Genomic DNA, 131,187 nt, shown 5'->3' with positions numbered 1-131,187 from the left:
AAAAATTCTGAAATATATAGACCATTGATATGGTAGTATCAGCATATAAATACTTACAAAGTTGGTTTGCTGACAGACTTAAAGATAAAAGATTTTGATTAATTGCTCTGTAATTAGCTGCAGCAGGCAAATGCATCATTATCATCAAGATAAAGAACTGCAAGATTCAAATAGTTTTGGGGGAAAATGAAAGCTGTACCTTTTATCTTGATGGATCTATGGTACTTAGCTGCAATGGTCCTGATTCCTTTTGGATCTTCTGTTTATCACTGTACAATTGATATGGAATATCTGCAAAAGATACTCAAGAGAGGTAGAAAATACATAGTAATAGAATTAGCACTACAATAACCTGGGAGGGCTAAGCAGGAATATAAACCCACACAGAATCACAGACTCCCAGAATGTTTGGGTTGGAAAGGACCTTAAAAATATTCTCATTCCACTCCCTGCCACGGGCAGGGATACCTTCCACTAGTCCAGGTTGCTCTGAGCCCCATCCAACCTGGCCTTGGACCAGGGATGAGGCAGCCACAGCTTCTCTGGGCAACCTGTGCCACAGCCTTACCACCCTCACAGTAAAAGCCTGACGTGAAAGTCAGTTTGCTGTCCTGGAGTTATAAAATGACAGAGAAGGAAGAGAAAATGGGAATCTGTTCCAAATGAAGCCATTCCCAAATTCCCAATCCAGGTAAGTATTTTTTTTTTCTTATCCAGCTACACAAGACAGCCACAGCTTTATTTTGAAGAGGTAGTTTCTAGCCTCAGAGTCCCTCCCTCCTTCTGCAAGGGAAAGGAATCAAAACTGCTAAATGCCCAGGTAAATTTTAGCAAGTGTCAAACTAAGGGAAACAACTGAAAATAGTCTTAATAAAATTGCACTATTTCTAGAGCTGTGGACTGCTTAATGACTTGAAACACCAGGAGCTCATGATCAAGACCGAAAATAATAATTCCTGCTGGGATGTTTTACTCTGACTTACAGCATCTTCCATGCTCAGATACCATTTGTTCTACAACCCTACTGGAAGCACTCCATATCCTTATATTCCCTAAATAAAAACCCCTTCTTTTTATACCATCTTGGAGTGATTTATTATGATAGTGTCATATACCAAGCCTGAGCATTCTCCAGGGTGATTTATCTGGCTGCGGTTCTGCTGCTGTGTAAATGTGGGTGCCACAAGAAGAAATCCCGTTAGAAAGGAAAAATTTGTATGAAACAGTTAGGAAAAAAAGGCAAGGGTATAAAAGTCTGACTCATAAGTGTTCCATCTTATTGGTTTGTGCTATAGCTAGAAAGGAGGTTTTAGAGAGGCTGGTTTTAAAAATAGGCAGGAGAGTGGGCTGAACACTGACAGCACAGCTCTGCGGAGAGCTTACAGCATGAGACTTCCAAATGCACTTCCTTATTCCCCATCCCTGTATACTCCTCTCTCAGTTTAACAGGTTTGTCCTCCAGAAAACATTTCCAAGGTGTTCTCAAATTAAGTGCACAAATTAAAAATGAGACAAATGAAAACTCACAGCAAGTCCTCCTGTTGGGCCTGTGCTGAGTTAGCCTGCTTTTTGATACTACAATGTCTAAAAACAAGGCCAAGATGCAAGAGAAGGCCAAAAAAATAGAAAAATACTTGGTATACCTGACGAATACCAACATTTACTCTAACAGATAGAGGGATATGAAAAACATATATTCTTTGTAAGAATAAGTTATTCTCTAATTGCCTCAGATTAGTAAGAAACTTTCTTGATGGATGTGTGACATCAAAGTCACCTTTTTTTTGATACTTCTGAAATGTTTGGCAATGACTGCCTTCAGAAAAAGCCTTCAGGAAAATCTGTTTTCAAACTGGGGTCTCTGGCACTACACCTGGATGTGCACATATGTATGTGGATGTACCAAGAACTAAGAAAAGCAAGCATGGGGACATTGTTTTGTTGGCTAATTAATGGAAAATTCAATACTTTCACTGACTCTTTATGCTGGTTTGCATATTGAAAAAGTTTGGAAGTTGCAAGGGCTCTAAACCAATCTGAGCTTCTTTTAGTGTTCCCAGGTAGGCCAGGATTTTAGAAAAAATAATTGGCAAGGCAATTAATTTGTGGAATGGTTCCAAGGGATAAAGCCAGGGCAGCAGGAGCTAATGGAGATGTACACAGACAGCTGTCAACAAAGCGGCTTCATGTTCTGCCTGTCAGAGATTCAGTGCTGAACTCCAGGGGTTTAAATTCCTTTTGTTCCAAGCCAGGTATCCCAGACTTGCAAAGTGCCAAATCATAATCATGTTTTCCCTCTGAATCCAATTTCTCCAATGGTCCCAATCCATAAGCACACACACATCCTCTGAGGGGAACTCAGGCTGTTGAGGAATTTTGGGAAGAGAGTGAAGCATTCATAAAAGATGAAATACAAAACAAGTATGACATTTACATAGCAAGTTTTCATCAACATTTTGTTTTTGATTAGAGTATTGAGAGTTTGAAAGTATTCAGTGCAAAGGAATCACTAGTGATGCCCTCCATATTGTGGAAAGCCTGGTGTATATTTTAATGCTGGTACCAGAAATACTCTGGGAAGCACCACTTTGCACACTAGACTTGCAGGAAGTGCTACTCTTTTACTAAATTACTTGGGGAAAAAATAGGAAATTTTCAGGCATCAGGGTTTCAACAACAGGTGCTGGGTTAAATGAATGTTAGAAATGCTCTCCCTGGGGTTTGTGTTCCTTGTATAATTAAGAGACAGAGTTACCTGAAATACAGGCAGCCAAGGCAGTCATGTAGTAAAGATGTGAAACATTTCCTAAAGCAAATTTATCAATGATCATGATAAAATACTCACTTCTACCACTAGCCAATTGTGCTGTTTCATTGTACGTAGGACACAGGAATCTCCAATGTTTCTCAGGAACATTTTCCCTCTAAAATACATTCACTTCTCCCCTTTTCCACCAGCTTCATCTTGACACCAAAGAGAAAAAAAGAGCGCTGCCGTTTTTTCTGAGGCATTCTGGTTTCAGGACGTGTCCATGTGTGGTTTTCTGTGTGTAGCACTGACATCTACTGACCGAGGTAAAAATCACAGCCTTAACATGTGGGAGCCGCTTCAGCTCTGCCTCTATTTTAATGATAAAAAGCAAAATTTGGAGCTTCCTCTTGTTCAGCGACCCTGAATCCAGACTCATAGTGTGACATTAGGGCCGTTTTCTCAAAAAAGCCAAGCAGAAACTCCACTGGCAGCATCATCCAGGCATTACTGCTCAGTTCACTGTACATCTGGACTTTATTATCCAGACCTTTGGTACTGTAGATCACTTTAGATGAGCTGTGCTCTCAGCAGGGGTGCAATTTCATGTCAGGAACAGCATGGAAATCCATGCTTTATTCCCAAGGTTGCACTGGAAAAACTGGCACAAGCAAAATTTACCTGAGCTGACACCAGCAGATTAAGGATCTGATTCAGTTCTAGCAAATATTTGTCTCATTGTTGTGTTTGCAAATAAATAGGTGGAAGGAAATAAATGGAGGAAGCGGAGACTGCAGATAGCAAAACTGTGTCAGGTTTTCTGGTTAAAGATTCAGAGGAAGAATTAAGAGAATATGTAGTGAAAATGTGCCTGTATGGGCCCGCAATGTTAATGAGTCTCACCTCTTCCAAAGCACAGATGTAGAAGTTTTTACTTTCAAAGCCCCTCTGGATGCTGTGAATGTTCCACCAGGTGTCTCACATCTTGTTTAATTATCTACTGAGCCTATGATAATTAAACAAGATATGAGACACCTGGAGGCACATTATTTTAAAAAATAATTTAAAGTGTCTTTTCTTTTTACTGCTTTGTAAGAAATAAGAAAAATGAGCACTCAACCCACCTTTGTTATATTCTATTACTTTGTACAGCCTGAATTTATTTTGAAATTAACAAGGAACATACCAGTAACTCCCATGATACTTTGTTTTGACTTCTTTTAATATTTAGAGAGAAGATCATCAGACCAAAAATATCTGGAAAGATGAGGAATAGGTTTATGAAACTATTTATGAAACACAAGTGGTAATATTTAAAAAACTATTTCTATCCTCACTCAGTATAATTTAGTTTTGCATTTTACAGCTATTAGTGCCCAGTGCTTTGAGGTTGGGTTGGAATTTTCTCGGGAAAGAGAACTGGGCAATGTTCATGGGGTGGGATTCCTGGGGTGTCCTGAACAAGGCCAGGAGTTGGACTTGATGATCTGAATATCTCCCCAAGTGCTCCCTGCAAGCCTACTAAGGCCACCAGTAGATGGTGGTAACAACACAGTTTCTTGGTTGGTTGGGTTTTTATTGGTTGTTTGCTGTTTATTTGGTGTTTTTCTTTTAGGGTTTTTGGGGGGGTGTTGGGGTTTGGTTTTTTGTTTGTTTGGTTGGGGGGGGGTTGGGTTTTTTGGTTTTTGTTTTTGGTTTGGTTGGTTGTTTGTTTGTTTTTGTTGGTTTTGGGGGGTTTTTTTTCTGTTGTTATTTGAGGAAAGGATTGACAATTTTGTGTGCTCCCCATCAAGCTCCAGATGTGATAATGAACCACAGTTTCATCACCCAGCAGTAGGAAAGAACCTGGCTCCACTTGAAGCAGCACAAACAGCTTAGAAACCCTGTAGATGTAGGTCAAGTTTCAGAGCAGCTAGCTGCAGAGGAAAGGGGTTGTTTTCCTTGCTTGCTACAGATTTTATTTGATTTTCTTCTGTATTTAAAGGCTGGAAGTTTAAATTTGTGGTTCAATTCCCACTTTATCAGTAATGCCCACATATTGCAAGGGTGATGCTGCAGCAACTTTGCTTGGTATAAGTTTTGAAACCTGGCATAAGTTTTTTATAAGGCCCAACCAAATTCCTTTTTGAAATGAAATTTTAGAAAATAGTATAGAGGACAAAATAAAGATATTTCTTCCTGTTGCTTGAGTATTTCTTTGTCTGCAGAATTGGTTTGGTTCCAGTGCAACAAAATTTAAGCTAATGGATGTTTAAATGTATTTTGACCGCTTCCCTGTTCTTGCATACCCCAAATAGTAATTTCAAACAGAAAACTCATCAAACCAAATAACTGAATCTGTGTCTATTGGACCAATGTCCAGACATTGTTATGCATATGTACTTTCTTCACTTTTGTAGCCAAGTCCTTGCACAGGCAGCCCACTACCAACCAAGGTTTACCCCAAGGATTACATACGGGAATGTAAAATTCGAATTCCCTTTGTGTCTAAATTAGCACACATATTTGCAGATAAAAGCATTTCAGCTGGTGTAACTACTTAAGGTGTTAATTCCACTTAACAATAAATTTGATGGTTTTGTAGCTAAAAGTGTAAGAATATGAAGGAAGTCACACTGATATATGATTAATTGCAATCTGAGATGAAGACTTACTGGATTATTGCACTCACCTTGATTAAAGAACCATATTCTACAATGTTCCCTGCTAGTTTGAACATTTATGAAGCCTTTTGAGATTCAGTTGGTAAAGTGAGTGCATTTCTCCCAGAACATAAAAGCTACTTTATATAAAATATAAAATTCTATCTTATGCTATCAAATAAAAATATTTAACAAATAAATAACCTTATATAACACATACAGTTGTGAAAAATAAAAGAAGGCTTTTATTCCTAGTTTGAGGCAAATTGTTCTGCGCATTTAATATTTTTGGAATTGCAGGATGTGCCACATTAGCATTCAGTTGGTTTATTTTCATGAATCTTACATCACTGCGTGTGGAATGATTAGGCAATGTTGTGATTTATTGGAGCCAGGTGGCCTGCCACCACAACTAAACACCAACTAGGGAGACGTTATACACCAGGAAAACAGCTCTCTTCTCAGGTGTTCCCTTCGTGCCCTTTTCCTCCCTTTTTTTCACCAGTCTGGTTCCAGAGCTTCCAAAAAACAAGCATAAATCAGGACTGAGTTTGAGACCCAGAAAACCTGAGCTACTGGACAAGAGCTGAGTTGAAAGAGCAGTGAGTCGGGCCCTTTTTGTGTGCTTTACAGCACAAGCTAAGCAGCTCCACTGCTGAAAAACATGACTGAGAGCAGCTGTGCACATTAGTCACTGTGCTGCATTGGGACCCCAGGATATTCCCTCTAATCCTCCGCATTAGTAAAAAAAATCCAGCCAGAAGAGGTCAAGAAGCTGTAAAAGACACAAAGCCTCTTGTCTCCAATGCATTCTTTGTGGTCTATTTTTACAGATATCTGTATTGGTTCAAGCTGTCCCGAGATTAATGGTTCAGGGAGGATTAGTCAGCCTTCCCGGCCATCGAAAAGTAATCACGCCACTCAGGCAGCACAACAAATTGAGAAGGTGCTGTGGGAAGTGCTCTTTTATATTCCGGCAGCCTGGACCCCCAGCCTGTATCAAGTGCGCTCAGAAGATGGCACAGCCACTCGGTCTAGTGTAAATATCTGCCACAAAACCTCTCCCAATAATGTCAAGGCAAACTCACTAGAGGGAAATGAGCCCTTCCTGTAAACAGCCGTGAAAGAGCCGCTTTATTGGCTGATGAGGGTATTAAACACTGTTTTCCTGGAACATTTACACTATGGCTAATAACAAATAAGCCAGAGTACACTGAAGCTTTTATCAGTTGTCATTGCATTTGGCAGGTAAATTAGGGTTTTGCTCAACAACAGCAGCTCTACAAGCTCAGAGAGACTTTGCAGGTTCAACAACCAGCGAGGACCATCTTGATGCTGCAAGTCTGTAAGAGATAAGAGGCTGTGGTGGGGACAACCCCTGGGCATGACACTTTAGCAGTGTTCCTGCACCCCTTTGGGGGTGAAGTCAGGTGTCGCAGCTGGGCTGGTGCCTGCTCGCTTGCACTGAACCTGCTCTGCAGTGCTTAGCCCATAGCTGCTCAGGGTTATAAACTGGGTGATAAACATCTCTGCTCTTTTAGAGAAAGTCTTCTTTCTCTTTTAGCTAACCAGGCTGTCAGAGGAGCTGATGCAGAAAGCAATTTATTCAGCTCTAACCACAGTGTCACACTTTGCCCTGACTAAGTAGGATGGCAAATGGAAATAATGGGTTTCATTATCCTGTTGCTGTAGATTTTATTCAATCAGATCCAGGATTTAACTCTTTGAGTACCTAATGATGCTGGTTGGCAAGTAGTGGTGGTTTGAAAATCCCTACATCTGTTTTGCTGTTTTACAAGGGAACCTGAACCTGAACTCGTGGTTTCAAACTCTGTCAGGCCTGGTGATCTCTTCCCTGGGGAGGCTATTCTGGTGCTCAGCCATGCTCTGAGCGAACAATTTTTTCCTGATGTCCAAGGTAAACCTTCCCTGTCACAGCTTCATACTATTCCCTCAGGTCCTGTCACTGGTCAGCAGGGAGAAGAATGGCACACTTAAAACATACCACAAAAATTCTTTGTATCAAGTTGAATGATCTTTTTTTGCATGTCTCTCTCCTACCCTGGGCTGCTCCACAGCAGACTGCTCACCAGTTTCCCCTCAGGAAGGTTTTAATCTGGTGGTTTATCCCCTCCAAACCCTGTTTCCTGGTGTTAAATACAAGAACTGGACCCTCAGAGGTGGCGAGAACAGCTCCAGAGAGCCACCTCCCTCAGCCTTATCCATCATACAGAGCCATTTTTCCTGGTGTGGTACAGCCTTGGAAGAAAGTATTTGTGTGGATATTATAATTAGTTACAATAGGCACAGAAATTGTTTTTGGAATATTAGCTGTGATTATGTTTGATTTTAAAATTTCCTTCCTTCCTTCCTTCCTTCCTTCCTTCCTTCCTTCCTTCCTTCCTTCCTTCCTTCCTTCCTTCCTTCCTTCCTTCCTTCCTTCCTTCCTTCCTTCCTTCCTTCCTTCCTTCCTTCCTTCCTTCCTTCCTTCCTTCCTTCCTTCCTTCCTTCCTTCCTTCCTTCCTTCCTTCCTTCCTTCCTTCCTTCCTTCCTTCCTTCCTTCCTTCCTTCCTTCCTTCCTTCCTTCCTTCCTTCCTTCCTTCCTTCCTTCCTTCCTTCCTTCCTTCCTTCCTTCCTTCCTTCCTTCCTTCCTTCCTTCCTTCCCTCCCTCCCTCCCTCCCTCCCTCCCTCCCTCCCTTTTGAATCCACACTTAGCAAAGTTATCTCCTTGTTGTTTGGAAAAAATTCTGCCTCCATCCTGAAAAGATGTAAATCCATATTTTATGTTTTCCCTGTGTCCACTGCTCTTTGAACAATCTTCGATCAAGTGATCATGCTAGTGAAGTCTTTGATAGCAAGACAGAGGCTTTCTTTCCTTTGTCAAGCATTGGAAAGGGCTGCCCAGGGAGGTAGTGGAGTCCCCATCCCTGGAAATGTTCAGGAAATGACTGGATGTGGCACTCAGTGCTCTAGGCTGGTGACAAGGTGGTCAAAGGTTGGACTCCATGATCTTGGAGGTCCTTTCCAGCCTAAATGATTCTGTGATTTTTTTTCACACACTGTTGCCTATTTCTTGGTCAACCAGTGAGAAATCTGCTTATTTTATTTCTTTTGGAACCAGATTGAGCCTCTATTACCAACTGACTTCACACCTCCAGTACCAGGAATATGAGTAGCCATAAAAAATAACACAGATTTCTGCTGGTCAGTTTTAGGGCAGGTACTATAAAACTGCTTAATTTTTAGACAGATTTTTCCCTTTTCTATCTATTTTTTTAAAGTTCACTGGTTTCCATCTAGAACAAATGACCATCAGATCTGGTTAGCAAGACAAGTCATCCAAAAACCAGACTTTAGCTATGATGCAATTAATCTGTTCTGATCAAGGCAAAGTTCTGCATTATTTATATAAGGAGGATGAAAATAAATAGAATGTTTATTTAATTGGTGTTTTGATTACAGTGGCTTTAGAGTGCAGACAGTAATTTTTGTTAACAGATCAAAAAAACCTTGAAGCTTTAGCACTGCAACAGAAAGGGAGATGTGGCAAGAAGATGAGGTTATAGGGTTCAGCTCTAAATATTCTTAAATATAGGGAGGCTCTATTGTTGTGGAATTTCTGTACCTTGATTTAAAAGCCTCAGTATGACCATGAATTAACATGAGTATGAGCTTTGGGACTCAGACCCAAAATTATTGCTGGCTGCTTATGATCAAAGGCTCCAGCTTTAATTTGCTGAAACAAGGACAACTGGGGCCTTTATCTCTGTTTTCTTGCCCTTCCTCTTCCCATTTTCTTCTGCTTCCTCTTTCCATTTCCTTTTGCTTTTTAATTTTCTTTTTTTTCTCCTTCTCCATCGCATTCTCCTCCTGTCTTCTTTGTTTTATGCTTTCTCCTTTTTCTCTTTCTTCTAGAGGCAATTTTTGTATTATTATTTTTTAAAAAACAGATTAACACTTCATAGAATCATAGGATCACAGATTTATTTGGAAGGGATTTTACAAATCATCTTATTCCAACCCCCTGACATGGGCAGGGACACCTTCCACTGTCCCAGGTTGCTCAGAACTCCATCCAGGCTGGCCTTGAACACTCCCAGGGATGACAAATCCACAACTTTTATGGGCAGACACACTTGGTGTTGTCACTGTGTGCTTTGTGAAATTTTTGCATATGAATTTACCTCACCACACTATGAGAAAAATAAGCTTCAGCACCTGTCGTGACTTATGATTTTTCTTTCTCCCAGTCCTGTTTTCCTGCTGATTCCTAGATAAGTTTTAAAACTCTCAGGGATGCAGCTGTTGAAATGCATGTGAGCGTAATCAAAAAACAAATAAACAGCCAAGATCTGTGGGAAAGGAACCAACCGTACTCACTGTGAACAAAGCAGTGTGCAGGATGGATATCTTTTCCCTTTAGTTCCTCTTGTGATTCAAAGTTGGGGTTTTTTTCACCCATGAACCAGAGAGTAACATTTGATCTCAGTTTGATTTCTGAAATAGGTCATTGTCTGGTTGGGGAACAGAGATATGCAGAGATGATGCATCTGCTTGGAGATCAGTTTCTTGTGTCTAAGACAGAGCAGATAGGAAAGCATAAATCAAAATAAATATCTTTGTCCCTGCTGTGGTTGAAATGGGCTCCTGTGATATCCAGGGACAGTGGAGGATTTGGAAAGAAAGGTTGCAGTGTGATAGTATTTTTCCCTTTGTGGTTTACTCAGAGTCTTGCATGGGAAGATGGGGAATGGCTCTGAGCGCAGATAATTGGGATTAATCAGTGTTTCTAATTCCACCCAGGATAGGCTCTGTGAGAACTGGAGAGGTTAGCCCCAAAACATAGCACTGGTTTGGAAACACTGCTGCTTGTTTCAAGGGGAGCCAGAGTAAATAATGTGCACAGACATGGCTCTGGACTCTCATTACAGAGAACAACATTAAAATTATTTAATCTCTTTTTTGTTTTATAAACTAGATTACCTTGTGGTATGAAGCAAATAGTAAAGACTGCAGTGTGGGAGAAGTCTCTAACTTCTGACTCTGTTAATGGGATGGTGCATGGACTTAAAACTTGCAGACTGTGAGATGACAAGTTCAGCACCACTGTCTCTCGAACTAGAGAAATTAGTCTAAAAATTATTAAAACAACTGAACAAATATCAAAACAAACAAATTGGGCATATACAAGCCCATAGGTCCTGATGGGTTGCTCCCAAAAGTGTTGACTGATGTCATTGCAAGGCCACTTACAACTATTTTTGAAAAGTCATGACAGTCAGCAGATTCCTGCTGATTACAAGAAGAAAATGTCACCTTTATCTTCAGGAAGGGCAAGAAGGCCCTTTTGGTGAACTACAGGCCAGCCAGCCTCACCTTAATCCCTGAGAAGGTGATGATTAGTTTCAGGAACTAATCCTGAAAATTATTTCCAAATATATAAAGGACAAGAAGGTGACTAGCAATAGTCAGGCACAGATATACAAATCATGCCTGACCAAGCTCATAACCTCACAGACAGATTGGCAAAGTGGAGTTTAGATAGGTGGGCAGTGAGGTGACCTGAAAACTGGCTGACTTGCAGGATCAAACACTTGTCATCTATGACATGAAGTCCAATGACCAGTGGTATGCACCAGGAATTCATACTGGGGCCAACACTCTTTTAAAATTCTATTAATGATGTATGAAAGTGATGATAGTTTGATTTCTTTCTCTTATTGCAAAGAAAAATTATCATGGATCCTGTTTTACTTCCAGTTGCAAAAAGTTCCCACGAAGTTTCACTGGATCAAAGACTGAACTGAAAATATGCAACTAAATCCATATTGCAGTAATTATTACACTCCAGATGAAAATTTTCACCTCAGCATTGAAAAGTAGTGGGAAATTCTTGCATTTTCATAAACCAGAGAGGGTTATATGTGCTTCAAGTGTTTTGTTCCTTCTTACTACTGCAAAAAACACCCCTAGAAAAGTTGAAACAAAACTAATGTATGGAAAATTACTCTGTAAAACAACACTGTGAGATTTTCTTTTCTCCCAGTGTAAACTATACCAAGCTCACAGGAGAAGAAAAATATTCTTCAGTAATTGTAAATATAGCCTGCAGTAATCAGACTGACATATTATTCCTATCCTACCATGAGAAACAATATCAGATAATCTTGAATTGCAGTGTGGTTTGTTTGGGGTTTTAGCAGTAATTTCAAATGTTTATTAGGTATTGGCAGCTTTCCAGCCGGGGTATGCCTGGTGGGCTGCCTTGGTCTGGATAGCGCAGTCCTGTTCAGCACAGCCTGTCCGAGCTCCCAAGCAGCTGCTAGCCGCTGGCAACCTTAGCAAGCTCAAGTGATATCAGCTCCTAGTGATTATCAGCTCATTTGCGATTTCAGCTCTTTAGCTTGCTAGGTGCTAGGCAGACACAGGGGGAGAGAGGAGAAGGTCGTGTGAGGTTCCGAAGAATTCTTTATTGGGGTCTTCCACGAAGGTTCTCAGTGACAGCTCTTCTGGTGAACTGGGCAGAAGTAGGGGTTTATATACCTTTCAGGGGTTTTGGAAATTGTCCAATAGTAAGGGTCAAGGGAAAGTGACCTATAGGCTTGCAGAGAGATAAGCAAGGGTCCGAAGGTGGAGGAGAGGGGCTTCTAAGGTCCAGTCACCATGACTTGGCATTTCCTAGCTTAGGCTTCTGACCACCAAGGAGCCATTGCAGGCGCTGGGCCTGCTACAATTAGGTGCTCCATTTCTGGGGTACTCATAGTCCCCTGCTCCTCAATGGCCTCACCAGCTGCAGGGTGACTGTCCCCAGCTCAGGAATTCCACTTGTTGGGAAGGTCCAAGCCGGTCTGTCCTGGGAGAATAGGACTACATCAGCCTGGACCCATATCTCTGGGATATCCAAAGGATATCCTGCCTTCTCCATGCCTGGGAGAAAGCTGGGTAGCTCTGGAATACAGTGAGCTGGAAGGTCATCTGTGAAGTCAGGGGCTTAAGGAAGAATAGAAAGTGAGGCAAACCAAGAGTGGAGGTGCACCCCTATTTTTGTGCTTGTGTGAATGCCTGCCTAGCCTTCTGTCCTGGTTTAGGGCAATTTTTGAAGAAAAACAGGCCAGGGACAACTGGAAACCTGCTGCAGCACCTTCAGGATTTGGAAGAACTTGGACTTCACTGATGGTGGTCAGTCAGTCTCTCACACACCTGTGGTGATCTGACAGCTGTAGCATTTTCATTGGGAAGCTCTGAAGGGAAGGGAGTCTCATCCCCAGCTAGTGTTCTGTGGCCTCACTCCTCTTCCTAAAGCATTAAGGATACTTCTTTCAGAAAGAAGAAGAAGAAACAAGGGATTTTTTTCCTAGTTCCTGTTGTGTCAGTGAGCGTCCTGGCACACCTGAACATGAAATGTCCATTTAACACTTGGAAGAATCAGTACTCTCTGCTGGATGTCTCTCAGAAGGCTCTGAGGGAGGGCATCCCTCTGGCAGATGGGGGACCCAAGGAGCTGAAGTGTGACAGGAAAGCTCCTGGCCATGCACATGGGTGAGGAGATGCTGCTGTGATGCTCCACCTATTTCTGCCGGAGGGAGCAGAAGCTGAGGTGCAGGCAGAGGCTGTGAGCCAGGCAGCAGGTGGTCAGTGAGCCCACAGCTGTGCAAACATCACCCATGCTCCCAGCTCCCACAGGGTGAGCAGGTACACAAACCCTTGGATTCAAGGCTTCAGGCCAGCCAGGATGGGGAACTCTTTGCATTTGGCTGGGAGCACGATCAGAGCTGCTGAGAGCAGAGAGGACCCGTGGGCTTAGACAGCCCAGATGTTATGCAGAACTTAAGTTAGCTCAGGTGGTCAGAACCTGGTGCTCGTAACACCAAAGAGGGTTGATCCCATGGGCCATGCACTGAAGAGTTGGACTCAATGATCCTTGTGGGTCCCTTGCAACTTGGAATATTCTCCAATTCTGTGATCTGAAGGCCCTGATAAATAAAACCTGAATCTGCTCTTGTGATGATTCTTTGTCATTTTTCTGGCTTTCCATCTCAAAATAGCCTACAAATTCTGTGCTAAGCTCCATGATTTAGGCTATACAGCTGAAGCTGGGTCCTTACAAGTCCATCTGATAGGGACAGAGATTTTTCCACACCTGCATCAGAACGTGCCACGTACTTCTGAAGTATAGTACTTCCCTGAGCCTTTCCTGGCACTAATTGTATTAATCCCATTGACACAGGGTTGTTTGTCTGTGTGTCAGATCAGCCATCTGCTCAGCTCTGGTGGTACAAATCCAGAATTCTGTGTAGCTTCAGCAGAGCTGCTCAGAAGAGACACATGCAGCTGAGGTCAGGATCTGTTCCGCTTAATAAAATAAATAAAGGTTAAGAAGAGCCATTTTCCAGTGTCCTTAACCTTCTCTTTGCTGGTGACCTCTTATTTATTTACTTATTTTCCAACTGAGCTTTTTATGGCCATTTCATTGACATAAATTTTCCAGCTTTTTAATACAGAACATCTGTGGTCCCTATGCAGTGTCCTCTATAGGTCATGGGAAAGCTTTATCTTACTAATAAGCTCCATTCCTCTATATATTCAAGCCAAATTGATAGGGCCAAGTGTGTTTATAAATAAATATTGTCTTGTAATGACCATTTCCATATGTCCCAGAGGAATAGAGATTTTGTCCTTTTGAGCTGGCCAGCTGCCTCCTTTGTAACAGTGAGAACAGTTTTTCCATGTCTGGTTAACATTTGATTTATGTGGAAATGAACTCCCCAAGGTGACAGGCCAGTGACACTGAAGAATGCAATGCTCCCAACTACCCTTTAACAGTCAGAGAACTCTGTTCATCCACCCACCCTTCATTTTTCATCACCCACTCTTTCATTCCTCTTCATCAAACTAAATTATAATTGTATGTATTGAACCTCTCTATTTGTCCCTGACCACCTCTGTCTTCCTCAGCCAAAACAGGGACAAAAGCATGGGGAAGGAAGCAAGTTCCACTGGAGCTCTGTCACATATCTGTCACTGAGAGATTTACGGAAGAATGTGTTTCCTGGGAAATGCAGAACATGGATTGCAAATATATATAGTGAATGATTGGCTCTTCTTTACTGATGAGTGCAGCAAGAAATATACTGCCATATGGCTTCTCCTCTGCACAAAGTGTGATCCAATAGCTGCTTATCGCTGAAGGATGATACTGTGCCCAGAGCTTATTTCTTAACACTGCCCCACCAGACAGGATATGTACTTCTTACACAAGCCTTCATCTGCTTTGCATCCTCTTCCAACTAGGCAGCAGGGCAGAAGAGGTCAGAATCCATCTTTTAAAGGCTTTCAGAAGAAATCCATTGGGGGCTTCAGAAGAGCAACACACAAGACTTACGTAGGATATCTGTTAATCTTCACTTCTGAAATTTTTCCTTGAGCTATGTATACATGTGTTTATGTGGAGACATACACACAGAGTAAAGAATGTTTATTCTGATTTTTTACTCTCCCAAAACATTGTACTATATGGAAGGGAATGAATGCCTGGGGATTTCTAGGCTTTGGCTTCTGGTAAAGCCAGTCTGATAAACTATCTCATTATCTCAATAATGAGAATACATTCCTATGGCTGTAAAATCCTACCCTGTAGTCTATCAGAAAAGTAATGAGGAAAGAAAGGTAATTTTCAAGAACTCCATTTTAATATGCAAAAAAATAATCAAAGTATCCTTCTCCCTTAGCATGCTGGCATTTAGCCCTTAGTAAAGAAAGGTTATATCAAAATAGGACATATATTTTGGGTATTTAGGTGTTTCTCCATTTTTGTGAGAAATCCAGTGTTGACTGGTGCATGAGGGACTAGACAGAGCCTCTCTTTCCTGTACTGTGGGACATGTTCCATGGGAGAATTCAGCAGAAAACCAATTCCTGTAAATTAAGTTATGACATCCTTATCATGTTTTCCAACTCCTCTCATATAGCACAGCAATGTATGCCAGAAGGGGATGTCTGTACTGTGGTCTGGTTTTGATACCAGTGAGATTTTTGTATTGCAGTCCTGGCTCTTCTGTTTCAAATGGCAAAGGGAAAGCCATACCACGAGGAAAACGATATAAAATACTGTTTGTGGATATTTAATTTCAGGTTTATGAAGTAGGAAAAACCCAAATTCAATCACATGCCAAACTAGCACAATTGTTCTGTTACTGCTGGGATCTGTACTTTTTTTTGTTGTTGTTATGTAAACTGCATGACGGCCTGGCTTTCCAATGGTGGGAAAATCTCCTGCAAAGAAACATGTCCCTAACTTCCTCTGGGAATGCTCAGTACCATGGAGATTCTTCTTGCTTGACATTTTGTTTCTCAAGTGACTACTGGACTTTTGCTCAGATGAGATAAGTAATTTTTCTTTCCCTGAAGTACATGTAATTATGTAGTTGTAAGGCTTAAGGCTAAACTGGTTTATGACAGTGGACAAACAGTAGTCCTCCCAGAGCTTTTCTGACCCAGACTGAGCTGAGATGTGTTATTTTCGCCATGTTTTGGTGGCAGGTAGCACAGCAAGCTCAGGAAATCCCTGTTCAGTGGTGGGCCATTGCCCACCCCTGCTCTCATACATTTTCCCACAGCAAATTTGGGGACCAACATGCTTGAATGCAAACTAGGGTGTGTTTCTTATGTTTTCGAGCCAGAAGCAAACCCTGCTTATAAAATTAAAACAGATATTTGTTCTATCTCCTGGAAATACAGCAGAGTTAGTGTGAATAAAGGTTGTAAAATATGATGAGGTTGCATCTGGAAAACTTGAAATCCTCCACAAAACACCAGATTCAGATTATGCTCAGATTATGTCAAACAAATTTTGGCTAACCTGAACCTCTTCTTTGCACTTGATAGTGTTTTCAGATAGGAGCTGCTCACATTCACAGCATTTGGAAGGCACTTTGCAGGATCACAGGAAGGACAAATCTAATAAATGCACACAAGTAATCCAAACAGTCTCCTTAAATTTATGTTCATGGTACAGTGTTCGGATCTGGCATTTCAAACAGCACCAGTGTCTGGAAGTCTGTCTCCAAAAGGAGACAATTCTCTCAAAACCAATACTGAATAGTGAGATATTATGTTAGGGAACACCAAATCTTGTTTTCTTACTGGATTACTGATGTATCTGTTTTCATTATTAAGTGAGGTTCTGTTGCTACATAATCTTCTTCTCTTTTTTTTTTCTTTTTGCCAGAAAACCTATGGAAGAAAAGTAGCCTGCTGCCGTATGGAAAGCATATGAGCTTTAAGGTTCTAAGCTAGAACCTTACTGCTGTTTCCTTTTCATCAGAGGTTGCACTGAAATGTCTAAACAAAGATATTTGTGTTTGTATGGCAGTTTAGGATTCAAGATCTCCCTGGGACTGGAAGGCATATACCCACTCTGCCTGGGAAGAGATGCTTCAGGATTAGGAAAACTCTCCTGCTAGACAGATATATGCTTGGGAGATCCTGCCACTTTTCCCTTTGAATGCTCTTCCTGCCTGGACTCTTTTAAGTAGATATTTAACTTTAGGATCCTTAAGAATTCTCCTAATTTGGAGGGGGCTTCACACAAGTGTATAGGGATTGCTGACCTGTTTAGGATTTCAGAGGTGCTCAGGTATTTTACAGAATCACAGAATGGAATGCTTTGGGCTAGAAGAGACTCAAAGCTCATCCAGTTCCATCCCCCTGCCATGGGGACACCTTCCACTAGACCAGGTTACGGAGATTCCCATCCAGCCTGGCCTTGAACACTTTTATCTCAGTAGGTAACAGCATCCCCAGTGTTTTAATTTTGTTCTATTTATTCATATTAGCAGACAGAACTCTGCAATTCAGAATTTATTAAGTACCTATGTCTTAGCAACTGATTCCCAAAACAACAACTGGAATCCAACACTCAAAGGTCTCCCCTTTAGAAGCCTTTGATCTGAAATAAACCAAAACCACATTTACTTTACCAGAAAGAATAGTACATCTACTAAGAAATGTTTTTTAAACTGTGACCAGCTGACATTCACTTCTGCTTTCTTAAAAACAACATCCCTTGACTTCTTCAGAGCATTCCCACATTAGCCTGGTTCCCTAGAGAAGCTGTCTTCTCCTCCCTTGGATGACAAATTTCTTCAAGTCTGCTGTCTCTGATATCCCTGTTTTCTATCTTGCCTGGTCATTGTCTCACTATAGTACTCCATGTGTGCTGGAGATGGCTTGTCTTACCATTCCTGGGATTTATTCTTCCTTTTGCCCAGCAGCCCTTTGTTGAGCTGGTTCACTGCAATGGCCCAGCCAAATTGTTTCAGCATTCACACTCCTCTGTTTACCACAGAAAATCCATGCTGTCAGTGCTCAGAGTGTGAGCAAGATCCTCACATGCCATAATCAGTGGCTTAGCAGGAGAAAAAGCAAAAGCCATGGAATGGAAGCCGGAATCTGGTTTGCCTCTGACAGCCCCTTGAACTGTGCTTTGGCAGCTCCAAGCAAGCCTTCCCTGGGGGCACATCAAGCACATGTGCTTTGCAGAGCAACAGCATCCAGTGCTGATCCTTGCCACTGCTGCTGGGAGTTCACATGGTCACGGCGTTGTGACCCAGCTGGGAGCGAGTCCCTGCCCGGCTGAAGCAGCTGCACGTAGCTCTGTGCTGGCTGCTGATTTCCATGACCAAATTCCATGTCCTGCACGGCATGTGCATCTCCCCTGTGGCATAACTCATGGCTGGGGAGTTCCCCAGGGACACAAATGGGTGCTGAGAATAAATGCTACACTTTTAAAAGCTTTCATCTCTGAGGGAAACCATTTAGTAAGCTCTCTGTGTCATTGCTAATGAACATTTCACGTCTTGAAAGGCATTTTTACCCTCTCCTGTGTGCATGGTGCTGATGGGTCCATATTTCTGGCAATTTTACTAAGCTGAAATGCCTGTTGATGATTTCAGGTACTAAATTATTGTGGGCATTTTTTTCAAAGGGAGGTCTGGAATCTGTTGCTACTAAGGAAACCTCTCCCCTTTTCACAGCAGGAACAAAACATAACAAACTTTGGATGTGTATTTGCACACAAACATTTGTACATGCACACATTTTTCCTCTGCAGTTTATTTCCCCAGTGTCATATCCCAAATGACATATTCTCAAAGTGCCCATATGACATGCCTGGAAATCCTAATGGGGGTAAGAGTTCCCAGCCTTTCTCCACCACTGCATGCAAATGCAAGTCAAGTTGAAAATTGCCAAGAGAAAAGTGACCATGAGAAACTCACTGAGACACTTGACAGAAATCTAAACCAACACATTGGAAAGAGTTACAAACAAAAACCGGTCTCAAAACCAGCACTACTCCTGTGACATCATGTCACATTAATCACTGCTAGGTTGACCTAATAAGGATTAAAATTCCCACTTCAGAGCCTGCTCTCCCAAACCAAAAAAATGCATTTTCTGCTGTGTCGGACCTTCCTTAATGTCAGCTGATGAGGATTCATTATATATATATAAAATGGAATCTTTTGGCTGGAAAACCAAAGTAAAAGTAACTTGGAGAATCTCTACTGTCAAATCTGGCAGTGCTTCTTTAAATATAAATGCGTGTGTATATATATATAAAGGTAAACAAGCTTTTCTCCTTTGAGTTGATAATGTGCCCAAGGAGAACTTAAATTGAAGGATTTTACTGATGAATTAATAGTTCTGTGCTTGAAGTGGAATAGGAAAGAATGTGTTGATGTACACAGATGCATGGTTTTGGAAAGACTAAGGAGTTATCACCACTTGCTGGCTGAGTAATCTGCAGTGGATTGCAAACACTGTGCCAGGTGTAACTACGTAATTAAAATTATATTTTTATTTTGTGGACACCACTAAGAGCCTCTCAGTGAGTGAGTGCTCAGATGTTGGCATCTGAAATTACAAAGATATGATTGATTACATATTTCCATGCTAAATTATTGTGCTTGTATGTGTCTTGTGCATAATTTCAGATTAAACATTGTCACCTGTAAAGTCTCTGGCATCTCTGTTTTGAAGACTGTTCCACCTACCATTCAGAATATGGTGAAGAAGTCTTTATTTCAGTCTCCCAAACTTCAAACTTCTTATTTCTCTGGTTTTATGCCTTTCCTCTGATATGACTGAATTAGGACTCATTGACTGCTGTTTTTTATCTTTAACCAGAGTATTGAATTGATATTTGAACAGATTATTGTCCCTTAAGGAAAACACTCATGACTGATAACAATACTTGCTTCTAATATAAACTGATGGATATTCACATCTTTAAAATTAGGTTAAATTTAATATTATGGAGCACATTCAGTCTTGCATTCCATTTTTCATGTGGATGTTGACAGTGTAAAGGAGCTGACTATAAGGAAAGCTTCAGTCCAGAAATTTTACTACTCTCTTAATTTAGCTCAAAATATTTAAAGAATTGTAAGACTCTGTCCGAAGTTTCTCTCATGTGCCTCATGATCGTCGTGAAAAGGACAGAAACTGGGACCGCCGAAAAGTCCTTGGTTGGAATTCAGGCTTTGCTTGAACTGGTTGCCCACCAAGATCCTGAGGCCTGAACAGAGCCTCTGGCTTGCGAAGCTATTTTTTGCAGGTGTGTTTGCTGCCATGGACCACTAAACCTAATGAAAAGGAGAAGGGGCACTGTGTCCTTCTTCGCCTGCACCCATTTCTCAACAATAGCCCTGGAATTTCCCCACCTCTCGGCTTGGCTGGACTTTTCTGGGGTAACTTTTGGTGGTCCCCACAGAAGACCCTTCATCTGTTTTACCACCACTGTGATTGATGGACTGAGATGGGAGAAGCCTCTCCCTCAAGGACTGAGACATGAAACCCCTATATGGAGGAGCCCACCCTCCTCCCAAGGACTGAGACTGAAATCCTTAACACTGGGGAAGTATGTGGGGGAGGCAAGCTGACCAAAGTGAGATGTTTGCTTGCAGGTGTGACCATTGGACCAAGAAGACAATGGTTCTCACCTACTGCTGAGAATATAGACAATTTGTACCCTTCTTCAATGCCTTCGTTTTTTGGTTTTTTTCCTTTTCCATCAGCAATTACAATAGCTATTCTTTATTACATTTGATTTGACTTCAAGACTTGTCCCCTTCCCCCACCAAAAAGGACTATAATAGAAGCTTGAGTTGACCAGTATCTCTGAGATCTCCCCTGATGTGACCAGGCAAACTCCATTGACTGAAGACTTTGACGGACTTCCTCTATCTATGTTTGGTAGCGATCAATATACCTTCCTTTCTCTTCCTCCCTGTCTTTTCTCTATTCTTCCCTTTTTCCCCAATCCCCTCTAACGCATTTTGCTGTGGTCATTCAATAAAGGTGCATTTGATTTTGATTATTACTGCAAATCCCCTTGCCATGTCAGTTTTTTGCACTCTGAAATCAATTAATGAACCATCACGAAACCTGTTCATAAGGACGGATCATGTCAAGAATGCAATGAGATTTTGTATATGGAAAAAAATAGCACATGCCAAACAATTTAATCTGATCAGCCAAGAATAGTATCTGTTTATAATATGACTTAAAACGCCAGCTAAGGCTGAGCAGACAACATTTATTAGTACTTGATATATTTTTGAAAAGCTGTGAGATGGAAAGCTGACCACCCAAGGGGAAAACAATTGTCACCTGCTCTCACTCAAACTCAGCAGAGTTTCTTTCAATGTTTGTTGCATCCCTTCAGTTTTGCTTCATGTCCTGCCCTTGACTGAATTTGGAAACTGTGACAGTCAGCAGAAGCATCCCCTTTCTGACAGACCAACTCAGATGACCCAGAATGAAAGACCTAATATCAGAAAATACACCCTGAAGGATAACAAGGGTGGGTTATTAGAGGATGCAATCAATTTTCATGGCTGTTGTGGTATCAAAAGAAAAAAAAGCACTTGAGGAAAGCAGTGATGTTCCCTGGATGAGGAAGATGCTGAGCCCCAAACCACAATAGCTTTTTGGAGTCACTCCAGTGCCATTCCTCAGTTTTATGGTCTTTATAATAGACCTCAGGCCATAAAATCAAGAAATATAATTTCACTTTGACCCACACAGAAGCTGGCTTTCTCATCCTTGCTACTGAGCAACAGCAGGAATCCAAGTAAACTCCTGTAACAATGAGATACCCTAATTTTTACAAGTTGTCCCCAGGGACATTTGTCAATGCTGTTTGAAGAATCCATAATTAGCACTGAAATGCATTCATCAAAATAAATCAACCATTTGGGGAAGCCTAACTCTGCTGGGGTTTCTGTTCCCCCATGTTTGTTTGTTTTCTCTGTGGGAGATTAATTTAAGACTTAGAGGAAAGCTGTCTCTTGACCAAAATTCATTAAACTCTCCCTATCCATAAATTTGGTGTGCAGCAGGGACCATTAGATCATCACATCTGACATACTGAGCAATATAGGCCATGACATCATGCACAGCTACTCCTGCACTGGGCCCAGAAAAGTGTGTAGAGATTTAACAAGTATCCTCCAGAAAATTACAGTATGTTTGTGCTGGGAGTGATGTCTTCAGATAGATCAACTGTTCCTCAGGGTACAAAAAAAAGCTGTTAAACTTTTGTTAAAGGTGAAGAAGGAATCCAACATGGATTTTAAAAATTTTTAATAACCTAAAGGTTAAAATAATTGGCAGCAATAACTAAAGTATGGACAACATTTTCCTTGAATGGACGTTTTTTGTCTTCCTTGTATTGAAGTGTGTCTTGATGATCCTAAAACATTCCTTTCACTGCTAGCTAATAGCATATCAGTGTTCTGAGAGTTCTCAGCCAGAAACCTCCTGAATAGTTTCTATTTTTAAATATTTATTTTAATCCATGCCCTTGGTGATGTGTCCTGACTATGAGTGCCTCAGTCCCAGTGGCTGTTTCTCTTGGACAGCACTGATCTTGTCTCTGCAGGCTAAATTTCTCTTCAGCATCCAATAAGGGAATATGGGAACGTATTTTATCTTTACTGTCCAGTTATCACATGAGAAATCTCTTTTTTTTTTTTTTTATGTTCAAAGAATTCTTAAGGGAAAATAGAAAACACAATTCAGGGAGATAGGGCAGAGAAGCATTATTAATATGTTAAGGGTATTAGAAAATTTCTGTCTATCATCTTAGATTAATCTGGATGTCATGTAAACACAAATATAGGAAAAAATATTTTAATATAAGCATGTGGGGGAGAAAAAGTTAACTCTCACCTGGCTATTCAAGCAACACCTACCAGTGTTTTGAAAACAGCAGGCCCAGCAGCAGAGATTATATTTTGTGAAAATAATGAAAGCTTTGTTCATTATATAATATCTAATGGTTTTTCTCCTGTCAAAGCTCCTGTCTGGTCTTGGACTAACTACTTTTGCAGCTTGCAGCAAAAAACATTTGCTAATAATAACCACTGGAGTGCTTGGAAACTGGTTTTACAAAATGTCCTCAGTCTCTAGTTTGTGAAGAAAATCAACCATCTTTTTTTTTTTAAATCAGAAAAAATAGTGTGTCCATTCTGCTATCCAGACTGCAAAGTAAAAGCATGATTCCCAAACTTTTTATAAAGTGTAAATAAAGGCTCAGACTTCTATGAAATTAATTCACAATGCCTGTGAGGCAAAACCTCCTGTCATGGATTGACCCTGGCACAGTGCCAGTGCCCCCATGAAAGGTACATTTCCAACATGGTTACTGTGAGATGTGACCCGGAAACAGAACAAAGCAAGCTCCAACTTGGGAATGGAAGGGAAAAACAACACTTTATTAATCTACAACATAAAGACAGGAGGGAAATAAAAAGGAAAAAAAAAACACACACAAGAATCCACAATGGAACACCTCCAAAACACTCCTCCTCCCCCCACCCCTCTAACACTCAATTCTCAGTCCAATACCATCCTCCACACAACCTCCCCCCAGTTCATCAGGAGAGAGGAGTCTCCCTCTTGCACCATGGGCCTCCCCAGGAAACACAGTTGGAACCTCCTGTGCTTCCATGTCACCCGTGGCAGCCGCCTGGAGAGAATCTGCCGTGGTAACCATCTTCCTTCCATGTCCAGTGATCTCACCACTGTCCATAGATCCAAACTGCTTCTTAGGTCCTTTTAAGAATGCCTTGCCCAGTTCCAAGAAGTCGCAGCTTCTCACCATTTGGGACACCTGTCCCCCCCATATTTACTCCCCTGGGGCCTGGGGGTCTCAGGAACAGAGATCCTTCTCTGCTGAAGGCAGAGGGCTCCACCACACCCTCCCCATCAGTCTCTGTTCCCTCTACTTCTTCTCACAACAGCTTTGTCACTCCTGGCTTCTGGCCAACTGCCTCCCCCAAGGTGCAGTCTCTACATTACAGGAAGATTTGGTTCCGTCCCATGGCCATGTAAGAGAAAAGCCCAGCCAAAGCCACTCTAATCATCTCCATCTAGGACGCTTCTCATCTGCTGACATTTCTTCACCTACTCAAGCCTTCTTCTCATTTGCCCATCCTCCGTCCCCTCTCAATTCTCAGCTAGGGAGGATCAGTGTTTTTTACATCTTCCATTGTCTCAGCACCAAAGGGATTAAAACCTCAGCCATGGTCTGCCAGCGGCTGGGCACCTTGCCCCCCCACCTCTTCTCCTGGCCATGGTGCCAGCACGAGATATCAAATTTCAAGCCAGCACAGACTCTCTATCATTCTCTCCCTGAGGGGGCTGCCTGAAACATCCCAGGTCTCCTCCACCCCAGCACCTTGCAGGGCTCCGGCCTCCCTTCCCACAGGCTGCATGGCCTCCCTCTCCCCACCCAGACGCAGCTGGGCAGGGGAGAGGTCAGATCGACTCACCAACCGGACTCAAAAGAGAAAGTCCCTCTGGGAATCCTCTGCTTTTAACCCCTGTGTGTTCTCAGAGGCATATCCAGGTCCCCAGTGGCCACACCAGGTGCCAATTTTCAAATCTGGCCACTGATTGGTTTGACCACAACTTTCCCAGAAACTCACTTCCTGGTCAAATCACGACACCTCTGAAATGACCCTTTGGCCTGGAGTGACACATGGCTTTAGGGCAAAGGGCTATGGCACACATGAGGTGTTAACTAAATCTGAATGTTCCTCTGGCTCTCACTTTACAATGTCCTGAGCACCCCAGAAAGCCCAGAAGGAAGTAACCCTTCTCTGGAAAGAGCCAGGCAGTTGTATAGGCCAGGGCAGATCACTGTGGGACAACGTGCTCATAAAGACATGATCAAGGGGCAGAACTGTTTTACAAGGCCAGAATTGTTTTACAAGGCCAGAGCAATGCCAGGGGGAGCAGAAAGGTTCAAAGCGTGGCCTGCAGTGGGGCCTTGCCAGTGCTGAGCTCCAACTTCTGTCCCTGGCTTGCACCAGATTTTGCAAAATAGAGCGCAAGAAGTCCTGAAGATGAGAGCCATAGAATCAGCTGCCAACAGGGAAAGTTTTCTCCAAATCCTATTACTCACATCTTGGCTTCAACCCCGGAGCATTAATCTTTATATCCCCTGTAAGCACTGTCTGTGTTTGTTTGCTCTGTGTCCCCACCACGGTAACTCTTAATATTCTGGGTGTCCCAAACAACGACAAAGGCTCTCAATGCCATCTTTCTGTTTAAAACAGAGAATCTCTTTAGATGAAAGCTAGGAGAAAAAATAAAGTGTAATCCCAGACATCATACTTGTCTTGGAAGGACTTTATAATTACTTTTCTAAACTTAGAAAACAGTTTTGCTCTTCTGATAGGATCCACAAAGAGCCAAAGCATATTAATTCCACACAATAAGCGATGCAAAGTAAGTTCTAGTTACACCACGTTGCAGAGGGATGGGAATGGTAGGAACACAAATAAGTGTGAAGGGATGATGTTGATACCTTATTGAATCTAATTTACTAAATTATTATCAATGAGATGGACAGTTAACTGCTAACATGAATTGTCAGCACTATTTGGTAGAAATCTCACCATCACCCTTAACTTGTCAAGCTGTATGACAAACAGAAGGCTTCAAATTTAAAATAAAACTCCTTTCTGATAAAGTTGCCAGGGAGAATAAATAATTAAATGTACTGAGCTGTGGTGCTGCCAGCTGATCCCCTCCCAGTGGGCAAAGCTGCGTCTGAAAGGACATGAAATGATATCACAAAGCTGCGTCTGAAATCTGTCCTTTCAGCCAGGGAAGCAGCTCCTAGGCCAAAGACCTCTCTCCTGCTCCACCACTGGCTGCCTCTGTCCCTGACCTCTTTCAGGACTTCAAATCTGGCTGAAGAAAGGAGCTTTGCACAAAAGGATTTACTGCACAGAGCAGGAGCACAGCACATATGAACATGACATTCATGGTACAAAGCTCTGCCTTGTTTATCTGTTCAGCATCTCAGCATATGACTGAGGTTTCTTAGTTGTGGTAGTTTCTGAGGTCCCCAGGACAAAGGAAGAATGATTGAATCTGACTCAATTTTTTTAGAAGGCTAATTTATTATATTATGATATGATATTGTATTATATTATATTAAAGAATGCTATACTAAACTATACTAAAGATAGAGAAAGGATACAGAGAAGGCTTAACAAGAATGATAAAGAAAACTCATGACTGACTCCTCAGAGTCTGACACAGCTGGACAGTGATTGGTTACTAAGTAAAAACAATTCACATGAAACTAATCAAACAACCACCTCTTGGACAATTTCCAGACCACATTCTAAAGCAGCAAAACAGGGAGAAGCAACCAGATATTATTTTCATTCCTCTCCAAGGCCTCTCAGCTTCCCAGGAGAAGAAATCCTGGAGAAGGGATTTTTCAGAAAATATCACGGTGACACTTAGTGTTACCTCAAAATACCAATACCCCTGCAGTAGTGTTCCAAGAAAGAGAGTGTATTAGGTATGAAGCAGAGAGAGCCATGAAGATGAAATAAAATTTGGAAGGAGAAAATGAGAAAATGGTTCTGGGCAAAAAAAAAAAAAGCTCATTTGAAATACTGAGAGAACAATGAGGTAATATAGGTAACATAAAATTATTATTCAAAAGGACCATGGAAAAGGCTGGGATACAGGAAGGACCAAGAGTATACAAGAATGAATGAAGATACAAAGAGACAAGAAGGAAAGGCATAGGGAAAAATCGGGAGATGGAAGAAATCATTATTTGTTGGGGGTTAGGATTTTTTCTTTTCTTTCTCTCACGGAATTTGTCCGATCTGTGGCTAAGAGACAATAATGACCACTACTTAAGAGAGGCAAAAAGGTAGGGGAAGCATGCAGCTGGCTACTCTCTTACCTCGGAGGTTTTCTCTTTGCAAGGGCAAAGATACCATGAGATTTTGGCTGGGTGGTGAGGGGCTGGGCTGGGCTCCTCTCACTTGGTATTGAAGTAGGCACAGCCAGTCTGCAGTCACTGCTCAGAGGATTTGCTGCCACGATGGAGCTTTTGTCCTTCCATTCCTTCTCCTGCTGTGAGTGAGCCTTTGCTCGTAAGAGCAGCTGTTGGACTGGGACATTATTATCACCCAATCTGACTGGAAGGGACCCTTACCATCTATTTTGGGTGCATCAGGGGAGAAACCCAGGACCCCAGCCCTCCTCCCCTTCCCGGCTGCGTGCAGCAGCTGTTACAGAAGGAGCCTGGCTGCCGCTGCCCAGTCCCACTGCTTTCTCCACTACACTCTAACCCAGCACCTCCTACCTGCCATGACACCTGCTACAGCTGTGGAGTTTCTGATACATTTCCTTGGCTACTCTGGTGTCTGCTTATCCCTGCTGTCCCAGCCACTGCTCCGCAGTTCCTGCTAATGGGCTTTGGCCCATTTTCACCACCCAGCACACCCGCCATTATCATGTGAGGGACACATGGCCGAGCTTGCACCACAGCGCCCCCTGCGGGAATCATCGTGCCTGCCCTGCCCAGCCGGGAGCCAACAGCGCCCCTGCTGGCCATGACTGGAACTGCATGGAAGGGGACAGTGCCGCGTCCAAGAGCAGGCTGCAGGTGGGCTCCTGGTTCTATTTGCGTTGCTGCTGTTGTTGTTTGTTTGTTTGTTTGCCTTGCTATAGAGACTAGTAAAGAACTGTTATTCCTTTTCACATATCTTTGCCTGAAAGTCCCTTAATTTCAGAGTTGTAATAATTCAGAGGGAAGGGAGATCATATTTTTTTTCTATTCCAAGGGAGGTTCCACCTTCCTTGGCAGACACCTGCATTATTATACATTTTTAAATGACTATTTTGTATAAAACTTGCTTTTGCACAGCATCTGACTTAACCATGTATCCAACACAGAGCCTCAGAGAAGTTCACAGTCCTGGAAATGGAGGACAGAGACAAATTGTATATGCTTCACTCTGACTCATCTTGGAAGCTGCAGCGGATCATTGTTTGGACACACAATGGACAAATTAATTTCTCCAGATGTTCACCATCCACCCTTCCAGAACATTAATGGGCAGGCCAGGGAATGAATGCTTTCAGCAGAAACTTCAATTTCCTCTGCTGATTCAGATGAAGTCAGAGTTTTCGTTTTGCAGAGCACCTGTTCCAAATGCAAGGAGTCCACACCTCAAAGCAGTGTCCCTCGATGCCACCATCCAACACCTTGTGAAGCCTGAAACCATCCATCCAACAACTGCTGATGAGCTCCTTCAAAGAGAATGAGAATACAGCTTTGACTTTGGACTGTTTCACCATAGAGAAAAAAGCAAATATTTAAATATTTGAGTGGTTTGGAGGGTCAGAACAAGGACAGTACTTCTCTTTAGCCACAGACATAAAACAATTTCTGCAAGATATTTGAACAGGAACTTGTCCATAGTTATGCTTACTCACACAGGAAAAAAACATGTATCAATTTAGGCTACCAAATGTGACAGAATTAGTTGTCTTACTTTTACATATTCCTGTAGAAAAACTTGTGATGATGTTTTTGGGAAGGCTCCAGGTAACAAATGCCCATTTTAATTTGAAGAGGAAAGCTTCTTCCCACCAATTCTCAATGCCAGATTATATAAAAACACAGGTGAGGCACTGCTAAAAACCCAGGAATTCAGCAGTAGCATCCAAGTCCTCCTGAAAAGCATTCCGATAGTTTTGAAAATACTATCTCTAATATTATTGGCAGGCTTCCCTCTCATTCTCATTCATTAGTTCCCTCTGGCAAAAAATAACCTTCTTCTGGAGGATGCAGACTTAATCCTATGAAAAGTAAGTGAAAAAAATACACATTTCCTTACATGTATGAATCTATCAGAGGGAGCAAAACAGGATTTGGTCTTCCATCATTATGAGAATGTTAAAGAGGCATCTGCTTTTTCCAGCTTGAATAATTTCAGTGAAACAGATGCCCAGGTGGTAGCCAGGAGAACTGGGATTTCTCAGCTTGGCCTACAGCTAATCTAAGATGTGTGTTGTCCTGCAGCCAAGTATTTCACCCTGAGAAGAAGAGCAGCACTCTGTCATTTTGCTGGTTTTCCTGCTCGGAGTGGCACCGGCTTTCCTGTGGGATGGACACGTCACTCCACCTGACCTGAGTTTACTCTCAAAATGCCCTTCCCACAAAGCAACAAAATAAAAAAGCCTGGGAAACCAAAGGTGAAATGGTGGCTCTTCTCCAGTGAAATCCTTGAGGAATTTAGTTACTCCCTTTAAGAGAACAAGGAAGTCACACAAAAAGATCAATATCCAAATGTCATGCACAAAATCCGTGGGAGCCGTTGAATACAGAAGTTTTGTGAAGCACTCGCTTGCATAGGAAAGCCCTACATTTTGTGCCAGCCAGCAGAAGATAAGAAAGACACCCTTGATAGGAAAAATATGGTTACAAAAATCAACATGCCATTACAAGTATAAATACACATTATATTGCATGAGTGAAGTGTGTTTTCTTTAATGTACATGCCATTTATTATTAATTCATACACTAAGTGCTAAGGTGTTTTGTAATGCCATTAGGTGGTGCTTTCAGTAAGTAATGGAATAAATAGTTCTTGCACGGTTCTCTTCTGCATTGTGTTCTTGTTTTCTTAAGTAACAGGAAATTGAAGCAAAATACCACAGGTGCCTCCTTCCGAAGCCCAGTGCCCTAGCACAAAGCTGTGCATCACGTTTCTGAGGCACTCTGGCTCCCCTCAGGTGTGATAAACTGCACTTTGGGCACAATGAGCGAGGAGTTGGTTCTCCGCATGGAGTTGCTCCTCCGAATTGAGTTGTTTCTTCTCATGGAGTTGCGCTTCCTCAGGGAGTTTTGGTGGGACAGCTCACTCTTCTGCAGGGTCTGGATGAGGATGGAGGGCTTCTCATCGAGCTCTCGGGCACTGCAGCGTGGCGCAGCCACTTTGACAGTGTTGCCGAACTTGGAGTAGTCGACAGCATACACACCTTCCTCCTCAGTGACAATGGGCACAAAGCGGTGACCCCACAGGATCTCCTCTGCCACGTAGGAGGTTCTCGCCTGTGTCGTGATGCCTGTGGTTTCTACAACCCCCTCCAGTATCACTATGAGCTCCAGGTCCTGGAGCGCCAGGTCAGAAGCAGAGATATCATAAAGAGGACTCCGCTTGTCAATGACATGACAAATGATCAAGGGAGCCACCAGGAAAATGTTGTTGCTTTCAATGGGGTTATCCACAGGGATATCCACCTGGTGAATGGGTATGATTTCTCCTTCAGGGGTCATGGTTTTCTTCACGACCTGGATTCTCACTGAGGCACTGATGATCATGCTCTTCCTCAGGTCCCCGACCCGGAACATGAAGCAGAGCTTGCCATTGCGAATGGCAATGACTGCCTGCCGGCTGAAGATCAGTGTCTCAGCCCGCCGGTGAGCCTGTGCCGTCTTCATGAATATGCAACCCAGCATGACAGCGTTGATGATCAGCCCCACAATGTTCTGCAGGATCAGGACTGTGATGGCCAGGGGGCACTCCTCGGTCATCATCCTCCCCCCAAAGCCAATGGTCACCTGGACTTCGATGGAGAAGAGGAAAGCGGAGGTGAAAGACCTGTAGCAGAAGATTGCACCCAGTTAACTCTCAGGACACAGAGCACAGACTGAGAAGCTGTTAACATGTACTTCCAGAAACAAACTTAAGCACCTGTTTGTATACTCTAGTACACATAAGCCTTCTGTTAACACCAGACAAAGCATTGCATGCTTGGTGGCTCAGATTTGTGTGGTTGGCGTAGTGTCTAATGGTAGCAGGGAAGACCTCAGAGCCTGAGCTCCTCAAAGACCATCTGGGTGACCCTGAGCAGCTCAGGGAATCTCTGTCCAGGAGCACGGGCTGCCACTGGCGTAGTGAACAGCTCTGGAACAGCTGGGCTTTCCACCTTCTCCATCCCATTGAAGCCCTTGGTGGAGAGAGGTGGTTTTGGCAAGCATGGGCAATCAGCTGGAACACTGAGATCTTTCCACCACAGGAAACAGGAAAAACTGCAGCACTTCACTCATGCTACCTGAATCGTGACCCAGAATTTTCTGGTGGGGGAAAAGGGGCTTTCCTAGATTTGTGATGCTTCCCAAATTCTTGCTCACCTTGTGAATGGGCAGGATGAGGCTGCAGAGAGAGGCCAGTGGCCCCCAGGTGCCCCCTGCACACCCTGGGAGCAGGACTGTGTTGTGACCCAGGGCTTGGGTTCACCTCACTGCCAGGGCAAGACCAGTTGGAAAATTTCAACGAAGAAGTGGGATGTAGAAGTGTGGGTTAATTTAAATACCCTAAAATGCTATGATGCTGGACATCAGCAAATGCTGTCCACAAATGTTCCAAAATACATTATTTATAGTAGCCACAAAATCATATCCCCTGTATATATCAGGGTCCTTAACTTCCTTTTATATTTATTTATTCCTTTATTCCTTCCAGATACATCCTTCCAGTGCAATCCAATAAATCTGAAGCATCCCAATGCTTAACAGGGCTATACCAGTGGAAAATATATCCTGCCCATCAAGATGGATCTAAACTATTAGTTGGCTTTGCTTTGCTTTTCAATTAATCTGCTTTAATTTTTTTTCTTTTCTAGCCATATTTTCATTGGGGTATCAAAGACACATTTAAATACCATAGGCAACATCAAGGATAATTTTCTGTGCAATGAGAAAGTCCATCTTCGAGACAATAACACAGTCTCTGCACAGGTATCTTTGAAATAACTTTCTTATTTTGCCTTTTCTATTATTCTTAATCATTAACATATTTCTTTGTATTGAGGGGGTTTATTTTGTATTTCACTCTGAAGAAATCAAGGACGAAGGAGTTACTTAATAAAATCCATGGAATGATTTCTTATAATCATAAATATTCAGTTATATGCAGAACGAAGCTTCTGGATTCAATTTCAGTCAGCTTAATTCAGCTTAAAAATCTGTCCAGAAGTAGTCTGACTTCCCTTAGCAATACCCTTCTTTAAAAAAAAAAGAAAAAAAATTCCATCTTTTTAACAGTGGAAGTAAATGAAAGAGCAAGTTTGGAAAGTATTTTAACCATGTGAAATGGGAGACAGAAACTACAAATCACACTGTTCCCAGGTCCTTCCCCTCAGAGCTGTGTAGCAGCTTTCCTTTTTGGATAATATTTCCTGTCTGTGGCAAAGAGATGTGAGGCTTAGAAATTTCTGCAGTACTTCATAAAATGAAAAGGCTGTGCAAGCTCTAGGCACTGGTTAAAATTTTCAAAGCCAGGTTTTCCTGTAAATAGGTAATCACACCCACCCAAGAAGCTCTCCTGAAATATCTGTGCGCCTAAACCTCAGGGGAGTAGGCTAAAAATTTTTTGTCATGATTTTGGCATTCTAATACTAAAGGTATTTTACATCCAAAACCTCAGCATGCTTAAAGATGTCAACAATCACATCATTACTTCATTACTTTGACCAAAGTGGTAGCCAGATTTCCCTAGGAAAGGAAAAGATTTCTCATGGCTTAGACATGGGCACTGGAGCAGCTGTAGCCTGAACACCGCATGAGGGGTGTGTGTTCTCTGGAATGGGGTAAACCTGAAATTATATTGATTCATTCATTTTGCTTCCTAGCAGACATCCTGGAAGAGTCACAGGCAGCTATGGAGAAGGAACAGGGGCAGAGTCCTGGCTGTGGATGTTCCCAGTGGCATGAAGCCCTTGGCCCCCAGCTCAGGATCTGCGGGGTGACACAGCAGCCACGCCGAGGGAGCCACCAGCCATGTCCAGGGATGTCCCCTCAGCTGACCCTGGAGAGCTGCAGAGTTGTAGCTGTTCACTAATTCTGGCTGGACAGATCCCACAAATCCCAGAAATGCCAGGGGTAATGCTCTTGTGGGTGCAAGCTGGGTTATGACATCTCATTTCAGAGGAAATTGCTTGTGGCCAGACATTGGAAAAGAAAGAAGACAGCAACCGCTGCTCAATTCCCCCTAACCTGGTGAAAGGTAGCTTGGGAAAATCCCCTCTTCTTTTACCTTGGAAAATCCCCACTTAGCAAAAAAACCTGTCAAAACAAAGGAAGAATTAAATCTCTGCTACCTCATGAGCCAGATGCAAAGGCCCTTCAGACTTGGTGAGGTACCTCAAAACTTTGTGAGAGAATGAGAAAAGGGAAGTGGATTCACGATATCTCAGAGCACCTTGCAGCCCCCAAACCCTCACAGCATTGCAATGTGTAGAGGCAGATGATCTGGGGCAGACTGGTGGTACAGAACTAGGACTTTTCTTCTAAAAAACTAGTGCTAAAAAAGCAGATTTAATTTATGAGATCCTTAAATTATCTTACAGCTTACCCCACCTCTAATTCACAGTCTTCTCGTCCATGTATGTTTGTGTCAACTTATCAGTGCTCTGAAAATTGTCATGGCTTTGGGGACAGAGAGTAAAATACTTCAACAGGTGATATTTAATCCAGTCATCCCTTAAGCTTTCACTGTCTGACACAAATGCACAGTGTGGAAACTGTTCCTGTCTAACTTCTGGCGTATGGCTTCACCAAGGTATTTTGAAGTCCCGCATATTTAACGCTCTCAGGAGAGTCATCTTGAAATACACTTAGTTTTGTTCTAAGTGACACATTTCCTGGCACCTCTGACTGGTGCCCTGCCTGACACCCAGGGCTGGTTCCCTGCCTCTCAGACACTACTCTGGAGGGAGCACCTCTGGCCAACGTGGCGCTGGGGATGCTCCCACTGTCGTAGACAACGTTACAATACGTATAACACATACCCACTCTTGCAGCAGGCTCTTATCTCGACAGGCAATCGAGTTACCCACAGAGTGTGGAGACACATGAAAAGCAGCAGGTCTCCCTCTCTTTCAGATCCTGTAAGGAATCAAAGACATCTACAGTACAGTATTTTCCAAGCCCAGGCGGCTTGCTGAATTTATGCAATCTAGAGGAAAATACTGCACTTTTCAACTGTCTCAACCAAACCCAACAGTTCATGTAAACCAAAAGCTGCACTTCAGACAATGCCAGGACAGCTGGCAGCTCTGCCCCCGCCCTTCCTTCATCCCACCAAACTCTACTTTACCTGACACATGTCACGCACGGCGTCCACTTCGTGCTGTTTGAAGGGTTTTCCATGCTCGGGTCCATGTCGCCATGGGCGAAGGCCACCAGCCACCACATCATGGCAAAGAGCAGCCAGCTGCACAGGAAGGACATGGTAAAGATGACCAGTGTGTGACGCCACTTCAGGTCCACCAGAGTGGTGAAGATGTCCTGTAGGAATCGCCCCTGCTCACGGATGTTCTTGTGGGCCAGGTTGCAGGCACCATTCTTGGCAATGAAGCGAGCTTTGCGCGGGCGATCACGGATGCGCGGCTTGCGCAGGTTCTCGGCAGCGATCCGCGCCAGCACATACTCTTCAGGGATGATACTCTTGCGAGCCAACATCTTCCTGCCACCATAGTCCACTCAGCAAGATGCAAAATGGAGGTGGTCCCTCTAGCAAGTATCTGCAGGGCTTGCTTTACCCTGCAAAAAAGAGTGAACCTGATTAGAATGGTCACCTGTGCAAGAAGCTGCGATTAGGTACCCTCTGCCAAACCCTACTACATTAAATGCTGGCTCTACAGTGCCCTCTCTCTCAGGCCATCATTTTTATATGAGCAGTCGGCATCAGCTCGTAGCAGATATGAAAGATGCTATTTGGAAATTCCTTGCAGGAAGGGAGGCTGCAGAGCAGTCGGTGTAAAGTACCGTGACAGACACCAGCTCGGTTCCTCAGGCTGTTTCTCCGGGAGACAGCAGTGCTCAGATGGGGACCGGAACACGAAGCACTAAGTTATTCGGCATCCTTCAGGACCTGAAGAATCAGACGTCTGTGGTTTGAGCCGCAGTTTGCGGAGAGGCAAGGAGACTCCCTCCTTACGGCTGCAGCCCCGCAGCTCATCCAGCAGCCTGTTGGGAGCCCCTGCCTCGTTTCTCTAGATCATCACAAGAAGGAGCTGAGCTGGAAGTGCTGCAAGCAGGGAACGGGACTCCTCGGAGCAAGCGGTCGCATTTTCCCTCGCAGCTCTCCTTCCCTTCCGGGATCAAGCGGGGAAATCCTACCTTTATTCCCAAACTTTGTCCCCAAACGGGTGACAGAACAAATCCATGGAAAGCCCGACGGGCGGCTGGCCCGTCCCACCGGGGGAGGGCAGGGCTGCCTCACCCCCCAGCGCCTCGCAGGGTCCCCTCCGCCCCCGCCGCCGCCGCCACTCACCGCCGAACGGGGCGGGACGCGGCCGGGCCGGATGGAGAGTGGGGGGGCCGGGCGGAGCGGGACTCGGGCTCGGGGGAATGAGCGGAGGGGCCGGGGCGGGGCTCGGACTGAGGATGCGGGACTCGGGGTGGGGATGCGGGGCCGGGGCGGAGTTCGGGCTCGAGATGCGGCGCCAGGGCTGTGCGGTGCCTGTGGACGATGGGTTGAGGGGGTTTTAGGCAGGTTCCAGCCCGTTTAACAGCGGGACGAAGTGCTAACGCTGCTGGTCTGTGCTAGTTACACAAAGTTGCCCGCCTGCCTGCTTCCCCTGGCGAGCCAAGAGTTGCGCCTTCCTAACTTTATCTTCCCTCGAATCTGGCTGAGACAGAGGAAGCGAGGCTTGTGTGTAAGTGTTTTGGGGGCCAAAGCCAGAATCTCATAACATTTGCAGTTTTGGATAAACTTAATTACCTGTCTCTGCAAGAAAGGAAGGAAAGACATTTCTTTTCACGGGTCACAGCTCTTGCTGAGCAGCATCAGGCCCGTTGTAAGGTTCATCTGGGAAATGAGCACTGGTAGATGAGGATTTGTATTTGAGATGGGTGTAGGAAGAATTATGTACAATGACAACCTCTCCTCCACCTTCCCAGTGAAATCCCTGAAGTTCTTTCTCTTTCCCACTGGTTGAGGTTAACAATTTTGGCCCTCGTGTTTAATGGAAACTTGCATTCTTGGAAATTGCAGCTTGGGTTTTTTTTTTTGTTTTTTTTTTTTTGTTTTTTTTTTTTTTGTGTTGTTTTTTTTTTGTTCGTTTGTTTTTTGGTTTTTTTTTTTTTTTTTTTTTTTTGTTGTTGTTGTTTTTTGTTTTTTGTTTTTTGTTTTTTGTTTTTTGTTTTGGGGGGTTTTTTTCCCCTGAAGTCTTAGGGTTTGTAATGGGGAGAATAAACAGTACATCAAATTTATTAAAATATCTAAATTCAGATTTTAATGAAGGAAAGTGCAGCAATTGTGTCAGATTAACTCCCTTGTATCCAAGGAGTGTGAGAGAGACGGTGTCTATGTGCAGTAGGGAGGTTCCAAACTTTTCTGTATATCACTCAAGTGAATCATCTCTAGGGTATAAAATTTCTATAGAACAAAATGCCTCACTCCTCTCTGTAAGCTAGGGAAAAGCTTGATAGGCCTGGTGCAATCTGGAAGGTTTTGAGTATACTCAGGCTTGGAAAAACTGAGAAGGCACATTTGACAGGCAGTGTAATCCTCAGCTTGAAGATATCCACTCTGCTGAACACATGCACATGCTTAACTTTAAATAGATGAGTGGTTTCTGGAAACTTCTCCAGCACTGGTCTTTGCTAATACCACATATGCAGTAGCCAGAGGAGAGATAGACACAAAGCCCCAGTCATATTAGGCAATTAGCTAAATATTTATGCATGAAATTAACTTTAGGCAGATGGGAAGCTGAAAAATCAGGGTCTAAGCCACATGCCTTTAGATTCTAACCAGCCTCTGAGTACAAACACATAAAATCACTTGGAAAGGTATCTGCAGGGTCAGCATTGTTAGTGTGTGGCACTTCATGGGCCGGGCTTGGAGAACTTGGAAAATTATCCTTCTACAAATGAGGTGGCAGAGACAGCTCTAGAGGAGCTGACTCATTTGTTTCATACAGCCCCAAAAGTGCATCTTACTTTGATGTAACTATTGGAAATAACTGGTTTAATATCAGTTCCCTTTCCCTTTTTCCCTTTTCCTTAATCTCTTCCTCTGCCCTTCTCCCATTTAGCTCCTTGGTTAGTGAAGTATTTGTTCTGTTCTAGAGCTAGAAACATGATTGGTGTTCCCCAGTACAGCTGCTAGGTGCAACTCAAAAGATAACTGTCTGGGAACTGCATGGAACACTTCCCACACCTCACTTCTTCATGAAATCCTTGAATTGTATGACATTGCTTCTGACACAAATTAGCTCATGCTACATGCCCAATTGCACAGTTTCCTCTGAAGTTCTTGAAATCCACAGCTTTATAATCGGGGACACAGAAACACCAAGAAATGTTTTACTTACTTGCCACTTCAGAGCATAAACCTGCATATGTGGCTGCTTTCAGCCTCATCCCTTCTCACTCAGCCCCTCAAGCTGCTGCTGTGCTCCCCACCCCATCTCTGTTGGTAGTGAGTGCAACTGTGTGACATATAGTTAGTGTGTGGATTAGCAGCTAGTTTGGAAAAATGGATCAAGCCCATCTTTAAGGGCAGGTGGGAGCAAGGAGCAACATTCTTTGAGCTACTCAAGTGGAACAGAAACTGCTGCCAGCACTGGCACTGTCAGGAGTTCCCTGTGAGCTCTCAGGCCCACATGTTCCCCACTAACCTGCTTGAGGTTTCCTCCCCCTTAACTTGGCACCATGCAGAGGCTGAAATTCTTGTAGCTGAGATAGGAAAGGATCAATCAAACACGCACAAATAGTCCTGGCACAGCCCAAGTGTGGCTGAACAAAAGTTACTGATCCTTTCACCCACCATCACATGTTGTAGGAAAAGTGCTCACAAGATCCCATCTTTTCCTCTCTGCCTGTTTGATACTGAAAGAGATGCCTTCCTCCTCACTTCTACTGGAGATGAGTTTTGAGGAAGCCTGCTGGGCCATGATTACAGGGATGTGAGGATCAGGAGCTCCAGCCATGATTCTGAGCACAGCGTGCATTTCTCCAAGTTCCAGTCTATGAATATACTCTGGAGAGTGACAGCTACTAAAACCCTTGCCCTGTGACCTTTTAAATTCTTGCTTGGTTGCCACATGCACACTTGAGTCTGAGATTTAAGTAGTAGCTGTGAAAATCTCCTAAAACATCTCCTAACCCATTTGGTAAGGAACAGAGTGTCTGAGTGTTGTGAACACAGCCTTTTCAGGAAAAAAATGATCAGAATTGATGGCAGTTTTACGTCCAGTTTTCTTACGGCCCTTCTTGCTGTTTCATTCCCCTCCGCCCACAAGCATTACTGATATTATGGTAAATATCACTTTACAATTATGCCTATCTAAAAATCAGGATTAAATAATGCGCTTTGACATGAATCTGAAATTTCCATATTATAGCCCTGTCCAGCCCTTTCAGAAAATCCTGCTTTGTAATAAGTTTTGTTTGAAATTCTAATCTTAACTTAGAGATAGGATGACTTTACAGGCGTCCAGAGATGTCATGCACTTAGAGCGAGGCTTCCACAGAGACACAAAGCTGATAAGGCATATTTGGATAGCCTGGGTGAACTCTTCCTTACATGAGCTGGCAGGACATCCATCAAACATGAAAGAGCAGAAACTGCAAACTAAGGGCATCTGTTACCCTCAACCAGTTCTTTCCCCACCCTGCTCCCCCCCAGTTTTATGAAAGAGCAGCAGGACAAAAATTGTTTTTATCATCAAAATACATGTAACTAGTGCCCCTTGTCCAGTGTAAGTTGCATAGTGAAGTTTGTTGTTCATTACGTGCCTTTTCCTGGAGTTTATCCTAAGGCTCTGGGAAGAGCAACCCCAGTTTGGGACTGTTTCCTTGCCTCCCCATGCCATAATTTATGGGAAGGCTGTAAATCAGTTTCTAAGTGGGTTGAACATGGTTCCAGTGAGTCTCTAGCTGTGTTCCTAGAGTGTGGTGTCCCTTAGGTGCTTCCCCTCCCTGGCTCACTGGCTGTTCCAGGGTTAAATTAAGATTATGCCAGTGACAGAAGAGAGTGACAGAAGATCTCACATTCATATCTTATCACACAATATCTGACAACTCCAAGCCCTCAAATCTCAGATGCTCTGGTGGGACCTGAAGAAATAGATGGACCCAAATCTGAATGATTCAGCCATGAAAATCTGCAGTACTCAGAGATTCTTAGGCTCCCACCTTCATGCCTCTGATCGAGAAGTCATGTTGTTGAAGGAGTAAGGGCCTAATGTGGCTGGTAGAATAAAAACACATGTAGCCATTAAATATGGAAGAATATGCTGCCTTGGGGCATCTGTAGCTGTGCTCTTGAAGGGTGGAGGTTCTGGACCATGTCATTTACACAGAGCTGCATTAGTTCCTTAGTTACATGGTTAAATATTTTACAGCACATTGAAGTGATATTTATGGATATAGCCTGAAAATCCTGAAATAAATTAAAGGGAGAGTTAAGAAATGTCATGTTAATAGCTATGAGGAACTCTTCTGGGCAGTCCTAGCTGGGACTCTTCATTATTTACTTATACCTTTAAACCAGAGGTTGTATAACCATGTAATGTATTTATGTATAAAGCAGACTAATATGCATACATGGGAATGAATTGCAGTGGCCACTGAAATATGCAGTGTCCTGGATGCTCTATTGTTATATAACAGATCATGGGATGAAAATCCCCATGTTCCATGGAAGTGAAAGGAGGCATCTTGCACATGATGAATGACAATTACACCTAATAGAAACCAATTAAAATTATATTTTAAATAACTGCTTGTTTATAGTGTTCAGAATGTGGTATATTATATTAGAGAAATGAGTAGTGCCTGCCAGGAGTATCTGTTCTGTTTCCATGGATAGTATCTATTAGTAGACACATGCTATCAATAGTGAATAATTAATAGTAACTGTAGTAAAAAGATTTTCTAAAAGTCTCTCTTCTCTTGACAGACTACACTTGGATGTTCTTGGCTTCATTCAAGACAATGCTTTAATACTGTGCTGCCAAAACAAAACAGCATCAGCAAGTTGCTAATTTGTACGAGTCAGCAAACTTCTGCCTCACAACAATTTTTTCATCATTTGAATACCTGATAGTCTTTCCCCACAGTTCTGCAGAGAGGTCAGTTCTAGTGGAGAAAAAACAGGGCAGTAAAAAACCAGTGTGGAAATGATTGGGATGTTTGCATGGCCACAAATAATTTGATTTACAGTTTTGTTTTCAGACTTTTCTTAGTAGTCTCTTAGTTTTGCCTCTGAAAGAATTTAGTTTCCAAAGAAACTGAGGAGTTGTTCACATGCCACTATGGAATTCATATCAGAGACTTTACATGACATATTTTGATTTTAAATAAGGCTTTCAGAAGATGCTACTTGAGGATGCAAATATGCTGAGTTAATTGTTGCTTTTAATCACATTTAGAGGGAGAATTCATTGCTCCAAAGAGGTTTTTACAAGTGTCACTGTGGTTTCAGTGGATATTTTAGAGTTGATTTTGACTGGCAGTATCACACTGAGGACACAGGGTTATAGTGCTTCCAAAGGGAACATACTCCAATTTCTGACAGTGGATAATGGAAACATGATAATGAAGACATGGCCCCTGTCAACAGCTTTTTTTATAAAGGTAGCTGTTGACTCAAGTGTGTTATAGCTCCTTTTTTATTTTGCTAAAATATCTACAAGCATTTGTGTAAAATGCTTGTGTGAGATTTCCTTCAGTTTTTCATGCTGCATTAACCAAATTGCCTTTGAATGTATTGACATCTTTACACAATAAAGCACAGCAGTCCATTGCTTTGGGAAGCAAAAAGAACACAATTAAATGAAACAACTTATTGTACAAGGAGTTTTTACTACTTGACCACATTTGAAATTGTATTTCTATTTTAAGAAAACACAATTCAATATTATTGTTTTTTGCAGAGGTTTTATACATAATGAGTTGCAGACTTCTTTGGGCTATGTTCCTGTTGGTACTGAGTTCCATAGAGGTGTATGAATTTATAGCAGAGATGTTCTGCTATAACAAACCTAAAAGGGGCTTGTCCAAGTGCTTGAAAGTGTTGGAGAACATACTCTTTCAGCTGAATGATACAGTTGGGAAAAACAGGCACACTCTTGCAAAAAAAGAGCTTTTTCAGGTCTGCAGTGTGACTGGAACTTATAAACACTTGAGATACCTCTTGTACATATCACTTGGCCTAACAAAGCAGAGATCTCTCCCTGCAGACTTTGCCTTGCTTATGCCCCTGGCTTAACTGAGCTAATCCAAACTGCTCAGGGGAAGTTCCAGTGTTTCCTAGCACAATTAAGTTTGGGTTCAGTAGGGGTTTTATGTGATATTTCTAGTTTAGAAGAAGCAGGGATGAGCTGTCATGAGCTGTAATGAGTCTGACGAAAGGCCACATACAGGAAGGGAGCAGTTTGATCTGTGCCAGCCCTTAGGCCTGGCTCAAGGAGTGGGAAAGATACCCATGGGTAAGCCAAAGGTTAAGAAACACTGTTGTGGCTCCACAAGCAGTTGCACAACCAATTTCTGTACTTAAAGAGGACCTGCAGGGAAGATGGAAAGGGACTCTGTGAGGGAGTGCAGTGGTAGGAGGAGGGGGAATGGCTTCAAATTGGAAGAATGTAGGTTTAGATTGGCTATTGGAAAGAAATTCTTCCCTGTGAGGGTGGTGACACCCTGAAACAGATTGCCCAGAGAAGCTGGGGCTGTCCCATCCATGGTAGTGTCCAACCCAGGCTGGATTTCCACTATTCCACTGGGATAGTGGAAAGTGTCCCTGTCCATGGCAGGGGGTAGAACAAGAGGAGCTTTAAGGTTCCTCCCAACCCAAACCATTTTGTGATTCTATGATCAGCAACGACTTTGCTGTTTCTCTGCCAGAAGCAGTTAAGAGAAAAGGAATGCAGATTGAATGAGAAATATTATTTAGAATCTATCAGAGATGTCTTTCCTCTGTCCATAGTTAAAGTTACACATAGCCAGTGCTCACATTTAAAGCTCCTTTGAAGGAAGAAGAACTTCATAGTTTTGAAGCACAGTATCACAATACTGAAAGCTTGCTTGGTTTAATGCTTAGAAAAACAAACCAACCCCAAAACATGATGTCACTAGAGTAAGTGTCCCCCTGAAGAGCAGGGGTGTTATGAAAGAAAGACAGGAAAGAGGAAAGGAGAGTGAGTGTAGAGCTGTGTGAGAGAAGAAATGGGGCAAAGGGCATGGAGCTCACCTGGGAAGGAGTGGGAGGGCATAGGCAGAAAAAGGAGCATCCAGAGATAAAAGCAAGAGCCTCAGAGGTCTATGACACAAGGAGATGGTGAAGAAAAAAGAGCAAGGGGGCTGTGGAAGAGAAGAAGGGCCTACCAGCAGAAGAGGCAGTGTGACAAGAATCAAAGAAAGTGTCTCCAGGCTGATGTTTCCTTTACTGTGCATGTGACAGCCTTAGAAAACTGCTCCCAAATGGGACGCACTTCAGACCTTTACATGACATCAAAAGAAATTTTTTTCAAAGATTTCATCCCTTCTGCACCCTTTTCAGTAACAAAACAGCTGTGCAACCATTGGCAACACCCTCCTCCTTCGGAGGAAAACACAAAAAACGTTCAGCCTAAGCATTTGGGGAATCTGTAATCGTGGACAGCAGCTATAACAGGAGATCTCCCATGTCTGCAGCAGGTGGTTTATGTTTGTTGTCTTGTAAGATTTGTGTATGTTGAATAGGATTCATGTTATAGAAATGGGATTGTGCTTTTAAACCTGCTGGGCGGCAGTGGGACATGCTGCAGCAGTCACCCAATGCTTCAGCCATGGTGAATCTAACACTGGGGCCAATATTCCTGCACTCCTCCCTCCAAACAAATGGAACATGATGAGGTTCTCTCACCCCATCATGTGTTCCTTTTGTCACATATCTATTTTCTTTTCTGCGTGTTCAAGCAGCAGAGTTCACTTCTAAAGCCGGGGGTGAGCAAAGAAAGTGCTTCTCACACTTGCAATGGCTCTGGGACAAACCTAATAGAAAAGAGGTGCTGATTATTGGCCCCTCTTAAGTATTACAAGACACAGACCCAGGCCCATGGCAACCTTTAATGTAGTGGGAACATGGATCTCCCATTGAACTGGCTGGCACCACTTAAAATAAATCAGGATTGCATTGCTATCAAAAACACACAGATCAACAAAACTTTTTGTACTTCATCTTTATACCCAGTCTGACAGCAGGGAATCCAATTATCTTTTCACTGAAGACAATTAAATCAAGAATAATCTTGGCCTTTTGGCCATGAAATTTGGATAACAATATGTGCTTCTGCTGCAGACATCTGCTTTTTTAAAATGTATTTTATTTGAATGACAAAGGTCAGCATGGGCAATTAATCCAGAAAAGAACAAAAATGCTTTCACAGCAGCAGACAGGGAAATCACGGAAGTACTTCCCCTCATAAAATGTTCAAGACCGAGCTCTTTTGTTTAGTTGTGTCACAGTTTTTATTTTCAATAATTCAGAGAAAAATTTCCAAAAATCAATTTTAAAAGATAAACAACTTTATAATTTTTTTTACACTGTGAGACTAAATGGAAGCCAAATTTCAAGTCCTACAACTTCTCCGAAATTATTGATTTTTTTGGGGGGGCGGGGGAGGAATGCTGTGCCTTATGTTATTTTAATGCACTATAAATAGGCTTAAGTGCACATAGTGGTCTTCCTAAATGTTGTAGCAGCAGGTGAATAAGAAACACCTTGAAAGCTGTACCTTTGAAAATATGCCTGTGAAACTCCTTCTGGGTGTTTACTGCCCATGGGTCAGGATCAAACTATGTGTGAAAGTCAGGTGCAGGCAACCTTTGCAAAGCTGCCTGATGTAAATATGTGTCTAACTTCATCTACATTCTTGAGGATATAGCAATAATTTGAAAATCACACCTCCTTGCACTAGATCTGATTTAGAGGTAGGCCACAAATATATAAAGAAAAATAAAGGCTGTCCCCAAATAGAACTTGAAGGACTAAAGACACATAAAACAATTAGGGGTTGGCTAATTACATGCCATTTTAAGCAGAATATTTTAGTAGACATGATTAAAGGATTGGCTACTATCAAGTTTATAATTTCAGATAACTTAATGCAAAGTCTTGAGATACTGTACAAAATTCCTCTATAAGCCTATCAAAGCATGCATGATGATTTGAATCTTTAGTGAAAGTTAGAAGAATGAATATGGATTTAGGAACTGATTGTAGGAATAAACCATCATTGCACTGAAAATAGTTCTGTCACAACTGAAGTGTGCTTACTAGAGTAAAGGACAGGAAGAATATTCTTATTCCTGATGAAATTCCTTTCCCTCATTCACTGCTCCTCTGCTACAACTTGGAGAGCAAAGTTTATGCCTTTGGAATGCAGCAGATTGCCCCAAGTGTTATGGGCTTGGATGTTTTTCCTAATTTTTCCCTCTGGGGACAGAATGCATCTGGAGAACCTCTCGCTTCCTTGACAAAATGCACTCTTTAATTGCTGGTTCCAGCATAACATATGCAGTTTATAAGATCAGTGCATTCTTTTTCTCTCTTTAAACAAAAATAAGGTCAATAAAAAGTCTAAGGAAAATGCCAAATTCTCAGGAAGTAAAAGCTTCTCCCTCCGTGTGTGTGCGTGTGTGCGTGTGTGCGAAGTTTAATAGCTTTGAATAAAGTGACATTTTTATTGTTTCAAGGCATACATGTATTGCAATAGGCTTTATTATTTTGGAAGATGGAAGTGTGAAGAAAGAAGCTCTAAAAAACAAAACAAAACAAAAAAGGTAAAAGCGACATTACACTGAGTAGAAGATATTTGCATTTAAAAATAAGCTGTTAAAATGCATTTTCTGGCTGTTCACATGTCAGCCCGGACAAAGGAAGCGAAGATGCCATCTTCCTGGGATAGCAGGTTCTCAGGAGTATCATATTCCAGAATGTTCCCTCGCTTCATGACGATGACCAGGTCTGCAGTGAGGATGGTGTGAACCCGGTGCTGCCACAAAGGAAAGCAAACAGGTTTTCATTTGGATAATTCTCACTAATGGGCCTCATACAAGGCAAACCGCATTTGGGAAAGGCTGTCCTTGTTTACAGCAATATTTGGAATAGATCCTTCTACTTTAACCTGAAGAGATCTTCAGTTACTTTACAGTCTCTGCCACCAAGCCTGAAAATACTTAAGTATGAACTTCACTTTTTGCCATTATGGATAGCACAGCTGTTGGAATAAATCCTATGGCCCCACTGAAATACATCTTCCCCTGTGGGAAATAGGGATGAGAAGCATCCTGTGTCAGGTGGTTTAGCATCCTGCTCTGCTCCTTGTTCTCTGCACCCCAGCAGACTGCTCTCCATCTGTCTCAGTGCACCCTTGGACTATTGCCTTCTGTAAATCCCTCTGAGATTCAATTTGAGTGTGCTCCAGACAACAGTTTCATGCCATAGGTTACAGGTTTGAAACCAGTTTGAGCTTAATTTCAAGGCCATATGAATAGAGCCAGTCAGGTAAAGATGGGATGAACTCTTAAAAGTGTGATATTTCACTAAAAAGGCTGAAAGTCAGAGATCACTTAATGGGTTGGATTCCCTTGACATGGTAGTTTCAGTGTCAGCTGCATGTCTAAGATTTACATATGATCCTCATAAATAGTCATGAAATTAAAAAAAGCCAGGAACCACACAACAAACACCTTTTTGCACTCTCCTATCAGAAGCTATGCAGGAGAAAGAAAGCAGAATGAAAGGAAACTAAAGAGGTAAAAATAACTACCAAAGAGCCAGAAGCCTTGTGAACAGTGTGGATTGAGAGAGTCTACTTGTGAGTCTTCACCAAAGTGGTGAACAGGCCGTCCTCTTTGAGAAGTAAGTTTGAGGCAGTGTCACATTCAACTAGAAAGCCCTCAGAAAGGACTAGGACAATACTGGCATCCAAGATGTGAGACACACGATGCTGGAAAAAAGAACAGAAAAACAGGTGAGTGAAGGAAGGGTCAGCTGTGAATGAGGAAAGGAAGGAATGAAGCCAGCTCCGTGAGGAAAGCTAAATATTAATGTATGCTGTTACACTTGAGACACTGACTTTGGAAAGGCAAAGCCAAAGAAAAGTGAGATTCCAGCTAGAAAGACAATAAGCACGGAACTGAAGGACAATAATCTCACCATCAGAATCTTCAGCATTTACACAGCCAAGAACCTTGGAGTACATTGTAAATGAGCTGGGTTAAGTGGCTTGCCTGACACAAACTACTCGGTGACAGGCTTGAAACCAGGGTCCAGGAGACCTGACTGTAATCTCTAACCTCAGGACTGGATTCCAGACAAGGCAAATGAAACAGCTGTTGAAACATGTATTTATCTGTTTGTTGACTAATGCTGCTGTCACAGGTGGAAATATTCTTAATGGTATCCACCACATGTCTATGCAGACGTATGTATGAACATGCATGGATATATGGAACTTTTAGGCACTAGAAGTGGCAGGAAAATGGGAAAGAATATCATAATCCCCTAGCTGAAAATATATTATTTTAGGGGGTAATTCCCATTGATTCTGATGACTTAAGTTTTAGCTTTCATATATTCCAGATTCTGTACTGCTTTAGTGTGTAACTCTGAACTTCATATAAAGTGTTAGCAAGTTCTCTTCACAGTTGAATTAGACAAAATAATCCTTTTCCAGCCTGAGAAGCAAGGACACCATTGTAGCTTCAGGTCTAAAAAGTACAAACAACAGCGAATTGAGAAGAGCGATGTGGGAGGATGGGATTACCTGAAGCTGTAATTGGACAATTAACCCCAATATGTAAATGGACCAAAACTTATAAAAGTGTGAAAACTCGGGACCTGGAGTCCATCTTGGGAGGAGCCATGGCCAGGCTCTTGTACGGCTCAAGGTGTATCCTTTGAAGGCCTTTTTAATAAATATCTCTCTTATTCTTTACCACTGTCTAGTCTCTGGTATCCTCTTCAGGCATTAATTCCAGTTTTTAAGACCCTTATTGTAAACCCAGCTTTTTACTCCAAAAGAGACAAAAGATAACCCAGCTTGAGAAACCACACCAAGAATATTATGAAATCTCAACTCATACATTTGTGCCATGTTTGTAGGTACTACAAACATAGCCTTCAGAGGCAAAATTCAAACATAGATTTTCATGCAACTTTAGGTAATGGTTCAAACTATGCATTTGGTTTCAATTTTTTAGTGAGAATTACTTAAAAATTTGTTGGAGACAGTGCAGATGCTGAAGTTACCTGTAAAGTGTTTGCTGAGATCCAAATATTTTAGTTTGATAGCAAAACAGCATTTACTGCAAAATTTCAGCTTGAAATAGTAGGTGTCTGACTTGTTCTGGTATCATGGGAATATTCTGGCCTCGTGGCTTAGTTCTATTTTGTGATGCTTTTAGTTTTATGTAGTGGTGTTTGACTGGTGGGGGACAAGGTTAGCTGCCTGAGGAATGAGGAGAAAAGAGCTTTTTCTGGCTTAATACTTACTGCTATTGTTACAACAGTGCGGTCAGCAAAGGCAGTCATCACAACCTTCTGCAAGATGTTTTCCTGTCAGAGGAAAAGGAGGCTCACTCAAGTTACTTCATCCTGTTACATTCTAATTCACATGTTTTCAAGCATATTCCACACTATATCTTTCCTAGCAGGGAAGTGCCACACCTGTGAAAGTAGGGGCTCTCTAAAGTGTTTAATTTCTTCCTGAGAGAAACAAAAACACGGCCAGCTTTTTCTGCTACAGAGATCTCACACTTCGTGGCTGACACTTAGGGAAGATGCCTTTCTCCTGGTAGATCCTTTTAATTAGCTAATTGCTATACTCACTGTGGCCATGTCAATAGATGCTGTGGCTTCATCCATGATGAGGATGCTGCTCTTGCGGACGAAGGCTCGGGCCAGACAGAAGAGCTGCCTTTGCCCCACACTGAAGTTTTCCCCTCCTTCTGTGACCATGGCATCTGTAACAAAACCAGTTCCTGTGAACATTGCACCCCTGAAATGCTGCCCCTGAGAGCTCTGCTTGTGCACTATTCCAGGGCCAAGCAAAATCCCTATAAAGGCCAATAACCATAACCTTGACTGACCAGTGGGATGGAGGGATACCAAGAAAAATGAGCACAGCCTCTTGGGAAAGGAGAAGTATATCACTAAACAAACAGTTGGCACAAATCGTTAGAAAATCTGGTAGGCTGCAGGGTAATATCTTAATAATATGAAATGTACTTGATATGGAAATAAATATGTGAATTTCCTTCATTAAACAGATCTGAAATGGTAAGAAAAATGCTCTGTCAGTGTTTACAGCTCTGCTTAGAGAGCCAGGTTCTGCTAAAGGAGGTAAAATTGTTCTTTTTTCTCCTTACTAATTATCATACAGTGATCATAGAATCATAGAATATCCTGAGTTGGAAGGAGCCCACAGGATCACAGGATCCTGGACCTGCACAGGACAGCCTCAAGAATCACACCATGCTGCTGAAGTATTGCAGGATTTTTCCACACTGCATGGGAAACCAGACTTTTCTTCAGCTTTTTAATACAGATATTCTCATATGAAGAGATGATTTTCATTATGTGCCTGTCACTCCGACATGATGCTCCAGAGTGTCAGATGGGATGGATCTGTTTATCTGTGTGCATGCATGATTTCATTATTGGCCCATGATCCCAGAGATTGGTTCAGACATACCAAGGCCTCCTGGCAATGACTTGACCATGTTCTTCAACTGAGCAATCTCCAGAGCTTCCCAGAGTCTGTCATCAGTGCACTTGCATTCGGGATCCAAATTAAAGCTGCAAAGAAAACCATAACAGGAATCTTGTTACTGCAATTACTTTCAGGTTTCTTCAAATTTACACCTTGGCATTGTGTGTTGCTCAGCAGGCTGTGCAGATGGATTGGACTGATCTAGGAAGGTTCCTCGCCTGTCCCGCAGCTCCCATGACAGGCAGGCTGTGCAATGCTGGCTGCCACCCCCTGATGGCATACACCTACCGGATGGAGCCACTGAACAGGATTGGGTCCTGGAGAATGATGGAGAGCCGGGACCGGAGCGTGTGAAGAGGCAATTTGCTGATGTCTATCCCATCAATCACTATCCTTCCTGTGTCAAACAACACAAAGAACACATGAGGGAATTGCACAAAGCATGTGATCCACAGGTAGCAGGTGGAAAGGTGGAACAGCCCCTCTGGGCTGGTCTCTAGATGATGGGACGCTGTCTCTGCAAGCTCTCAGCACTGTCATACACACAGGGAAGGTGAATGTATCTATCACACAAGCCAGGGATGTCCCAGTTTGTTAGTGACACTGCCACCTTGTTCTTTTCCTTTTTCTTCCCTCCGCCCTCCCTAAAAGGAAATTACATGTCTTCCTTTCTGTGTGACTAATGATAGCACCAGAAGGATAATTTATTATGGGTCAATTACAGCCAAACAGACCAAGAACAAGAGCAGCTTATGTTGCTGTGCCTTTCTTTGTTCCCCTTGAATTCAACAGTTGCTGAAGATATTTCCTTTGAGAAGGAGCACAATTTCTTTTGCACAATACATTTATGTATACTGGGGGTTGGAGGTGACAGGAAAGGGATGGGCCAAGGCAAACTGAATGAGGATATGGTAAAGGCTATTTCCATCAGGCACTTCTGCAGTTTTTATGTGGATTGCTTCACTAGGCAGCTGCACTCCTTGCACCTAACATTCATTTCATCAGTTCTCTCTCCCAAGAGTGAGAACTTAATCGTGAACTGGCAGGCACATGGATATTCAGAGCTTTGTACATGTGTCACTTCTGTCATTCCCATTGTCATGATACTGCATTTTGTAGGTTGTTCCCTGTGACCCTGTTCCAGTGGAAGATTTCATTGCCCTCCTAGCTGGACTACTTCTAATATTGTAATTTTATGCTTTTACTATATGGCTAGAATAATCAAGTTTTTATCTGTAAGGTGCAAAGTCCAATTATTTTCACTCTTCAAGAAAATCCAAATCAGGTTATAGGACTTCTGCTTGGGACATTGGTAGTTGCATAAACTTAAGCAATTCCTTTTCTTCACAAACAAGGACGTTAGGGTGGGTTAGAAGAAGATGAGGTAGAATAAGGAGGGAAAAATTAATATGGCACGCCTGAGGAATAGGGAAATGCATATTTGGTAGAAGCCAGAGTGCTCAAGGAAAAGAGGAGATGAGAGGATCTAAGGGAAAAGTAAATTTGAGAGGAGTTGGGAAATTGGGAAAGGATTGAGGGCTGGTCAAGTGAGACACAAGAGGAATGAGAAGTTGTTTGAACATCGGGCAAGAGACGGGAAACACTGAAGAACAAAGCAGAAGTAGGAAAATGAAATAGGACAAATAAAAATTTAAGGAGATAATGAAGACCTAAGGAACAGCAGAAATGAATTTTTGGCTCTAATAAAGTTACTCAAAATCTTATTATGTAACTTTCATTAGAGTCAGGGCCCCACCCAGAAGTAGACCAGCATGGAGGCCAAATATGGGTCCAGCTGGGACAGGGATGTGCACAAAGGATAAACAGAGCTTGATTAGAAAAGGCTTAGATGTTCCCACTGGGAAAACTCAGGGATACAGGAGAAGAAGACAAAGAAAATATACAGAAAGAAGAATTAAGTAGAAGGAAACTTCAAGCTGGACGTAAGCATGGTTATTATTTCTTTGCAATATTTATATATCCAGAAATCATGGTCATGAATCAGAAGCCTGTGACCATAGACAGGTATAGGCACAGAACCACAACAAAAGCAAGTATTAGCTGCATCAGATTCACTTATCCTCCCACATCCTACTGGGCTTTCCCTGGCAAACATTCCGTGCACAAAGGCTAAATTAGAAACATGGAAATCTTTGAAACAAAAAGATGTATTTCTAGTAGTTTTCTATATTCCCTCAACAGCACACATGTATCTGTATTATAAAGGCTGAAAAGCAGTCCATGCCAATTAGCTGAGACAGGTAAATGCTGCAGAAGTGAAAACATGGCATTATCTTTCCAATCCTTGAGTCAGATTCTGCTGCAGATGTGCAAAAGCACAATAAAATAAAATTAAAAAATCAAGGGAATGGACTTGTTGAGTTCTAGTTTCTATTCTGCTAATATTTTGACAGCTATAATAAGTTAATGCAGTTATTCTTTAGGCAAACACTTAGACACTTCAGAGAGTTACATATTTTTTTTGTCCTGTCACAAAAATTGCATCTTGTTTTGTCAGACCATATGCAATTTTCTTTTTTTTAATTAGAAATATAATCTGTGCATAACATTTCCTGGGAGAACCAAGTACTATTCACAATAGGGCACTTTGAGGGATTAGGTATAATACTTCTAATCAAATATCTTCTGAGACAGAGAACCAGGTTATAAACTATCAAAAATGCTCCTTGGTTCTTCTGAAGAAATAAGGGGGGAGCAGTTGAGGAGTGACAACATATTCCAGGGAAAACTGACCATCAAAAATGTCCACCATTCTGAAGAACGCCAAGGACAGGGAGGACTTGCCACTACCAGTGCGACCACAGATCCCAACCTGCAAAAAATGGAGGACATCACTTACTCACAGAATACTTACTCACTTACTCCTTATTTACACCTGTGGTTCTTTTGGGAAAGCTGCACTGGATTGTGCTACTGGTGAGTAAAAAGGTCCTTCACAATGGCAGGTGGCACACCAGGGAAAACACAAAACAGCACAGAGAGCACATTCCCTTTTTCTGCCCCTCATCACAAGGACTTGTCCCATGAGCATTTCAGCATTTTGACATGGATGCCAATGACACTGTATGCTGAAATGTGAGATACTCTTGTGTTTTTACCCAGTTCAGTCTGATGTCCTTCTAATATGTCTGCAATTTAGACTTACTTTTATACAAGGAAAATGGACTTGGAAAGACATGGGATAGTCAGAAGAAAAATTGCTCCCAGCCAAGAACAAGCTTTTATCAGTGTAAGTTCTTGATCTGTGCCCAGGGACCTCAGAGAGGACTGTAAGTATATGTATCTGCCAATGCAAGTTGTTAATCTTTTTCTTCTGGCACTTTAGAAAGGAAGGCTCAGTAATGAAGGATCTGCACCACATTTAGGATGATGGGCAATTGCTGGACGTGGTACCTTTTGTCCTGGCTTGATATAGGCTTTCACATGCTTCAGAACAGGCTTCAGGTTGTTTTCATAGCGAACACACAAATTTTCAATTTTGATTTCCCCCTCCTGGGGCCAGTCTTTGGGGACTTGAGAGGGATCTGAAATAGTTACAAAAAAACAAACTGAAATGAGTGCTGCCAAAGGGTCACCCTTTACAACAGTCACCCTTCCCCCCCTCTCCTGCCTGGGCACCTTCCTTTAAGTCACTGGAGATACAGCTCTCCAGTTCCCTGTCAAGGGGAGGCTGAGGTGGGAACTGCCTGGCAGGCACTTGGCTTCCAGATCTCCACACGTAGGGAGAGAGGGCAGATACTAAAGTGTCTCTTGGTACTGCAAGAGGGAGAAGCCAAAGGATGAGAGAATGCGGTGTCAGGGCAGTGTTAGTGTGGCTTTGGGTCAGTGACCAGCACAGGAAGGGCAGCTTGAGGAAGGAAGTTGTTACTGCCACACAGTGTGAGCTGTTGACATTATCACAGCTCTTGTTTTCATCCTGATTTGTGAATACACAGCAGGTTTTGTCTCTGGACTAAGGAGCTTGGCTTTCCACGGAAGCCTCTTGACCTATGAGCCATTTCTTGCACTTCAACCACTTGTGAAATAGCAATCAAGGCCAATTTGAAGTTTATGGAGCACAAATTCCAATGTACATCTCAGAGAAGAGTTGCTGAGGTCTGCTTGCCAATGTGGCCCTATCTTTAGTCCCCGTCTGCTAGAAAAATCAGAGATTTTGAAACATGTGACATTTCTAATTTTTATCCTTATTTTTGTTTTCTAAATGACTTACATGGATGTTTTGCTCATCTCATCTATAACTGTGGTCATTTTGATTGTAGTACAGAGTCCTGCTGTGTCTCCCTGGCATTTGATGGGATTTTTTTTCATGTTGACTAGCATGAACAACATATTTTCATGGCTTCTTTTAGCTATCCTTGTCACTCACACCAGGGGCAGTTCCTACAACTCAGTGAGAACAGATTTTGACCAGAGAGGTGTGAACATTTTGCACTACCAAGTCTACCATTCTTTCACATGACCATATAAAGCCCCAAAAAGATTAAGAGCAATACCCAGGTAGCCTTCGTAGTTCTCTGACTCCATGTTCAGGAAGCTGTGTACTTTTTTTACTGCACCCATCTGCACTTCCAGATCAGCCAGATTCCTCACTACCCAGTTCAAGTAGTTGGTTATCTGCATCACAAAATGAAAAGGACAGGGTTCAGCCTTCTTTGTGTTCATGTACCCATCTGGAAATACAGGTTGGATACATTTACGAAAATCCTTGGCCTGACTCAACAAAGTGGGTCTCTTTAACATAACAGCAGTTCAAGACTCAATGCAACAGCATCAAATCCATAAGAAGCCAGTCATACTCCAACACAATTAGCCCTAAGCCCAATTTGGTACTTGGTATTCTCATCCTTGTTTTTTGAAGGAGAAGTGTGGAAAAGTTTTACCTAAACTCTGACTGATTGAGGGAATCTCTTGTTTTCAACATCTAATAATAAGCACTGAAAGGTGTCTTCTTTAAGCACACAAACACAGAAAATAATCAAAATTGAAAATGCTGTTTGGAAATATTTTATATTTTGTATATTCTAATCTTTCAAAAACTGCAGCTAAAGATTAAGAAAGTTCACAATTTGCAAATATATTGAAAAGACTTTATGATAATTTCATTTCTACATATTTAGAAAATCCATTTCTCTCTGTGGAAAGTATGAGAAGTTTTTAGCATAGAAATATATGAGGGAAAAAAGTGCTATCAGTTCAGCAATATTTCCTTCTTGGTTTTTATTCTCATTTGTAATAAAAAGGATTTGATCAATAGTTAAATCAATAGTAAAGGTATTATTTTTAGTAGATAATAGTTGATTATTAGTTCTCTAACAATACTCAGTAGCTTAGAAAAACTCTTTTCTAGGCAGGACTTACTGTTTAAGGCTGAAAATTGTAAATCTGTTTCCTAAGTCTGTATTTGGATGCTTCTGTAAAAAAGAAGAACTAATCTTATTAGGAAGAGCTGACTGCCAAGAACCTTTAAAACTTGAGATATTTTATGTACCTGAATGAAGTTTTAGAAACTTAAAAATAAACACACCCTATGCACAAACGTATTCAGAGAAAGGCTTTGCCATTTTTTCTGGTGAGTGCCAAATATGGATTTTATAAAGAATAAATCACCTAGTCTCACTTCTTTACCACTAACCTAATACTGATGCAGTAAGCAAACAGTAAATGATTTTCAATAAGATTTAGTAAAAACTGTGATTAATTTAGAGGACTTGGCTGCTTGCTTTGTTCTTAAAATAGAGTTCTTGATGGGGTATTCTCACCTTTATGTTCAGATACTTGCTTATTTGGTGTCCAGCTTTTAAGTTAGGAAGTTACAGAAATGGGAAAGTTTGCAGACAAGCAAAATGCTGCAGAACTACTGCTTGCAGTGGCAGGCTGCTATCCTAGATCTGGCAGATTTGATAACACAGCCTGATACCCAAAAACTCTGCCCATTACCTCAGGCTTCATCACAGTTATGCAAAGGAGTTAGCAGTGTTTATAAAAGAGGAGAGAATAAATTCAGAATGTTCACTGTAAACACAACCTCAGTACAAACAGTGTCCTCTCATCTAGGTCCAAAAATCAGCCCTCTCTCAGCTGCAAAGAGTAATTATTAAAAAAAAAACAAACTATGCCAGGCTAGACATAGCTTACCAGGATGTGCCTATAGACATAGCTTACCACATAGCTTACCACAATCCAGCTTACCAGGATGTGCCTATTTCACACCAATGAACTGTTTGCAAACACAGGCTAAAAACAAAGAAGTCAAGGATGATGCAGACATCCTAGTACTTTCAGATCCCTGCTAATGAAGCAGCATTACCAGGAACGTTTTCAGAGTGAAGCTGAAGTGCTGGGACTGATTCTTAGTTGTTGGCAGACACTGTTGCAACAGCAGCACCGAGAGGATCTAAGGTCACCCTAAGGCAGCTGCTGAAAACTTCGTGTTGTAGCCATGGGCTCACCAGCATTTACATGCAAAGCCAGATCTCAGGGTTACACCCACACCTTTATCCCTTCCTCAAACCAGTGCTTCAAAGCAGACAGATTTTTGCCATGCCAGTCATGGTTTCAAAAGTTCTTCCAGCCACTATCACCATGCCTTTGTCCCCACTCTCATGGTTCATTCAGTAATATTTTGTCCCAACTCTTGGGCTTAATTCATGAATACTTCTACTGTCTGTGGTGATTGTCATTCACTCTGTGCTCATGATGAATACTTAGCCTCTCTTGCAGCCAGGTACACTAAAATACTGTTCCTTCTCCTCACTACTAATGACAGGGGCAGAATGAACCAGCTACTGGACTACCACAACCTTGTCATCCCTAAATTCATCTCCTCTGCATTCCTACTGCTACCTAGCATGATGAACCATGCCCACAAATGTCCCAATCCCCAAATCCATTCATAATTGCATGGACAATCTTGGGCATCTCAGTAATTTCCCTCCAAGGGCAAAACCGGTAATTCTGTTTCTTCAGCAATTTTTTTGTTTCATCTTTGGTTAAAGATTACCCAGATGATGGCAATCTGTATTTCCTGGCAGGTTTTACCATGTAGAGGTGGAAACAGCACTGTGTTGTACAAAACAGTGCACAGCAGGTCCTCTTACGCATTTTTAATTTTCCTGCTCCACTTGGGAGCACGCAGGGCCTGGGAATGGTTATGTTTTTTTAATTGGCTCATAAAACCTGAAGCAAGTCCAAGTTGCCCTGAACTCTCTCAACTTTGGCTCAAGTCCATTATTTGCAGGTTTCTTTTTTTTCAAGATTAAGAAAGCCAGGAGATGACAGTGTACACATAAAAATATTATAAAATTAACGTGTTGGTCTGGAAGTTCTTATACTTGGCCTTGGCACGTACCGTCAGGGCATACAGGAGACCCAGCCCCACGAACCCTGAGTGTGGCCCTTCGGTGATGGAAGTGACAGCAGCAGTCAGGACAATACAAGCACCCAGATAATCCTGGAAGGAGAGACAGGGCGACAAAAAGGAAAAAATGCAACAACCAGATCATTTCTTTACCTGTAGAGCAGTTCTGCTTTACCAAGAATTATTTATATAATGACACCTAGCCCTTAATCTTGGTTTGTTTTTTTTCCCCTGGAAGAGGTCGTGGTTGTGATGCCCAAACTGAAATACTCAAAGCAACTTGCTGAACACTAATGAAATAGGCCAGTAATTGCTGCAAATTCATTTGGGCTAGGGCATTCCATGGTGTCAACCTCAAAAGGAGCAGGGATCAAAAAATCTAATGAGCATATTAAAAAAAAAAATCATGAGAAGGATATAACAATGACCCCACTGTGTAATTCCCACCATTAAAACAAATAAAATCCACTCTCTCCACTCTCCTTCAGGTCTTCTCAACTATGGGTCTGCCTCCTCAAAAAAGGAAGCATCACTGACTTCACAAAGTCCAGGAAGGCTTTTGGTAGAATTTGTAGAGGTTATGCCCATGTTTTATTGGCAGAAGCTTTGCAGGACCTGGAACCCATTTTCTTGATGTTTACCTCAGCTTTGAAGTATATGCCACATGTCATCTCGTGGAGTCAAAGTGCTGTTTAATGAGATATAGTTAGTATTCCCACTCTGCCATTGCTGCCTGCATTCATTTACTTTGGATCATATTTCCCAGTCATTTTTCTCCTTCTGTCTGATAATACCATGTCAGGAATCTCTCCTTCTGAGATTTGAAATGAGGACTGCCTTGTTCATCTGTCTAAAAAATGATCAGCAGAATACAGACTCAAATTTTAGGGGAGAATGGATTCAAACTGACAGAGGGGAGAGTTAGATTGGCTATGAGGAAGAAATTCTTCCCTGTGAGGATGGTGAGGCCCTGACACAGGTTGACCAGAGAAGCTGCGGCTGCGTCATCTCTAAAAGGCCAGGCTGGATGGGGATCTGAGAAACCTGGGCTAGTGGAAGGTGTCCCTGCCCATGGCAGGGGTTGGAACTGAATGGGCTTTAATGTTCCTCCCAACCCAAATCATTCTGTCATTCTGGGATTCTGTGACTCACACCTATGCAGCATAATGGTCTTGAGTCTCCATCATCTGCTATGACAGGACTTAACAGCTGCTATTAAATCCCACAAACTTTTTGGTGATCTTAGTCCACTGTGCCATTAGGCAGAGCTGGATCAACTATTCCTTGGCAAGACCACATTATTTCTAATGCTCTGATGAGGCAAGTGTATTCTTGGACCAAATTCATTCTGCATGTAAGCAAGTCTAAGACTGTGAGACATTAACAGGCTTATTCCAGGATTGGCTGTTGCTGTGTTTATCTGTCTTAGATCTGGAAGCAATTTCAGCTGATCTTGGATGCTGTAAGAAGCTGACAGCTTCAAGCACAAAGGAAAGCTTTGCCATCATAAAAAATGGAGAATAACTTCATTGCTCCAACAGGAAAAGAAGGTGAGTATACAGCCTTTGATGTGAGGATTAACCATGCCTGTTGCTATTTATGTCCAGCAGAATCAGGCCACTGCTCTTTCTGTTTCAGATGAATAAAGGGAATCACAGTTACTTTGCTTGCCTCTTCTTGCTTCACAGATCAGGAAAGTCCCTCACAGAGAGCCCCCACAAAACCCAGGAACCTATGTAACCATCAGTGGCTGCATTGTGCCCTGGTGTAATTTTCTTTCTGGAGTCTAGTTCTTCTATCTTTCATGATATCAAACAATAAAACTACAAACAGTATGGCCCTGCAAGGGTTTAGCTTACAGCTGTGGGATTAACCCTGCTTCTGGAGAGATACTTCAAGACCTGGGAGATCAGTGTGCCTAAAACAGCCCTGGCAGAAGGATGGCACAGTTCATAAAGCCACTGAAAAGCCACATTCTGCCTTGAAAGCAGTTTCTGCAGTAGCAGGTCTGTGGATGCTGCACAGTAGTAGAGAAAGTCTTGTTTCAAGTTATGTAAATGTTTGTTCTTGCACTCCCTTCAGATGCTAGACAGCACAGCAGCAGAAGATGAGGCAGACTTGTATTTTCTTACTTCTGGCCAAGAAAGCTGAAAAAACCCTCTGGGTTTAACATAACAATCCTGATCTATTTTAAGGAACTGTGTATAGAATCTCCTCGTGAGATTAATACTCATTATTATCTTCTCTGCATCAGGCAAAGTCTCTGTTTGCTTCCAAGGTTTCAAAACCATGCCTGGGACAAAACTGAACATACCGTCCTGACCTCCAGCCATCTGTTGGCAGCTGACAGAAATAAGTAGGCAATGTTGTTCGTGTCCGTCAGTTCCAGCATACGTTGTTTAAATCTGGCTTCGTGCCTGCCGAGACCAAAGTTGTTATGTTACAATACATTACGCACTCACACACAAAAGGGTGAAGCATTAACTCTGCTCTGCCTTCCCTCCCCCCAGTGCAAAACTTTTTGCTCTTTCCTAAGAACGCACATCTGCTGCCACAGCTCCCCATAGCCAGAGCGACACATGGAGTCGGGAATTTGTTTGACAAGCAATTCTGTTGGACTAGGGTTTGGACCAGAGAGTGTCCCCTCAAAGAGATTGCAATGCCAGGGTGCTGGGATGGCTTTTGTTTCCCTGAGCTGATCCACTTTTTATAGCTGTGGATTGTAGTCCGCTCCTCCCACAGGTGAGTGCTGCTGTGGCCTCTCAGCTCCTCCTCACAGGACACTAGCAAGGGCAGAGGGCTCACCTGTCAGCTTAAATCTGATTTCAGAAGTTACCTGGCCAGCTGCAGGGCTCTTCAATAGGGGTGACATCCCTAAAGTTTCAACTAATATGGATGTAGAGCAATCTGTAAATCAAACGTTTCAGCCACTCAGCCTAGCTGTTTTCACAGCCAGTCACATGTTGCCTAAACAACTGGGGATATCCAATCAGGGAGAGCTTTAGATCACCTCTAAATTAAAAAAATGAGTGGTGTTACCTCCACTGCCATTGTTCCCCTCTCCTCCACACAATGCCCATCACATTTAAAAAACAGTGCAAGGATGGCATAGTGCTGAAAAGCCGAGGTACATTTGGGAGGGCAGGCGGAAATCTCCATTGGTGCTAGTGTATTAAATTCATGGTGCCTTGCACAGTCATCTGGAAACCATTTTGTTGGAAACCATATTCTATTGTCTGGTGAATACCCTCACTTGATTAAACCAGCTATACTTCAGTCAGCAGCTCAGTGTCTGTTTTATCTTCCATTCCAAATTCTCAGGGCCCTGCTGTAAAGCACCTCTAATGCCTGTTCTTCCAGAAACTTCCTTTTTTCCCTGCTATTTCCTGCAGATATTTTATTTCCCTCTGCACATCTTGTAAACATGACAAGCAACCTCCCCACAACAACTGGCAACAGTAACGATGTGGGGAGGAACAAGGCTGCACCAACTACTCTGCTCATCTGCTTTCCTGGCAGCAAAACTCCTGCTCTCCTAATGGAAAATCTGACATGCTCAATCTGTATTTTCATCCACATTCAGCTCATTTTCTGGGCACTTTCAGACTTTATCCTGTCAGACGACGAGCAGCAAAGGTCACTGAGATTGCTCTCTGATCCAACTGTACTGCTTTCTGGTAAGTTATGTGAGGAGCTGCTCAGTTTTATCCTGGAACATACTGAACCCAAACTGCAGAGAATGACTAACAGGACCAGCAGTAAATAGAAACTTGCAGACAATAAATGCAGGAGACTTCAGGTTTGGTGGTCTGTGGAGTACAGGCAGGGAAATGAAATGGCTTCTATTAGCACCAGAAATCCTGAAAAACTCAATTGTTGTGGTACCCTTGGTTGCCTTTTGCTCTCTGCCATCCAATACCACATTACTTTTTTGTGATGCAAAAAAGAACCGAACCACTTAGAAAGTGCTAAGCTCCTTCATGGTCCTCAGGAGATAACTGCAGGTTCCTAACTTTCCTCAGGTGATAAAAGGCCACTCTGAACCTCTTGAGAAGTACTCAGCATACATCAGCATCAGGCCCCAGTGATGACTTCCTGTTTCAATACATCATTCTGTTGATAAAGCTAGTTAAAGCATTTCCTGTTGACCACTGGGTCACACCTCTACAACACAACAGTATTTTTGCTTGTACTTCCACAGGCCTACAACACTGTGCTAATAGCTCAGGTCCTAAAGCTTAGCTTGATGTGAAGAAACAGCCTTAAGCTGATCAAATAGGCGTAGAAATGTTATTGCAGTGGAATCTGCTCTGGTTTGGAATTCTACACAGTGCAGAATGGGTGAAAGGTGCACTTACTGGGAAAAAAACCCAAACTGGCACTTTGACAGTCATCACCATAATGGAGTGAACATAGGAGAGTTTGGCCTATATTTCAGGTAGTAGAGAGAAAATGTATGCATGAAAAGCTTGCAAAACTTTTTGGATCCTACAGAATTGATTTTTCAGTTTTGATTAACAAAGGGAGGTTTTACAATATTAAAATCAAGTTCTGTTCTGCTGCAGTTTTCTTGGAAACTCTCTCAAGTTGCACGCTGCCTTTCAGTTGGAGAGTGCCATAATGATGTCTCCTTGCTTGGGTAGTGGGTTAAACACAGAACTGATTCAGGGACACTTGCATATTTCAGGGGGTTTGAAAGGGAAATGCCTCTGCCTGCTTGACAAAATAGAGCTCCCTGCTGTCCGAGTTAAAGGCATAGTTAAAATAGACTCATTAAAAGTTTAAATAGCATATCCTAAAAATGTAATCATCTTTAATTCAGTGGAACACCAATACATGTGTTACTGAAAATATGCAAAATGTTTAAGAGGCATAGCAACAGGAAAAAAATCCATTTTTTTTTCTAAATAGCTTAATAAAGTTCTTCAAATTCAACAGTTTGCCCTCAGACATGCTTCAAGGAAGCTGAACAGGCCAGCTTGACCCTCAAGCCTCCCTCTAATAATTTATTTTCCAAATTTTACCCGAATGCTCTGATGGTGGTAAGGCCTTCAGCTGTCTCCGAGAAGTGACACAGCAGAGGGAGCTGGGTGCTGTCATCAAGTTCCTGGAGGTCCCTGGGAGTACAAAAAACATGCCCATTACAATGCAAACATTTCTGTCTGTAGAAATTTTGCTGCATAGATGACAAGAACAGACACTTTATGTATTGCACATATTCTTTTCAGGATCACACAAAATTTCTATAGTACAGAAAGACACTGGCATGGGAATATAGCATTCCTTTTTTAGCCACAGAAGCCTTTGAATCATCTCCCTGCTGCCCTCTCCATCTACGTTTGGTCACTTAAGCTTCTATTTGCCCCCCAGGAATAATGACATTATCATGTCTCTGCTGGATAAAAACCTGCTATCCATTTTAGACAGATCCTCATTATGTTTTATTCTCACACATTCTGCTATATTAATAAAATAAAATTAAATTCAAAACCATTGATTTTAAACTTTATAGCATGTTATTTGCGACTCTTAGGTCAGGTATATAATAGGGTCTGTGTATCAGGAAGTTTATATATTTTATGACAACAGCTGGCCTAACAAAAAAAAGCTGTATTTCCACATAAACCTGGCCTCATTTTTCATATCTGGAAGTACCACAACATGCTGAAAGTAAAACATTTCAGATGATAGCAGATCTTCTCTTTGCGCTGTTAACATTGGTTGTAGCAAAGACAGCACTGACACAGAAATAATAAGAGTGATAAATTTCCCTAATTACTCAGCAATGGCACTTCCAAGACCTGCATGGAGCAACAATATTTAAGTCCAAAAAGTTCCAGTCTTTTAAAAGAGGAACATTTTCCAAACCACAGGAAAAAAAATACATCTTTCTGTAACACTCTGCCATTGGCATAGCAGCCAGTTGTACAAACAGAAGAAAGTCCAGCTCATTAGAGATTAAAACTTGTTATCAAAATCCTACGAATTTTGCACACTCTATTAGATAGGCTAGGAGAAACAACTGCTTAATGTTGCTGAAAGTTGCAGCATGTAGAACTGAATTTGCTGCTGATGGTTTGATGATAAATTTCTTTCAAATTTATGATGGAAAATACACAGAAGTTTTTGAAAGATGTAATGGAAAATACAACAAAGAGTCAAAGTGCTACAAGAAATACTGTAAATATTTGCATTTCTAAAAATTGTGAGGCTTATACGCCTGCAAAGGACTGCATGCAAGTGAGTTACAAACATTGGCTGAAGCTATTCCTTTATCCTAAATTTCCCAAAACTAATTTTTAGGGAAATAAATGGGATGTTTTCATTTCTCTTGTCCATCAAAAGAACACAAGTCACATCTCAAGTGATTTAAAAGAGTTTAATTTAACAGAATAATTTGAGAGTGAAAACCAGGTCTCCTGATTTGTCAGCCACCTTGAGATCTGGTGTACTGCCACACACAGCTTCATTTTGGAGGTTTGGTGGGCAAGAACAAGGTTTCTGAAAAATCTCAGAGAAGTTAAGCAACTTATTTCAGATTTAAACATTTCTGAATTTGTGAATTCTGATTATAGAGTTTTCTTCTAAATAAATCTTGGAAGATTCTGGCTGATAACAAAAGACTAAGGGATTGAATTTAAGAAAAAAACTTCAAATGGCTTCCTGTAGATGTTTTATGAAATTCTACAATAAAATTAGCACCAGAAGCATGACTGTCATTTTTGCTGAAAAAACTGCACTCTTTACACCCAGCCAAACCACCCTGAATATGGAACACTTTACAGTGGAAATTACTTCCTGTGGAGCTTTTTTCCCCAATATGAAGGAAAAGCCATGATTGATGTTAATCCAGGGAATTATTTTCTATTCTCTACTAATGCTCAAATGTCAAGGCGGAGTTTTAATCAGATGCAAGCTCAGCTGATTAACAGACTTCACAATCATCTCACTCTAGAGCCAAAAAAAAAATGCATTCAGTTGTTGTTACTTCCCCAAATACCCCATTTATAGCCAGGTCAGTTGGAAATATTCCCCAGTGCATGTCTCAAACTCATGCCTCAGGATCAAAAGCAGGATGCCATGGCCATTTCCCCCTTTTTTAGCTCCTACAATCTCACATTCCACCGCAGTTCTTATGCACAATATTTCATGGAGGAAACTTTCAAGACGGTTCTTTAATACGTACTTGGAAGCAACCCTGAAGTATTTCTGGATGAAATAAAATGCTATGCCCAGGGGCACGAGAGCCACAAGGAACCATGGAGTGGCATAGGAGATCATCCCAATGGCTGACAGGCACAGCAAGGTGGATCTGGTCAGAGACTCCAGTGTGGGAGGGATGTGCTAGAGGGAAATGAAAAATATCCATTAGGAAAATTCCCTGGTATCACCACTATACACCTTTTCCTATAAGAAAAATGAAATAATACCACTCATTGATATTATCCTAATATCAGGAGTCTTTCTGTTTCTGTGGGTCTCATAGCCAAATGTGCAGGAGTTAAAAAATGAGTCAGTAGTTTTTTGTTTTCTAAACGTCAGAGTTTCAAAGATCATGAGGAAATAGGAGCCATTTCTACATCATTTATATAGCAGGCAAGGAAGAGAAAATAGTTTTTGACATGTCAGATATTTAGAGAAGTAGTGCTCTGTCTCAGAGTCTCATAATTTTTTATTCCATATTCCCATCAACCTTACATTCAGGATTATTGTTCATCCAAAAATTTTAATGCACATAGTGAAAGCTCTTCCTCTCCCTGAATGCTCTAGATTCATAAGTTCTGCCAGCCATGGTGGAACATTTATTTGTCACACCTACTCCCATATATTCAAAGTTGTTATATTCTACTATGTTTCCTGTTTCGAGTCCAAAATCTGATGTTTTCTTAATCCAGATCTTCCAACAGAATCAATCACTCTGCATATGAAGAAATTAAGAGCCACCACCTCCCACTATAATTATTTTAAAGGTTACTTGCCCTCATTACTACAAACATGTACTTTTTGAGTGTCCCTATCGTCATTCTCAGAGCCTGGTTTTGCTATGCCTTTCTCTACTGAATATTTTACTACATCAACTTATTCAGGATCTACATGAAAATTTGCAGAGTCAGGACAATAGAACAGAACATATTGATACATCTACCTGATCAATGATATTTGTATCAGCAGAGAAGCGATTCAGAATTAGCCCCAGTGGAGTCATGTCGAAGAACCTGTTGGACAAATTAAAACCAAAAAGTAACCTGTAGAGGAATTCCAGGTTTGGATTTAAAGTCCAGTCAGACAGAACACAGAGTTGTGTACAGCCATTGTCTAAAACCAAGCAATAAAGAATAACATACCAGATCATCTTATCTGCATCCTGACTATCTAAATGCTTCTTTTGGCACTTTCCCCTGAAAAAAAAAATTGTCTCCTCTTCCAAAACCCTGCTGTCTTGTGTCCTGATCTTTCCTTCTTGCTCCATCAGGATTTAAGATCCCTTCCAAAGATCACAGCCTGTTCCTGGATGCTGCTCAGCCTCCTTCTAATGGGCACCAACCTCAGATGTTTCATGGAAGCACTGTGATAAATTTATTTGTTAATCAGGCATCCTTTGGCCATTCTGCTGCCTGTGAGACCCTGGGTATCATGCACAGAAGAAGCTTTGGTGCCCACATGGTTTGACACCATGGCCACTGCTCAGAGCTGGAGCTGGGTGCCCTGGAGCCTGAACTGCCCTCAGAGCTGTCCTTGAGCCCCCTGAAAGGGGGCCCTGAAAGGGCCTGAAAGGGTTTCCAGCTTTCTGAAATCTTTCAGCCAGATAAAAAACAGGGGCAAAATTTCATATGTTCTCTCATGGAATGTTTTCCCCCTATTGTTAGCTCACTAATTATTTTCCCTTTTTGAGGGCATGAAGGAAACAGATCAAATTCAAGAGCTTTTCCTGGGAGTACCCTTGCAGCTATGAAGAGGACAGATTTTGACCATATAGCTTTTCAGGGACATAATTTTTGCTGTACCTGATTGGTCCAAGAATGATCTTGTTGAGGAGATTGTGATGTAGGTTCTTGGCTGCTGTGAGGCCCATCCACTCCACAGTCAGGGATGTGATGAGGCAAAGGACAATCCCAGCTCCAGAAAGAATGCTGAAGACAGCTACATGATAAGTCTAATGGAATGACAAATACATCAATGCTAGAAATAAACATCCGTTTTTCTTTTCTTCTAGGAATTTCCCAAGGTACCTGGTGCCCATCAGCCACTGTATCATATCTCTTGTATTACATAATTGTATATCACCTTTGGGAAATACAAGATATATGATGGAACTGCAGTGATGGAACTGTAATTCATTAAGTCCACATAATTAGAAGTTCTGGCAGGTCTAAGATCCCTCACACTATTGTACCCCTCAAGACCTTGAAATGTAACTGTGAAGACTGATTATGTGGACAAAAAGAAAGGATTGCTAGCCAAGAAACTTAGGGAAACTGAGTAGAACCTCTCAAGAATTAAGGCATTTGAGAGATGTTGGAAAGTTCCACTTTAGTAAGTTCAAGCATTATGAAATTCACAGAGGAAACACTGAACTGATCTGCCAGGGTTATAGCACATTTAAGCCTTCTGAAAACCTAGTAAGTGGATTCCATGAGATATTGTACTTGAGTCAAATTTACAGATATAAGCACATTGTACTTAAGCAGAACAATTGAAGACTTCAATTTTTATTTTTTTTCCTGGCAGGACACTACTTGATAGTCAGTACTTAGGAAAGTGGGTCATTGACTTAGAACACCAGTTGTAAAATCCAGAAAAGTTTAGTATAAGGCTCCTTACTTGGAAAGGTCAATTATTTTTCTACCCTCAAATATTCTTCTGTTTCAGTGCTGAGTGGTCAAAAATATTGATAAAATTTGAATTGCCTTATATTAACATAAAGAATCCATCCATCCTGTATAATAATCTACCTGCCATTTCAATCCAACCGGCTTCTAGATGAACAGCAAAAAATTACTTGAGAACATGTTTTCTTTCATTTTTTTCCCTGTCAGGCTCCAATATCTGGCTCACCTTCTCTGTGCTCTTATCCTCATCAGCATTCCTGTCTTTGTTTGTATTGTCCATGGATGTCCACGTAGCAAGCCAGTAATCTATGGCCACAATAACTGAGTGTTTCAACAGCTTGGAGAAAATCATCAGAAAGAGCAAGAAAAATCCTCCAGAGGTTAGATATCTCCAACAGGTTTTCCATGGCATCTTTGTCCTGAGCCTCAAGACAGTTGACATGTTATCATCTTCATCTTCTTCCTCTTCCTCTTCTGTGACTCAGACATTTGATCAAGTTAGCATGGATTCAATAATAACTATACCTTGTTTTACCAGATTTGTTTGGCTTTTTTTCCTTCTGCTTTGAATTTAAATTTTAAAGTCAAAATTTAATTTGTCATTTAAGAACAGCAAACACTTCAGACATATTTTCATAAGACTTCCCCTGTGCTCTTTAAGCTACTCTATAGTTTGCCAGTCTTTGACTTGTCACACTTTTGATATGAAAAAGTTTCTATAAACCAAGTCTTCACTACTTATTATTTAGAGTCTTTCCCAACCTGTTCATCAGCTTTTATTATACAGTCAGCAGAGCAATTTGGAAGATTTTAGAAAACCCTCCAAACCTTTCCATCCAGACTCTTCATCATCTGTTTGTATGAAAAAGTTCAATTTTCCCTTCAGTCAAGAGTACTAAATTGATAATTGATCACATGCTATTGAAACACAAATGGTAGAAGACTCCTGCTATGGAAAATACATATTTCAGAGGTGTATAAACATGAAATTTAATTTTTTTTATCCCAGATAATAAGAATATATATCTCACAGCCCTGCAGAATGGAAATTTCCCCAAGAAGGGAAATGTTCACATGTTCTTGACAACTACCTCATTTCGTTTTCTTTACAATTTTTTATGTTTTTGTACTTCTATCTCATCCCTCAATAACTCCAGGCACTGTGAGTTAGTAAAGATATTAACTTGTTTTGATACACCCTTATCTCTGCATGATGTTTAGGGAAATATATGGATAATGTTTTGAATGTGTCTTATTGTAAACCCTGCAAAATATTGGGCTTTCCACTATTTGTAAGCCCTGCAAAATTTTGGGCTTTCCACTATTATTACCAAGTGTCATCAACAGCGTCACACTTTGCTGCTAAGAACTGCCAGCTATTAAAGTGGAAAGGCAATGAAAAATAGTATTAAATAAAATGAAATTGTAAAACAAACCTTCATCTTCATCTTCCAGTTGTGACTTGGATTCTCTGGGGTACATGGCCCTTCTAAGGGTTTTTCTCTCAAGAGTTGTCTGGTCAGCTTCCATATCCTGAAATAATTAGGTTATCATTATTATTATTATTAACTAGTAATATATTTTATTCATTTGAGAGATAGTTTATTAATTTTAGAGCTTAGCTGTGAACCAATTATAGTAGTACTTGCAGTAATCTCAAAGAGACTTTATATGGATCATTTAACTTACAGAATGGAAAAACAGTATTTTTCAATTTAAATTTCAGAGAATTCAGCTTTGCCCACTTCTTTCCCTCTCTCTGCCATTCTTTTATTCCCTCTCTTCTGGAATGGTAAAAACTTCAAAAATAGTCTTTAGAGAATCCTAAATGTTCATGGCAATAACAGAATAAAAGGATAAGAGACACCACAGGAAGTTTCTGGGTCCAATCCTTGCCCAACCAAAGGATCAGTTGTGCACCACATTTCCAAGGGTTTCTTGGCTAAGATGTGCTTACAAACCATCCATGATGGACATAACACACACTTCCTGGACAATCTATTCCAGCCCCTAAAACTCCTTATAGATCTTGTGGTTTTGCCATAAAGTCAAGTTGAAAACGTGCTTTAGACATGGTTTGGGTTTTTTTCAAATTGAATGACAAATATTTCTTTGTAGAAAAGTCATCCTTGCCTAAATGCTCTGTTTACCTTTTCCAACTCTTGATCTTGGCGATTCATCAGAGTTTTCCAGTGTTCATATAGCTCAACGTCCTTGTTTTGGATATCCTTTAGGGTCCCTTCTCTAAGCACCATTCCATCCTTCATTGCTATGATCTAGGGCAGAAAGTACCCAGCAATCAACAACACAGATACCATAATCACTGACCTGGATCCTACAAGATATGTCTCATTAGTGACAATACCATTATGCAAATTTCTGTCTTCATTCAATATTTTATTCAATATTTTATTAATATCTTTGTAAGTTTGCTGGCACAGCTCATAAACTGAAACTTGTATAAGTCATGCATTCCTGCACATGTAAAAAGCATTGAAAAGAAGGGATAGACAGTTGCAATTAAAACAAAATTCTCCAGGCTTTTTAATGAACAAAAAAACCTCTACTTAAATAATGAAAAAATAAAACAGTTATTCCACTATAAAATCTGCGTTAGTTAAAGTGGCAGTTAGCCATATGGCATATGGAATTAAGGAGGGACTCTATTGCAGAGAAAAGCAATAATCCCATTAAATGTTATGGTTAACTTCACGAATTGCCAAGACTGCTTGGAGTAGCAAGCCTCTGAATAAAACTTCAACTCTGCTGGGAATTTTTCAATTTCTCAATAACATCCTGATGCCTGCTTCTGGCAATTATCCCTAGCAAAATTTTCCCTGGTACCTCTTCTCTTACCCAGTCAGCATGTGGCAGATATTGTAATTTATGTGTCACCAGAACAAGAGTCCTCTTATCTTCTTGCAGAAACTTCAAAATTCCCTCCTGCATTAAGTGATCACTTAAGTGAATGTCCAGTGCAGAGAATGGGTCATCCTGCAACCACATCAAATTGAAAAAATGTTAGAACAGGATACAAAAGTGAGGTTTTTTCCTAAAATAATATTTTTAAAATAGGAAGCACCTGTCTTTACTGATGTTTCATCTCTCTCTAGTGACTAGGACCCAGTCAGAGGGCTGTGCTCCAGTGAACTGGAATCCACTGCTTTTCAGTTCACAGGAATGGACTCAGTATCATTTCTTGTGTCTGGCTATGTGGTAGTGCTGGTGCCTCACTGACAGAGTGCAGGAACACCAGAACTGAAATTTCCCATCCAAATTTGAAAATGCCAGGATCCAAAGCCAAACTTGGGCCCAATTTTGGTGTGAAACTGGCACAGGAAAATTAAAGCAGAGTTAGCAACTCTTCTGATTTCCTCCAAACTAAACTACAGACATGCTTGGTCTGTACTGTGAGTGTAGCTGGAAATAAGGCACCATTCACATAAGGATATCAATATGTAAGAACTTTTTCTTCGAGAAGTCTCTCCTTAATTTTGAAGAGGCTCAAACAGCCCCTTTATGAACCTCCTGAAATTCTTAATATGCCTTGAAAGTAATATCAGAGAAGGGAAAGGCTGTCCAACTCCACAGCACTCTGCAGGAGAGTGCTGAGCCCTCAGACTGTTCATTACAGCTCCTTATCAGAAATCCTGCTGATTTCTGTGGGACTGTGCTGACAGTAGGCCACCAATGAGAGCAAGAAGGAGTTAAGACAATCTGTTCCACTCTTCCAGTGTAAATCTGTGCAGGACTTCCCAAGTTCATCAGTCTCCCAGGATGTTTTGATGCTGCCTCTTTGTAGTTTGGTTTTGGAGTTGAATACAAGTCCCCATAGGTCTTCTAAATATAAACTAAATATATGGAATCACAGTTTTATTACTAACTTTGCACGCTCCATGCGAAAAAGAAAAATCTTACCAAGAAGACAATGTTGGTATTCTGGTAGAGTGCTCGAGCTACACAGATTCTCTGTCGTTGGCCTCCACTTAAATTAATCCCCTAATGATTCAAATGGATCAGAAATAGGCATCTTTGAATACACATTATGACAGGCCTTTGGAAATGTGATTTTTTTTTTACAATTATAGGATTTATAGTAAATAAAAAACTCCATTAAAATGCTAATTATATTGATAAACAAGCACAGTCCTTGTATAAGGAAAGGTTTTATTCATGGGTAAGTGTAAATTATGAGGAGCTGCTCTGAGCACACTAGGCTTTTTCAATTGAAAGTATAACCAATACCAATATCAAATTCTGCAAGCAAAATATGGGAGACTTTGGTCAAGAAATCCCATTTGAGAAATAGCTGAAGAAGCAGAAGAGATTTCAACTTTTTTGGGTAGTAACCCTTCATGAATTACAATTATTTACCAGTCTGGCAGCCCAATACAGACTAGAACTGTCTGAGTGACATCAGGGAGTGTCTTCTTAATACAAAGGCCAAGCAGAGATTAAAGCATTCACATTATTTACCCTTTCTCCAATTTCTGTCTGGTCACCAAATGGCAGTAAGTCAATATCAGGCTGCAGAGAACAGGCATCTGTAACAGCCTTGTATCTGGAAAAACAACATGGTCATTGCAATTGTTTACCCAGCCACTCACTCTGCTAACACAAAAACCTCCAGGTAGACAACACCACAAAGTTTTTAGTGCTCTGTGATGGATGGATAATTGCAAAAATAAGTTGGGCAAAATGATTATTGAGAAATAATCCTAGAGCATTCTAAATGAAGCATTGTAAAAAAATTACATCTTTATTAGAAGCTTTTATTGGCAAGACTACTTTTAAATTATGTAAATTATTGAGTACATTCCTCCCTATCATGGAGTTGTTTTGTTAGACTCCAGAGTGTTTGAAGGCATTTTCCATTGAGTTTTTAGTCTTCCCCCTTTAAGTGCCTCTTCATTTTCTTTGGAGTGATGTTATAGGATAAAGGGTCATTACAGTGCTTCTGGTCTTACCAGAACCAGCAAACCACTTGTAAAATGCTGAAATTTTTTTTGTGAGATTTCTGGGTCTGTAGCAGTGATCTGCTGATGAGCAGCTAGGATCAGATGATGAAACTCAGCCTTGCCCCTTTGAAGCTAGTGAAACAATCTGATGGATACAGTGACTGTATCCATCAATACAGAATCTGGTCCCTGAAATTTTGGTGCTTTTCTGGATTTCAAGGCATGTGGTCATGGTTAGGCTTTATCAAGTCAGACGGGAGTCATACATCTTAGCACAGACTGAGAGGAACTGGGTGTATTTTCAGTACTGAAAACAGAGAGAGTGTTGCCTTTGAAAACATCAGCAATTTGTTTTCATTAAGTCCAGTCACTTTTCACTTTTGTTAATTGCCCTTTCAGAAGGATGGAAGAAGCAGGTGCTGGGTAGGCACAACAGAAGCTGTGCACCTCAGCTTTCGTACTTCCTTCTCCTGTATTTCCAAAGGAAGAATTAAGGCCATTCCCTGGAGGCATCCCATGTTCATAAATGCTGTTTTTGGAAAGTGGCTGCTCCAATAACTGATCACAGCAGGATTAGCACGTAAACTCAGTGGAAACATGCCGAGAATCCCTGTTTCCAGAGTCCTTTGGCAACCTTGGGCTCCATTAAACAAAAGAAATAGTCTCCAGAGATGGGATTCATCTTACCTTGGAAATGACACATATGGGTTCAGCTGTATTCTATGGAGACCCACTTCCACTGTGGGATTTCTCACAAACATTTTAGACACGTGCTCTGGTTAGAGGAGCATCCTGGCTTAAACCAGAAACCTTCCTCTGAGATGAACTAAGTCAGGTCAGCTAAATCCACCACAGGTTTAGCATGCACTGATTGATATTTTCCAGAATCTACAAACTTCCTCCAGAAGATGCCAAAACCCCCTCTTTAAAAGGAGCTGCCAGGTGTTTTTGCAAGGAGGTGGATATTTACCTTTGCTTATTAAAAGGGCTGCCAAAGATGATGTTCTCCTCCACGGTGGCATTGAGCAGCCATGGCTTCTGAGCTGCGTAAGCCACAGAGTACCTGTTCCTACTGCAGACAGACAGTTTTAGTAAGAAACAAAGCCCTCACTATAAAATGTTTGATAATCAGTTTTTTTAAAGTTAATTTCATGAATGTACATTCAGAAAAACACAGGGGAACACATAAGTAAAACAAAAAGAAGGGAAGAGTTTTAAATTCTATGCTTTTGTTAGAACAGCACCCACTGTCTCCCCTGATGGCAAAATCGACACTCCAGGTTGCATTCCATTCTACTATAAAAGGCTGGTACCTACTTCAATCTAGTAATTGCAATTCAAATCCAAATGGAAATTATAAATGATACTAGAAATATTAAATTCTCACCGGAATAGTTATTTGGCATTATGTTCTTTAACATGAAAACACAGAGAGAAAAGGCACTCTTCAAATGGCACTGGCATATTTGACTTGCTGCTTTCTGAAGTGTGAGATTCTTTTATGTGGCCACACATATAAAATACTTGTTTCTCAATGAATACTTTTTTTCCTTTCAGTTTATTAGATCCTCAATTATATTGGAAAAGAGGGCAGTTTAATACAGACTGAGAAGAAATCACAGTAGCCTCCCAAGGATTTATTAGACATAATTTAAATGTGTCTGAATGCCTAATGACATTTGTCAATAGGGGCATGAATGTTCTTTACTTCTGTCTGTTTTGCCAAGGTACAGCAGCAAAAATGGTCATGTAATTTCAGAAATTTTTCTGAGATGCCCAAGGCGATGTGAGGAAGGAGGTGTGAATTGGTACCAGCTCATGGATCTGAACACTTATCATAGAATCATGGAATGGCCTGGGTTGGAAGGGACCTTAAAGATCATCTTGTTCCAACCCCATTCATGAGCAGGAACACCTTCTACTAGCTCAGCTTGCTCAAAGCCCCATCCAACCTGGCCTTGAACACTTCCAGGGATGGGGCAGCCACAGCTTCCAGGGATAGGACAGCCACAGCTTCTGAGCAGTCTGTGCCAGGGCCTCACTACACATACAATTAAGAATTTTTTTCTAATATCCAATCTAAACCTGCTCTCTGTCAGTGTGAAGCCATTCCCCTTGTTCTATCACTCCAGGCTTTTGTAAAGAGTTTCTCTCCATCTTTTCTTTAGGCTCCATACTGGTTCTGGAAGGCCACAATGATGTTCCTTCTCAGTCTCTTTGATGGTATTGCTTCCACAAAACATTTGCTGAGCTTCATTTGTAAGCATGTAGGATTTACTACTGCGAGAGGGGGTGCTAAGGCAGGAGAAACAGCTGGTTAGAAGCTGTCAGCAATATCCCAAAACTTCCAGGAGTTTCAGCTGTTTCATATGCACTCATGAAATACGTCCTCAAGATTATGGGGCAGCGAATCATGGTGTGGCTCCCAACCACAGCTCTGTGTGCCACTACCTCTCTGTCATTTATGACATACTTTTAGTGGAGCTTGTCCTTCTTTTAAACATGGAGCCAGGGGTGGAGTCCCTGCTTGGCTTCAGCTGGAGCTGAGCTGGCTCCCTCTGTGCCCTGCTCCATCCCATCCCAGGTTAGGCACCACAGGGAACCCAGTACTGGGCAGAAAACTCAAAAACACGTGGGCAGAGATACCTAATGATGCTTCATACCCAGAGATTCTGCCTTGCATAGCAAGGAGCACACTGAACTCTACTGAGGTCAGATGGGAGCTGAGCATCTTTCAGACAAGAGACAGAGGTAGTGGTTCACTGGCTGGAGAAGTGTGGGATCCACTGGATTTGCACAGTCTATCAATCCCACAGCAAACAATTATCAACATGGTAAGGAAACACAGAGATGGCTTAAGAGCACAAAGATGAAGATTTGGGGAAATTCTGAAGAAATTAATGAGGGTTTATGATACACTAGAAAAGAAATAATACCTTCTGGATGCTTCAACAGAAGGTTCCGTTTCATTTACACTGTAAATTATGGTAAATGACATTTAGTAAGCAGGAAATATAAAGAATAACATTTTGTGCTAGTTTTACACACAGTGAACCTGGAGTTAATTACATACTTTAGGAACTCAACACAAGTTTGGGTTTTTATGTTCTTGAAGGGAAAACAAACAAGGTCTAAGCAAAACCATAATACTTCTCGAAATGTGACAGTTTCATATCTACAAGGCATAGTGGATAAACAGGCAAATTATGTTGTTATAAAATGTATTTAAAATGAAAATTGTATCATAAAACCTGTTAAAAATTAAAATATTAATATTGCCTGGCAAGCAATAAGTTAGCTTCTCCACACAGTTCTGCCAGTGGCCTGCAGAAGTTGATAACTGATGTAAAATTTCTCCTGGAGTAAAGATGAGCTGTGCAGCTACACTGTAGGATCAGAACAGATTTTGATCTGTTTTGAATCTCTTTGTAGCACTAAGACTGCATAAAACTGCAAAGCCCTACAACATGTAGGTTTTCCTTGTCATCCTCCACTTCCTAAGGATCATATTCTTAAGAAATACATTCTGAAAAGCATTCAAATATTAGCCATTACATGAATAATTTTGCAGCTTCCTCTGTTTGTTAATTGACTTTTTAACAGTCTCAAGAGCCTGGAATTGCAGGGAAAGCAGTTTTGGACCAGCAATGGTGCTCATTCCAGACATGGGGATGAATCACTGCAAACTGCAAAACCTAAAAGAGATTATACCAGGTAGATAGAAACAGGCATTGGAAGGGGGTAGAAGACTCATGCTAAAACATTATTTTCCTGACTTTATAAAAAAGCCATGAGCAAACAAATTCTCTTCTCTCAAGCCTATGAACACTCCAGATGAAACACTTTCATGTTGAGACAGAAATGGCTGCTTGACTGCTGGGATACCATTAAGTGCAGCTGCAATCATTAGCAGGCTCTCCAAGCCTAGAAAGAACATAAAAATTCTAATAGCAAGCAGAGTCCTTGGAATGCCAGACTCATGGATTTAGCATTTTTCCAAAACACCAGAACTGAGACATGTTGTTTTCTGTACTGCACATCAGCTCTCTGAGGACTTGGATAATTCAGGCCTCCTAAAATGCACAGTTTGCATTTTCTTCATGCACCAATTGCCAGAGAAGGTGCTGCATCAGAAGGGAGTAAGTCTCAGAAGTGTCAGAGAGCCATACACTGAGGCTCAAAACAGACAGCCCCTCACTAAAACTTGGTCTCTTATTCAGCAGAGGTTTCCAGTCTCCTCTACAATGGAAAAAAGTCACAAGAAAGCAAAAGATGAAATCTAAGAAGAGATTGAAAAGGGACTGGGAATTAGATGACGGTAAACAAGAAGAAGAAACCCTAAACTTGCTCTATTCAAGACTTCCAAGCTTTTATTAGGAGAGCACTGCAGTGGTAAAGAGAAAATGCTTTCAGGTATAAATTTAGGAGCACCTTCTGAACTACAAGTCAAGAAAAACTGGGCACAAGCCTTGCAAGACTCCTTGCAATTCCATGCCAGATTTAATCTGGTTGCCATGATAACCAAACAGACTTTCTCAATGGGTAAGGACTAATTTTAAGAGCTCTATTTCTTAAACACTTTTTCCTTGGTTAGAAATTTCATTCGTGGGTTAGCTTGACAAATAGACTTTGATTATCACAAATTATGAATGAGATTTCTGTGAGAACCTACATTTGCCAATAATCCCATGAATAAACACAGAGAAGACAAGACTTTTAGTGAGCTGGGACCTTCACAAACAAGGGGATTAAGTATTTGGTTTTATACTTTATTATCCTGCTGAATCTGAGAGAGTGATGTGATTGCAGGGCATGGGAGTGGGCTGAAATTGAAGCTCCTGAGATTTCTAAAAAGGGTATTTTATTTGCCTGAGGGCATTAGCATTTATTTCCTCTAGTTTATTTATTTATTGAAATGTGGCTATTTATACTGCTTTTTAGCTGTACTATAAAATATACATATTGCCCATAAGGGGGTGTGGTAAGTTCAAGTCTGAGACTGTAGGAAGGGCCAAACTAATCAGTCATTTTTATAGGATTTTGAATATAAGATGAAAAAACAAACAAAAAAAATAAATCTATTGAAATCAAGGTTTTAGGAAAAGTAAAAAAGACCTCTTGTTGAGGTTTAAACACTTTTATGGTAACCCATAATATTTTAAAATAGACTAAAGCATGTCTGAGCAGGCCCTGATTCCCTCATCCTACAAAGTAATGAGGGAGAAGAAAAGTGTACAAAATCTCTGGGGTACTCCTGTAGCCACAGAATGAACCATTTCCTCTGCTAATATAGGCAGGAAATTGAGGCAAGTTGAGGACCAAGCATCTACACAAATTCCACACAGGTATTTGGAGGAATTTAGGCCTGTCCCTGCAACCAGAACTGGTAGTTCTGCTGGTTTTGGCCACTGTCATTTATGTGGATGATTTTTTATCCCTCCAGTGCTCATTATGCCCTTCAGTGCTTTCTGTGAGCTCCTGTGGTTTTTAATCTTTGGATGAGTATTGCACTTGGCAATCTTTCTGAGGGGAGCACTGACTTTTCCTAATATCTGTCACATCCTTCTGGATAATTGAGGCCATTTTTGAGGATCTGTTTAACAGTTCTTTTGTTTCCTGAGCTTTTCACTTAGTATACAACAAGCTGTCTGTACAGAATCCATTTCAACGTAGAAAAAAAACACATAGCAAGTGAAAGTTTCCACTTAGCCCCTCTGTGCTTGGCAATCTGAGAAGATGGTCCTGATTGTTTGGCTTGATGTGCATGAGGGAAATACATGTCTCTGCATGATTCCCACAAATTATTAAGAAATAACTTAATAATAAAAACTCTTATCTGAAACAGGCTTGGCTGAATGACTACATCCAGACAGCCCCATGCACCAGTGCCTAACAAGCCTCTCAAGCTGATTGCTCACTGGGAAAACAAAAACCCAGCTCTATGTCAAAGGACGTCATGTTTCTGGGCCGTGTCTCATAGAAGTGGGAAAAACTGAGACCCAGCCCATAAGATTTCCCCATACCAAGATCTTTTACAGAAAGATACATGGCCATGCTTTATTTCCCTGAGATGCCAAAGCAGTGACAACCCTGGCAGCAGGACACACAGCTCACACTGCAGTCAGCCTCCACAGCAACAGGGCATTTGAATCGCAGTGATGCTTTGCAGGATTGTCCCAATACAAGTGGGGCTGCAATCTTATCCATGCTTACAATTATTGTGTTGTTACAGCTGAATTTGCAAAGGAATTCATCTAGCCTGTGTTTTATCCCTGAATCAGTAGCTGTATTAGTCATGCATGGAGAATCACATGGAAAGGAACTTAAAAGAGTAAATAGGACCTTTATTATGGTTTTACAAAATACAGGAGCCACTTAGTTAAATACCTGAAGTCTCCTTCTGCATTCATCTGTCTGCCAGGCAGTCTGAAATTACCAGCAAAACATAACCATGTTTGCATCAGCTATATCACAATTATAGTGTGCAATGAAAAACATCTGAGGTGGTGGCTGAAACCTGAGTTTCTTGGTGCTGTGGTGATGTACAGACTGCTAATCAACTGACAGCATGATTCTCTCTCTTGAAAATCTTCTAGATTTTTTTCACAATTCATCATCATAAAACATTTCATAAGCTACATCTATTATGTTTCTATGATTTCCCATTTTTCTAATCTTTCCAAGGTTCCATATCCTTATCTAGGAAAAATCTGAGTCTTTCTCAAATACTTCTTTCAAGAAAATTGTGAGAATCATTTCAAGGTACATTCTACTTATTCCTTTCATTTTTTTTTAACTACTAAGAAAAACTTGCCTGATTGTGGTATAAAAACCTTCATTACATGTCTCAAAGAAATTAACTGTGGTAGGTCACATATTTTTCTTCCTTCAAAGCCTAAATTAATATATAATTAAACTAAATTTAGTATAGCCTTGGCTTCAACTGTACCTGCTACTCCAGTGAGATCATATGTTTAGAATAGCAGAAAGTGAAGTATAGTTAGAGAGCACAAATGCCATGGATACTATCACAGGAAAAGCAAAAAACATCCAGTTTATGACATTGCTGTAACAAAAATATGACAAAGGAGGTTACAAGTCAAGAGATAGGGCAACAAAATATTGGTCTCTGTGACAAAATTCCCTCTTCACTCAGCAAAAAGATAATTGAGAGGAGTTTGGCTTGATAGTTTTAAAGAAACGGAACTTATCTTTAAAACCAAAGAACAAGTCTTGGGGTTACAGCACATGACTTCCACTGTCTCTGCCCTGCCTAGGCTTGAAGAGTGCTTGCTGCCTCACTTCATTTTGTGGGAAGTTCTCATTCACTGGTTCTGACTCCAAGGCCTGACCTCATGGGCAATTCTCCTTTCAGAAACAGCTTCTGCCCAGCCTTTACTTTTAAGGTGTATGGTGTGCTCATGCTGCTTTTTGAGTGTATTACTGTAAAGAGTGACACTGTTCTATAGGTGAGGCCTGGGTGGGTACCAGGGAAGGAGAAAAACATTGCTTATATGTAATTTTTTTTTCCTGCCATCAGTAGCAGCAGCTCTGAGTGGAAATACATCCTTTCCTTTAGGCTGGCACCCCACAGATCCCACTGGGCTGTAGAAGCTCCACACTTTCACTGGTGGGTACAGGAACAACATCACAATGCTGCCTTCAATTATAGTGAGTATTGAAGCCTATTTGATAAAAGGAATAGCCTATGTTTTCTATTCAGGTCATTTGCCAGGCCAATATATTAGATATTAATCACCAGACTAGCCTCTTTCCCTTCCTGGGGCACCCTGCTCTGCACATGATGAAACAGTGAAAAATCCCTTCTGAGTTTGCAGGTGATACATTCCAGAGAGGATTTGGATGATGGTAATCACTTAATGTGCAGTTCTGAGGCATGAAGTTTACATTTCTCACAGCAAATCTCAGCCTCCTCCTTATATGAATACAGCAATTAATAGATATATAAACATACTTGCTCCAGTGAACTTTTCCCTCCAGGGTCTGCATCTCTCCCAAAATAGCAAGGAGAAGTGAAGACTTGCCACAGCCAACTTGGCCCACAATCATTGTCATCTGACCTATGATAACAGTAAAAACAACAAAACACTTTTATAAAAGAAAAAAAACCCAGTTATACTCTAGTTCATAAGTCCCAGATAGATTCAGCTCTAGAGAACTTGAAGTGATTAAATAATTTTTTTTAACATCCACTACTTAACAAGCAATATTGCATGCATTCATCTGTGGAAACATTAATGGACTGTTGGACTGTAGTACCACACTGATCTCCAAAGGAATGAGACTTTTGCTCTTACCTATATTAGCATTTGTTTTATGGAACTTAAGAAAGTTATTTAGGGTCAAACGATATATGACGGGGAGTGATTATTCAGCCTGGAGTTCCATGAAAATTTGGATCAATCTAATGAATGAACTGAGATTAATTTGGACAAATTTAATAAATAAACAAAAGAAGATCCATTACTCTTTGCTTTGCTGTACTTCCCCTTCCCCCCCACAGACATTTTCCTACCTCCAGTCCCACTCTGCAGTGACAACGGTGCTTTCAGATCTTCCCGTAAACTGATTGAACTCACTAATTGTGCTGGCCAGTGCATTTCATAGACTCACAGAATGTTTGTGCTGGAAGGGACTTTACAGATCACCTCATTCCATCCCCCTGCCATGGGCAGGGACACCTTCTACTAGCCCAGCTTGCTCAGAGCCCTATCCAACCTGGTCTGGAACACTTTAAGGGCTGGGGCAGTCACAGCTTCTCTGGGCAACCTGTGCCAGGGCCTCACAGGGAACAATTTCTTCCTCATATCCAATCTAAACCTTTTCTCTGTCACTGTGAAGCCATTGCCCCTCATCATGTCGCTCCAGGCCCTTGTCAATAGTCTCTCTCTATCCTTCTTGTAGCCTCCCTTTAGGTACCGGAAAATTTCCAGTTAAGCTTCTCTCCATCTGGGAGCCAAGGGTCCTATTCCTTCCAAAGGAGGCAAACTCTACCTCACCCAGCCTGTGAACCCATGGCCTCAGACTGTAAACTCCTGGAGCACAGACATTCTGCTGGTGACACTTAAGGCTACATGGAAACAAATCATCCAGGATTGGGCATTACTAAATCACCATGTGACAGCAACCTAAAGTAATACTCTATTTTAAAACAAAGCTCTTGATAGAAGATCAAAATAAAGCGTAAGACTATTTAATAACATGAAATTCCAGAAGATGGTGTTATGACTATTACAGCATTATCAACAACAAAAATTATTGTGGTTATTAATAATAATAATAATAATAAAAAATAATAGTTGCTACTTTTCACAACTGCTATGCAAGTATTCTAAAACCAGCATTTTGTAAACCTGTGGAATCCTTAGCCAAAGACATTGAGGATGCAGGGAGTTACAGGAACTCAGCTTGATAAAGAGAAATTCATTAGGTAACAAAATAATTAAGGATTTCTTGACAGAAAAACTCCATCTTCTGAATGAAAATAGTTGTGAACTGGAAGACTGTAATGTTCATAAATGGCAAGAAAAGTATAATACATGAGTGTTGCTGAAATAACATAGTTAGATGGACCCTTGGTTTGAATGAGTCTGGAGTTCTCTTCTTTCCTTTTTTTCAATTTCTCTATTAAAAATAATAATGATATTTTTTCGACAATTTTTTCATGTTTATGCTAACTCTTAACTTAGTTTGTGCTATTATAAAACTATATAAACTATATAGATATATAAAAGTCACATAATTTATCTAATGATATTACTATATGAACAATACAGCTCATGATCTTGTATAAACTTTTAAACTCTATTTTTTTCTTATAAAATTCTAAGTGTATACCTTTGTGCATTTCAAAACATCAAGGAGTAGAATTAATAACAATTTGACATTATATATTTAATATTTAAGGTGTGCTTTCATCCTACCTGTTGGGATTCTAATGTTTATGTTGGACAGTGTAGCTAAACCACTTCCCCATGAAAAGTATCCATTGGTCACCTACAAAACAATTACCACAAATCAGATATTTAAAAACAGCAGGGAAAAAATTGAAATTATTAATTTAGATTTAAAATGCCTTCATAAAATAAATCTGTGATTAATGAACACAGTGTAGTTGTACACACAGAGATAAAAGCAAGCAAAGTTTATAAAGATTGCCAAACCCCAAAAAATTGTGAGCAAGAAAAGATAAATACACAAATGTATAAAATGTATGTAAGGCAAGAAAGGGAGGATCTTGAGCTGAGCTCTATTTACCAAATACTTTCATTCTGTCAAATATGAGACTATTGGACATCAGATTAATGATGCCTCTTTGTTTCCTGAGAAGACACAAAATAGCTGTAAAAACTGGACTGAAGCTCATGCTTCTCACTGTAAATTTGGCTAGAGTGCTAACTTATTTAAGAGCTTGCTCTTGCCATGAAAAATTTGAAATAACAGCAGCACTTGGGCACCATCAGGTGCTGTTGCAGGAGGACCTGTGCCCAATTTTCATGAGGGAAAATATTTTCCAAACCACCTTAATGGCCACATCATCGATCTCCACAGGCCGTGTCTGCTTCCTTGCTGGCTGCTCATAGCTTTCAAGCTGATACCTCAGGGGCTGCCTCCTGTTGATGGCCTTGGTGTGCTACAGAGAGAGAAGTGAAAACAGGAGAGAAGTTGGAATCCTCATGAGAAGATAGCATTTGGTGCCCTGTAAAGCAAACAATCCATTCCCTTTCCTACCACCATTCCAGCTCAGGAAAAGCAGCCAGTTCTTTTCAATATGTGATAATACAGATACAACACTGTCATGCACACATTTTAAATGTTTTAAACACCCTTAGTTGAAGCAGAAAAAATATTGGGATGTTTATCTTCCCATGCATACCCATGCCAAATTTAATCTCTACCATCCCTCTCAAACCCTCTCCCCATCATCTGCAGTTTCTGTAGGACTAAGAAAAAGGTGGACAGGACAAATAAAATAAAAGCTGAAACAATCTCATTTTTGTTTATTTTATTATCATTTTTAGCCCAGAAAAACAAGAAAGGTGTTGTTTCAGGTTGGCAAGCTAAAATAAAATTTATTTTGTGCTAATCCTTTCTTTCTGTTTCTGTCTTCAAGTTTCAGTCACATTTCAAGTTGTACAGTCAGTTTGAAACTGTTTAAATATATAGAAAAATGTCAAAATTAATAAAACACCTTTTCCCAAATCATCTTCATTGTAGTTTTTTGTCTTCAAATTTTACTCAAATTAACTCTATGTTTAGTACTCCAGAAACAGCATTTTGGAATTAATTCCTATTTCATAAAGTTTGGTGTTGTTTTTTTCCATCTTTAATTCTGAAGTTCCCAAAGCAGGAATTGTTCCTCCCTAAGGATGCCCAGTATAAGATGGACTGTACAGGCAACATACAGTACAAACCCCATAATCACAACATATCCACCTGGGCCTTCTATAAAAACAAAGAAGGTTGAATTTTAGTAATTAAATATGTTGGCACATCATGGTTGGTTTAGGTTGCTTTTTTTTTTTTTTTTTTTTTTTTACTATTGACACTTCAGCAATGCTTAAGTGTGTTTGGGAACCCTTCATATCATAAAAACACAGAGATTAGGATATAAAAGAGGCAAAACTGGTCAATATTAGAGTCAGGCTAGGAATAAAACCTCCCAGGTCCTGTCAGCTTGGCCGCTGGCCTTGTATGGGCTATATGGCCTCTCTGCTTTGAAATTCAATGTCATAAAGCACAACTTACAAGTCCTATGTGCTTCTTACAGGATTCATAAGGTACAAAGCTGTCCCCCCCTCTCCAGCTGTCATCTCCAATCTCATCACTCAGGAGAAACTCATTCAGCTTCTGTACACTTGAAAGAAAACAGAGGACAGTGAGTTACATAAACCCAGGTTTCCACAAATACATTTCCTTTTTTGTGCAGTCACACCAGCAGGATTTATCAGAAATGTTCCAAAAGAAGTTCATGGGATACTTTCATCTGCCACCCTGATGGCAAATGAAGATTTATGTGTGTGGAAGGACAGATGAAAATAACTAAGCATTGTACTGGTAGCTGGGAATGAAGAGCAGAGCAAGTCATGAGGGTGCCAAGGGAGCTCCGTGGGAATGGTTTCCCTCTTGGCAGGCTCATCTCTTCTGTGCCTTTCTCAGGCAATTGCAGTCAGGGTGCAGAAATAAGTCAATCACCCACCTCCATCCTCTGGAAATGCCAGGGCAGTGGGTGCATCCTGACACATCTTTTGCATCTTATAAAAAAAGACACTAAAGCTATTGGAGACTGTCCAAAGCAGGTCATGAGGATGGTGAAGGGTCTGGAGGGAAAACCATATGAGGAACAGTTGAGATCACCTGGCTTGTTCAGCCTGAAGAAGAGGACACTGAGGAGAGACCTCACAGCAGTTCTGCAGTTTTCTCACCAGGGGAAGTGAAGGGGAAAGTTCTGCAGCTTCTTCATGATAGGAAGTGAAGAGGCAACTACCAATCTCTGCTCTCTGTGACCAGTGACAGGACTCCAGGAAACAGCATGAAGCTGTGTCAGGGAGTTTTAGGTTGGATATCAGGAAAAAGTTCTTCATCCAGAGGGTGGTCAGGCACTGGAACAGGCTCCCCAGGGAAGTGGTCACAGCTGCAAGGCTGACAGAGTGCAAGCATTTGGATCCCATTCTGAGGCACAGGGTGGGATTCCTAGGGTGTTGTGTGCAGGGCCAGGAGCTGGACTCAATGATCCTGATGTGTCCCTTCCATCTCAGCATACTCTGGGATTCCATGGTTCTATGCACAGCATGCACACGGGGGCTGGGTACTGCACACCTCAGCACAGCCATGGCCAGCCCTGGAGACACACAGCAACTCTTTGCTTAGTTCTTAAAATCATCTACTGGGAAACACAGCACACAAGTTCAATTCATTCTTCATCACAGGAGAATTTGATCCTCTTTCTGTCCCCCTTCCTTTCAGAGTGCTGTAAGCACCTGGGTCTTTATGATTCCAGGGAAGGGATGAATAAAATCATACACCAGTCATGGTGAAGTTATTACCTTGCCAAAACTAAAATCAAGGTGCATTGGGCCAGAGACTGGGAAACCAGAAGGACATATGCCTTCAGATCAGGGATTTGAACATTAATCTGCAAATAAGAAAGTAGTCCATTTCAAAGCCTGTCTGTGTATTTTGTATTAAATTATCAATACATCTTCAAGCCACAAAGAGACAGGTTAGCAAGAAAGCACTGCTATTGTCATTATTTCTCCTACCAGCATGCCTATTCCTGTCTCCTCTCTTGAACAGAAAATTTATGTGCCCCATAAATTCTGATATGCTTCCATATCAGAATTTCAGTCTTACATAAGGGGATAAGCAAGAATTTATTTTCTTTTAGACAACACAAGACCTTGTTTTGATTGTGCACCTAAAATGACATTGACCCTCACTTTGCATTTGAATGAGGTGCCCTCAGAAGTTTTAGTAGCACTAGAACTACTGTTGAACAGAAAATTGAGATTCTGACCAAAGTATAAGCTCTTAATCACAAAAATAACAAGCCCATATTCATGTATGTATTTGATTGAGGATAGGGCCAAACACACATTCTTTATCCTTCAGTTGGGGGACATGATTTTCATGGGAGAAGGATGTTAAGAAATGAGTTTGACAAAGGATGAAGTTTGTTTTGGCAAATCTGGTCTTAAATATTGCCCTGGGGGTGGCCAGCAGTGTTAAGGAAAATGTACAGACCATTTTGATATTAGGGCTATGCTAAACACAGTTCAGAGATGTAGAGGCTTGGATGATTTATAGAGGAGCCTGGAGATTTTCCACTACTCAGAAATCATTTTCAACATAGGGAAAACATCTCATGTGGCCCTGCTCCTGCTGCTGCTTTGATAAAAATAAACTCTGTTAATTTTTTTATTTGTTTTTTAAAGTCAGTGTGGCACTGGCAAAGGACAGCTGTGGAGCCTGAAGTCCCCTTGCCTGCTGTTTGATATTACCATTACCCACTAAAAACAGGCAGTGACAGCAGCAATGCCATATCTTGCCAATGTGCCTCAGCCTTGGCATGAAGGAATGATGTTTCTGGGTGGGAAGGTTAGTTCTGTCTTCACATCCTGCTAGTGCTTGGCATCTGACACTTCACTGCCAGCCAGGTGTCATTTTGCACCTCTTGGGACATCTTGGTGATTGCAGGTCTGCATAACCACACTATGATTGTGACTCTGTCCATACAGGCCATAAACACAACACCCAAAAGGCTGAAATTCAACTTATACCCATCTTCTCCTTCAAGATTAAGTGCCCTACAGCCCATCATAAAGGAAGCTGCTCTGTTGGGTTGTTTTACAGAAATAAATACCTGGAACAGGATGCAGGACATCATTAAATTCTCACTTATAGCCCAATGTACTTTACGTGGAGATAGCATTTAGCCAGTTACTCTTTCTTGCTTCAGCAGGGCTGGTCTTGCTAGAGAGCTTCACACCAGGCTCTCTCACCCCCTCAGTGCTGACAAGAGCCCAGAAGGTGCTAGGGTAGAGTGGTTTTGGGTGGTGAGAGTGTGAGAGTAGGAGCATCTCCCAAGGAAGGACAGTGCAGCTCTGAATCCCAACTGCCAAAGTTAGTGAAATTGTAAAAAGAATGGAACATTAGGAATCACAGAATGGCCTAGGTTGGAAGGAATCTTAAAGACCACCTCATTCTAACCTCTCTGACATGGGCAGGGACACCATCCACTATCCCAGCTTGCTCAGAGCCCTATCCAACCTGGTCTGGAACACTTTAAGGGCTGGGGCAGTCACAGCTTCTCTGGGCAACCTGTGCCAGGGCCTCAGCACCCTCACAGGGAACAATTTCTTTCTCATATCCAATCTAAACCTTTTCTCTGCCACTGTGAAGCGATTCCCCCTTGTTCTGTCACTCCAGGCCCTTGTCAAGAGTCTCTCTCCATCTTTCCTGTGGGTTCCCTTCAGGCACTGGAAGACCACAATGAGGTCACTCCAAAACTTCTCTTCTCCAGGATGAACAATCCCAATGAACAATTCCCTCAGCCATTCCTCACAGCAAAGCTGCTCCATCCCTCTGATCCCCTTGGTGACCCTGCTCTGGACTGGCTTTAGCAGCTCCCTGTCCTTCCTGTGCTGTGTTTCCTTGCCTCTGTGTCATGCAGTAAAAAGGAAGGGTTACTCTGATTTTTGTCACATCTTTAGCATCAGAGTCCCACCTCACAACACTCTTCTACATAAGCTGATAAAAACAACTTATGTGGAAGAACTTTTTCTGGTACTGAATGTGAGTGTTCAGGAGTTGGAGGAAGGAGAAGAACCACTTACCTCACAATGGCCTTGACTGCAAAACGAACCACGGTGGAGAGCAGGAACAGAGGTGTGACCAGGATGTGGAACAGTGACAGGGATGCAAATGCCTGGGCAGGCTGCAGTGGCTTGTCATTGGTGTATGCAAAAGTCACAAAGGTCTGTCATATCAGGGAAAGAGCATGTCAGGACAAGGACTCTTGAACAAAACGGACAAGGACAGCAAGCAAAATATTTTGCTCAGCTAAGGCTAATAACTACCTAAGTTCACTGGGAATCAGGATAAACTGAAGACAAAGGTGTGTTCTGTTAAAGCGAAATAGATTTTAAAATCTTGCCAGTGACTTCAAGAGGTTTACATGTTGAAGAGTGAAAATTTTCAATTTTTACAATTTTCATTTTTAAATCTAGCATTTGATTACAGCTTTATAATTGACTTTAAGGTTTACAGGAAACACACAACCCAGAATAAAAACTTAAGAATCTAACAAATCTTAGGGTTTTTTTCACAGATGCAGAATTATGGTCATACATGTTCCAATTCTTCTACACACTCAGCATACTCTGCCCCCAAAATTTGGTCTACAGGAGCTCCTTACTGATCAGCATGGTATAGTTCCTCTAGTGTATGAGGCTGAGACTTAAACTTGGAGGACAAGCAAAATTTATTCCTCTTTAAACTGCAGAGTACCTTTTCTTGAAAACTTTAAAATGGTGCCTCATAATGCATTTTGAAACAGGAATGAATTTTGCTGCTAAAAAGAAAAGACACTCAAAACCCCTTTCAAAAAGAGCTTTTCAAAATGGGTCTTTCAAGTTGCAATGATCTTTCTTTCTTTCTTTCTTGTCTTTCACAATGTAATGATTTTTCTTTCCTATAGTAAAAAATTATTTTTCTTTTTGGTTTTACCAATCCACCTTCTGGGAATGAAAACTTCCAGTGACATTTTCTCCTACAGTTAGCAGGGGCACCTTAATTCATCTGTTGGTTTTATGAAGAATAGGTCCTACAATAACAATGGTCCTTTCTTCCTTTTTACACCCCCTTCCCCACATTCCTCTCCCTTTTTAATAAGGAAAACTGAAAAAAAATCATATCTTACTGCAAGAACAGCTGCGATTGGTATGGCTGCATTCATAAAAACTGGGAAAGACAAATAAAATAAGCATCAAATTATAGGAAATAAGATAAAACAATTTTACAGTAACTGTATGACACGAAAATAATCCAGTTATTTCCAATTCAAGTAATTAAAACTTCCAAAAGAAAATTAGTCTGCAGGAAGAAATTTGCTTCCCTGATAGTCAGAGATCTTAAACACACCAACAAGCCATGGAATTCTCTCATTTGTCTACTCTACTAAGCTGGGATAAAAATCATTATGTGCACAATTAATATGAAACACAACTAAAACATTACTCAACCCTTCTACATTGCAGAAATCACAATTTACATGCAGAAAATATAAGCTATCTTTGCCGCTGTCAGAGCTGCCAATATTACTTGGAGCCTCCTTACTATAAAGCAGCTCCTAACTGAAATGTCACAATGAAGGTAACAGAAAACTTACTGCAAAAAACCCCCAACAATATGTATTTTATTCTTTCGAACTTCTGTGTTATGTATTTATCATGCCTTTTTATTTTAATGACATTACATACAGAAAAAAGTGTCACAGGCATAACTCTATCTCTCTTTAGCTGAAGTTGGGAGGAATGTTGACATGAAAAACAGGATAATTTTCCAAGCACTAAAAACACAGTTACTTACTGGAAAGAGATGTATGAAGTGCAAAGGTTTTGAGACTGGTGAGCTCTTTCATTCTTGTTTCTTCCACACTTGTACAAAATATGTGCTCCCAGGCATAGAGCTTTAATAGCTTAATGCCCTTGAGTATCTCATTGGTTTTCTTTAATCTCTCAGTAGAATAGTCCTTCATTTCAAGAGAAAACCAGGAGAAAAAAAATTTATAACTGTTTGTAGTCTTAATAACAACCCTCTTTTCTCCTCACTTACTGTTGTTAAATTCATTTTAAAAAATAATTTTGTTCATTTGTGATTTTGTACAGGTGCCATACTGAGAGGAAGAATATAAAATTTCATTTTCTTTAGACGTATTAAAATATTTACAACCACTAGGGGAAAGTAAGTCACCCTTTTCTGCAAAGAAAAATAACTCAAAACATCCCAACCCTTCAAAGAGAGGGCAAAACTCTGGGAGGTGGGTGAGCAGGTCCATGGTGTCCATAACAATAGCCAGAAATCTAAATGGGTGTATTTGCAGATGCAAGAATCATTCAGGGATCTAGTTGTGAAAATAAGCGAGGTATTAATGTTTTTAGCTAAATTCCCCTCAACAGAAAACAGTAATCATAAGTTTTGGTAAAATCATAATCCAAAAGATGTGAGTCAGAGGAAGGCAGAATAGAGCAGTAGAAAAGATTGAGATTATTTCCAAAACTATGCTAAGCCCTCTGTACAATTTTTACAGGTTACAAAAACTTGCACAACTCAGCAGGATTGAAGTGTGCTGACAATTAGATCAATAATTTGCTTACTGAATATTAAGATAAAAAGGAACTCGAAATATTTGGCAATTTAAACATCAAAGGCTTATTTAAAAAGTTCAATGGTCACAGCAATAAAGTTAAAAATTAGACAAAGGAGCAGAAAACATTTCTAATTGGTAAACTAAATGAGGCAGAAAAATAAACATACAGCACTGAAGAATTTAGATATGAATATATAATAATCCAGCAGTGCTAACTGACTTTTAGAAAATACCAAAGCTTAGGCAGAGAGTAAAAAGTCTCTAGAATTTACAGAGGGAGGTTGTGCACATTCTTTAATATTTTCCTGCTGTAATTTATCAGTCATTTGCACTGTTTGCTAACACTCCATGAAATACAACCTCTGCATGTGGGAATAACACCGTTTAATGGAGTGGAATTCAGATAAAATTGTACTAGTTGCATAATACTCTTTTAATTAAAAATACTCTTTGCAGAGAAGGCAGACCAAGGCCCACATATTATTCTGAGATTCTCTTCTGACAAATTGTGAGGAAGGAAGAGACACTGAGCCATTAGAAAAAACAGACAGGGAGGGACAGTACAACTGATGGATGGCCTGCCCAAATGCACACAGTGGTTTTCACTAACTAGAAGAACAGAACCCAGAAACCCTGTTCTCATTTCTGGATCACAAATGTCACTGAAATAATTCACTTACAAGAGTGCTCTTCTGAGCCTCAGCCAGCTTGGTGGCTATGAAGTACTGGATGGGAGCTAAGAGCACGATTACAGAGGCCCCAACCAAGGCACTTACTCCCAGCAGGTTATAGAGGAGGATCACACCCATTATTATCTGTGAAAAGAAAAGTAACAAAAAAAAAAAAAAAAAAAAAAGTAGATTTCAATATGCCAGAACCACACCAAGAAAAAAATGTTTGTTCTTCTAATAAACACTTAAATGGTTCATAGGAATCAGCTAAGCCCATGTTTCAGGAGGTCACATTTGGAAAGTGTGGGAAATAAACCCAGAAGCCTTTATTTTTGACATTAACTAAATAGTTTGTTTTAGTGCTTGGTAGTTCTAATTCCAGACTGGGTTTCCACAAAACTAAAGGAGAACTAAAATGATGGTGCTTGCCCCAAGGCATTTTACAGAGCTCCTGGCCTGAAGTCCTGTTTACACTAGAGCTCCTTACCTCACTCTGGAAGCATTCAGAGGTCTTAGGGCTGTCATGGATCACAGTTGCATTGTGTTGTACTGTCCCTGTGCAACTGTAGGCAGAGGGACATCGCAGACAGACACTGAAGCACAAAGCAGATGTGCTGGGACTGACACAAACTGAGCTTGAGCATCAGTACCATGCAGCTCTGGAGGAAAATGCTGCCTTAGCCCTGCAAAGGGTTTGGGAACACTTCCTACAGAAGGTTACCTGGGAATGGCTGTGATGTGACTGTTGTGATTCTGGTTCCTGAGTTAATTCAAGCCCTGCTATATAAATATTTCTATTAAAGATCCACTTTGTGATAGAGTGATGTCCTCAGTGATAAGAGGGCATACAGAATTAGTTGCATATCTCATATTTTTATCTCTTAAACAAGTCTGTCTTTAAATCTCCCTTCTTATTATACAACATCAGAAGTAAAAATCAGCGGTGTTTAAGATCTTTAAAGCAATATTTAGCTTTTCAGGCTCCTGTACTGCAAAGGACCATACCTAGCCACAGCAATCAGATCACCTGTTCATTTAAATTACTTTCAAAGTATTGATAGCAACACTTTCATCCACTTCACAGGATGTGAAACAGTGAAATGAAACCATATATATTATTTCTAATTTCTGTTTCTATGTAGCCTTTCTTGCCTTTTTTTATAAGCTATTTCATTACACTCTAAACCCTACCCAACCCCTTAGTAGGAGTAATTACTGACTCATAAAATAGATTACTGATGCAGTTTCAGGAAATTCAGCAAAACAGATCTACTATAAGAGTTGGTTCTATCACTTTAAAAAATTCTTTAATTTCAGTGGGATCACTGACAGGTAAGGACCATGGCAAACACACCCTGAGCTCAAATTCTAAAGAGGCAACAGGAGTCCAAGTTTCATGGAAAATCAGTATGTCTCAGGTCATTAAGTCATTGGCATTTTTGAAGATTTCTTTTGAACTAAATTGTCTCAACCTTTTCTTCCCACAGATTGTCTCCATTTCTTTCCCAGCATTGTTAAGAAGCAGATATGTTCAGTGACTAAGTTGCTTAGATGAGAGCTCCTCTGAGCATTGTCAGTGTTCATGTCAGTCATGAAGCAGGATTCAATTGCTGTTGGTCCTGCCACAAAACCCAGTTACAAGTGGACACTGCAGAAGCAATGCTTAGGGCTGATGCTAGGTGGCAAAATAAAGGCAATGGATTTGTGTCAGCAGTGGAAGAAATATGAGCAGGAAAAAGGATTGCAGGTCCTCATTCTTCAAGTCACAGACATGGAAATCCTGCTAAAAAAACCTTCTCTCTTCACTGGCCTTTGGAAAGACATCTTTCCAGCCCTAGGGCCACCTTTCTGCTTGCTAATCTTAGTGGGAAGTGCATGTTCCCCTCTGGATTTTGTAGCAGTGTCCCAGACATGCACTCTCCTCAGCCAGGCTGGAGGATCTCTGATATCAGGCCCTTACTTGGATGCTCTACCTGAACAGGCATTGCCCACAGATTGGGGCACAGGAACAAGAACCACATTAATTGGTTGGTTTCTATGGCAACCAAATTATTGATTTGTCCCAGTGTCATCTCTCCCATGGACAAGTTGGATGTAGAAAGCCTCAGGATCTTGTTATATATCATTGCCTGTAAGAAAGAGGGAAAAAGGAAGTTACTAAAATGATGTAAGTATAAAAGAACAGTAGTAGTGGGATGTTTCAAACTGCATCAACAGCCTTTACCTAGGACAGCACTTCTCCCAGTCTTTCACCTGAGACAAAGAGAGATGGAGACAGTGAGAGAAAACACAAGAGAGAGAACTGATTAAAAAACCTCCAATTCCTCTTAAAAGGTTTGTTGCTTAACGCAGACCTAAAATAGAACAAAGAATGACAACAAAATATCAAAATTTAAGGAATTAGCCAAAGAACATTTTTAACAAGCATTTGGTGACCCTGCTTTCCTGTGACACTGTCTGTCAAAGAGATCCTTGTTTCTGATAAGATAGGTAAATTCATGATGTGAAATTTGATCAGAGTGGGTATGTATTCCTTTGGGTTCCTCTCCATTACCTGGCCATTCCTTTCCGTAAAATTTGTAGGAGTTTAACAGGGTTTAAAATTAATCATGGCTTACATCTACTGAATTTTAATTGTGAGCCCAAATATTGAGTTTGCAGTTATGATCAAACACCAAATGCTGCAGCTCTAAGGATGTTTTTAAAATAATATGTCTTTTTTGACCCATTTTCTTCATGAATAAAGTATATCCTATAGAATTAATCAGAAATGCATGGTGAATTATATCATCTGCATATGCTCCTAAGAGTCCTAACTTTGGTAAGTGGGAATCACAAAAAGGAGTCACAAAAAGGAAACAACCAGGAGCTTTTTCATCCCCAAGTCTGTACCATTTATCCTGGGAGAAGGCAGAAAACGTTTGAAGCAGCTCCATCAATCAGAGCAAGTACAAAAGAAAAAAAAAAAAAAAAAAGAAGCTTCCACGCTGAGATGATATTCCCATGGTTATTTACATCTGGCAAAATATCAGTTCCAGCTTCTGGATTGCTACTGCTGCCTGTGGAGTTTGGTCTCTGCAGAGCCCTGCTACACCCCACCACGTGCTGGGTCATGCTGGCTACAGTCCACAAACAAGGCTCTCACAGAGGGTTAAGGGATCCTGGGGTTACAGACAGCCCTGCAGATGAATCACTCCCATCCCTTCCCACAGGGTTCTGTGCTAAAGGGCATAATTATCCAGAGTCACCACTCCCAACATATGCACAGCGCTCCCATAAAACAAGGACACTCTGCATATGGCTCTGTCCACAGTCAGCAGAAGCAAACTCATAAGCAAATGAAACAAAGCAGATGGAGAGCCAAAATGACATTGCTGATCTTCATCTATCTCTCATTGTCTGCAAAGATGTGTTTTCATATGCATGGGGTTTTATGGGTGTTAAACTTCCAACAGGTTAGAATGATGGGATTAATTTTTAGCCAAAGGAACTGGTGCCAGCAGTTTGCCAGCATTAATTTGTCCAGTTTTCTGTATAAAAATACAGCACATATCTTCTCTGAAACCATCATTTCAAGCTCAGTCTTCAGATGAAGAACGAGACAAATGAAAGGACAAAGCTGGAGCTGTTACTACTGAATCTCCTGGCGGATCTTTTCTCACCAGTAAGGCACCCCGGAGGTTGATGCCAGTCTCTGTAGTCACATAATAGGAGGCCTGCAGGAATGTCCTCTGCAGGATAAGAGCCAGGAAGAGAAGGACTGCCAAGACATAAACATTCCTGAGGAATTCCTCTGATGAAAGGTAGGAGTTTGATGGATCCTTCACCTGAAAAGAAAGGAAAAAATTATGCTAGTGCTGTAGGAGGGATTGTATATTCCCAAGAAGCTGGAAACAAGCAAATTTAATCATTGCATTAGAATAAAATATATTGCTGGTATTATGGTAAAGTTATAGAAATCAGATTTCTCACTGACCTCTATATCAAAATCATTTGCATACAAATTTAAAACTCCTCTCCTGTTCCAAAGACTGAGGATTGAGACGTTTTAGCAGTCCTAAAATGATTTAGTTTTAGCAGGAAAGGAGAAATAAGATCACCGTGTCTGCCCTGTCTTTAGTATCCCTATCAAATTGTGGTGATTTGCAGGATAGAAATGCTACTCAATAGAAAATAAAGCTCATTCCACCTGCCCACAGAGAAGCTGCAAGAAAATATTTTTTATTATATGGGATTAGTTATATATGTTGCATTTGCATATTATGGAAACATTTCCTTCCATAAGTACAGTCTATGACAGCCATAAATTCTGAATAACATTAGACTATACATGCCAGTATTCCACATAAAATTAAATTTAAATGCCTCAATATGGAAGAGATAAAAAGTCTTCTTTAAAGCCCTTTGTTTAAATTTTCTAGTTTTTGTGTTCACTGTTCTGCTCTGTTTCAGGCAGAAGAGGAAACAAATGTATCAAAATACTCCAAGGAAGACTATTCCTTTGGTATTTCCGACCCAGCTGGAAGCAGGATGTACTGGAATTCTTACAGGAAAAAAAAAAAAAAAGAGAGAGAGAGAGAGAAGGAAAAAGCCTGTCCTACTGAAATATCCAGCATGATTCTGAGATTAAGGATATGGGCAATATAAGAAAGAAAGCAATCTCCCCAAGATTCCTTGAAAAAAGAGTTGCTTAAGTGCATGAATGGTGAGATAAATATATTAGAAAACTTCCCTTTTAGTATTTTGCTGCATCTAACTTCCCCTTGTTTTCATAGTAGGGATATCATTAAGAAAATAACATTTCTTGATAACTTTTTACAATGTATATGGAGTTCTCAGGAATTAAGGCAGAATAAACATAAGATTAAATGTATTCACATTAATTGGAACTACAGAGAATTTAAAAGAGAAATGTTTAATAGCAAGAACAACCAAGATAAAGTTTATCAAAATCCATAAATTAAAGGCACATGCATTCTGAAATGTATCCAAGAGAAACAGTGACTGTCACCAAGTGCTTTCAAGATTTCCAATTATTTCAATCTTCCCTTTAGCCAATGTTCATTGAAACTTTAAAAAGCCACAACTGAAGCCACCACACTGAAGAGGACAAAAGATAAAGGAAGAAGACAAGGTACAGATTCCTAAATCTGAGATCCAGAAATTATTTTCAAGCTTAAAAACTTTGTTTGTTCACCATGCAAAAAACCCCAACATTTTTGAAGGCACAAAAACATGCACTTTGCCTTGTAACTCTGTGGCTTAAATCCTGCATGTGCAGGTTCAAGGATGATAAAAAGCTTTATTTTATAAGCTGTACAATTAAATTCTCCTTCAGTGCAGGAAAGTCTCAAGCCAAATTGAGTCCATCAGTGAAGAAAATTAATGTCAGGAGTGAGCAGCCAAGAAAAAGATATGTGGATAGTGATGATACTTTATCTGGAGAGAAAAATGCTATTCTATTACATACCTATCTGCTCATTCAGAGAAAAAACACTCCAAAAACTGTATGGAGATGTTTCTCTGTCACAAGACAAATGCAGAAAAATGTCTTCGTCATTTCTTCTCTGCTGTCAGTAAAATAATTTTACCTGTATCATTTCATTAGTTACTCATAAATCCTTTTTCTTGTGATAGAAAATGTTCTGTATCAGAGACTTGCTCAGCATTTAGATGTGATCCCTGAAAGTTCAGTCGCAGTGAAACTTGAAATGAGCACTGATATGGCATCTCTTGTGCATCTCTAGTATCAAGAACACCATTGAGTAAAGTGGATACTTTTCAATTTCTCAGTATGTGCCAACACAGTTCATCACAGCAGCAATCAATACAATCAGCCACAAACAAGAACTGGCTACTGTCAGCTTCCCAGTATAAAAAACAGATTTGAGAGAACTCAAAACTGTCAGTGAAGTATAAACTGACAAATGGACAGGAATTAAGCAAAATACCCAGGCTGGATGCATCACTGAGGTACCACCAGTGTGTGTCCTTACTGAAACAAACAGGCACAGTTGAAGAGGAGCAGAAAAAATGGTTCCTTATTCCCAGAACTCCTGGGATGACTCCATAAAGACAGACAGCTGGGGAGCTGGGAGGAGCCTCCACGACCTGTGTTCCATTCCTACCCAAGCCTCTCACTGCTCAGGTTTATAATTTGACTGTCTCTCACAACAGAAATATTCAATTTGCTTGAGAGAAACAATGAAATAATACAGTGATGACCACAGACCTATCAAAGCATGCAGCCAGCTATCTTAAATACCTGATATGACTCTAAAACTACTACCAGAGCCTTTCAATGCACATTGTCAGGTTACCTTTTCTGTGGTGTTTGTATTATTGGTTGTATTCTGGAAGCCCTGGACAATGCCGGAAATGCAGAGTGGACCAGCAAAGCCCAGCAGGTCAGCCAGGTAGCGGAAGGTGCTGCTGAGCAGGATTGGCCGTCCAAAAGCGCTGTACATGGCCAACCAAATGGAGGGACTCCGGTTGGGATGGTCCTCCACCTTTTTCTGGAAAACAGAAACAGGCACCCAGTGGAATAAGAGAAACCTCCCAGGCTTTATATGGCACTATTCCTGTCTGGATGCCCAAAAGGTTCCTGAAAGGTGGTTTGGACCCAGTGATGCAGTAATCTTGCTGTAATTATCGACAGATTTCCGACATTTTCCACAGCAAATTCCAATTCTGCCTCCCCTTGGTAATTGTGGTTCCTCACCTCTATATCCCACCACTTTCCTCAACCTGCGAACACAGGAATGTAAACACAGATTATCATCCTGGCAGGCAGCCATTGTCCCTTGTCACATGTGTGCTCAGGGAAAGGTCTGACCTTTCAGCCCTTTGTTCACACGGGTAATCCTGGTTTCACAAGCTGTAAAGCTTCTGACTGCAGGAAAAATACATGACAATTATAAGAATGTTGTTTAATTTAATTTATCTGGAATTTTTTCCAACTCTTGGATGCATTCCAGGATGACACACTTCAACCAATCAATGATAACTGCTCAAAAAATGAAAGCAGCAGACCAGGATGGGAGGTAAGATTAAATCAACCAAGGGTCCTTTCTAGCCTTCAGATCTGTGAATTTACACAGTATCACAGCTCTTGGCTAAAACACCAACCAGCAGATATAGCTTTGTGTAATCAGAAGAGTTCTGATATCCCTGAGGTCCTTTCAGTTTAACAAAGGAAGAGTTTTATCGACCAGAGCCGTGCTCTGCAGCATGCTTCCTTGCACTTCAAGCAGCAGATTTTGACACTTTAAACAAGCATCTGTAATTTCTCAAGTAGCACAGATGCCTGCAAGCTGCAAGCCAAGCCAAGCTCTCTTGAGCATTCACAGAGACATTTTAAGCACATGCCAAGCAACAACCACCCCCTGCCCCAACGAGTTCACCAAAGAAAAAGCAAACATGCCTATAACCTGCCTGGCTGCCTGATGCCTTTCCCTCCCCTCTTTTCTCAGTTCTTCCTTTTTATGCCATTTCCATAGTGAGACGGGTTATATGCATGGTGCCAAAAATGTTCAGATGGATCAGGCAGCTGCCAGACACGGTGCCAGACCAGTGCCAAGGAGCTCAGGAAGAAGAAATAAGAACCATGGGGTAAAATTAGAGCTACCATTTCAAAAGGGGTGAGAAGGAAACTGCTTCCTCTGAGGAGGGAAAACAGTACAAGGGCCTCGTGTGAGTTGCCCAGACAAAAGGGACTGAATGTATGGTGTAATGGGTTTTGAGTTTGAGTGCCCTAAAAGGATTAATCACCATCCTCAAATAAATTATTAATAACTTTAAGAGCTTGAGAGGAGCTATGCTAGTTTATTAGGCAAATGGCTGCCATCTTTTGGGAAAAAATTGTTATACTGTTCTGGGCATTCAATTAATAGTAAATTTGTTAAAAAGCAATGGTTAATCCTTATTTCTCTAACAATTTAATAGCCATTTTCACTGTTACTGTAATTCACACATTGACCATCGTTATATGAAATCTGTTTCCTTTTCATTGGAAAAAAATGTTATTAAATTATCTAATTTATTGCTAAACACTGTTTTTTCTCCTTTTTTTTTAAATAAGGACCTCATCTTAGCTGAAGCATGTAACAGGATGAGGGGAGAAAGACCTTTTTCTAATCATTATTTCTTTTCCAGAATGGTCCTTGAGTGTTACGGGCTTACATAGAATCTTGCCATATTAATTAACCAGTCTGGGCTGCTGTTCTCAGCTGTGCCACTTGATTTGGTTGTCCTTGTCTTTGTCAACTTCCTTTCAAATTCCTGTAATTTTCTCTACCTTGGGCACTCCACAGTTGGAATAAAGGGCAGTAAACAGTGCTTTGTGACAAATCAAGTCACCCATAAAGTTTGCCTCCATAAATATGGAAATCTGACTGTTTCCATTGTTCTGGAGCTGGCAGTATAAGCCTGGTGCTGAAGGGCAATGCCCTGTCCCTGTGATTGATACTTAACACAATTTCATTCCTCCTTTTCTTGGCCCTAACAGCTAAGAACCATAGTGGCACATGAATAGCAGACATAGGAAACTAATGGTCCCTGACTTTAAAATTAATTTTTTTATTAAGCGCCCAAAAGAAAAGGTTGTATTGACCATCAGGACAAATTATACAGAATTCAGGCTAGTGGGGTAAGTCAAATGTAATATCAATGTGCTAAACCTATTTTTGGATATGTGATATACGATGCACTGATATGTGGTGTGAAACATCTAGCCTGCTTCTGTAGAAAGTGAAACAACAGCCAAACAACAACCGAAAGAGGATCACTTTTTTTTTTTTCACGGAGGGGTGAGGGATGTAAATGGAATTATGTGAGAATTGATACTATTATTTCCATTTTCATTGCATGCAGAAAAGATAGCAAGACAATGTCATGTGAGCTATCTCAAAGGCATTTCACAATACAGAGTATTCAAGGTCGTCTTCAGCATCTTTCATTAAGGTGTGAAAAGAAAGGTTGGGGAAGGAACAGGAGTTTTCTCTGCAGGGCCATGGAGCACAGCCAAGAGCAGCTATCTGCAGGCACAGGCTGGGGTAGCCCCACTTAATCCAGAGGAGGCTGTGAGGCTCCCCTCACCAGCAGGAGATTAGTGTAAAATACACACTTGAAAGCGAAGACAGTGGCATATCACCTCCTCCAGACTGCAGACCACACTCCAGTCCGAAGAATTTTCCCAATTCTGCATCTGCTTTCTGGCCCACCCAGGCACAAGCCAATGCATTTCTCCACAGGAATGAACTGCAGTGAGTCCCACTGCCTGGCTCCTTGCATTTGCTGTACTACTATTTGGTTTACTTTATCTACAAAGTACCAGTTTACTTCAAGGTTGCAGCCTGTTTTTGAATAGTAGCACAAATGTGCTAGAGGCTGTGGTAATCTTAAGGCTTTAAACAACTACAGAACACAAAATATCTGATGTAAGGCAGCATCAGAAATGTAGATGAGTGTAACTGCATACATACCATTTATGCAAGCGTCTATATGTGCACAACATGCACTGAGGGAAGCTACACACTGAAAGTTTGTGCTCACGCACATGAAAAATACACATTTTCTTTGCCTTTTGGCATCTGAACTGCATTTTTGTGCAGGCACAGACAGTAACTACAGATGCAAATGAGCTACAGAAAAATGCTGGCACCCAGCTGTCACGCCTGTCAAGAATGGCAGACTCAGGTCCTTGGGCCACATAGCTGGATATCGTTCTGTTGCCTCTTCAAGTAGGGCTCAGGCACCTTAAGGAGCTGGTCTAAGGGATGCACCTCTCCCAGGCCGCTGTGAAAAGCTCAATTCCAAAAACTCAGTAGCTTTCTGCCTAAAGCAGAAAGATCTTGATCTCTGGTCTCTGTAATCCTCAGTTGCAGAAGGAAAGAGAAGCAATCTATATCTATTAAGATATAAACAATTATACTGATAATTGTTCCATCTCAGAAGGCACAGAAAGGAGCCTGCAGCTCCATTAGCTGCTGGGAGCAAAGAGCTGACTAAATGCATCCAGAAGTTTCCCTGGAAAATCCTGCCCTACCCAGTGAGTTTTCCCAACCATGCTTTCTGTAGTGGTTCAGGCTGGGATGGAGTTAATTTTCTTCATCACAGCCTCTATGGTTCTGTGTTTGGGATTGGTGACTAAATCACTGCTAAGACACCAGTGTTTTGGCTATACTTGATGTGTGGTTTTGGCTATTTTTCTGTCTGGAGAAAAAAAAAAGGTGAAGATGAGTGTTTCCAGCTGGAACTCTGGACAGAATGGCTTCCAGTTTCAAAAGTAGCTAAGATTTAAACAAATCTTTCACTGTTAAAATCTAGCAAGTGATCAGTCTGTCATGGTTTTAGTTTCCAGTTGCACTCAGTTTGGCAACTCTCTCCTGTTATAAATTCACTTAAAACCAAACAGTAACTATTAGATTGGAACTTCCTATGCCAATGTTTCACCTTGGAACAAACAGTTCTAAGTTAAAAATTCCTAAAATGAGGATTTCATGAAAGCTGAAGAAATTCAAAGTGACACTTTGGCTTTCTAAGGCTGAACAGTGACATGGACACCTGTTATTACCTTTTGTTCCTCATAGGCTTCTTTGAGACAGACATAATTTGTCAGTGCTCTCATTGCAATTGGGAGCTTTCCAATGGCCTTCAAGTCCACAGGTTTCTTGTGAGCAGAAATAATGAGAGTGTTCATCCACCAATAAGTTGCCTTTGAGAGCAAATTGACAAATGGCTGCAGGAACCGCACCCCCAGATCCTGCAGATCCTCTGGAGGCTTTACTTTCTGAGGGTTCATGAAAAACACATACTTCTGCAGAGGAGAAAACAGACAATCATGGGCTCAGAAATTACATTATTAATAGTAATTTTTTAGGAAAAACTATGTGTGAGACAACCACAGTCTCAAATTTGCTTTTAAAGGTAATTATATGTGCAATTTGTGTGGAAATAGGAGCATTTCCATTTTGACAGATAACTGGCAAACAATTGAGCAACATGGGATGTGGATACTGTTTTGAACCCTATCAGTACCACCTATCTCAAGCTGAACAACAGTAAAAATGAATTATTGGGAAATAATTTTATTTTAAATTCTCATGGGTAAGAACATATACTAACTTAAAGATTCACTGCATAAATAGTTCATGAGCACTAACAGAGCACGTATTTTACAGATTACATCCACCTATACCCTCCTCATGTGCACAAATATGCATCTATCTACACAAATACGTGTGCACTTTGTGTGGATAGATGCACACAGGCACACATACACACCAAGCCCAGGGGATACGTCAAGGACATACATATTAAAGAGATTTAAATCACCAGTGATATCCACAGAATTAGCCAAATCTTTATGGCTAAGCTAAACTTGGGCCTAAACTTGACACAAGCCAGAGTTCCTGGGACTAAGGAGTCAACCCCCATGATGACACTGATATTTTTCTAGATCCTGAGGAAGAAGGTACATACCCTGACTCGGATGACATTGATCTCCACGGCCATCAGCAGCCCATAGAGGATGACCATGATTCCAGTGATGCAGAAACGCAGCTGAGAAAAAGGCACCCCGTCCTGGCAGTATCTGACAAGCTTGATGGTTTTGGTGACGAAGGCCATTATCCAGTAAAGGAACAGGGCTGTAGAACAGATGCATGTGCATAATTTAAAAATAAATTAATAAACAAGTGTAACTGCAGCAATTTAGCTTCCATGGCTTGATACGGTGAAGGCACAGTGATCTTCTATGTCACCAGCCACTTTTCTTTCCTGGGCCACAACCCTTCAAACAGATCCACAATGGCAGATCTTCACACAGGTACAAAAGTCCACTGAAGAGGACTTAATCTGAAGGGGAACTTTGTTCTCATAGTGAAGGAAAAGGCACACAGCTTGACAAAAGTCACATTGCCTCTTTAAAAAAGCAGGGTGTATCCCAAGTGAGACTACAGATATGTGCTCATTTGGAAAAAGAGTTTATGGAATTTAGTGTTAGCCTGCATCCTGGCTGGTATCTGTCAGGGTCTTATTCAGGTGGTTGAGTTACAGGCAGTTTGGACAATGTACTTGTATGGAACAATACTCTGCCACATCTGGTGCAACCATCTCCTGACTGAGAGCAGATGGAATAATCTTGGAATCAGCTGCAAAAGATGTTGAGAAAGAACAGCATCTGCACAGGAGTTTGTGGTCAGATCATTATTCAAAGTGGCCTTTTGAAATTGCCCTTTTGAATGCAGACAAGTTTTTCCTCAAAATTATCCACAGTGTTAAAAAATACCTAAAAGCTTGTGATAGAAATGACGCAGGTATGCAAGACTTTCTCTTTTGTAATAATTTTAAAAGTTTTCAGTGTGTACCTTTTGAAAGGTGCAATAACTCCTATGATACTACCACAGTTGCAAGAGCAGAGAGTTATTCCTCTCTGTTTTAATATTCTCACACATTCTGCTATCCTCCTCAACTTACACAAGCCAAGTTTGGCTAAAATACTGGGATTTGTAAGAGCACATAAATATCAGACGTAGACTTACCTAGCAGTAACTTTGGAAAGTTGGATGTTTCAATATTATGGTAATAGACTATGGATACAGTGGCAGCCACAAAACCCATTATAGCTGGTAGAAAGAGATGCAGGTGGCGAGATTTCATTTGTCTGAAAATAAATACGGTATAAATTAGTGAATTTGGTGCCTTTTTCACCATTGTGTGAAACCATAGATGTTCTGCTAATCAGTTAAAGAGGACAAACATGAATTTCCTAGAGACAAAAACATTTTTGTCCTCATGAGTGCTTAACTTTGATCAATACTTGCTTGCCATTATAGCTTGAGAGAAGAATAAATCTTAACAATGGCTTCACCTTCATCCCATTAAAACCTAGAGAGTTCATGAAAGGATTGTGTGAACTTTGTGGGGGCAAACCTCCTCATGCCTTACTAGCCAGCCCATCAGACATTAACACTCTTCATTAACAAATGCAATTAGCATGGTTATCCACCAAACTCTGCCACTTACGTGTCGGAAACAATCCCCTCTGCTATTTCACACACGTGCATAAACAGCAGGGTGAACGTCAGGATCCACCGCAGGTTGTGCCCAGGGAAATGCAGCCAAGTATTGTGGTGAATCTGCACTTTGGAGCTCTGGCTTCCCCAGCCTGGGAAATGATAGCAAGGAAAGAGAAAGGTTATCTCACAGCAAGTCAGTCACTGATCTGCTTATCAGTTTTCTGGGCCACACTTACATGCAATCGATACAAACCCCCTACAGGCTATAGGGCTGTTGTTACTAAAAAGATGATCCAGGAGGGTCTCAGTTGGCCCATAATTTAAATAAAACTCTGAAGACAATGAGACAACACTTTTTCCAAATTTGAAGCAAAGAACAGTCTTTGATAAGAAAACAAATGATAAGAAAACAACAACAAAAGAAAGCACCCCAAGTGGCACCCTCAGACATCAGGGACTGACAGAGTCAAAGCAATGGCATCCTCACGTCTTTCACAGTCACAGAAAGAGTGGGAAAAATTTCCAACTGATATAAAAGTTACATCCTCAAATGTGGCCTCAAAGAGATGCATTTACTTGAAAAAAGTAACATTTATTATCTGTTTCAGGCCTGGCTGGGAGTACAGTCTGAATGGAAGCAGAACAGTGATTTCACAGCTTCTCTCCCTCAAGTGCAGCCCAGCCTCGTAGGCTTCTCCATTCCTGGCCCCTCAGAGCTCCCAACACAGAGCCAGCACTCAAATTAATCAACGAATTCAACCTGAAGCCTATTTCTCTGTCATCACCTCAGATGCCACCTGCCCTTTACAGGCAAGATCCTCTCTGAGGCCAGCAACCCAGCAAGAGGTGGGACACAGAGGAGATGAGGGAGGTGACAGGGCTGGGGAAACCAAGGCCTGACCAAAGGCTGGCCTCTCTGTGGCGAGCCTCAGCCTCTGTCACTTCCCACACATGTACAGAGCTGTCCTGAGTCAGTGGGCCCAAAAGTCCCTCTTACTGTAAAGCAACTCCTGGAATTCCCTGACAGGCTTCCCAAAGCCTGCAGAGAATCCAAACAACAGCACATTTTGGGAAGTAAAGAAACCAAACAAAAGGAAACAAAACTAACTCAGTTTAAAATCCAGGATGTGCTTTTGCTACACAAGGATGCAGTGCCTAATTGCGCTTGGATGCTCATCAGGGGACTCAGAAACACATAAACCAAAATCTAAGTGTATTCATTCTTGGAAACTGTCAGCATTTCACCCTTTCATCCTTGGTTAAGACACAAAATTCTGCAATAACAAATTATTCTCTCTTCTCCATAGCTACCTCAAGCATTTTCTATAGTTCTGTAAGAATTTCCTAATCTAATGTGGTTTTCTTTGACCTTGCTCCTGTCTTTATCTCTCTCATGATACTTTTTATTTTTTCTTTGCCCACACATCTGCACAAACACAGCTTATCACCAAATTTCTGGTTTGGATGCAGTTTATACCATGGACTGCAGCTGGCTTTTAATGCTCTGTTCAACAACTACTTGTCCTGATAATTAGCATACAAAATAGAAAACAAAGAATTACATACTTACATAAACAGCATACAATTTAAAATGCTATATTTTTTCCTAACATTGTTACGAAATTGAGGGAATTTTCAGCAGCTGCAATACTATTTCAAAATTAATTGGCTAATACCTCTAAAAAAATTGAAGTAGCACTTTATGTTAGAGTGTTCTAAAATATTATCTCTCAGACCCTGCAATGTACTTTCATCAAACACTTCTGCAAAAAGCCCTGTGCTTCAAGGATGACCTGCATCTCACCTCAAAGGAAGAGCCAGCACTGAGGTAAAAATCCAGCACTGTTGGAGAGAGTTTCCATAATCCTGGGGTTTCTTTCTAGTCTTTATAATTTGTTAGAATTAGTTTCTTATTCTCTTGCTTAATTATTTAATTAGTTTTTAGTCACTGAATCATGTCACAGTTAGGTACAGAGTGTCTTAGCCCACAGGTTCCTGTAGCATTTTATTCAACCACTTTGGAGTCTTTTTGCATGATGGAAGGCCTTAAATCTCATGTCCAAATACAGCCACAAATTCAAATCTTCCTTGGGGAAGAAATGCATTACCATCTACACATGCAATACCAGGAAGGTAACATGGAAGAACTGACATGGCATTTCTCATGCCGTTGTCAGGAGAATATTTATTTTCACTAATACTTTTGATGGTTATTCAAGTCTCATAATCTCCTATAATCAATTAGAACACCGCCGTTTGACCTCTCAGTAAAAGTATTAAATTATATTTATTTGACCACTGCAAATTAACTGGGATAAAAAGACAACTGTAGAAAAAATATCATTAAACTACTAGCTTAGATGGGGTTTTTTACAAGACTATGTGAATTAGAGCCCCTCTACTCTCCAACATTCCTCAAGAGAGATTTATCATTTCTTATTCTTTTATTTCTGTTGGGGGGAAAAAAAAAATCTCTATTTCTCTGCTTTTGTTTACAAATGTTGGCAAAAGAAGCAATTGTTCTATATTAAATATTTCCTACACCTGTCCTAGCCTTAGATCCAATCTGAACATTTTGGATATTCTCTGTAATTCATGTAACTTCAAGGAAATTCAGACCCACTGCCCTAAGTCTTCTAATATCTAAAAATAACAAAGGCTGCAAGTTGCCAATTTCAAATCTGAAGAAAACTTCTGCAGAGAGAAGTTTCACAGCAAATTTGGATCTGATCTCTCTGGTTCTCATACATCTCTTCATGCTAATTAGTTCAGATCTATATCTAAAATTCCCACATTTCAGCAGGTTGGCCTCACACCTCTGGGTGAAGCCATTCTTCCTCTCTTTTTTCTGAATTCATAAATACAAAACATCCAATGGTTTCACCAAGCCCATGCAAACATGACTGAATATAAACACATGCTTGAGTGTTTGTGGAATGGCAGAACTCCATGGAACAACTCACCAATGAACAAAATTGGGAAGGTGATAAACAGCAGGAAAACATGAGGGACCAAGTTGAGGGCATCCACAAAGCAGACGTTCCTGAGGACACCAGCACTGATGTTGTAGGCAGAGGCATTATCATTACCACAAAATGCAAGTCTCATCTCTCCCAGGGGATCTGGCTACTACAGAAACGAGAGAAATGCTGACTACCAAGAGTGCCAGTATTCCTTTTGGCTAAAGACAAAATAAATATAATAATTACACAGGGAAAGAGCACACTGAAGAATCCATACAGAATAATACAACTGTATTTTTAAAATTATTTTGGGCTATGTCAAATACAAGTACATTAGAAGGCTGTGTTTATATGACATTAGTATTGTTTATATTTTGATAATATTGTTTATATTTAGCCACATTCATTATTTAAGTGCTATTTTTAAATACGTTATGCTATAACTTCTAGTGTTCACTATAGGCACAAACATTATGCTGCAATAGCTCTGTGAGAATATAACGACAGAAAGTAGAAGATTTGAAAAATAAGTGTTTCCATTTCTCATAACAAAACTCAAATGAATGTAAGTTGACCTGTGTGTTGCTGTTTCTTTGGTGAGCCAAGACTGTCTATGCAATATCTCCAAAAATTTGTTGCACTGCATTTCCAGGGCAAGCTCCGAACCTTTGGTATTTGTGATCTGGCAGCTTTGCCTTCACTGATATTTTGTATTTCTTCATTGTCACATAGAACAATGGCCAAACACAGGAGACATTACAGAAAAATCATGAAATCTTAAACAAAGTAGGTGGTACTGAAGATTGCCTAGGCAGTAAATCAACATTTACGTTTGATCCTGAAAACCCTTAAACATGTGCTTAGACTCATCCCAGCAGTCTCTGACTTCCATTACTTCTTGTGAGATTGTCTTTGTACATCATGATAAGCTCCTGTGTTCGTGCTTGCAGAGCATGGGCCATAGAGTGACTCAGAGTTATGTCCAGGTTCTGGCTTAAATCAACTTGTGCATCATTTATATTTTTAGTCTTCTTTACAAGAAGATGAAACAGGACTTCAAACAAAGTCTTTCCTTGCTCATTTCTTTGCCTGAGACTTACACAGAGCAACATAGTGTTGTAGAGTAAGTTGTGGAAAGTCATTTATCCACACCCTTTCCTCAAATTTTACATGCTAAAATAGAAGGAATGTATTTAATCAGCAAAGCATCTGTCTGCAAGAACGTTGGCATTAATAGGTTTTGCAGAATCAGAACAAGATAGGGATGCAGAAAATGCATAAGTGCAGTTTAAAAACAACAAAAAAAAACTCAGGGACACTAGGGAGAAAAAGATTTCCTTCTTTCCTCATATAGTTATTAGTTCTGTAGGTTGTTTAAACAAGATAATCATAACAAGGTAAGCATAAACTACACAGGTAGTCCCTTAGAGACAGAACAAACATGCAGATCATCACAAAAATATAGAATTCAAAGAAGCCTTTTGAACCTCTGCTAAACCCTCTGTTAGCTTTTAAGCAAGTTCTTTTTGGATCTGAAAATCACAACCCATATCAAAACACATCAGAGAAGAGGAGTTTCTTCGAAAGGAGTGTGATAAATGCCCTCCCTTTCCCAAATATATCTGCAGTTTATGGCTGAGATTTACCAAAAGTTAAGAAGAACTCTCATTCAGGTACTGAGGCAAAAGCTGAGGGTCAACCAATTCAAACTTCAGTAACCACTATCTGCTAACAGTCCACATGCTGTAACACAATTTGATGGAGATTTTGGCCCATTCTCTATCATGAATACAGTGATATGACCACTATCATTCTATAATTTTATTTTTATACCAAAATAGATTCATGAATACATAAGGCTAAGTAACAAAAAATAAACATTCTGTTAATGCAGGAGCTGTCTGAATATAACAAGGAGTTATTAGCAAAACAAATAAGGAACTTAAAAAAAAACTACACAGAGGTTGTTTGGGTTTAATTTGTGAAAGCTTGACATGTCTTCTTTAAGGGAAACATAATGATAATAATAATCTCTTGAAAATCAGAAATGCTGTTTCCTCGTTATTATCGAGGGTCAGAAGTCCAAAGCAGTTTTGCTAGGAATTTTCCTCCCTTTCCCACAAGGACGACTCTCTTCTGAGGCAGCATAAGATGCTGTTGTGGTCTAGTGGCTGGAGTGGTACTGAAAGGCAGGAGAATTCTGGGTTCAGATGAGCATTGAATCATTGACTCCTTGTGTTGATTTTTGACTAGAAGCCAAAAGCTATCTGGGAAAAGGATGAAAACCACATCCAAGGGAAGCTAAGGGAACTGTTGGTTTTTTCCCATTTGTCTGGAAGGGAAATAGAATAGAGGGCAGCAAATGTTCAAGTGAATGACTATTAACTCCAGGGAGAGTGCTTTCTCCTAACTAGAGACCACCATCAGTTTGCAGTGGTTTCCCATCACACCTCAAACAATAGTCGCTAAAAGCTCTTGTACAAGATGCATCTTTGAAGAATCACATCTGAATCTTCACAAGAATCTATGCTGGGCCTAGTTTTGTGATGGAGTACCACAAACAGTATAGTATGGAGTACCCAGTAACACTTAAAACCAATTGTCTTTTGCACATTGCCATGGCTGAAAAAAGAACCTGGTCCTATTAATTAATACTGATATCTAGAGACAGTGCCCATCATACTGGTGATCTTTTCCAAGAGAGGGTAAGGGCAGTCTATTCACAATTCTTTTGTTCATTTGAAAAAAAAAAAAAAAAAGAGAAGTAGAATTTAATTGCCTTCACTTAAAAACAAGAGAGAAAATCAAGCCTAGGTTGGTTAGTTTGTAAAAATTCCCAGAAAAAAAAAACCAAAAAACATGGCAAATGAAATGAGATAGGGTAGTTGATACTAAATTCCTAAGGTTTTTTGATCAGAAAACCTCATAATGAATCAGTTTATCTAGTGACCATGTTCATTAAACTTCCATAGGCTTAAAATCTATCATAATATTCTGGTCAGCCTTGTGATGCTGTGCTGCCCCAATGCAGCTTTGGCCTCATAAAATGCTAAATCATAAAATGTACCATTTCCCTGTTTAGCAGCGCTCAGCTCAGGACACACATCCAGTACAGTTTGTCACTGATAGGGAATAGAGGAGATAAGAACTGTGGCAGCATTAGCAGTACAGTGATCCTTCCTTCCTTCCACCCATTTTTCCATTTCCACTGTGCTGGGAACAAGCTGTGGCTGGAAGTGCAGGAGTCATATTCTACATCTGTTGGCACATCCCAAATTTCCTAACACCTGCTGCTGGCAGTTCTCTGGATCTTCAAGAATGATGTATGAAAACACCCTGTACTACCTTAGAGCTCTGAGAAATTAGATCATCTCCAGTGTGCCTTGTGGGGAGAGAGGAACAACTCCATGCTTCCCTTCCCATCCATTTCTGGTTCAGAAGGCAGATCCCACACACCCTCCACAGTTTTGTGACTCAAACTGCTGGACCTTGCTCTGTTTTTTGGAAAACTTAGATACAGAGGAGACTCTGGAGGTGGAGACATGCACAGAACGATCATCCCCTGGAATAAAGCATGCAATGTAGTTCCTGCCTCTTGGCTCAAGTTTCCTAGATAAGGGAAATAAACTGGATGAAGTTTTGCTGATATCAAAGGGAGGATGCTTTGCCTTTACAGTCAATGCCCTTTGGTTTGAGGCTGAAATTAGCCATTGCTTTCTGCAGCATCAGGGCACGCCTCCAGAAGCTCATTTTCATTATCCTCAAAGTTTAACAAGCTGTGCTCTTCTCCAAAGAAGGACAGAAAGAAAGCCCCTGAGGCAGAAGAACAAATCCTTGATTTCTCTAGACAGTACAGGGTATTTTTCAACAATGCTTTTGCAGCTCCACTAAAAATAACAGGAGTTGGACCATGACAAGTTTTCATATGCAATCACTCATCCAAGAAAACAGTGCAGCCTTCAGTCTTTTTCAAATAAAAATTTCATAATATAATGGCAAAATTTCTTATGCCCATGCTCAGATCCCATGCTTGGATAGTTCAGTGTAGCTGAAGAAGGACAAATTTTTATGGCTGCAAACAGAGTAAGCTTCAGACTAATCAAAGAATCAAAGTTACACTTTTAAACAGCATTTGAGTGTTGCACATTAAAGAGATCTTTAATAATTCTAAGAATTTTAAAGAGTTTTAAAAGGCATCAGCTACACTGGCTTTTAATGAGTCCTAGTTTTGAAAGCTTTCACTCAAAAAACTGAGCCTGGAAATTAAGACAGTTTGAAGATCTTGATTGCAGTTACCCAGTGAAAGAGTGAAAAAGCACCATTCCCTTCTTTCAGTACAATCAGAAGATTATATGAAATGAAAATGTGAAAATTAATAAAAATAAATTAAAAAAAAAAAAAGCCAAAACATGAAGAAATGAAAAATTGCAGTTGTGCTTAGTATTATAACTCATTGAAAACAGCAGCAGGAAAGGAAGATGGAACATTTCTATGACTGACCACTGAACAAATTTGGTTTCCTGAATAAAAATTAAACTATTAAACTATTCTTCACTTGGCTTTTACTCTACTAGTAAGCAAATGCTGGGCTTCAGTTAGAAGCCCAGCATTTGCTTACTAGTAGAGTAAAAGCCCTCCACATCTGTAGAGAGGGAAAAAGAGATGCCTTGCTTACATGAGGAAGTGTTGTTTGTTTCTCGCCACACTGAGCTTTATGCAAGTACATAACTAAATACACTGAATACTTATTCTGTATTTCCCACCAAAAAAATGAGAGAATGCTAATCACACAGAACAGCAAAACCCATAATGCTGAAGGTCTTTGAATTAGACCTAAGCAAATCAGAATACAGAGCTCACTCAAGTTTTCCCACCTTGTGGTCAAAGGTGATTTTCTCCTTCCCGAAGACGAGGAGGCAGACTTTTTAGGCCGCAGTAAGTATGTGGTGAGAGATCAAATGGTAAATGAGGTAAAACTCATCTGTAGAGCCACAGGAGAAATTTGAAGAGATTTCTGTTGTAACAGGGATGGAAGAGATTAAAGCCTTTAATGCTAGACTCAATGCATTCCACAGCAGCAGCTACCCTCCTACACCTGCCAGAACCCTTCCTTGGGAATACTGGAAACAGCACCACCTGGAAGGGTACACAGGTGAATTAAATAGCAAAGCCAGGTGGGTTTATCACCCTCTGCAGTCTGCCTGCATTGCTGCGGGATCACAGTCCAGCAGAGAGCCACACATAGTTTAGTCTCACAATTAACAGTCCTAATCACTTGCTGTTCCCAAGATAAGAAGCCCTGTTCACATCAAGCTCGACATCAGATCTGAGCTGCTGCAGCTGTACTACTTCAATTCCCAACCTGGCTCATGCAGGACTGTCTCAAGGACATAACACTGGAGCCTCTTAGCAAAACTTTATCTGCGGGTCCCAAAGGAAGGGAGAGGCACTGGAAAACAAAGGTCTCTTCTTCTCATATGCATTGACCTTTTCTCTAAGCTCATGCACAGGTTGGAATCTTTGGAGCTGAAAGCTTCTCTGCAGGAAGATGGCTTTGACTGGCCAATAGCAATGTCTGAACAAAATGGGAGCAGTCTAACTACCACATTGAAAAAAGAAACCATGTAACCTAAAAGTGAATATTCTGGAGAAAACAGATGAAGGGGTAGAAAGTTATTTTGAAATTTGTTGGTCATCTGCAGTTATGAACCACTATTTCTCATCAGGTAGTAGCAGCCATTCAGAACAACTGTTGAGGGGCTCATAAACTAATTTTAAAAGACAATGTTATCCATAGTCATTGCAAAAAAATGGCTTTCCCAGAGAAAGTTTCACTTGCTGTTGAATACAGTAGGCCAACAAGTTATGCTGGGGTAATTGCAGCAATGTGGGTACATCACAATTTGCTTCACTCCTAATTATAGCAGGAATGTTACACTTTATAATAATGTTGCCAAGCATGCTGGGTTTAATCTATCATTTCAGACATGTAAATGTAGTAATGGACTAAGATCATCTGATAACAAGCATCAGCTACATTCAGCAACCCAGCAGGAGTGCCAAGTGCCAGGTAATTTTTGTTTTAACATTTGTAGGCTGGAAGGCCTTCGTCTTTCTAGGTTACTGCCAAATTACTCACTTTAACTTCTGTCTTTATGAACTCTACAACTCATCAGATATTCTCAGAGGTGTTTTTTCCTTCTCCCTTTGAGAATGACCTGTGCTGAATAGTCAGTATGAGCTAAAGCCATCAACCAAACTTCACCGAAGAGGAGAATGGAAAGAACAATCAGGAGGATGGGCCCATGTTGGTACCAGTGGAAGGCAAGTTTCAGCTCTCCTTTACATCATTTGGGAATCTGCTTCCCTGTTGGTTTACTTTAATGAGGATGTGAACTATCTGAACAGCAGTTCACCCTTCAATGAAATAGCTAAAAAATCCTTCTCGTCTTTTAAGCATTTAAATTTTTATGCTAGGGTCCCCACTACTGGCAACTTAAGACCTCCTGGTTTTAGGCTAAGGTGGACAGACATAGTCATAAGAGAATAAACAGAAAACAGAACAAAAGTGATTAATGAACAAATATTCACTGTGAAGAAGAGAGAAGTTTTGGGAAGAAAGAAAATAGGTCAAAGTCGTAAACAAGGAAATGACAAAACATTGAACCCTAAACACTCACAAATCTCATTTTAACAAGCATAAATGGGGATTCTCAGGGCACTAAGCCAGTTCATGAGATATATTTTCCATAAGCAATTCTGAAGAAGACAGTGGAAAAATGATAGATAATCTAAATTTCCATTAAAATTATGAGAACATCCTCACCAAGTACAAAACTATAAGACTCCTTAATTAGGATTATTTTAAAATGTTAAAAAGACATTTTAACTACCTTAAGGGTCTTTTAAAGTGGACTTAAAAATCTTCATATTCAAGAGTTTCATCTTACCTGAATTATCACTCTGATCATCATGCTCTGCAAGGTACTTATGACTACAAAAAAAAATATATATAAATACACTCCTCAGGTGGAGCTTGTTTGGGGGAATAAGAATATTTTGAAAACATTTATTGAAGTAGTTCTCTTGTCCACACTTTAAAAAAAATTGATAGTTGCACTTCCTAATTAAAATATATCTGTTTACAGAGCATACTTGTGTCTCAGTTCAGATCAAATTTCATGTTGGTCTTAGATATAATGTGCATTATATGCCCATATATACATAAAAACATGTATGTATATACATATGTGTATGCATATAGGTGCAGGGTGAAGAAAATACTCAGAGTTATACAAAAGTACTTAGTTCCTATCTTCTACAAAAAAGTAAAATTTGTCTTTCTTTCTGGAATTTCCCGTAGTAAATTTTAACTAAGGACAAATGGTTAATTTATAGCTTTGAATGGAAGGCCTAACTGAGATTTCCCACAGATTTTAGGTTAGTGCTCTGAATCTTTTTCCTTTCTATGTTGAACCCTTCTAGTTTGGTCTTCTTACCTTCCTAAAGGCACTCTAACCCAACCCATTGTGATCTATAGTCTTGCAAAGAGTGCTGCTGTGGTAACGGCAGAAAGCACTGTCCCTTTAAAATCTACTTAATCAAAAATGACCCAATACAATTTTCTTTTATTCCTTATTTAAGCTGTGACCACCTAAGCTCCACAGACCCCTCTTCCTTGCTAAACTCTGTCCCAGCTCCTCTGGGCCTCAGGATGATGAATTACCTCTGGTGCTTGTCAGCATTCGCAGAGCTAACTGCCGTGTGCCACAGCCTGATCCAAACGGTGCTGAAGTCAGTGCAAAGAATCTCATTGACTTCGGGCGCCTTCTGGATCAGGCTCCAAACACAGGCTAAATCGCAACGGCAATGGTGCTAAACAGCCTATTGGCAATGCAAAGCATTTCACACAAACATCTGCACACATCTAAATGCGTCGTCTTTTTTTTTTTTCTTCTTTCTTTTTTGGAAAGCTTCTCCACACAATGCGATCCCCAACACCAGCGTGCTACGCTGCCTGCTGTAAAACCATCGACTTCACATTGCCAAGACAGGACAGTTTAAAAAAAGAAACATAACCCTGTGAACAGCAGCAAAGAAAACATCAGCAGGAGGGGAAGGTAAAGGCTGAGAACGCCTGTGAATGGAAAAGCAAAAAGAGATTGGAGTTGAAATCCCAGGAAAGAACGAGGAGCAGCCCTGTCCCACAGATATAAAGGGAAGGAGGAAGAGGAGGTGGTTAGTGGGAGATAATGGGGGGAGGGTCATCGCATGCCCCGTTTGGTTACTGAATGTTAGATCAAACACTGCAGCTTACCTTTGTAAACACAACCCCAAAATACCAACCTAAAGTGTCACTCGGTTGTGCTATGTGATCAATATCATCCCGATGGCAGGATTTTCCTCCACTTAGTGAAGCCGCTCCAAGCCCTGGAGTGGATTATTTTTAGTCTGGTGATGGGAAGATCAGCTGCTGCCTCCTATCGGGTTTCCAAAGTGCACAAACTCTTCTTGCCTTTCTTACTCGCTGAAGGGGGCAGGAAACTGGGAAGAGATAGGCAAGCAAAAAGAACCAATTTTTCGCCTCCTGAAGCTACAGTCCCCTGGGATTTTTTTCTGCTTGCTTTTATTTTAATTTTTCCCTCTCTGGAGCAATAAGATTCCAAGAAGCTGCACTGCAGTACATGGACTATTAGCAGATGGCTATTCTGAAGTAATTAATTTAGACAAGGTAGTCTAACTTTTGGCAAGCTTGCAGAGATTCAGCTTTTGATTTCTATGTAATTAATCTTGGATTATTTGAATTTGACAACATAATTTTGCATGTCTTTCACCATATTAAGCAGAAAAGTCTACTCAGATATTTTACTTTACTCACTTACCTAAGTCACTCCAGCTCTTCTGCTTAAAATATAGACCAAACCTCACTTTTTGATCACACAGGTCTGCTTCTTGTGAAATGGCTTTTTAAATACTTGAAATAAAATTCCAGACTAATTCAATGCTCATACCAGGAATACAGTTTTGAACACAATAGCCCTTATTTACATGGGATAACATTTTTTAGTTGCAAAATCCATGATATATGTTTAGTTAGAGGTAAAGAAGTCCCAAGAGAGCCCACATGTGGTCAGTTGGTTTGTTTGCTCATTTTCTCACAGGGCAATCAAACAAAGGTGAACCAAGATTTGGATTTTTCCATTGTGACAGTTTCACTTGAGCCTTACAACTTGAGGCCATAAATTGCAAAGATCTGGGAAGTGTGGTGCAGCACCAGACATGTGGCAGGTGGTTTTGAGTACAGCTGTTGGAATCACAGAATAGACTGAGTTGGAAGGGAGACACAAGGACCACCCAGACCAATTCCTATTCCATCATTCAGTACTGAAGCTGGAGGCCCTTGGGACAGAATTCTGCCTAGACCTCGCAGAATCCAGGGATTGCATCTAGATCATTAGAGAGCAAATGGTTTCCAACGGATTGAAGTCAAAGGTGTTTCCATGCTTCCATGAATGGTGTTACAGAGAATGCTGAGCTGAGAATGGACTTGGATGGCTGAGGCCAAACACTGCAGGATTTATCAAAACCTTGGTAAACCCAGGCTGCTCCTTTTTCTCTGATGTTTCAAACCTGACTGTTGTAGGGATAAGAAATCAGAAACCTCAGAGCTAATTAGTACATTTTCTTAGCTCCCATTGATTTGAAATACCAGCACAGCTTTACACTTCAATAGACCTCAACAGTTCTCCAAGCACTTTAAAATCTTTGAGTTTACTTTTTTTTCCCCCTTTATTTCATCCCTTTTGATGTATGAAGTGCTTTAGAAAAAAGATTATGGATTGAAAGTCTGAGTTCTGCTATATATCTATGTTTATTAAAGATTTTTTTAAAAATAAAAAAGTTTTATCCCATCTAATCATCTGAAATAGCATTGTAATGTAATATTTTTGAAAATACATTTAATTTCTGACAGAAGTGAGTAATATTTATGGTCACAATTGTCTTCACCAAAATATGAATATTTAGTTCACTGTTATTCAGTTCTGCCTTTTCTACAAAATTGTTTAAACAGGAAGAAAAAAATAAGGCAGAATGAACATGAAATCAGCCAGCATGTTTCATTTTGCTGTTTCTAAATGGGATGCTATCATGACAAGCTAAAGTGTTTTGAAATGCATTTTTAAAGGATTAAGAAAAATTAAAAGCTCTGAAATGTCAGAACACTCAGCCCTGATCTGGCATTTTGTATCAGGGCTTTTCGATTTGTCAGGGGGAAGGAGGCGGGAAGGAGGGGGGAAAGAGAGGGGAAAAATGGCAATTACAGGAATTCAAAATGTTTCAGGGAATGTTTGGACGTTTAAATGAATGGAAACAACCACAGGCGGAACCTCGTCCAGGACGTCACCGGTTTTCCCAGTCAGCCTCCACAAGACGAAATCTGGTACCGACATCTCTCCAAGTCGAGGGTGATTCAACTGCAGAGGTGCCAGCAGTGCGGGACCGAACCGGGCACGGCACCGCCAGCACCGGCACTGCCGCCCTGGCAGCGGATGCGGTGGCGGAAGGAGGCATTGCGGGGGGGGGGGGGGGGGGGGGGGATGTAGGGAGGATGCGGAGTGGGATGCAAGGAAGGCTGCGGGGAAGTATGCGGGAAGGGATACGGGGAAGAATGCAGGGAGGAATGTGAAGAAGGATGCGCCACCCTCTCGGGCTCCCGCGGCCGCTACCGGGGCACTCACTGGCGGCGGGAGTCCCTCCGCGGGCTGGTGGCCGCGGCCCCGGAGCGGGGGCAGTGCCTGACCATGGCGGATGGGCAGATTAAAGGCAGGAGCTGCTTCACCTGATGGCTTTAGGGAGGGAGAGGCAGAATGCAAAATATTCTAAGTGGATCTTAACAAAACCGCTGAATTTTGGCTTCTTCGTTCTGTTCTATGGCCCGGCCGGCTCTGATTTCCACACCCTGCTGGGCTTCCATCAGCTTGGCCAGCTGAAACCAAAAGAACCAAAATGGTGGAAGAATAACATGTGTGGGGAAAGGTTTTCATAAATTAGGACTCACCAATGTGAGGAAAATTACCCAACAGGCACTGCAGTGTGGATTTATTTGCCACAGGTCCTGGCTGAGCACTTTCCACCTGAATTGTCTTGGTTTAATATTTAACTCACTAACCAGGAAAGGAAGGTGGCTGCACTATGGACCCTGCTCACATAACAAGCTGTTCTGGTTTCAGCTGCCAGCAGCTCTCTCTGCCATTTCCCATATTGTGGGCCAATTCATACGTGCCCTTCTACAGCATTTATGGCAGTCAAAGCACTGGGCCATAATGAGTTTCCACTTATTAGCCAGACTCAGGGAGATGCCTGCAGGCTCCTTGTCTTTTCCATTTCTTAGGTGAAGAGCTGAAATCGTCATCATTTCATCCACTAAAGTGGCTGTTTTGGAGAAAACTTCTCATTGTGCTGAACTGGATAAATTCCTTGACTGATTTTAAACCAACTTACATAATTTATACCAGGACTTTATGCTAATAAAAAAATCAGAGTCAATTATATAACTTATGGACTATTTTGCTTCTAAAATTGTCACAGTGACAGAATCCCCACAGTGCTGTGTCAGAACTTGTGCCACCGTATAAAAAGATCAGACTGACACAGCTTTCAAGATTAGTTTTACTTACAGTTACAACCCTACTTAAAAAAAAAGCTTGCAGTTTTCTTATTTCTTATTTTAATTACACATTGCTCATTTTATCTAAAGAAAAATTAATGGATCTAACAAGACAATTGTAATGAAGTAGCAAAGAATTTTTTTTAATGTCAGAAAATTCGGTCTATTCTTTGCATAAATTCTCTGTCTGTTTAAAATATTTATTGTTATTAAGGGGAGAGGGGGGGAGGCAGTAGAAGCTTAGTATTGTTTGAAATATTTTCCACAGCTTTTCTTAAAAGTCATCATTCCTGATTTCTATGGGGAAAAGTGTTGTGGAAAATATATACAGCAAAATTTCAACAGAGCAATCTAAGTAGTGAACAACTCTATATGGAGAAGGATGAGAAAATCTCAGACCTCAGAGTTCATCTCTATAAAAGGTGTAGAAAGCCACAGACCTTGAACATGGATTTACAAAGCTTCTGATCTTTGAGGGACAACGGCGCCATGGTGGAGGCAGACACACCAAATACAATGCTACCATTTCGTGGGATCTCCTCTGGTCAAGGTGACCCCGAGGAGTGTTAAAAAGTCTCTTTTCCCCAACCCAGCTGTCGAAGAAGAAATCAGAAGTCTTCAGCTGTTGTTCTCATGGTTGCTTGTTATTTCTTATCTAAAACATTTTCTGTTTGGCCTGTCGGGGTCTGTTCTGCAGATCAGTCTGAGGCATACTCTGCCCACCCCCAGGCTGGTGTTGTCTTTTATACTATAAACTATGTATTTGCTATTTACAGTCATGTTCCAATACCTATGACCTGTGTTAGACAGTGACTTTCTACTCTACATCAATCCCAAAGTGCCACCATCACCAAGAAGATGAAGGCTAGGAAGAAGAAGGGAGAAGAACAGGACAATGCCCAAATCCCTCCATCTTGTCTCCTAGACCCCCATAGTAAAATTCTTCAAAATTCCACCTTTCACCCTGTGACAACTACTGTTATGCTACTTAAACTTTTGTGACTTGTAATTCTTCATATAAAGTTGGTAATTTGCTCCATGGGTTGAGATAGAATTCCCAGGTGTCTTTTGGCTTCCTGCCATCGTCTCCAAACCCCTGCCAGGGCTTTGAGCCATCCAGGGCATCCAGAGAGATGTCCTGGGTTCTGACAACTATTTGCCTTGGTAGCTCTTGATCTTGGCAAAAGTTAGACCCTGCACACAACACAAATTTTCAAATCTCCAGGTTTACTTGTTCTGTTTGACAAAGGCTGTTTTACTAAAACAAAACAAAACAAAAACAAACAAAAAAAACAAAACCAAAACAACCCCACAACAAACCACCAACACAGGCAACCAAACACATGTGGTTTGCATTACACTATTTTTTTTCCTTAAAAACCCAAAGTCTGAGAGCTATTCCTTTCATATTGAAGGGCTTTTCAAGGCTGTCAAAGATAATGCAAGATCTCCACATCCTCTGAGAGTAAAGGAGTTGCATCATAAATATCATAAAGCAAACCTTATGTACTACAATTTAGAGTCTACCAAACCCATAGACCCACTTGTACTATAAATTACAATGATATTGTAGATTTTACATGTATGTCTGTGTGTGAGGAACTGGGGAAAAGGGGATTATTTTTGTTTTTAAATAATCACAGAATCATTAAGGTTGGAAAAGACCGCCAGGGTCATCAGGTCCAACCTGTGACCAATCCCTACCTTGTCACCCAGCCCAGAGCACTGAGTGCCAGCCACATCCAGCTGTTTCTTGGATACCTCCAAGGATGGGGACTCCCTCCTCTGGGCTATATTGGATTTGAGGCTGACAGTGGACAATCCAGACCATCCTTTTGCACTGCCCAGAAAATCTTCATTATTTCTAACCCAGTAAATCCACCAGTCAGATTTTAAAACCTCTGCAACCAAATCAGAAATAACGTGGGATCAGGTTCATTTTCTCCCATTAAACTCAACAAGGCATCTACATTGTTAAGTCCCATTTACAAATGCTGGCTTTTAGACATGCAGTAGTCAGAAATAATTTTGGGTGTTTAATTTCACAGTGAATGCCTGAAAGGGGCATTAGATACTAAACACAGAACTTGCCTCATGGAGCATTAAATGGCAGATGCTTGATTGCTTATGTGTCTGCCTGCTACTAGACTCTCTAGATAGCATTTTGAGAGAAAAATACATTTTCAGATGATTATTCTTTTCATTCTAAAGCAGATACAGAAGACAGTGGGAACTAATTCCACCCTGGATACGACTATTTCATCCCCTGGAGAATGACAGTGTCTATATGATTAAAGTTTTGAAAACTTTACCTGTATCTTTCTAGTTTTTTCTTATTTTGGGGTATGGAAATAAATTTTCAGTCTGATATATTTTTGCATTTATATTTTAAAAGGGCAATAACCATGACAAGTGTCTGGTAGAGGCCATCCCTACCATTTTTACTACACCTGGTAGAACACACACAGAATGTCTCCCACATACCTTTCCATCTCTCATTGTAATTCCAGAAGTTTTCCTACTTAAGACCTGCCACATTCTACGCTGGGAAAAATGTATAGCATAAGGAAAAACAAATAATCAAAACTATTAGAAATCTCTTTGATAGGAAAAGATGAAATTCATTTGCCTATACTGACCCTAAAATCTGACATCTGTTGCATGCAAAATACAGTTTGCTCTTTTTTCCTGTTATTTGTTCCATATAGAATACATTCTTTAAAATCCACTACCTTAAGAGGATGTATTTATCTTTAAGAAGATTCATATCTTTTTTTGCAGTCAAGATATGCCTTGCTTTCAGAGAAACATTCAACCATAAATGGTCCCACATCTGCCTTTTATCTAAATCCTCATCCTCTAGTCTCTGAAGCTGCACGTTGTAAGCTGGAAACTTCTTAACAAATCTCTGTTCAGACTTCTGGGAACAGAAAAGAACTTCTGTTCAAATTCATTTCCATAAAAAGAACAAATCTCAAATACATTTCAAATCATTGTGATCACACTTTATGTTGTATTTCAGTTAATGACTGGTCATCCAGGTAATTCAACTGCTGCAGATTAAGTTCAGGATTAAGTTGAGGATTTAGTACATTCTGCCATGTCCTTTGTATTATTTGCTACCCTTGTACTTAGCACAAAATACTATGTCCTGGATCTCAGATCTTTTCTCATTCTCTTCTACCTAATGTCATCCGTTACCCTTGCTGGAAATCAGGGAATGGTAATGTAAATCTAAAGTCCATTTCATAGTGCACAGAACTTTATCAAATCTCACTTTACATGGATTGAAATTGGGAATAGAAATTAATCAAAATATCAAGATTAAATTAAAATTACTCTACTCCTTTACAGTAGGACGTGTCAATGGCCCAGCAGTGGAAGACAGTGTCGTAGCAGAAAACAAATTTGAAAACAAATTAAAATTTCCTAAATTATCCAGCTATCAGCATACTGCAGAAACTTTATGTCACAAGGAATATTGCAGCCACAGATTCACCCAAAACACTTTCTGAAGCTCCTGGGTAAGGTGTATCTGAGGTACTTGTGTAATACTTCATCACAGGCCTGTGACACCAGTCTAACAGCATGGTCAAAGGGTTCATATAAGTAAATTAAAAATGGGATAAATTCTTACAACACAATTGGTTCAGGTCCAAGACAGCCACAATACCATATGGTACAGAAATTCAACAGCCTTTGTGGTGAAAACAGCAGTTCCTGGGGAACAGCAATAGCAAAACACCTCCCTGAAGTGCACAATGATTCCAGGCAGACTCTTGGCAGACAGCATTAAGATTTATTAATGTGACTTCAGGGACATTTACATCAAATTTGCTGTAATAAAGCAAAAGGTCTGAAAAATGTAAAAGGGAATTAAACAAACTTTCATTATTGTTCACTGTCTGTTTTACATCTTTTCCTTGTAGTAGTGAAGAGCAGCACCATCTCATTCAAGTGGCCCAATGGGTTCTTTTTCATTTTTGCCTAAGAAATGTTGGCCCACTGAGGCAATCTGGACACCATCAAAATAATAATATGACCAAAACCACTCTAGCCAAATCTTCATTTTGTGAATTGGTATGTAAATGGACTGCACTCAGCTATTCTGATTAACTGATTCTTCGCTGCTCCCAGTTATCTCAGGAAGCCCCTGCTGGTCTATGTGCAATGCTGTGTGTAACATGTTAAGCATTCTCACCCTAGCGGCAATTAAAAATTAACCCCATCTGTACAATCCAGACCCAAATCTGGTCTGCAGATGCATCATCGTCGAGCAGTTGCTTCAAATTACAGGGTTTTATCTACAATGAGATTTTTTGAGCCAGCTTACAGCAACTGACTGCAAGACAGGGCTGAAGGATGTCTGTGAGAAGTTGCGTTTAAATTTGAACCATAAGGCAACAGCCACTAGTGGTAAGAATCATAGACATAGGACGTGTTGTGCCTGAACAGATTAAATGACATCCCCAGGAGGTCTAACTCCCATTTCCCTCTTCAGAAAATTCTAGATGGAAATATGAGTTCATATGTACAATACTCATTCTATACATTGTAGGGTGTCCTGAGCAGCTGATGTGCATGTGAACTCTTTTATTTAGACTAAAGCGCCACAACAAACTCACTTTATCTGTTGCTATGGCAATACTATGTTGTTGGAAAAAAGTAGCTAATGCTATTGTGATTCATGTCATTCCACAGAACTGAGAAAGAAACTGAGAAAAAGTGAGGGGGAAAGAAAGGAGAGACAGGATGTCTCTGGGAATATTTGTGTCTTTCAGGGAAAATACAGCTGCACATCCTTCTTACCTTCATTGAACAGACCCTTTGTAGGTACTTTCGTCTGAACTGGATATTTCGCTAAATCATTACTCAGCCCAGGTGGCTGGTGTTTAATTAAACTGGTTCAATGCTAGTTGATAGGAAAACCACAACTAGCAGAATTGGTTGGAATTTTATTGTGAAAAGTTTTTGTTATTCTTACTCATTAAAAAAATAAATAAGAAGTATTTATGTTATGTATTTACTTTTTACTTACAAAAATACAGTAATTGTTCTTATTTTTACTTTTTTCTCCCTCTTTTATTTCTTCCCTCCTTTTAGAAGCAAAACACTGAGGAAGAAACGGGAAATTTTTAGTGTCCATAGTACCTTGTATTTGTAGAGATGACAATTATAATAACATTGTGGAAACTCTTATGTGTGAAAAGTTTATCTTTCTTTTTCCTATGACATTTCTTTCAGCATTTTCAAAATGCAAAATCCGAGGCTCCGTATTTTGAAAGTTTTCTTTCTTAAGAAGCAGTGTTAACAGTGTTCCTACTGAAGCTGGGAGAAGATGCAGATTCCTGAATGCCTAAGGAAACTTCTAGAGCTAAAAAGAGAGACCTTAATTGAAGTAACAGAAGATGGGGAAATATGGAGCGATGCGGTTATTCAATGTATTAAACATTTTATTATGTTTGGGGAACCCAATAAAGTGGGATCCTGATAAATAAGCTGAAATGCTATTTTCCAGTGGATAATTTACCACAGTTTCTGGACACAATTTGAACAGTAAAAACCAAGATTCTTGTTTAGAAAATTTTCTCTCCTACAAAAATGCATTTCAGCTTTCACCAAGAAAATTTCCAAGGGTGGAATACTTCTTATCAAACCATTCTGTGTTTTGATATCAGGTATCACCAGTAAAAGTATCACTACAATTTTGAAACAACCTTCTTTTCACTCTCAGTTTGAAGCATTCAACTCCGGTATCTGAACAAGATGTACTAGTATCCAGGCATCTTTCATCTACATATGGAGCTGTGAGAAGAGTGACAGAAGAGTGACACAGAGGGAAGTTCCTCCTCCCTACTACAAACTCTTGTTTTCAGACTAACAGGTGTCGTTCCCCGAGCTCTAAGAAACGCACCAATAACAACAGAAAGTTACTGGTTGGAGCTTGTGGCATACTTTATATGGGGAAATGGGAACACACACAGGAGGCAAATCAGCCTGAAATTTAACCAGGAGACAAAAAATAATTGATGGAATCATTGTGTGCTTGTGGTCAACATGGGTGTGGTCAGTGCCACAAGGAGCTCTGGCTCCAGAACAGCATCCCCTTGAAGCTACCTGCACTTTCTGCCTCAGTATAACTCAGTCAGCCTAAGAAAAATATTTCCATGTCAAAGATACATACTTTAGGTAGTTTGCACAGTTGGTGAGGGCTAAAGGAGATGTAATGCATTTCAAGCACTCTAACAGGTAAGAGATCTAATTGGCACCATTCACAGCACAGTTCTTTGCAAATGCTGTGCTGTCAATAGTTACTAAAGTTTTCCAGGAGTCCTTTCCTTAGAGACAAGGCAGAGGTGTGATGTCTGATTGTGGTTTAGAGTATGATTTGAGGTTACATAGTAGTATAAATTGAGATTTGAGTCCCCCATTACTAAAATTTCTTGGACTGGTTTCATTTTGAAAAAATTACCAAAAAAAACTTGCAAAGGCAAGGATAAGGTTATCATATGAGGGAAGATGATAAAATTACTAGAGTTGCCTGTCTCTAAAATGTAGAGCTTTCTGTGTCCCACTCTTTTGCAAGAAGTAGCAAGGAAAAAGTCCAGGGTACGTGAGTTACTCAATGTCATCTTAGTCACCTCTTGGCCCAAATGGTCACCTCAGCCCCGTTTCCCCTCAGAAGTCATTTCAATCAAAATTGCATGATGAAGCTGATCACCACAAATCAGAGTGAAATCAATCAAAATTGCATGACTGAAACTCCTTAAAACCAAAACCAACTACAAAATCCTTTTATAGTGAATGTCCAGTGTCTTCATTAAATAGTAATCCAATTACTTACTCCACAATCAGCACAGCACTGCTTTTGGGTAGGGTTAATTTAATGAAAAATAAGAATTTATCACAGATGCCCTATGGCCTCTACTTAGGGCATATTCAATTATTTGCTTTCCCAGCAGCAATTACAAGTGAAATGGGGTGCCTGGATAGTCCAAAATATGCATTTGCTGGCTGCTGAGTTGAACTGTGAGAAAACCATCTTCTAAAACTTTCTGTGGTAGTGACACAGGAAGATTGTACATGCAGACCTGAGTACTGCACTCTGCAATGCTCTCAGCAGCTGCCTTGAGGCATGTGAGCCTAAGGAAATGTAACACAAAATATCTGAGAAGACAGCCAGGCCCAGGGGAGCACAGGGCTCTGGGAACTCTGTGGCTCTACCAGCCATTGCGCAAGCCATGGGGAACGGGAAGTGCATTTCCCAACAGCCTGAATTACAAAGGTGGGATCAGGAGCTCCTGATCTCTGCCTGATCTTTTGTACAGCCTTCTGCGATTCACATGCTCATAGAGAAATTATGAAGAGGATTATTTATCCAGCCCTGCAAATTCCTGCTTGGCCTGCACTCGTGATTCCATCCTGGACCTGCTCTGTGGGTCCCAGCCAGCCATGAGCCTGCACACAGGAGCTGGCCCAAACAACTCTTCACTTCTTTGTTTCCCATCCAGCTTGAGGCCTAGGCACAGGGAGGATGTTTACTTTGAAAGGAAGAGGAGTAACATGCGTGCACAAAGGATTCATCTCACTTAAAGGGAAACCACCACTGCTCTAGACCTGTAAGAACAGGAATTCTGACTCAACATAGCCATAAAAGAAGCAAAAAATATAGTAATTAGAAACTTTATGCAAGCTGTAATAGCTTGCATAATTATGCAAGCTGTAATAGCATAAAGACAACAGCAGAAGCCATTCCTTGTGCAACAGCCTTAGATAACTGCCTGGAAATCTGTATACAGTAAAATAGTGATTTTGCTGAGTTCTCCGTGGACACATTTTAACATCACTGTTATAGTAAGAAAGGTAATTCATTGCACCTCTGATGATGATTCTCTCAGTTGATTATTACTTGTTGTTGTGCCACATGGTGTTCATGCTGCTCTAATAATAGCACTAGATAGTACTGGTCCCACCAGCTGCCAAAATGACATGTGAACACTCCTTTGGGTTGCTAATTTTGAGTTGCTCAGGGTTACACCAGGCTGTGCTACAGCAGCAGTTTCAGAAGGCATAGCAGACTATAAGCTGTGTGAATCTATAATTAAAACTACTGCTTTAGACAGACATATAAATTGCTCTAGACTAAGCCAAAATAAAGCTCTGTCAGGCAAAAAGGAGGCACTATATACATATTCCTGTGCTTCGAGTGAAATAATTTGTTAATATGTAAAATAAACATGCATTTCATAAATAGTTTTGATATATATTGTGGGCAAACTGCTGCAGATTGAGGATGTTTATGCTCTCAGCCAGTTTAATGACCCAGTGCACAGATAAAATGAGTGAGCTGGCTGCTAAAGTGGCAGAGATTTCTTACAAAAAATATATTAAGAGTGTTATGAACACAGGATGAATGGAAACACATGTATGTGACAGCAGCAAATGAGAAAGTAGAACAAGGGGTAAAAGAATAGCCTGTACTGGTAATGAAGAATACCATTCCCTTGACACTGTTCTTAGAACAACATTGTTCTCAGCAGTAAAATTGTGTCATGTGATATTTAGGGCAAGCCCAAAAGGCTTGCACTGAAGCTTACAGCACAAGATGCTCCAGCATCCTCACAACAGGATGGCAACAAGGCTGCAGCCTTTTGTTCCCCCATTGGCCTGTTGGAAAAACAGATAAATTTCAAGCAAACAAGTTAAAATGGACAAAATCAGCAACTTTTCAAAGGTTTATGGAGGCTGAAGTAAGCAAGAACCCTAAACAGACTGCCCTATAACAAACACTGACTCCTAAAGGTTTTCAAAGATCCATCAAATCCCCAATTGCTGTCAATCAGGAATAACACCAGAGAAATGATGAGCACACGACAGACAGTGAGTGTCCTTTGCTATCTGTGTTGCACACAAGTGATCCTTGCTGGGGAGACAAACATGGGGGCTTGCAGGTGTGATGTGGGACTGTGAGTGAGTGAAATATTTGAGGGAATGTTAGTTCATAAGATCAACTTACACAGAGATTTTATAATTAGGTAAAAAGTTCTCTTTCTCTAAATCGAAGATTTTGTTACATTGAGTTTTCCTCTTTTTTTAGTATTTCCATGTCTTTTAATATTTCCTTGATGTCTTAACCTTTAGCATTTCTAACAGCTGGCCTGAATATGCCATGATGTAACTCATGCTTGTAACTTGTCCAAAACAAGCCATTGACACGACAAGGATTTTTTTTTTTTCTTTAGAAGTATTTTACTTGTGTGACAATAAATATCAGTCCCCCTCTCCGTTTTTACTTAAAGAGCTCCATTTCCCCCACTAGTTCTTCACAGTTTCATTATAAGAAGGAAAACCAGGCAGGATTTTTGGTCTTTTGCTTTTCCAGCTGCTAAAAAAATTCTTTACCAGAATTTTTTGGGGTTGATTTAGAATACCATAGGCTGGTTGATAGAGAAAATATATAAGAACAGTAGGCTACAAAAAAATCATTTGCTCATGCATGGGGTAGAGATTTACTTAAAAAAAAAAAAAACACCCACAAAATGCTGAACCATTAAATTCCCCAACACTGCAAGAATATACATACAAATAGGAAGAAAAAGAGTGAAAAGCCATGAACTACTGAAAGAAAATATAATTCCTGTATTAAGACCCTTAAGTAGGATGGAATTTTTGAGGATTTTAGGGAGGATCAAGATTAAATCGCACTGCTAATTAATTATTTTTAAAAAACAATCAAGGTAACAAAAGATATTTGCAAGTCTGAATTCAGGGAAAAACTTTTCCTGTTTATAGATCTGGCTAAAAGCTTAACCATGCCCATGCAATTAGGACAAATTAACCTGGCATCTAAAAAAGCTGAGTATTTGGGGATAACTAGCACTAGGTATCTTTAACTAGTGAGTTAAAACTGGGGAAAACTGCTGATGTGCACTCTCTGTGGGTAAACCAAAGCTAAGTTGCTTTCAAATGTTGTCTACAGGTTCTTTCTGAAGGATATTTGAATTGTAAACTTTGACTGTACAAAGAACCTGAGGTATTCAGGCTTCCAGCGGATTGCTCATTTGGACACCTGGATTTATGCAGTCACAGTATCAAAAATGATGTGTACATGTAAGTGTCTGCAACACTGACTTGATTTGCCAAGGTGTTTGGATCCTTTTATAGTAAAAGTAAATCAATGTTGTTACTGCAAAAATCGTTAACTTTTGCAGTATTTTATATCCAGACAGGTAATGTCTACACTATCTGTCAAACAGTATTGGTGGTAATAAAGAATAATAACAATAACAATAATAATAATAATTCATAAGTTTGAAATTACTCTTTAATATTCATATTTCAATTCTGATTCCTTCTGTGTCCATGAGTTTGCCAAAAGGAACACAGTCCATCCAGCAGGCACTGAATTAAATACCATGCATTTCAATCTGCTGCAGCAAAGTAGTTTGCTCCAATTCATTTCTCCAGAAAGTCCAAGAAATACACCAGTTCAAGCATAAACTCTGAGCAATCCTATTCCTTCCTGCCTGCTTCTCAGAAATTTCCAATCCTTGAACAGTTTCTTGGCCTTTTTTATAAACATGGTAACATTTATTCACCTAACTCATGTATGGACAAACTGTGTCAGCCCAAGAACTGCACGAAGCTTCCAATAACAGGAATGGGTAATTTCATAGATTTTACCAGGCCCATTCCTTGTTTCCCTTACACTGGTTTGACTTCAGAACTGCAGGGATTTTACCAGAGCTATCCATAGTTCAGGAAAGAAGATTTGGAATTCTGAACTTTCTGTTGTTGCAGAGAGGCCTAAAAAGAGCATATCCCAGTTTACGCAGAAAGTGCAACCCAGAACTTCCCACTACACTCTTCCATTGAGCCTTCCTTACCTGTTTCCATAGCATACATTAAATCAGGTATGTCCTAGGAAAAGACATGGCCCTGCAGCTGGGCCTACCTGCACTGCTGCTTATGGAGCCTGAATTAGACTGCATGCACACCTAATTAAATCTCAGACCCAGCTGGGCCAACAGCAGTTTGGCCATTGTTTTTTTTAATGCATTTGGCTTTGGCCCACACTCCACAAGGCTGCAGTACGAGCTTCAGAGAACCACTGTGACATGCTTTTCCTGTCTTTTTGACAATACAAGGTGTGGATGTCAGAAAGGGCAGAACAGATCTCAAGACTGGCAATTTGGAAGGGCAGGGCTAATCCCATGCCAGGCAGTTCAGAGAGTGTTGGTGAGAAAGCAGATCCCAGTGAGAGGTTTCTTGTCCAGCCATGCCTGATACACATTAATAGCAGCTCCAGCTGCAGAAAATTTCCCTAATTAATCAGCTAAGTTCCATGACATGCTTCCTGATAGGTTACAACCTCTAAGCATTAACAGCTCAGTACACACCTACTGAACACCTCGGAGTTTGTCCATTTGCTCTAACACATGGACATGAACAAATGGACTTCTCTCTTCAGAAAAACAATAATCTGATAGCTTATAGCAATTGAGTGGTGGCCAGAAAGGAAACTCACAGATTTTACTATTCCCAATGGAGTCATATGGCATGGAACATATTTTTTAAATAGCTTTATTCCCACTAATTTTACTTCCATACCAGCATTTCCTTGAAATTATCCAGATTGGCTCTTCTTGTTCAGGGACAACTGGGAATGACAGGATGGGGATATTAGTGAGGGGAAGGGAACATATGCAGTTCCAAGACCTTGCCCACACCATGGGATGTGGGAATGAGTTCTGCACTAGCTGGTGGTGATGGAGGAGCTGAAACCCCTTCCTCCACACTGGGAAACCTGTTCTTGCATGCCACTTTCATGATGCCCTAAACCAGGGTACATGTCCCAAAGATGTAAAAAGCATTATATTCTTTGTTCTGTTCTCCACTTGTCTATTATTTGAATAGCAAATGTACTTATCTCCCGGAGTGCTGTGACTCACACAGTCCCTCCCGGAGCAAGATGCCAGTACAAACACAGAGAAAGGAGCTGGGATGTATTTAAGCTGAGTAATGTATGCTCAGAGCTGTTTCATCCTTGGATGCTGGAGCAGGCGGCTGATGAACCCTCTGAAGCAGGCAGAGTTACTGAGACGAGAAAGCATAAAATGTTCCCTAGGTTAAAAACAGGGAGAAAGGAAGGGCATGGGGACTATCCCCTCTGTCTGTTCTGGCAAATACTGCCACACAGCAACAGTTTAGGTAACTGGAGACTCAATTCAGGAATGCACTCTTGATCTTGATCTAAAATATTCATATAGATGCATTAGAACCATTAGTCAAACATTTGATCCTGGAAAAAAAAAAACTGGAATAAATAATCAAGACATTTTGGTGATAACATAAAATAAATTAACAGTCAATAAAAATTTACAGAGAATGAGTCAAATCAGTAGAACTTCAATCTACAAACCCAGACCTGTGACTAGGAGGAGATAGAGTAGATGCCCTCTATTATAAGCTCAGTGAAACTCTCAACAGCTTTCACATAAATAAACTACAGGACTGTGGTTTTCATAAAATTATTTAAATGTGGGGACAGGGCTGGTTGCTGTAGGAATGACTGCAGAAAACTTCCTTAGGGCACACACAGCCAGAGGCAAAGCCAGAGGGTTGGAAGTCTCTGGCTGTGCCCCAGCTCTTGCAGAAAAAAACCATAGGTCAAAGCAAGCCAGTGGATGAATTATGTCAATGTTGCGCAAGGAAAGATAAATAATAGAGGTGTACAAAGGAGGAATGTGAAGCCGTAGTCCTGCTTCACTCCCTTGCAATATTCTGTTTAATTCTGAGCACTACATTATAAGCAGCCCGGAGGAGAGCAACAGTGATGATGGGAAGTCTGGAAGATCTTAACCAGAAGAGTGAACCCACGGGTCTGATCCTGAAAAGTCCAAGCTGAGACAGGGCCTGTTTTCAAATAGGCACATGCCTGCTGAATCTAATCTCCAGATGTGTTTTGGATAAGACAGGAATGAATGGACTTATATTACAGAAAAAAAGATTTAGTAAAGATTAGGAAAATCTTTGCTATCATACAAATCTCTCTATTGCTTGGACTGGTTATCCAGTTAACATCACTGATAGTCTTTAGAACTGGGTTACATACATGTCTATGAAAAAGGACAGAAGTATTTAAGATGCTTGTTTGAGGACTGTTTCAGCCCTGTGAGTGAAAGATTTGTTTTTGACATGAAGAGGAAAAAAAAATCATCAGTTTTAATTATTCACAGACCTGTAAAAATATTCCTACTAGCTGAACCCCATCTAGTACGGCATCTAAGATATGTGCCAGATGCCCTAATGTAATTTATTTTCTCTGTAAATGAAAGTTGAACCCAGACTCAGCTCCCTGCTTAGGATATTGCTAGACTGTGGGAAGAGAATTGAACTGTATTATGTAGCTGTATTATTGATAAATCATAACATTTTCACAATGTGGTGAACCGAATTACAGATGGTTTTAATTTCCTCACTGTGATCAAGAATGGGCTGTCCAGCCAAGTGGTGGGGTCAAGAAACCACTGGATATGGTACTTAGTGTCATGGTCCCATTGATGTGGTGGTGTTCAAAGTCTGGACTCAATAATCTTGGAGGTTTTTTCCAGCTTGGTCTGTTGTGGGCACAGAAAACCCTAACAGAAGCATAGAGGTAAATGTATGGGAGCTTGAATATGGCAAAGGTTTAAAATCCTGGAGTTAAAAAAAATAATAATTAAAAATAAGTACTTGGAAAGTGACCTGCAGGAATCACACTCCTCAGAACCTTACAGCTACAAATACCATCTTATCAAAAAATAGAGGCCTGAAAGGTGCTGCCTTGATCTGCAGAGTTGAAGAGCAAGCTCTCTATCTCTGCTGGGTCTCTTGGAACACCTCAGAAAGAACAAACAAGCCCCCAGTATGAATATTCTTCTTAAATGCCTGCCTACTGATAAATGTAATGGGAAAGTTTAGTTTGGCAGTGATAGATAAGGTCCTTCTGCTTTACAACACACCTTGAATAACCAGAGGACATCAGTCACCCACTTGTACGTTTTCACCATGGACCGATGGGACTGCGATCATGAGTCTCCAGGAGTGACTTTGTGACTTCTTCAACAGCCTCCACTTTCCACTTTCTAAACTATATTAAACCCCAAATTCCCCTGCAGCCTTATGTCAGCAGTGGATTACCTTATTTTGGCTATTCGGTTTCTATAAGACAGTTGGAATAGCAACTCCGTGTGTTGTTATGCTTTAATACATTTTTAGGAACTGGAAAAGAAGAGCAAGGAGCGCTTTCCAGCTCCCCTTCCCACCAC

At 40.8% G+C, this 131,187-nt stretch overlaps 2 protein-coding genes and 1 long non-coding RNA gene across 37 annotated transcripts; 1 reads left to right on the top strand and 2 right to left on the bottom strand.

Moving 5' to 3' along the window:
• Window positions 1-23,152: 23,152 nt before the first annotated feature.
• On the bottom strand, window positions 23,153-35,019 carry KCNJ8 (potassium inwardly rectifying channel subfamily J member 8). 4 transcript variants are annotated; one of them, XR_010362578.1, is made up of 3 exons: window positions 33,888-35,019; window positions 28,278-30,389; window positions 23,153-28,032 (listed from the first exon to the last, which is right to left on the bottom strand). XR_010362578.1 is itself a non-coding variant. In XM_064420665.1 (3 exons), exons 2-3 carry the CDS (start codon window positions 34,250-34,252, stop codon window positions 29,489-29,491), a joined length of 1,266 nt encoding a protein of 421 aa, XP_064276735.1. In that variant the 5' UTR covers window positions 34,253-34,333; window positions 34,559-35,019; the 3' UTR covers window positions 23,153-29,488. The 4 variants fall into 4 exon arrangements, 2 of the variants coding, with proteins under 2 accessions (XP_064276735.1, XP_064276736.1); XR_010362579.1 differs by having other exon boundaries at window positions 28,623-30,389; XM_064420665.1 differs by having other exon boundaries at window positions 23,153-30,389; window positions 33,888-34,333; window positions 34,559-35,019.
• Window positions 35,020-44,252: 9,233 nt separating this feature from the next.
• ABCC9 (ATP binding cassette subfamily C member 9) lies at window positions 44,253-113,754 on the bottom strand. Of its 28 annotated transcripts, none has more exons than XM_064420650.1 (41): window positions 113,528-113,754; window positions 112,161-112,204; window positions 105,211-105,376; window positions 102,255-102,396; window positions 101,771-101,892; window positions 100,710-100,876; window positions 99,802-100,044; window positions 95,549-95,743; window positions 92,891-93,055; window positions 91,202-91,357; window positions 89,238-89,372; window positions 87,777-87,939; window positions 87,109-87,149; window positions 86,024-86,166; window positions 82,437-82,545; window positions 81,211-81,321; window positions 80,612-80,684; window positions 78,643-78,748; window positions 77,055-77,093; window positions 73,604-73,642; window positions 71,638-71,739; window positions 70,186-70,270; window positions 69,628-69,708; window positions 68,566-68,703; window positions 67,860-67,985; window positions 67,146-67,242; window positions 65,936-66,183; window positions 64,885-65,033; window positions 64,026-64,095; window positions 63,066-63,223; window positions 60,904-60,996; window positions 58,194-58,296; window positions 55,871-55,972; window positions 53,016-53,136; window positions 51,916-52,046; window positions 51,256-51,334; window positions 48,790-48,898; window positions 48,484-48,587; window positions 47,619-47,752; window positions 47,283-47,345; window positions 44,253-44,778 (listed from the first exon to the last, which is right to left on the bottom strand). In XM_064420650.1, exons 3-41 carry the CDS (start codon window positions 105,353-105,355, stop codon window positions 44,641-44,643), a joined length of 4,725 nt encoding a protein of 1,574 aa, XP_064276720.1. In that variant the 5' UTR covers window positions 105,356-105,376; window positions 112,161-112,204; window positions 113,528-113,754; the 3' UTR covers window positions 44,253-44,640. The 28 variants fall into 28 exon arrangements, 26 of the variants coding, with proteins under 26 accessions (XP_064276720.1, XP_064276712.1, XP_064276715.1 ...); XM_064420642.1 differs by lacking the exon at window positions 112,161-112,204 and adding an exon at window positions 110,085-110,224; XM_064420645.1 differs by lacking the exon at window positions 112,161-112,204 and adding an exon at window positions 110,085-110,191.
• On the top strand, window positions 102,826-115,459 carry LOC135300800 (uncharacterized). 5 transcript variants are annotated; one of them, XR_010362574.1, is made up of 5 exons: window positions 102,826-103,093; window positions 103,982-104,075; window positions 111,196-111,280; window positions 111,387-111,534; window positions 113,184-113,403. It is a non-coding gene; the product is annotated as an uncharacterized LOC135300800 (long non-coding RNA). The 5 variants fall into 5 exon arrangements; XR_010362577.1 differs by lacking the exon at window positions 102,826-103,093 and adding an exon at window positions 114,372-115,459 and having other exon boundaries at window positions 103,187-104,075; window positions 113,184-113,330; XR_010362573.1 differs by lacking the exon at window positions 102,826-103,093 and having other exon boundaries at window positions 103,187-104,075.
• Window positions 115,460-131,187: the final 15,728 nt, after the last annotated feature.

The sequence above is a fragment of the Passer domesticus genome, chromosome 5, assembly GCF_036417665.1.
Source record: "Passer domesticus isolate bPasDom1 chromosome 5, bPasDom1.hap1, whole genome shotgun sequence".
NCBI classification, from domain to species: domain Eukaryota; kingdom Metazoa; phylum Chordata; class Aves; order Passeriformes; family Passeridae; genus Passer; species Passer domesticus.
Note: the sequence above shows the minus strand (reverse complement) of the source record. Positions and strands in the feature narration are given on the sequence as shown.

Excerpts from the sequence above, each read along its gene's own strand:
- KCNJ8 (XM_064420665.1), bottom strand. The coding sequence starts at position 34,252 with ATGTTGGCTCGCAAGAGTATCATCCCTGAAGAGTATGTGCTGGCGCGG. Across the intron at positions 30,390-33,887 it reads CCGTGCGTGACATGTGTCAG|GTCTTTCACCTCCGCTTTCC; the intron begins GTAAAGTAGAGT and ends CTTCTGCTACAG.
- ABCC9 (XM_064420650.1), bottom strand. The coding sequence starts at position 105,355 with ATGAGACTTGCATTTTGTGGTAATGATAATGCCTCTGCCTACAACATC. Across the intron at positions 100,045-100,709 it reads TCAATGTCATCCGAGTCAGG|AAGTATGTGTTTTTCATGAA; the intron begins GTATGTACCTTC and ends TCTCCTCTGCAG. Across the intron at positions 95,744-99,801 it reads AAGCCTATGAGGAACAAAAG|AAAAAGGTGGAGGACCATCC; the intron begins GTAATAACAGGT and ends TCTGTTTTCCAG.